Raw genomic sequence first — 144,179 nt, 5'->3', positions numbered from 1 at the left:
CCCTCGCTCCTCAGCGGCTGTCCCTAAATCTCCTATGTGCACCCTAGACTGGTGTCTCAAATGAGCCACCATTTGCACATCACAGGAAAAATGGAGAAAGATAGGAATTGCCAATAGAGGATGTTAAATGGCAGATGGCAATACTAGATAAATGTGAAAGGGTGAACAACACAAAACCAAAGTGCAATAGTGCTTATATACATATAATATCTCACTATACTGTTCCCTACTGATGCAAAATCCTGCCTAGCTGTGGGAGTTGGCACCTTACTGTTCAGCGGATATGGCGCCCCCACTCAGCGGTGGCCCGCCCTTTGAAACCCTGCAAATTGGCTAATATCATTGAAAACATGTCATATGATAAGCCCAAAAACGGTGGCCATATTACATAATAAGAGGCTTGAAACCAAATAACACACAGCACTAATTAGAGACTGGTATTACATATTATATCATAGTGATAACAGATGATGCTTTTATTGTATAAATGGGGGCCCATTTGAGACACCAGTCTAGGGTGCACCTAGGAGATTTAGGGACAGCCGCTGAGGAGCGGGGGCGCCAGTCTCATATTGTGTGTTAAGGTGCCAACCTCCACTGTCAGACAGTGCTTATCAGGCTACAGTGGTAAGCTTTAGTCACACTAAACAACTTACCAACGATCACGACCAGGGATACGACCTGGCCGTGATCGTTGGTAAGTCGTTGTGTGGTCGCTGGGGAGCTGTCACACAGACAGCTCTCTCCAGCGACCAGCGATCAGGGGAAAGATTTCGGCATCGTTGAAGCTGTCTTCAACGATGCCAAAGTCCCCGGGTAACCAGGGTAAATATCGGGTTACTAAGTGCAGGGCCGCGCTTAGTAACCCGATATTTACCCTGGTTACCATTGTAAAAGTAAAAAAAACAAACCACTACATACTCACATTCCAATGTCTGTCACGTCCCCTGCCGGCGTCCACAGGGTTAAAACTGCTTTCGGCAAGAGCGCTGCTAATGCACGTGCTGCTGCCGAGAGCTTGCCTGCACTGACAGTGTCAGCGCCGGCAGTAACAACGGTGACGTCACCGCTGTGCTCTGCTTTACGGCCGGCGGTGACACATTAGCAACGCTCCTGCCGAAAGCAGTTTTAACACTGTGGACGCCGGGGGACGTGACAGACATCAGAATGTGAGTATGTACTGTTTTTTTTAACTTTTACAATGGTAACCAGGGTAAATATCGGGTTACTAAGCGTGGCCCTGCGCTTAGTAACCCGATATTTACCCTGGTTACAAGTGAACACATAGCTGGATCGGCGTCACGCATGCCGATCCAGCGATGACAGTGGGTGATCAGCGACCAAAAAAAGGTCCTGATCAAAGTAACATAGTAACATAGTAACATAGTTAGTAAGGCCGAAAAAAGACATTTGTCCATCCAGTTCAGCCTATATTCCATCATAATAAATCCCCAGATTTACGTCCTTCTATAGAACCTAATAATTGTATGATACAATATTGTTCTGCTCCAGGAAGACATCCAGGCCTCTCTTGAACCCCTCGACTGAGTTCGCCATCACCACCTCCTCAGGCAAGCAATTCCAGATTCTCACTGCCCTAACAGTAAAGAATCCTCTTCTATGTTGGTGGAAAAACCTTCTATCCTCCAGACGCAAAGAATGCCCCCTTGTGCCCGTCATCTTCCTTGGTATAAACAGATCCTCAGCGAGATATTTGTATTGTCCCCTTATATACTTATACATGGTTATTAGATCGCCCCTCAGTTGTCTTTTTTCTAGACTAAATAATCCTAATTTCGCTAATCTATCTAGGTATTGTAGTTCTCCCATCCGCTTTATTAATTTTGTTGCCCTCCTTTGTACTCTCTCTAGTTCCATTATATCCTTCCTGAGCACCGGTGCCCAAAACTGGACACAGTACTCCATGTGCGGTCTAACTAGGGATTTGTACAGAGGCAGTATAATGCTCTCATCATGTGTATCCAGACCTCTTTTAATGCACCCCATGATCCTGTTTGCCTTGGCAGCTGCTGCCTGGCACTGGCTGCTCCAGGTAAGTTTATCATTAACTAGGATCCCCAAGTCCTTCTCCCTGTCAGATTTACCCAGTGGTTTCCCGTTCAGTGTGTAATGGTGATATTGATTCCTTCTTCCCATGTGTATAACCTTACATTTATCATTGTTAAACCTCATCTGCCACCTTTGAGCCCAAGTTTCCAACCTATTCAGATCCATCTGTAGCAGAATACTATTTTCTCTTGTATTAACTGCTTTACATAGTTTTGTATCATCTGCAAATATCGATATTTTACTGAGTAAACCTTCTACCAGATCATTAATGAATATGTCGAAGAGAACAGGTCCCAATACCGACCCCTGCGGTACCCCACTGGTCACAGCGACCCAGTTAGAGACTATACCATTTATAACCACCCTCTGCTTTCTATCACTAAGCCAGTTACTAACCAATTTACACACATTTTCCCCCAGACCAAGCATTCTCATTTTGTGTACCAACCTCTTGTGCGGCACGGTATCAAACGCTTTGGAAAAATCGAGATATACCACGTCCAATGACTCACCGTGGTCCAGCCTATAGCTTACCTCTTCATAAAAACTGATTAGATTGGTTTGACAGGAGCGATTTCTCATAAACCCATGCTGATATGGAGTTAAACAGTTATTCTCATTGAGATAATCCAGAATAACATCCCTCAGAAACCCTTCAAATATTTTACCAACAGTAGAGGTTAGACTTACTGGCCTATAATTTCCAGGTTCACTTTTAGAGCCCTTTTTGAATATTGGCACCACATTTGCTATGCGCCAGTCCTGCGGAACAGACCCCGTCGCTATAGAGTCCCTAAAAATAAGAAATAATGGTTTATCTATTACATTACTTAGTTCTCTTAGTACTCGTGGGTGTATGCCATCCGGACCCGGAGATTTATCTATTTTAATCTTATTTAGCCGGTTTCGCACCTCTTCTTGGGTTAGATTGGTGACCCTTAATATAGGGTTTTCATTGTTTCTTGGGATTTCACCTAGCATTTCATTTTCCACCGTGAATACCGTGGAGAAGAAGGTGTTTAATATGTTAGCTTTTTCCTCGTCATCTACAACCATTCTTTCCTCACTATTTTTTAAGGGGCCTACATTTTCAGTTTTTATTCTTTTACTATTGATATAGTTGAAGAACAGTTTGGGATTAGTTTTACTCTCCTTAGCAATGTGCTTCTCTGTTTCATTTTTGGCAGCTTTAATTAGTTTTTTAGATAAAGTATTTTTCTCCCTATAGTTTTTTAGCGCTTCAATGGTGCCATCCTGCTTTAGTAGTGCAAATGCTTTCTTTTTACTGTAAATTGCCTGTCTTACTTCTTTGTTTAGCCACATTGGGTTTTTCCTATTTCTAGTCCTTTTATTCCCACAAGGTATAAACCGCTTACAGTGCCTATTTAGGATGTTCTTAAACATTTTCCATTTATTATCTGTATTCTTATTTCTGAGGATATTGTCCCAGTCTTCCAGATTAAGGGCATCTCTAAGCTGGTCAAACTTTGCCTTCCTAAAGTTCAGTGTTTTTGTGACTCCCTGACAAGTCCCCCTAGTGAAAGACAGGTGAAACTGTACAATATTGTGGTCGCTATTTCCTAGATGCCCGACCACCTGCAGATTTGTTATTCTGTCAGGTCTATTAGATAGTATTAGGTCTAAAAGTGCTGCTCCTCTGGTTGGATTCTGCACCAATTGTGAAAGATAATCTTTCTTGGTTATTAGCAGAAACCTGTTGCCTTTATGGGTGTCACAGGTTTCTGTTTCCCAGTTAATATCCGGGTAGTTAAAGTCCCCCATAACCAGGACCTCATTATGGGTTGCAGCTTCATCTATCTGCTTTAGAAGTAGACTTTCCATGATTTCTGTTATATTTGGGGGTTTGTAACAGACCCCAATGAGAATTTTGTTACCATTTTTCCCTCCATGAATTTCGACCCATATGGACTCGACATCCTCATTCCCTTCGCTAATATCCTCCCTTAAAGTGGACTTTAGACAAGACTTTACATAGAGACAAACCCCTCCTCCTCTCCGATTTTTACGATCCTTTCTAAACAGACTGTAACCCTGTAAGTTAACTGCCCAGTCATAGCTTTCATCTAACCATGTCTCGGTTATTCCCACTATGTCAAAGTTACCTGTAGATATTTCTGCTTCTAGTTCTTCCATCTTGTTTGTCAGGCTTCTGGCGTTTGCGAGCATGCAGTTTAGAGGATTTTGTTTTGTTCCAATCTCCTCGCTGTGGATTGTTTTAGAAATGTTCTTACCTCCCTTCTGAGTATGTTTTCCTGGGTCTTCTTTGTTCGAGTCTAATGTTTTTCTTCCCGTCCCCTCTTCTTCTAGTTTAACGCCTTCCTGATGAGTGTAGCAAGTCTTCTGGTGAATGTGTGTTTCCCAGGTTTGTTGAGGTGTAGTCCGTCTCTGGCGAGGAGTCCATCGTACAAGTAATTCACACCGTGGTCCAGGAATCCGAATCCTTGTTGTCTGCACCATCATCTTAGCCAGTTGTTCACATCAAGGATCCTGTTCCTTCTCCTGGTGCCATGCCCGTCTACTGGAAGGATAGAAGAAAAAACTACCTGTGCATCCAGTTCCTTTACTTTCTTCCCCAACTCTTCAAAGTCCTTGCAGATTGTCGGTAGGTCCTTCCTTGCCGTGTCATTGGTGCCAACATGTATCAGAAGAAATGGGTGGACGTCCTTGGAGCTGAAGAGCTTTGGTATCCTATCGGTCACATCCTTGATCATCGCACCTGGAAGGCAGCATACTTCTCTTGCAGTTATGTCCGGTCTGCAGATGGCTGCTTCTGTGCCTCTCAGTAGTGAGTCTCCCACCACCACCACTCTTCGTTGCTTCTTGGCTGTACTTTTTGCTGTCACTTGTTGCTGTGTGCCCTTTACTTTTTTGCTTGCTGGTATTGCTTCATCCTTAGGTGTGCCATCTTCATCCTCTACAAAGATTTGATATTGGTTCTTCAGTTGTGTGGTTGGTGATTTCTCCATGGTCTTCTTGCTTCTTTTGGTCACATGCTTCCACTCATCTGCTTTTGGAGGTTCTCTGACACTTTTTTCACCTTCTGTGACCAGTAGAGATGCTTCTGTTCCGTCTAGGAAGTCTTCATTCTCTTTGATGAGTTTCAAAGTTGCTATTCTTTCTTCCAGACCCCGCACCTTTTCTTCTAAAAGGGCCACTAGTCTACACTTCTGACAGGTGAAATTGGATTCTTCTTCTGGTCGATCTGTGAACATGTAGCACATGCTGCAGCTCACCATGTTGGTTGTCACATCTGCCATGTTGCTCCTAGATCCTGCTGACTTGCTGTGTATTTTCATTCTTGTGTAATCTACTCAGCCAAGCAGGGGCCTGATCGTTGGTCGCTGTCACACATAATGAGATCGTTAGCGGGATCGTTGCTACGTCACCAAAAGAGTGACGTTGCAACGGTATCGTTAACGATATCGTTATGTGTGACTCCAGCTTTAGGGTTTATTTTGTCAGCACAGTTGTTTGTTTTGTTGATTGTGGCTGTCTCATGGTTTTAAAGTTATAAATAAAAGGATACTTTTATCTGCAATATCAATAGGATATAACGTTATTTTTGTTTTTCTTGATAATATCAAAATAATGACAGGTAATACCCAGGTGGACTTATCTAGGTTTGCACAAGATTGATCCCCATACAGGTCGTTCATACATCAAGTTGTCATAACAAAATAAAAATATATAAGTAAATATAAAAAAGCAGAGAATAACAGATAAATACATTTAATTGTGGAGTTACTTTATTACATGCTGAATATGGGAATAATATACATTTCAGATAGTTTACAAAAATATGGACACCAGAAAATGTGAATGAATTCCAATTCAAGAAAATATATTCATATTCACATCTACAATTTGGGGTAAGTATATGAAGCGTCATTTTTGCTGTCAGATATTTCATATGTAGTAACTGAAATAACCACAGGAGGGCAGTAATAATCCTTGTTTATATTGGTTTATCTAAACAGGAAGTCTTGAAGGCCTTTGTGTTCCTCGCATTTGCCGTCAGTAGTGATGGAGAGGAGCCTAACAACAAACTTCCTGCACTTGTCTTGTCCTGTCACTACTATAATGTATACATCTTTATAAATACTGTCTCTCCAACATTACTAAAACATAAGAGTTCTCCCATTTTCATAATGTTTTGTCCCATCTCCACATTAACAGGATTCTTGTTCCTTCAGGCTAGCTTATGCCTCCAGTCCTCGCTAGTTTTCACATATAATGAATATTGCTACTAAAATATTCATTGCAATATTGCTCCTTCCGTGAAGCTTTTCTATCCAATATCGGATTATATCTCTATTCTTTGTCCTTCCATCACATAAATTGCATTGTGTTCCTCTTCTGCAAGCTCTTTAATCTCTCTTTCCACCCTGCGTATTGTTGCTATCACACATTCTGCTGTTCTTCTGATCTCACTTCACAGGATTCTCATATAGTTAACATCTCTACTTTTCCTCCTTACCACAGGCTTTAAATAAAATATGAGTAGGCACCGCGAAGGCAATATATCACCATATTAATATTAAAATTAAATTTCAGAAATTGCTTTCGTGTCTTCATTGCTTTATTATGGTAATGGCAAATGCCATAATTGTAGAACGGACATAGATATTGCTGTATGATTCTTCTAAGCATCATATTAGTCCACCTGAATACACAGAAGAGACTACTTTGTACAGTCTGGTACTGTGCTCTTTCAACCTATGTGGTGTATGTGTAGTTCAGAGAGCAAGCCAACACTTCAAGTGAAAAGAAAAACCTTTATTCACCTTCGTGACGTTTCCGCTCTAACGAGCTTTTCTCAAGCATAGATGAAGCGTAATTGAGGAAAGCTCATTAGCGCTGAATCGTCATTCTGAGAATAACAGTATTTATCTTCACTGTAAGTGCTGCCTTCATCTGTGAACTTCGTGCTACAGGAACCCGCAAATTTGGTCCTTTGAGCCGCGTATCATAGTTACAGCCATCCAGTGCTTCTTTTCTAAACATATGCCGTGCATATATAAAAAGTCAGCTGTTATGAGAATTTATTGACCCATAAGTGGTCTATCTATAAGGCTCTGCCCAAGAATAGCACAAACACAAGCAACAGAACACAGAGATAACTGGAACCATTGGTGTGGCAATTGCAGTAGTCTCACAAGAGACAACAAATCTCAATGTCATGGCTGCAATGATCATAAAATGGAGAACAGTCATAGTAGTACAAATTTTATAGTTAACTCTGAGGTTGCAGTCACCAGTGGCATAACAACTACTGTAGAGTCCTATTAGCCCCAGCTCCAGCATGTTGTTCAGATCTATGGGATCCTGTAATAATGTCCTACATTCTGGCCCCTATCTTAATCTTGTAATAATGTCCTCCATCATATAATAATGCCTCCCATCCTGGCCCTTTTTTGTAATGATGTTCCCATCTTGTAACAATAGCCACCGTACTGGCCATTTTCTGTAATAATGTCCCAAACCTGTAATAATGTCCCTCATCCTGCCACCTGTCCTATAGTAATGTCCACTAGGGTTGAGCGAAATGGGTCGTTCATTTTCAAAAGTCGCCGACTTTTAGCAAAGTCGGGTTTCATGAAACCCGATCCGACCCCTGTGCGGGGTCGGCCATGCGGTACGCGACTTTCGGGCCAAAGTCGCGTTTCAATGACGCGAAAAGCGCCATTTCTCAGCCAATGAAGGTAAACGCAGAGTGTGGGCAGCGTGATGACATAGGTCCTGGTCCCCACCATCTTAGAGAAGGGCATTGCAGTGATTGGCTTGCTGTCTGCGGCGTCACAGGGGCTATAAAGGGGAGTTCCCGCCGACCGCCATGTTACTGCTGCTGATCTGAGCTTAGGGAGAGGTTGCTGCCGCTTCGTCAGAAGCAGGGATAGCGGTAGGCAGGGTCCATTAACCACCAAACCGCTTGTGCTGTAGCGATTTCCACTGCCCAACACCACCTTCGGTGTGCAGGGACAGTGGAAGCTACATTTTTTTTTTTTTTTCCCTCAGCGCTGTAGCTCATTGGGCTGCCCTAGAAGGCTCCCTGATAGCTGCATTGCTGTGTGTACGCCGCTGTGCAAACCAACTGCTTATTTCAAAGCACAAATCCTCTTGTTCCTTCCTTTCTGCACAGCTATCTTTTTTGTTTGTACACACTTTTTATTTAATTTGTGCATCAGTCCACTCCTTATTGCTGCCTGCCATACCTGGCTGAGATTACTGCAGGGAGATAGTAATTGAAGGACACTCCCTGTTTTTTTTTTTTTTTTTTGTGGGAGATTAAGATTGACATTTCTGCTAGAGTGCCATCCCTGTGTGTGCCATCTCTCACTCAGTGGGCCATAGAAAGCCTATTTATTTTTTTGCTTGATTTGGGTTATAAAATCTACCTGAAAAAATCACTACATCAATCAGTGGGAGAAAAATATTGGCCTCAGGGCTTGTGTGCCACTCTTGACTCCTGTGTGTGCCATCTCTCAGTCAGTGGGCCATAGAAAGCCTATTTATTTTTTTGCTTGATTTTGGTTCTAAAATCTACCTGAAAAAATCACTACATCAAACAGTGGGAGAAAAATATTGGCCTCAGGGCTTGTGTGCCACTCCTGACTCCTGTGTGCATCATCACTCACTCAGTGGGCCATAGAAAGCCCTTTTTTTTTTTTTTTTGCTTTATTTGGGTTCTAAATTCTACCTGAAAAAATCAATAAATCAATCAGTGGGAGATTAATATTGGCCTTTGGGCTTGTGTGCCAGTCCTAAGCGTGCCATCTCTCTCTCTCTCAGATAGTGGGCCATAGAAAGCCTATTTATTATTTTTTTTATTGGGTTTATAAATTTTCCCTGGAACCAAAAAAAAAAAAGTGGGAGATTAATATTGGCCTCTGGGCTTGTGTGCCAGTCCTGAGCGTGCCATCTCTCTCACAAATAGTGGGCCATAGAAAGCCTATTTTTTTTTTTTTTTGGGTTTTATAAATTCTCCCTTAAAAAAAAAAGGGAGATTAATATTGGCCTTTGGGCTTGTGTGCCAGTCCTAAGCGTGCCATCTCTCTCTCTCTCTCAGATAGTGGGCCATAGAAAGCCTATTTATTATTTTTTTTATTGGGTTTATAAATTTTCCCTTGAACAAAAAAAAAAAAAAGTGGGAGATAAATATTGGCCTCTGGGCTTGTGTGCCACCCCTGACTCCTGTGTGCGTCATCTCTCACTCAGTGGGCCATAGAAAGCCTTTTTTTGTTTTAATTGTTTTCTAAATTCTCCCTGAAAAAATCATTTTATTTTATTTGGTTTCTAAATTCTTCCTGAAAAAATCATTTTATTCTATTATTTTTTTTCCTAAAGTCTCCCTGAAAAAAAAACAAAAAAACAAATCAGTGGGAGATTAATATTGCCCTTTCTGCTTGTGTGCCAGTCTTGACTCCTGGGTGTACCATCTCTCTCTCTCTCTCCAATTGTGGGCCATAGAAAGCCTATTATTTTTTTAGCTTGATTTGGGTTCCAAAATCTACCTGAAAAAAATCACTACATCAATCAGTGGGAGATAAATATTGGCCTCTGGGCTTGTGTGCCACTCCTGACTCCTGTGTGCGTCATCTCTCACTCAGTGGGCCATAGAATGCCTTTTTTTGTTTTATTTGTTTTCTAAATTCTCCCTGAAAAAATCATTTTATTTTATTTGGTTTCTAAATTCTTCCTGAAAAAATCATTTTATTCTATTATTTTTTTTTCCTAAAGTCTCCCTGAAAAAAAAAAAAAAATCAAATCAGTGGGAGATTAATATTTACATTTGTGCTTCAGTGACAGTCCTGCGTGTGTGGCATCTCTCTCATTTGTTGCCACCAACAACAGAGTGTGTAACATTGTGCCTGATTTTCGTTGTGGTCTCACTCACCTGTAAAGGGGTAGCTAAATCATACTGAAGTTATAACTCACCGTGTAATTTGTGTGACAGCAACAAATACCGTTAGTTTGTTTACGTTTTTAAAACAATGAGGAAGTCTGGTGGAAGAGGTCGTGGCCGGGGGCGTTCATTGTCAGCTGGTAATGAGGGTAGTGGTAGTGGTGGAGCATCAGCTGGTCGTGGGAAAAAAAATATTGCACCTAAGTCTGGAGCTGTGGAGCCAGGTTCGTCGTCTGGCTACACAAGGCCTCGAACGCTCCCTTTTCTGGGAGTAGGAAAACCGCTTTTAAAGCCGGAGCAGCAAGAGCAAGTTTTGGCTTATCTTGCTGACTCAGCCTCTAGCTCTTTTGCCTCCTCTCGTGAAACTGGTAAATGTCAAAGCAGCGCGTCGTTAGTGGATGTTCACGGTCAGGGACAAGTCGCTTCCTTGTCCTCTTCAGCAAAAACAACAACAGAGAAGAATGCAGCAGGCGACACAACGGGTTACTCCATGGAGCTCTTTACACATACCGTCCCTGGCTTAGAAAGTGAAGCAGTTAACAGTCCATGCCCATTACAAGTTGAATCTGACATGGAGTGCACTGATGCACAGCCACAGCCAGACTACTATGCTGGTCCTTTGACTCAGACCACAACATTGCCCTCGCAGGGTAATGATCAAGAATCAGACCCTGATGAGACTATGTTGCCCCATCACGAACGCTATACCACCGACCGACACGGTGACACAGACGAAGTTGCACACGAGCTACAAGAAGAGGTAATAGATGACCCAGTTCTTGACCCCGATTGGCAGCCATTGGGGGAACAGGGTGCAGGCGGCAGCAGTTCTGAAGCGGAGGAGGAGGGGCCGCAGCAGGCATCAACATCGCAACAGGTTCCATCTGCCGGGCCCGTATCTTGCCCAAAACGCATGGCAAAGCCAAAACCTGTTGGAGGACAGCGTGGCCATCCGGTTAAAGCTCAGTCTGCAATGCCTGAAAAGGTATCCGATGCTAGAAAGAGTGCAGTCTGGCATTTTTTTAAACAACATCCAATTGATCAGCGCAAAGTCATCTGTCAAAAATGTTCAACTACCTTAAGCAGAGGACAGAATCTGAAAAGTCTCAATACAAGTTGCATGCATAGACATTTAACCACCATGCATTTGCAAGCCTGGACTAACTACCAAACGTCCCTTAAGGTTGTAGCACCCTCGGCCAATGAAGCTAGTCAGCAACGCAACATCCCTTCCGGCAGTGTAGGGCCACCATTTTCCGCACCACCTGCAGTATCTGTGCAGGTTTCTTTGCCAGGCCAAAGCAGTCAGGGTCAGGGAATCACCAGTTTCGTAGTAGGAAACACTGCATCTAGGGCACCGGCGGCAACAATACCATCTCCCACCGTCTCTCAGTCTGCCATGTCCACCTGCACCCCCGCTAGTTCCACGATCTCCAGCTCTCCAGTCCAGCTCACCCTACATGAGACTATGGTTAGAAAAAGGAAGTACTTAGCCTCGCATCCACGTACACACGGTTTGAACGCACACATAGCTAGACTAATCTCGTTAGAGATGATGCCCTACCGGTTAGTTGAAAGCGAAGCTTTCAAAGCCCTGATGGACTACGCTGTACCACGCTACGAGCTACCCAGTCGACACTTTTTTTCCAGAAAAGCCATCCCAGCCCTCCACCAGCATGTTAAAGAGCGCATCGTCCATGCACTCAGGCAATCTGTGAGCACAAAGGTGCACCTGACAACAGATGCATGGACCAGTAGGCATGGCCAGGGACGTTACGTGTCCATCACGGCACACTGGGTAAATGTGGTGGATGCAGGGTCCACAGGGGACAGCAAGTTTGGGACAGTTCTGCCTAGCCCACGGTGTAGGAAACAGTTGGCTGTAGCCGTTCGCACCCCCTCCTCCTCCTCTTCGTCCTCCTGCAGAAGCGAGAGCTCGTCCACAGACCGCAGTCGCACAACCACTCCATCCGCAGCTGCCACTGTTGCACACCAGGTCTCCCATTATGGGGCAGCTACTGGCAAACGTCAGCAGGCTGTATTGGCTATGAAGTGTTTGGGCGACAACAGACACACCGCGGAAGTTCTGTCCGAGTTCTTGCAGAAAGAAACGCAGTCGAGGCTGGGCACTGTAGATCTTGAGGCAGGCAAGGTAGTGAGTGATAACGGAAGGAATTTCATGGCTGCCATCTCCCTTTCCCAACTGAAACACATTCCTTGCCTGGCTCACACCTTAAACCTGGTGGTGCAGTGCTTCCTGAAAAGTTATCCGGGGTTATCCGACCTGCTCCTCAAAGTGCGTGGACTTTGCTCACATATCCGCCGTTCGCTCGTACACTCCAGCCGTATGCAGACCTATCAGCGTTCTTTGAACCTTCCCCAGCATCGCCTAATCATAGACGTTGCAACAAGGTGGAACTCAACACTGCACATGCTTCAGAGACTGTGCGAACAGAGGCGGGCTGTTATGTTTTTGTGGGAGGATACACATACACGGGCAGGCAGTAGGATGGCAGACATGGAGTTGTCAGGTGTGCAGTGGTCGAAGATTCAAGACATGTGTCAAGTCCTTCCGTGTTTTGAGGAATGCACACGGCTGGTTAGTGCAGACAACGCCATAATAAGCATGAGCATCCCCCTAATGCGTCTGCTGATGCAAAGTTTGACGCACATAAAGGATCAGGCGTCTGCAGCTGAGGAAGAGGAAAGCCTTGATGACAGTCAGCCATTGTCTGGCCAGGGCAGTGTACAGGACGAGTTAGCGGGCGAAGAGGAGGAGGAGGACGAGGAGGATGATGGGGATGATTATATTTTTAATGAGGAAGCTTTTCCGGGGCCACTGGAAATTGGTGGCGCGGCAAGGCCGGGTTCTGGTTTTTGGAGGGACACAAGTGACGTGGATTTGCCTGAAACTGCCCCTCAACCAAGCACAACCGCAGATTTGAGAACTGGAACTTTGGCCCACATGGCGGATTATGCCTTACGTATCCTCAAAAGGGACACACGCATAACTAAAATGATGAACGATGACGATTACTGGTTGGCCTGCCTCCTTGATCCTCGCTATAAAGGCAAATTGCAAAATATAATGCCACATGAGAACTTGGAACTAATATTAGCAACCAAACAATCAACTCTTGTTGACCGTTTGCTTCTGGCATTCCCTGCACACAGCGCCCGTGATCGTTCTCACACGAGCTGCAGGGGCCAGCAGACCAGAGGAGTTAGAGGGGCAGAAATCAGAAGTGGCGTTGGCCAGAGGGGTTTTCTGACCAGGTTGTGGAGTGATTTTGCTATGACCGCAGACAGGACAGGTACTGCAGCATCAATTCAAAGTGACAGGAGACAACATTTGTCCAGTATGGTTACAAACTATTTTTCATCCCTTATCGACGTTCTCCCTCAACCGTCATTCCCATTTGATTACTGGGCATCCAAATTAGACACCTGGCCAGAATTGGCAGAATATGCATTGCAGGAGCTTGCTTGCCCGGCAGCTAGTGTCCTATCAGAAAGAGTATTCAGTGCTGCAGGTTCAATACTAACAGAAAAAAGGACTCGTCTGGCTACCCAAAATGTAGATGATCTAACCTTCATTAAAATGAACCACAACTGGATTTCGAAATCTTTTGCCCCACCTTGCCCGGCTGACACCTAGCTTTCCTATGAAAAGGTCTTGCCTGTGGACTATTCTGAATGCCTTTTCCAATCTCGTAATTTTCTGCACCTGATTGTCCAGCATACGACATGTTTACACCTCACTAAATGGCCAAACTCCCCACACGGGGCCATGGTATCGACACTTGGCGACAGCACCCGTGAGAGTGCAGTTTGTCTGAAGAGGTGGATGAGCCCGCTTTTGGTCGACGGCACTGCCACTGGGTCCCTCCTAGTACAATAAAGTGTCTCTGGCGGTGGTGGTGCGCACTCAACGTCAGACACACCAATGTAATATGAGGGGCCCTGGGCCTGTACCGCCGGCCACAAGACAGTTTCCCCCCACCCCAGCTCAAACAGTGCTCTACCACTTGCAAAATTATCTCACAGCTCCACCAATGTTTAATCTATGCGCTGACATCCTTCAATGCCTGCCACTGACAATACCATTGTATTGACATTTTTGTTATGTTAGGCCTTCGAAGCCTGTCTGCGGTCACTCCTTCCACTAGGCCTCCACTGACCACACCACTGCTGCCCGTGTACCCCTGGAACCAATTTAAAATTGCCTACAGCCATGTGTTATTATTTTAGGCCTTCGATGCCTGTCTGCGGTCACTCCTTACAATATGCCTCCACTGACCACACCACTGCTGCCCGTGTACCCCTGGAACCAATTTAAAATTGCCTACAGCCATGTGTTATTATATTAGGCCTTCGATGCCTGTCTGCGGTCACTCCTTACAATATGCCTCCACTGACCACACCACTGCTGCCCGTGTACCCCTGGAACCAATTTAAAATTGCCTACAGCCAGCCCAATTTTTTTATTTTAGGCCTTCGATGCCTGTCTGCGGTCCGTTCTTTCTACTACTACTACACTGACCAGGCCACTGCTGCCCGTGTACCCCTGGAACCAATTTAAAATTGCCTACAGCCATGTGTTATTATTTTAGGCCTTCGATGCCTGTCTGCGGTCACCCCTTCCACTAGGCCTCCACTGACCACACCACTGCTGCCCGTGTACCCCTGGAACCAATTTAAAATTGCCTACAGCCAGCCCAATTTTTTTACTTTAGGCCTTCGATGCCTGTCTGCGGTCACTCCTTCCACTAGGCCTCCACTGACCACACCACTGCTGCCCGTGTACCCCTGGAACCAATTTAAAATTGCCTACAGCCATGTGTTATTATTTTAGGCCTTCGATGCCTGTCTGCGGTCACTCCTTACAATATGCCTCCACTGACCACGCCACTGCTGCCCGTGTACCCCTGGAACCAATTTAAAATTGCCTACAGCCAGCCCAATTTTTTTATTTTAGGCCTTCGATGCCTGTCTGCGGTCCGTTCTTTCTACTACTACTACACTGACCAGGCCACTGCTGCCCGTGTACCCCTGGAACCAATTTAAAATTGCCTACAGCCATGTGTTATTATTTTAGGCCTTCGATGCCTGTCTGTGGTCACTCCTTCCACTAGGCCTCCACTGACCACACCACTGCTGCCCGTGTACCCCTGGAACCAACATCAGAAAATATAAAAATAAGTATTTTGCTTATAAAAAAGAAAATACTGGAGAGATACCAAATGCAGACATTTTAACATTAAAAACAAACACATACAACAAAAATCTGGTACAGTACTAAAAATGGCCACCAGCTACAATAACTTTCTCCTGCAAGTAGTTAACTGAAAGTTTTTTTCAATTTAAAACACAGATATGGCATCCACCGAGTGTTGTCCTGTCGCGTCTTCTTTATATTATTGCCAAGAAGATGCAAAACAATGAAAATGATAAAATCATTATTTACCAAAAAAATAGAGTAAGTCAAAACCACATTGCAAATAAACATTCATTACAAATAAAGAAGCAGGGCGCGTCCGAGGGTGAGTATATACCTAATAAGAATATAATCACCCTCGGACGCGCCCTGCTTCTTTCCGACAGCCTTCCTTCCTAAGAATCAGCCCTTCCGTGGTGTAGAGAGAGGGTTTGTTACACTCCAAGGTGTTCCCCAGGTTGCCTTTCCTGAGCTTCGATCTTCATGCTCTCGTTTAGTAGTTGTCGGAAAGTAGGCTGCATTAGGCCTACAAATTGGGTATGGGGTGGAGAGAGATGGTGTGTTACACTCCAAGGTGTTCCCCAGGTTTCCTTGCCATTGCTTCGGTCTTCCGACTCTCGTTTAGTAGTTGTAGAAAACTACACTGCATTAGGCCTACAAATTGGGTATGGGGTGTAGAGAGATGGTGTGTTCCACTCCAAGGTGTTCCCCAGGTTGCCTTTCCTGAGCTTCGATCTTCCGGCTCTCGTTTAGTAGTTGTTGGAAACTACGCTGCATTAGGCCTACAAATTGGGTATGGGGTGTAGAGAGATGGTGTGTTCCACTCCAAAGTGTTCCCCAGGTTTCCTCGCCAATGCTTCGATCATCATGCTCTCGTTTAGTAGTTGTTGGAAACTACGCTGCATTAGGCCTACAAATTGGGTATGGGGTGTAGAGAGATGGTGTGTTCCACTCCAAGGTGTTCTCCAGGTTGCCTTTCCTGAGCTTCGATCTTCCGGCTCTCGTTTAGTAGTTGTTGGAAACTACGCTGCATTAGGCCTACAAATTGGGTATGGGGTGTAGAGAGATGGTGTGTTCCACTCCAAGGTGTTCCCCAGGTTTCCTCGCCAATGCTTCGATCATCATGCTCTCGTTTAGTAGTTGTTGGAAACTACGCTGCATTAGGCCTACAAATTGGGTATGGGGTGTAGAGAGATGGTGTGTTCCACTCCAAGGTGTTCTCCAGGTTGCCTTTCCTGAACTTCTATCTTCAGGCTCTCATTAAATTGTGGTTAAACGGAACAACTGCATTTGGCGTACTAGTTGGTTTGGGGCTTACTATCGGTGTCTGCCACTCCTTGCTGTTCTCCTGGTTTCCTGTCCTGAAATTCCGTTTTCAGGCGCTCGTTAAGTAGTTGTTAATGTTAGACTGCATTTGGCCTACTAGTTGGGTTGGGGCCTACTATCGGTGTCTGCCACTCATTGCTGTTCTCCTCCACTGAACAAAGCTGTGCCGCCTGTTTACTACGGTTGCCAATTTTGAACTGCATTTCGACTACTTACTGATTTGGGCCTACTCTCTGTGTCAGCCTCTCATTCCAGTTGTCCTCCACTGCAATGCCCCCTGGTTATTCCTGTGTTACCAATTTTGAACTGCATTTAGCCAACTTTATTCTTTGGGCCTATATCTGTGTTTCCTCCTCATCCTGCCCATTGCCCAGCCAGTGATAGATGAGTCTGCTGGTACATTGACCCATAACGCAACATTCCCCGTGCACGCTACACAACAACATTGTGACCCTGCTGAAAGTCAGGTTGCTCTTCCCGCATACCATACCACCTTACACGGGGACAAAGAGGAAGGTGCAGATGAAAGTGCAGGTTCCTTCATCAGGTGGGGGGAGGAATACTAGTTGGCGACGTCACTGGCACAGGGCCTCTCATAGTACGCAAAAGTGTTGCTGCCGGTGGGAGGTGCCCCCGCCGTGCAAACACACCGCTGTACTTTGAGGGGCCCTGTGCCAGCGCCAATGCCAACGAGTGGGCCCCCCCTGCTTGCTCAGGTTCACAGCACTTGCAAAGTTGAAATACTTACCTCTCCCTGCTCCACTGCCGTGACGTGGTCCAGATTTCCTGGGCCCACTAATTACTTGAACCAGCCCTACCCACCACAACTTTAGCCAAATGAACCCCAATTTCAAATGCCTTCCAATTATTATAAGGTAAATTACGCTTGACAAGCTTCATTAAGAAGAATGGATGGTTTTGACATTAAAATGGGCACTCTAGGTGTTTTCCTGGCCCCCACTCACTGCCGACTATGCTGCCCCATTGACTTGCATTGGGTTTCGTGTTTCGGTCGATCCCGACTTTACGTCATAATCGGCCGATTTCACTCGACCCGACTTTTGAGATAGTCGGGTTTCGCGAAACCCGGCTCGACTCTAAAAAGGTCAAGGTCGCTCAACTCTAATGTCCACCATCCTAGAATAATGTCTTCCATCCTGTAATAATAGCATTCTCTTGTAGTAATGTCCCTGTCCTGTGCCCATATTATAATAATGGCCCTGTCCCTATCCTTTAATGTCATCATACATACACTACTCTGTGTGCAGAATTATTATGCAAGTTGTATTTTAGAGGATTATTTTTATTATTGATCAACAACTATGTTCTCAATAAACCCAAAAGATCAATATAAAAGCTTAATATTTTTGGAAGTTGGAGTGTTTTTTTTTTAGAGTTGGCTATCTTACAGTAGGAGGATATCTGTTTGTGCAGGTAACTATTACTGTGCGAATTATTAGGCAACTTAATAAAAACCAAATATATTCCCATTTCACTTGTTTATTTTCACCAGGTAAAAACAAAGCTCAAAAAATTAGTGACCAATATAGCAACCTTTCTTTATGATGACACTCAGCAGCCTTCCATCCATAGATTCTGTTAGTTGCTTGATCTGTTACGATCAACATTGCGTGCAGCAGCCACCACAGCCTCCCAGACACTGTTCCGAGAGGTGGACTGTTTTCCCTCCCTGTAGATCTCACATTTTATGAGGGACCACAGGTTCTCTTTGGGGTTCAGATCAGGTGAACAAGGGGGTCATGTCATTATTTTTTCTTCTTTGAAACCTTTACTGGGCAGCCACGCTGTGGAGTAGTTGGAGGCATGTGATGGAGCATTGTCCTGCATGAAAATCATGTTTTTCTTGAACGATACTGACTTCTTCCTGTACCACTGCTTGAAGAAGTTGTCTTCCAGAAACTGGCAGTAGGTCTGGGAGTTGAGCTTCACTCCATCCTCAACCCTAAAAGGTTCCACAAGTTCATCTTTGATGATACCAGTAGGGTTGAGCGACTTTTACTTTTATAGGATCGGGTTGGGTTTCACGAAACTCGACTTTCTCAAAAGTCGGGTCGAGTGAAATCGGCCGATCCTATAGAAAAGTCGGGGTCGGCCGAAACGCGAAACCCAATGCAGTGCAATGGGATACTATGGGTCCCAGGGTCTGAAGGAGAGGAAACTCTCCTTCAGGCCCTGGGATCCATATTTAAGTGTAAAATAAAGAATTAAAATAAAAAATATTGCTATACTCACCCTCTGACGCGCCCTGGTACTAACCGGCAGCATTCCTTCCTTAGAATCAGCGCGTGAAGGACCTTAGATGACGTCGCGGCTTGTGATTGGTCGCGCGACCGCCCATGTGACCGCTCACGCGACCAATCACAAGCCGCGACGTCACCGAAGGTCTTTCAAGCGCTGATTCTTGGGAAGGAAGGCTGCCTGAAAGAAGCAGGGCGCGTCCGAGGGTGAGCATATTCCTATTAGGTATATACTCACCCTCGGACGCACCCTGCTTCTTTCCGGCAGCCTTCTTTCCTAAGAATCAGCGCTTGAACGACTTTCGGTGACGTCGTGGCTTGTGATTGGTCACGTGAGCGGTCACATGGGCGGTCGCGCGACCAATCACAAGCCGCGACGTCATCTAAGGTCCTTCACGTGCTGATTCTAAGGAAGGAAGGCTGCCGGTTAGTACCAGGGCGCGTCAGAGGGTGAGTATAGCAATATTTTTTATTTTAATTCTTTATTTTACACTTAAATATGGATTCCGATACCGATTTCCGATATTGCAAACATATCGGAACTCGGTATCGGAATTCCGATACCAGATTCAGAAGATCACCGACCTCATGGCTGACCCCATACAGGGGTCGGGTCGGGTTTCATGAAACCCGACTTTGCCAAAAGTCGGCGACTTCTGAAAATGGCCGACCCGTTTCGCTCAACCCTAGATACCAGACCATACCAGTACCTCACCTCCACCTTTCTGGCGTCTGAGTCAGAGTTGAGCTCTCTGCCCTTTACTGATCCAGCCTCTGGCCCATCCATCTGGCCAATCAAGAGTCACTCTCTTTTCATCAGTCCATAAAACATTTGAAAAGTCAGTCTTAAGATATTTCTTGGCCCAGTCTCTTGACGTTTTATCTTATGTTTCTTGTTCAAAGGTGGTCGTTTTTCAGCCTTCCTAACCTTGACCATGTCCCTGAGTATCGCACACCTTGTGCTTTTTGCTACTCCACTAACGTTGCAGCTCTGAAATATGGCAAAACTAGTGGCAAATTGCATCTTGGCAGGTTCATGCTTGATTTTCCTCAATACTTGGGCAGTTATTTTGCGCCTTTTTTTGCCCAACACGCTTCTTGTGACCCTGTTGGCTATTTGCCATGAGATGCTTGATTGTTCGGTAATCACGCTTCAAAAGTTTGGCAATTTCAAGACTGCTGCATCCCTCTGCAAGACATCTCACAATTTTGGACTTTTCAGAGCCCGTCAAATCTCTCTTCTGACCCATTTTGCCAAAGGAAAAGAAGTTGCCTAATAATTAAGCACACCTTATATAGGGTTTTGATGTCATTACACAACACCCCTCCTCATTACAGAGATGCACATCACATGATTTACTTAATTGGTAGTTGGCTCTCAAGCCTGAACAGCTTGGAGTAGGACAACATGTATAAAAAGTATCATGTGATTAGAATACAGCTTGCCTAATAATTCTGCACACATTGTATAGTTATTGCGGCCCAGGGAGCTGGTGGATCTCTGCATCAAAATACATTTCAGTCAATTAACCCCTTTCTGCCAGCTGACGGAATATTACGTCAGCTGTCAGATCCCCTGCTTTGAGGTGGGCTCCGGCGGTGAGCCCACCTCAAAGCCTCGACATGTCAGCTGTTTTGTACAGCTGACATGTGCGCGCAATGAGCGCGAGCAGAATCGCGATCCGCCTGCGCCCATTAACTAGTTAAATGCCGCTGTCAAGCGCTGACAGCGGCATTTAACTAGCGCTCCCGGCCGCGCGGCCGGTTGTACTCGCACCGCTGACCCCGTCACATGATCGGGGGTCAGCGGTGCATTGCCATAACAACCAGAGGTCTCCTTGAGACCTCTATGGTTGTTGTTGGCCGATTGCTTTGAGCGCCACCCTGTGGTCGGCGTTCAAAGCAACCCTGCATTTCTGCTGCATAGAGGTGATCTGTGCTTCACCTCTATGTAGCAGAGGTGATCGAGTTGTGCATGCTTCTAGCCTCCTATGGAGGCTATTGAAGCATGCCAAAATTAAAAAAAAAAGTGTTTAAAAATATAAAAAAATAAAAAATATTGAAAAGTTCAAATCACCCCCCTTTTGCCCCAATCAAAATAAAACAATTAAAAAAAAAATCAAACATACACATATTTGGTATCGCCGCGTTCAGAATCGCCCGATCTATCAATAAAAACAAAGGATTAACCTGACCGCTAAATGGCGTAGCGAGAAAAAAATCAAAACGCCAAAATTACGTTTTTTTGGTCGCCGCGACATTGCATTAAAATGCAATAACGGGCGATCAAAAGAACGTATCTACACCAAAATGGTATCATTAAAAAAGCCAGCTCAGCATGCAAAAAATAAAACCTCACCTGACCCCAGATCACGAAAATTGGAGACGCTACGGGTATCGGAAAAATCGCGCAATTTTTTTTTTTTTTTAGCAAAATTTGGAATTTTTTTTCACCACTTAGATATAAAATAAAATAGACATGTTAGGTGTCTATGAACTTGTAATGACCTGGAGAATCATAATGGCAGGTTAGTTTTAGCATTTGGTGAACCTAGCAAAAAAGCCAAACAAAAAACAAGTGTGAGATTGTACTTTTTTTTGCAATTTCATCACACTTGGAATTTTTTTCCCGTTTTCTGTTACATGGCATGGTAAAACCAATGGTATCGTTCAAAAGTACATCTCTTCCCACAAAAAATAAGCCCTCACATGGCCATATTGACAGAAAAATAAAAAAGTTATGGCTCTGGGAAGGAGGGGAGCGAAAAACGAAAATGAAAAAACGGAAAAAGCTCCAGGGGTGAAGGGGTTAAAGCATTCAATTAAAAATGGGACTGGCTCCCCATGTCAGTTACACCAATGATCGTGCTACACTCAGTACAGCCTTTGCAAAGATGGCAAAAACAATAATGCAGTATTTAGCCCTTTGTCTTTTTGTCTCACAGTAGGGCTTACATATAAATTTGAAGCCCCATAGTTACAACTTCAGACACACACAGTATTCTGTTGGGTCCTTAAAGTCACAGCATTGGTCACTGGAAACAATTGCCTGAGATTTGTACCTTTTTGATTTTTTCCGTTCACAATTGGTGTTTCATAACACTGTTAAATCACAAAAAGCGGACAAAAAATCCTCCAAGAATTAATACAGCACAAAGGGACTGCAGTGCTTACCTGTCCAGGTCTCTGAAGTAGTGCACTCCCAGGATGCAGCAAACCCATGTGATAAAGATGGCGGCAATACAGATGCAAAATACTGATGAGGCAACCACTCACAGCCTAACAAACTCATGGAGGGGGTGATTCCTTAGTATATGATTGCACAAAAGAGGGCTCTGGTCACACACAGGTAATGCACAGTGTTGCCATTACTGAGGTCCACAGACAAAGCCAGCAGGGCACGTGCCATACAACTGTGCTGTGCACTGGTTCTATTGTGTTCCAAGCACAAGTATAGTGTTCTAAATTTTTTTTTTTTCACTACCTAAATGTGAAACAGCCTGCTGTATCCCACCTTGTCATTTAGTGCTGTGGTGATATGAAACTGTCTGCAGACTTAACGCACATTAACCCCTTCATGACCCAGCCTATTTTGACCTTAAAGACCTTGCCGTTTTTTGCAATTCTGACCAGTGTCCCTTTATGAGGTAATAACTCAGGAACGCTTCAACGGATCCTAGCGGTTCTGAGATTGTTTTTTCATGACATATTGGGCTTCATGTTAGTGGTAAATTTAGGTCAATAAATTCTGTGTTTATTTGTGATAAAAACAGAAATTTGGCGAAAATTTCGAAAATTTCGCAATTTTCACATTTTGAATTTTTATTCTGTTAAACCAGAGTTATGTGACACAAAATAGTTAATAAATAACATTTCCCACATGTATACTTTACAACAGCACAATTTTGGAAACAAAATTTTTTTTTGCTAGGAAGTTATAAGGGTTAAAATTTGACCAGCGATTTCTCATTTTTACAACGAAATTTACAAAACCATTTTTTTTAGGGACCACCTCACATTTGAAGTCAGATTGAGGGGTCTATATGGCTGAAAATACCCAAAAGTGACACCATTCTAAAAACTGCACCCCTCAAGGTGCACAAAACCACATTCAAGAAGTTTATTAACCCTTCAGGTGCTTCACAGCAGCAGAAGCAACATGGAAGGAAAAAATGAAGATTTAACTTTTTAGTCACAAAAATGATCTTTCAGCCACAATTTTTTTATTTTCCCAATGGTAAAAGGAGAAACTGAACCACGAAAGTTGTTGTCCAATTTGTCCTGAGTACGCTGATACCTCATATGTGGGGGTAAACCACTGTTTGGGCGCACGGCAAGGCTTGGAAGGGAAGGAGCGCCATTTGACTTTTTGAATGAAAAATTGGCTCCACTCTTTAGCGGACACCATGTCACATTTGGAGAGCCCCCTGTTATGGCTGGCAATCAGGCAACACAGCATGCAGTAATCAGCGCACATACAGAGATCTGGCAATAACCAAAAACAATAGGACGAGCTCTGAGACGTGGAATCTCTGTAGACTGCAGTACCTGATCTATCCTCACACAACTATAAGCAGCAGTGGATTGCGCCTATCACTACCTATGCAACTCGACACTGCCTGAGGAGCTGACTAGCCTGAAGATAGAAATACAAGCCTGACTTACCTCAGAGAAATACCCCAAAGGAATAGGCAGCCCCCCACATATAATGACTGTTAGCAAGATGAAAAGACAAACGTAGGAATGAAATAGATTCAGCAAAGTGAGGCCCGATATTCTAGACAGAGCGAGGATAGCAAAGAGAACTATGCAGTCTACAAAAAACCCTAAAACGAAAACCACGCAAAGGGGCAAAAAGACCCACCGTGCCGAACTAACAGCACGGCGGTGCACTCCTTTGCTTCTCAGAGCTTCCAGCAAAAGTTAATAGCAAGCTGGACAGAAAAAACAGAAAACAAACTAGAAGCACTTATCTAGCAGAGCAGCAGGCCCAAGGAAAGATGCAGTAGCTCAGATCCAACACTGGAACATTGACAAGGAGCAAGGAAGACAGACTCAGGTGGAGCTAAATAGCAAGGCAGCCAACGAGCTCACCAAAACACCTGAGGGAGGAAGCCCAGAGACTGCAATACCACTTGTGACCACAGAAGTGAATTCAGCCACAGAATTCACAACAGTACCCCCCCCTTGAGGAGGGGTCACCGAACCCTCACCAGAACCCCCAGGCCGACCAGGATGAGCCACATGAAAGGCACGAACAAGATCTGGGGCATGGACATCAGAGGCAAAAACCCAGGAATTATCTTCCTGAGCATAACCCTTCCATTTGACCAGATACTGGAGTTTCCGTCTAGAGACACGAGAATCCAAAATCTTCTCCACAATATACTCCAATTCCCCCTCCACCAAAACAGGGGCAGGAGGCTCCACAGATGGAACCATAGGTGCCACGTATCTCCTCAACAACGACCTATGGAATACATTATGTATGGAAAAGGAGTCTGGGAGGATCAGACGAAAAGACACCGGATTGAGAATCTCAGAAATCCTATATGGACCAATAAAACGAGGTTTAAATTTAGGAGAGGAAACCTTCATAGGAATATGACGAGAAGATAACCAAACCAGATCCCCAACACGAAGTCGGGGTCCCACACGGCGTCTGCGATTAGCGAAAAGCTGAGCCTTCTCCTGGGACAAGGTCAAATTGTCCACTACCTGAGTCCAGATCTGCTGCAACCTGTCCACCACAGAATCCACACCAGGACAGTCCGAAGACTCAACCTGTCCTGAAGAGAAACGAGGATGGAACCCAGAATTGCAGAAAAATGGAGAGACCAAGGTAGCCGAGCTGGCCCGATTATTAAGGGCGAACTCAGCCAACGGCAAAAATGACACCCAATCATCCTGGTCAGCGGAAACAAAACATCTCAGATATGTTTCCAAGGTCTGATTGGTTCGTTCGGTCTGGCCATTAGTCTGAGGATGGAAGGCCGAGGAGAAAGATAGGTCAATGCCCATCCTACCACAAAAGGCTCGCCAGAACCTCGAGACAAACTGGGAACCTCTGTCAGAAACAATATTCTCAGGAATGCCATGTAAACGAACCACATGCTGGAAGAACAAAGGCACCAAATCAGAGGAGGAAGGCAATTTAACCAAGGGCACCAGATGGACCATTTTAGAAAAGCGATCACAGACCACCCAAATGACCGACATTTTTTGAGAAACGGGAAGGTCAGAAATGAAATCCATCGAAATATGTGTCCAAGGCCTCTTCGGGACCGGCAAGGGCAAAAGCAGCCCACTGGCACGTGAACAGCAGGGCTTAGCCCTAGCACAAATTCCACAGGACTGCACAAAAGCACGCACATCCCGCGACAGAGATGGCCACCAGAAGGATCTAGCAACCAACTCCCTGGTACCAAAGATTCCTGGATGACCGGCCAGCACCGAACAATGAAGTTCAGAGATAACTTTACTAGTCCACCTATCAGGGACGAACAGTTTCTCGGCCGGACAACGATCAGGTTTATTAGCCTGAAATTTCTGCAACACTCTCCGCAAATCAGGGGAGATGGCAGACACAATGACTCCTTCCTTGAGGATACTCGCCGGCTCAGATAACCCCGGAGAGTCGGGCACAAAACTCCTAGACAGAGCATCCGCCTTCACATTTTTAGAGCCCGGAAGGTATGAAATCACAAAATCAAAACGAGCAAAAAATAACGACCAACGGGCCTGTCTAGGATTCAAGCGCTTGGCAGACTCAAGATAAGTAAGGTTCTTATGATCAGTCAAAACCACCACGCGATGCTTAGCACCCTCAAGCCAATGACGCCACTCCTCGAATGCCCACTTCATGGCCAGCAACTCTCGGTTGCCCACATCATAATTACGCTCAGCAGCAGAAAATTTCCTGGAAAAGAAAGCACATGGTTTGAACACTGAGCAACCAGAACCTCTCTGTGACAAAACCGCCCCTGCACCAATCTCAGAAACATCAACCTCGACCTGGAACGGAAGAGAAACATCAGGTTGACACAACACAGGGGCACAGCAAAAACGACGCTTCAACTCCTGAAAAGCTTCCACGGCAGCAGAAGACCAATTAACCAAATCAGCACCCTTCTTGGTCAAATCGGTCAATGGTCTGGCAATGCTAGAAAAATTACAGATGAAGCGACGATAAAAATTAGCAAAGCCCAGGAATTTCTGCAGACTTTTTAGAGATGTCGGCTGAGTCCAATCCTGGATGGCCTGAACCTTAACCGGATCCATCTCGATAGTAGAAGGGGAAAAGATGAACCCCAAAAATGAAACTTTCTGCACACCGAAGAGACACTTTGATCCCTTCACGAACAAGGAATTAGCACGCAGTACCTGGAAAACCATTCTGACTTGCTTCACATGAGACTCCCAATCATCTGAGAAGATCAAAATGTCATCCAAGTAAACAATCAAGAATTTATCCAGATACTCACGGAAAATGTCATGCATAAAAGACTGAAAAACAGATGGAGCATTGGCAAGTCCGAACGGCATCACCAGATACTCAAAATGACCCTCGGGCGTATTAAATGCCGTTTTCCATTCATCTCCCTGCCTGATTCTCACCAGATTATACGCACCACGAAGATCAATCTTAGTAAACCAACTAGCCCCCTTAATCCGAGCAAACAAGTCAGAAATCAATGGCAAGGGATACTGAAACTTAACAGTGATCTTATTAAGAAGGCGGTAATCAATACACGGTCTTAGCGAACCATCCTTCTTGGCTACAAAAAAGAACCCTGCTCCCAATGGTGACGATGATGGGCGAATATGTCCCTTCTCCAGGGACTCCTTCACATAACTGCGCATAGCGGTGTGTTCAGGTACGGACAAATTAAATAAACGACCCTTAGGGAATTTACTACCAGGAATCAAATCGATAGCACAATCACAATTCCTATGCGGAGGTAGGGCATCAGACTTGGACTCTTCAAATACATCCTGAAAGTCCGACAAGAACTCTGGGATGTCAGAAGGAATGGATGACGAAATAGACAAAAATGGAACATCACCATGTACTCCCTGACAACCCCAGCTGGTTACCGACATAGAGTTCCAATCCAATACTGGATTATGGGTTTGTAGCCATGGCAACCCCAACACGACCACATCATGCAAATTATGCAGTACCAGAAAGCGAATAACTTCCTGATGTGCAGGAGCAATGCACATGGTCAGCTGGGCCCAGTACTGAGGCTTATTCTTGGCCAAAGGTGTAGCATCAATTCCTCTCAACGGAATAGGACACCGCAAAGGCTCCAAGAAAAATCCACAACGTTTAGCATAATCCAAATCCATCAGATTCAGGGCAGCGCCTGAATCCACAAACGCCATGACAGAATACGATAACAAAGAGCACATTAAGGTAATGGACAAAAGGAATTTGGACTGTACAGTACCAATAACGGCAGAGCTATCGAACCGCCTAGTGCGTTTAGGACAATTAGAAATAGCATGAGTAGAATCACCACAATAGAAACACAGTCTGTTCAGACGTCTGTGTTCTTGCCGTTCTACTTTAGTCATAGTCCTGTCGCACTGCATAGGCTCAGGTTTACTCTCAGACAATACCGCCAGATGGTGCACAGATTTACGCTCGCGCAAGCGACGACCGATCTGAATGGCCAAGGACATAGACTCATTCAAACCAGCAGGCATAGGAAATCCCACCATTACATCCTTAAGAGCTTCAGAGAGACCCTTTCTGAACAAAGCCGCTAGTGCAGATTCATTCCACAGAGTGAGTACTGACCACTTCCTAAATTTCTGACAATATACTTCTACATCATCCTGACCCTGGCATAAAGCCAGCAGATTTTTCTCAGCCTGATCCACTGAATTAGGCTCATCGTAAAGCAATCCCAGCGCCTGGAAAAATGCATCAACATTACTCAATGCAGAATCTCCTGGTGCAAGAGAAAACGCCCAGTCCTGTGGGTCGCCGCGCAAAAAAGAAATAATCAAAACCTGTTGAATAGGATTACCAGAAGAATGAGGTTTCAAGGCCAAAAATAGCTTACAATTATTTCTGAAGCTCAGGAACTTAGTTCTGTCACCAAAAAACAAATCAGGAATCGGAATTCTTGGTTCTAGCATCGATTTCTGATCAATAGTATCTTGAATCTTTTGTACATTTACAACGAGATTATCCATTGAGGAGCACAGAGCCTGAATATCCATGTCCACAGCTGTGTCCTGAAGCACTCTAATGTCTAGGGGAAAAAAAAGACTGAAGACAGAGCTAAGAAAAAAAAATGCTGTCAGGATTTCTTTTTTCCCTCTATTGGGAATCATTGGTGTGGCTCCTTGTACTGTTATGGCTGGCAATCAGGCAACACAGCGTGCAGTAATCAGCGCACATACAGAGATCTGGCAATAACCAAAAACAATAGGACGAGCTCTGAGACGTGGAATCTCTGTAGACTGCAGTACCTGATCTATCCTCACACAACTATAAGCAGCAGTGGATTGCGCCTATCACTACGTATGCAACTCGACACTGCCTGAGGAGCTGACTAGCCTGAAGATAGAAATACAAGCCTGACTTACCTCAGAGAAATACCCCAAAGGAATAGGCAGCCCCCCACATATAATGACTGTTAGCAAGATGAAAAGACAAACGTAGGAATGAAATAGATTCAGCAAAGTGAGGCCCGATATTCTAGACAGAGCGAGGATAGCAAAGAGAACTATGCAGTCTACAAAAAACCCTAAAACGAAAACCACGCAAAGGGGCAAAAAGACCCACCGTGCCGAACTAACAGCACGGCGGTGCACTCCTTTGCTTCTCAGAGCTTCCAGCAAAAGTTAATAGCAAGCTGGACAGAAAAAACAGAAAACAAACTAGAAGCACTTATCTAGCAGAGCAGCAGGCACAAGGAAAGATGCAGTAGCTCAGATCCAACACTGGAACATTGACAAGGAGCAAGGAAGACAGACTCAGGTGGAGCTAAATAGCAAGGCAGCCAACGAGCTCACCAAAACACCTGAGGGAGGAAGCCCAGAGACTGCAATACCACTTGTGACCACAGAAGTGAATTCAGCCACAGAATTCACAACAGCCCCCGTGTGCCTAAAAATTGGAGCTCCCCCACAAGTGACCCCATTTTGGAAACTAGACGCCCCAAGGAACTTATCTAGATGCATAGTGAGCACTTTAAACCCCCAGGTGCTTCACAAATTGATCTGTAAAAATGAAAAAGTACTTTTTTTTCACAAAATAATTTTTTAGCCTCAATTTTTTCATTTTCACATGGGCAACAGGATAAAATGGATCCTAAAATTGGTTGGGCAATTTCTCCTGAGTAAACCGATACCTCACATGTGGGGGTAAACCACTGTTTGGGCACATGGCAAAGGTTCGGAAGGGAAGGAGCGCCATTTGACTTTTTGAATGAAAAATTATCTCCATCGTTAGCGGACACCCTGTCGCGTTTGGAGAGCCCCTATGTGCCTAAACATTGGAACTCCCCCACAAGTGATGCCATTTTGGAAACTAGACCCCCCAAGGAACTTATCTAGATGCATATTGAGCACTTTAAACCCCCAGGTGCTTCACAGAAGTTTATAACGCAGAACCATGAAAATAAAAAATAATTTTTCTTTCCTCAAAAATGATATTTTAGCCTGGAATTTCCTATTTTGCCAACTGTAATAGGAGAAATTGCACCATAAATGTTGTTGTCCAGTTTGTCTTCAGTACGCAGATACCCCATATGTGGGGGTAAACCACTGTTTGGGCGCACGGCAGGGCTCGGAAAGTAAGGCACGCCATTTGGCTTTTTAAATGGAAAATTAGCTCCAATCATTAGCGGACACCATGTCGCGTTTGGAGAGCCCCTGTGTGCCTAAACATTGGAGATCCCCCACAAATGACCCCATTTTGGAAACTAGACACCCAAAGGAACTAATCTAGATGTGTGGTGAGCACTTTGAACCCTCAAGTGCTTCACAGAAGTTTATAACGCAGAGCCATGAAAATAAAATAAAAAATTTATTTTCTCAAAAATGATTTTTTAGCCCGCATTTTTTTATTTTCCCAAGGGTAACAGGAGAAATTTGACCCCAATATTTGTTGACCAGTTTCTCCTGAGTACGGTGATACCCCATATGTGGGGGTAAACTACTGTTTGGGCACCTGCCGGGGCTCGGAAATGAAGTAGTGAAGTTTTGAAATGCAGACTTTGATGGAATGCTCTACGGGCGTCACGTTGCGTTTGCAGAGCCCCTGATGTAGCTAAACAGTAGAAACCCCTCACAAGTGACCCCATTTTGGAAACTAGACCCCGAAAGGAACTTATCTAGATGTGAGGTGAGCACTTTGGACCCCCAAGTGCTTCACAGAAGTTTATAACACAGAGCAGTGAAAATAATAAATATGTTTTCTTTCCTCAAAAATAATTTTTTAGCCCAGAATTTTTTAATTTTCCCAAGGGTAACAGGAGAAATTTGACCCCAATATTTGTTGTCCAGTTTCTCCTGAGTACGGTGATACCCCATATGTGAGGGTAAACTACTGTTTGGGCAAACGTCGGGGCTCGGAAGTGAAGTAGTGAAGTTTTGAAATGCAGACTTTGATGGAATGCTCTATGGGCGTCACGTTGCGTTTGCAGAGCCCCTGATGTGGCTAAACAGTAGAAACCCCCCACAAGTGACCCCATTTTGGAAACTAGACCCCGAAAGGAACTAATCTAGATATGTGGTGAGCACTTTCAACCCCCAAGTGCTTCACAGAAGTTTATAACGCAGAGCCGTGAAAATAATAAATACGTTTTCATTCCTCAAAAATAATTTTTTAGCCCAGAATTTTTTATTTTCCCAAGGGTTACAGGAGAAATTGGTCTCCAAAAGTTGTTGTCCAGTTTCTCCTGAGTACGCTGATACCCCATGTAACATAGTAACATAGTAACATAGTTAGTAAGGCCGAAAAAAGACATTTGTCCATCCAGTTCAGCCTATATTCCATCATAATAAATACCCAGATCTACGTCCTTCTACAGAACCTAATAATTGTATGATACAATATTGTTCTGCTCCAGGAAGACATCCAGGCCTCTCTTGAACCCCTCGACTGAGTTCGCCATCACCACCTCCTCAGGCAAGCAATTCCAGATTCTCACTGCCCTAACAGTAAAGAATCCTCTTCTATGTTGGTGGAAAAACCTTCTCTCCTCCAGACGCAAAGAATGCCCCCTTGTGCCCGTCACCTTCCTTGGTATAAACAGATCCTCAGCGAGATATTTGTATTGTCCCCTTATATACTTATACATGGTTATTAGATCGCCCCTCAGTCGTCTTTTTTCTAGACTAAATAATCCTAATTTCGCTAATCTATCTGGGTATTGTAGTTCTCCCATCCCCTTTATTAATTTTGTTGCCCTCCTTTGTACTCTCTCTAGTTCCATTATATCCTTCCTGAGCACCGGTGCCCAAAACTGGACACAGTACTCCATGTGCGGTCTAACTAGGGATTTGTACAGAGGCAGTATAATGCTCTCATCATGTGTATCCAGACCTCTTTTAATGCACCCCATGATCCTGTTTGCCTTGGCAGCTGCTGCCTGGCACTGGCTGCTCCAGGTAAGTTTATCATTAACTAGGATCCCCAAGTCCTTCTCCCTGTCAGATTTACCCAGTGGTTTCCCGTTCAGTGTGTAATGGTGATATTGATTCCCTCTTCCCATGTGTATAACCTTACATTTATCATTGTTAAACCTCATCTGCCACCTTTCAGCCCAAGTTTCCAACTTATCCAGATCCATCTGTAGCAGAATACTATCTTCTCTTGTATTAACTGCTTTACATAGTTTTGTATCATCTGCAAATATCGATATTTTACTGTGTAAACCTTCTACCAGATCATTAATGAATATGTTGAAGAGAACAGGTCCCAATACTGACCCCTGCGGTACCCCACTGGTCACAGCGACCCAGTTAGAGACTATACCATTTATAACCACCCTCTGCTTTCTATCACTAAGCCAGTTACTAACCCATTTACACACATTTTCCCCCAGACCAAGCATTCTCATTTTGTGTACCAACCTCTTGTGCGGCACGGTATCAAACGCTTTGGAAAAATCGAGATATACCACGTCCAATGACTCACCGTGGTCCAGTCTATAGCTTACCTCTTCATAAAAACTGATTAGATTGGTTTGACAGGAGCGATTTCTCATAAACCCATGCTGATATGGAGTTAAACAGTTATTCTCATTGAGATAATCCAGAATAACATCCCTCAGAAACCCTTCAAATATTTTACCAACAATAGAGGTTAGACTTACTGGCCTATAATTTCCAGGTTCACTTTTAGAGCCCTTTTTGAATATTGGCACCACATTTGCTATGCGCCAGTCCTGCGGAACAGACCCTGTCGCTATAGAGTCACTAAAAATAAGAAATAATGGTTTATCTATTACATTACTTAGTTCTCTTAGTACTCGTGGGTGTATGCCATCCGGACCCGGAGATTTATCTATTTTAATCTTATTTAGCCGGTTTCGCACCTCTTCTTGGGTTAGATTGGTGACCCTTAATATAGGGTTTTCATTGTTTCTTGGGATTTCACCTAGCATTTCATTTTCCACCGTGAATACCGTGGAGAAGAAGGTGTTTAATATGTTAGCTTTTTCCTCGTCATCTACAACCATTCTTTCCTCACTATTTTTTAAGGGGCCTACATTTTCAATGTGTGGGGGTAACCCACTGTTTGGGCACACGTCGGGGCTCAGAAGGGAAGTAGTGACTTTTGAAATGCAGACTTTGATGGAATGGTCTGCGGGCATCACGTTGCGTTTGCAGAGCCCCTGGTGTGCCTAAACAGTAGAAACCCCCCACAAGTGACCCCATTTTAGAAACTAGACCCCCCAAGGAACTTATCTAGATATGTGGTGAGCACTTTGAACCCCCAAGTATTTCACAGACGTTTACAACACAGAGCCGTGAAAATAAAAAATCATTTTTCTTTCCTCAAAAATGATGTTTTAGCAAGCAATTTTTTATTTTCTCAAGGGTAACAGGAGAAATTGGACCTCAGTAATTGTTGCGCAGTTTGTCCTGACTATGCTGGTACCCCATATGTGGGGGTAAACCACTGTTTGGGTGCACATCGGGGCTCGGAAGTGAGGGAGCACCATTTGACTTTTTGAATAAAAGATTGGCTGGAATCAATGGTGGCGCCATGTTGCGTTTGGAGACCCCCTGATGTGCCTAAACAGTGGAAACCCCTCAAGTCTACCTCCAACACTAACCCCAATACACCCCTAACCCTAATCCCAACTGTAGCCGTAACCCTAACCACAACCCTAACCCCAACACACCCCTAACCCTAACCACAACCCTAATTCCAACCCTAACCCTAAGGCTATGTGCCCACATTGCGGATTCGTGTGAGATTTTTCCACACCATTTTTGAAAAATCCGCAGGTAAAAGGCACTACGTTTTACCTGCGGATTTACCGTGGATTTCTAGTGTTTTTTGTGCGGATTTCACCTGTGGATTCCTATTGAGGATCAGGTGTAAAACGATGCAGAATCCGCACAAAGAATTGACATGCTGCGGAAAATACAAAGCAGCGTTTCCGCGCGGTATTTTCCGCACCATGGGCACAGCGGATTTGGTTTTCCATATGTTTACATGGTACTGTAAACCTGATGGAACACTGCTGCGAATCCGCAGCCAAATCCGCACCGTGTGCACATAGCCTAATTCTAAAGGTATGTGCACATGCTGCGGAAAACGCTGCGGATCCGCAGCAGTTTCCCATGAGTTTACAGTTCAATGTAAACCTATGGGAAACAAAAATTGCTGTACACATGCTGCGGAAAAACTGCACGGAAACGCAGGGGTTTACATTCCGCAGCATGTCACTTCTTTCTGCGGATTCCGCAGCGGTTTTACAACTGCTCCAATAGTAAACCGCAGTTGTAAAACCGCAGTGAAATGCGCAGAAAAACCGCGGTAAATACGCGATAAATCCGCAGCGGTTTAGCACTGCGGATTTATTAAATCCGCTGCGGAAAAATCCGCAGAGGACCAGAATACGTGTGCACATACCGTACCCTAACCCTACCCCTACCCCTAACCCTACCCCTACCCCTACCCCTAACCCTACCCCTAACCCTAGTTCTAACTCCAACCTTAGTGGGAAAAAAAAAATCTTTATTTTATTATTGTCCCTACCTATGGGGGACAAGGAGGGGGGGTCATTTACTGTTTTTTTTATTTTGATCACTGTGATAGGTTTTATCACAGTGATCAAACTTCACATTGGAACGAATCTGCCGGCCGGCAGATTCGGCGGGCGCACTGCGCATGCGCCCGCCATTTTGGAACATGGCGGCGCCCAGGAAAGAAGACGGACGGACCCCGGGAGGCTAGGTAAGTATAAGGGGGGGAGATCAGGGCATGGGGGGGGGGCGTCGGAGCATGGGTGGTCGATCGGTGTGCGGGCGAGTGGATCGGTGTGCAGACGGGTGGATCGGTGTGCGGGGGGGTGGATCGGTGTGCGGGCGGGTGGATCGGTGTGCGGGGGGTGGATCGGTGTGCAGGGGGGGTGGATCGGTGTGCAGGGGGGGTGGATTGGAGCACGGGTGGTGGGATTGGAGCACGGGGGCGCGGACAGGAGGATGGGGGAGCGGAGCACAGGACGGAGGGGAGCGGACCACAGATCGGAGGGCTGGGGGGGCGATCGGTGGGGTGGGGTGGGTGCACATCAGTGCTTTCAGCCATGGCCGATGATATTGCAGCATCGGCCATGGCTGGATTGTAATATTTCACCAGTTTTTTAGGTGAAATATTACAAATCGCTCTGATTGGCAGTTTCACTTTCAACAGCCAATCAGAGCGATCGTAGCCACGGGGGGGTGAAGCCACCCCCCCTGGGCTAAACTACCACTCCCCCTGTCCCTGCAGATCGGGTGAAATGGGAGTTAACCCTTTCACCGGATCTGCAGGGATGCAATCATTCTGTGACACAGCATATGCGTCACAGGTCAGATTGGCACCGACTTTCATGACGCATACTCTGTGTCACAGGTCGGGAAGGGGTTAAAAAAATATATAATTTTTCTGGATCAAAACATGCAGCCTGCCGTATCCCACTTTGTCATTTTGTTGGGTTGAAATTTAGCTGTCTGACGATCTCACGTGTAACACCCCAGGTTCCTGGTTGTTACGGTGGCATTGCTTTCCTCATGGGGAGGGTGATGTCACACTTGGAAGTGAGGAAGTATCCCTTTGACAGGTATTCAGCACATACAACACTGTTCTGACTCCAGGCCAGAAGGGGGCACTACACCCGACTTCAGGGGTGCTGCTCTCTCTGGTCGGGAGGAGGAGTTAGTTGCTAGGCAGCTGCTAGGCAGTTGGCGATAGGGTGAGAGGAGGGTGAAGAGAGAGGCCGTGGAGATGAGTGATTCGGTGGCTCTTGGGAAGGAAAAAGAAAACAGAGCAGTCTGTAGGAGATTGAGAGGGAAAAGAAGCAAAGGAGAGTAAAAAGCAGGCGAGAGAAGCTGCGACTGGGCTTCCTGCTTGCTGAGCGCAGATATCGGTAGCCAAAAGACCGAAGTTGTGGGGGTAACTTCATGCCCCACAGCAGAAACTGGCAGACAGCTGATTAGCTTATTGATTGCAAGTTACCTGTCCACCATTAATACCCAAGGACACAGTAGCAAATAGAGCCCGGGTTGTGATAGAGATCCTGTAAAAAGGCTCGAGCTACCTGTCGTACGGGTACTGTCCTACCTAAAGGAGGACAGAGAGAAAACGTGAGGACCTTGTGTGAGACCAAAGACAGCAAGAGACTACAACACCACAGAGCTAGAAGGAAGGCTTCCAACCCCACCTGGTTAGAAGGATTCCCAATTTGCTTCCAAGCCGGCCGACCACACCAGCATATGTCATCCGGTACCCTGGACTGTGGCTGCCTTGAACCAAGTAAAGAGCTAAAGAGACTGCAACCCTGTGTCCTCCGTTTCTTACTAAACCACCTATCACCATCTTCATCTATCACACCGGGAGCCCTGGGGACCCAGCTTCACCTGTGGGAAGCCATACCATCCCTGCTGCCATAGCATCACCCCAGTGGACACCTTTAAGCAGCGTCGGTCACCCCTGGCCGAATACCACAGGTGGCGTCACAAACTTTATTATTCAACTAACCCCTTTAAAGACCATCCTTTTAACATGGGTGCCAGGGCCACGGACCAGGTCGCTGCCGCCGTGACACATCCTTATAAGCACCGGACCTGGCACTGAGTACCCCACGTCCCTGGTGGGCTTTCCACATGCACAAGCATCTAGTGTGTTAGAGACCTGATCCACAGGCCCCCCCAAAATTTGTCTGTTATTAATGTCATACGATAGGGGACATCTCACTTTCAAATTGTTGTGGCATTCATTGTGTTATAGAAGCCTGATTCGGAGGCCACCAAACAATTCTTCTGTTACTAGCGTCATATAGTAAGTGACATCTTACTTTCAAATTATTGTAGCATCCAGTGTGTTATAGAGGCCTAATCCAGAGGCCAAGAAAAAATTCTTCTGTTACTAACATCATACTGTAGGAGACATCTCACTTTCAAATTGTTTGTAGCATCTAGTGTGTTATAGAGGCCTGTTCCAGAGGCTCCAAAAAAATTCTTCTGTTACTATCATCATACAGTAGGGGACATCTGGCTTTCAAATTGTTTGTAGCATCTAGTATGTTATAAAAGCCTGTTCCAGAAGCCCAACAAAATACGTCATGCAGTACAGGACATCTCACTTTTAAATAGTTTGCAGCATCTAGTGAGTTATAGAGGCCTGAACCCGTGGTCACTGAAAACTTCTTCTGTTACTAACATCATGCAGTAGGGGACATCTCACTTTCAAATTATTTGCAGTATCTAGTGTGTAATAGAAGCCTGCTCCATAGGCCCCCCAAAATTCTTCTGTTCCTAGTGTCATACAGTAAGGGACCTGACTTTAAAATAGATTGTAGCATCTAGTGTATTATAGAGGCCTGATCCATAGGCCACAAGAAATCATTCTGTTCCTAGTGTCAAACAGTAGGGTACCTGACTTTCAAATTGTTTGCAGCATAACTTCTTTATCATACAGACCTCATTCACACTCAAGCAATTCTTTTTTCTGTGACTAACGATACAGCAAGCCACATTTCAACTTGGAATTTACTGTTGCTGAAATCCAGCTGTTTGCAGAGCTGGTGCAGAGTTTAAAATATATATTTTTGTTGCTAATACTATGTGTAACAGGGTCTACTGTGCTGTAGTACCTCTTTCAGCACCCCCCGTGTTTCAGGAGGTCCATTCTGCTTTTGCTGGATTCTGAATGAAGGATGCTGGCTAGGATTTCTTGATTACATGGGAGCATATAAAAGCTGACTGCTACTCCAGGTATTTCCAGTCTAAAAGAACACACTTTATTTACAACACACAGAATATATAACACAGATACACAGGGCAGGCCAATAGAAAAAACAGGCCAGACATACATTACAATAGCCGCAGGGGGCCGGAGCCTGCTGGTATTTACTATGGGAATTACAAAGGTGGGGGAGGACAGAAGGGAGATATCATGTCCTCTCTGCCCAGGGATGCAGCCTGTGGACTGATGCATTTCACATGGAACCTATTATACATAATATATATATAGCATAACATATTCTTGGTGCTGGGGGTTCTGTAACACGGCTCCCCTTTTCAGCGACGCGATCGGCATACACAGTCTGATCCTTAACGGATCGGTTTGGGGATGACCGAAGTTTATGGGGTTGGTACAAGTTCAGTTTGTCGACTTAGTCCATCGGCATTACCGTTTTGTTTGCCGGGTCTGTAGTGGATGGTGAAGTCCAAAGGTTGTAGGGCTAAACTCCACCGCAGTAATCTGGCATTGTCTCCGGAGACCCTATTAAGCCAGACTAGGGGATTATGGTCCATTAGGAGGGAAAACTGTCGTCCATACAAATATGGTTGTAACTTTTTGAGTGCCCATACTATTGCCAGGCACTCCTTCTCGATGGCCGCATAGCTCACTTCACGGGGCAGTAGTTTCCGACTCAGGTAAGCTACCGGGTGTTCTTGACCGTCTGGCCCGACTTGGCTTAGTACTGCCCCCAATCCAAACATAGAAGCGTCTGTGTGAACAAGGAAACGTTTAGTTGGATCGGGTGCGGCCAATACAGGGGTATTGGTGAGGGCGTCCTTTAGCTGGCGGAAGGCTTCCTCACACTCTGGGGTCCAGGTTACCTGGCGGGGTCGGTTCTTACGGGTCAGATCAGTGAGGGGCTTGGCCACGCTGCTGTAATTGGGAACGAATTTCCTGTAATACCCCGCTGTCCCTAGAAACGCCATGACCTGAGTTTTAGTGCGTGGGGTGGGCCATTTGGCTATGGCCTCAATCTTGGCTGGTTCTGGTCGCTGTTTCCCACTTCCCACCCAATGCCCTAAATACTGAACCTCTGCTTTGCCCACGTGACACTTGTTTGGGTTCAGGGTGATTCCGGCCTTGTGAATCCTGTCTAATACTGTCTCTAGGTGATTTAGGTGCTCTTCCCATGTCGCGCTGTAGATGGCGATGTCATCCAGGTAGGCACAAGCATAGTCCTGGAGACCATCCAGAAGCCGGTCAGCCAGCCTCTGGAAGGTCGCCGGGGCAGTCTTCATCCCGAATGACATAACTCGAAACTGGAATAAGCCAAACGGGGTGACAAATGCTGACTTGGGAATAGCATCAGGACTAAGGGGGATCTGCCAGTAGCCTTTGCATAGATCGATGGTGGTCAAATACTTTGCCCCTGCCAGCCGGTCTAACAAGTCATCCACACGCGGCATGGGATACGCATCCGTCACTGTTTTCTCATTGAGCTTATGATAGTCTGCACAAAACCATGTAGTCCCATCCTTCTTGGGCACTAACACTACGGGGGATGCCCAGGGACTATCTGACTCTTCAATGACCCCTAAACGCAACATCTCTTGTATCTCTTGTCGCATCCCTTCTCGTACAGACTCAGGGACGCGGAAGAGGGGTTGTCGCAGGGGGGTCTGATGCTGGGTCTCAACCTTGTGTTGTGCCAGGTGAGTGTACCCAGGTTTCCCTGAAAACATCCTCTGTCGCTGCCTCAACAACTCCTCCGCCTGCTGTCTCTCCCGGGGACCTAAGTCTTCACCCCAGTGTACCTGGTCCCATGTTTTAAACTGAGTCCTCTCCCCTAAGACATCAGGCAAGGGAAGTCTGGCTAAATCCTCTGCTTCAGGTGCACAGATGGCCACTACCTCTTCAGGGCACTCCCGATAGGGCTTCAGCATATTCACGTGGAACATGCGGATAACCCTGGGGTCGTCACAATCGGCGACATTATAGGTGGTGTCGGCTATTTTCCCCACTACCTGGTAGGGTCCCTGCCAAGCAGCTTGGAACTTGTTCTGTCTAGTGGGCTCTAACACCAGGACCTTCTGCCCTATTTCCAAGGTGCGCTCTCTGGCCCTCCGATCGTACCATACGTTCTGGCGCTGCTGGGCCACCTGCATGTTCCCACGTACAGCCTGGGTCAGCTCCTGTAGGCGGTCCCGGAATTCCAGCACATAGGGTACAATAGGAACCCCTTCTATGATGCCCTCCCCTTCCCAGTGTTCTAGCACTAAGTCTAGGGGTCCCCTTACCCATCTCCTGTATACCAGTTCGAATGGGGAGAACCCCGTGGATTCTTGGGGCACCTCTCGATAGGCAAACAGGAGGTGAGGCAAGAATTTCTCCCAGTCCCTGTAGGTCCTGGTAAAAGTCCCAATGAGTTGTTTTAACGTCTCGTTAAAGCGTTCACACAACCCATTGGTTTGCAGGTGGTACGGGACGCTTCTAATGGACTTTACGCCACACAGCTTCCACAGTTGGTTGGTCACCTCTGCTGTAAAATGGGTACCCTGGTCTGAGATAATCTCCCGGGGAAATCCAACCCGTGAGAAAACCTGGAGCAGGGCAGCCGCCACCGTCTCTGCCAGTATGTTAGGTAACGCAACCGCCTCTGGATACCGTGTGGCATAATCTACCACTGTCAATATATACCTTTTCCCTGACGGACTGGGTTCGGCTAACGGCCCTATCAGATCGACCGCTACTCGGCTAAATGGTTCCTCCACAATGGGGAGGTGGCGTAATTTGGCCTTGCATCGATCTCCCCTCTTGCCAATGCGCTGGCAACTGTCACAGGTCTGGCAGTATTGACGGACATCATAGGTTACCCCCGGCCAAAAGAACTTTTGTGTCAGACGATGCCTCGTGCGACTGATGCCGAAGTGCCCGGCCAAGGGTATGTCATGAGAGATTCGCAGTAACTCCTGCCTATACTTCTTGGGAACTACCAGCTGTCGTTTTATAGTGGAGCTCGTCCCTGTGTGGTGCTGCTCTGTGATCCGGTAGAGGAGTCCCTACTTCCATATAAACTGTTCCCCTTCCAGTACCCCTCTCCCCTCCTGTGCCTTCCCACGATATCCCTCCAATGAAGGATCCTCAAGTAACTCCCTCTTAAATTCATCTGGGGTGGCCCAAGAAATGTGTCTGGCTATGGGAATACGTGTAGGGCAGGGATGTCTTACCTGGGCCTCCTCTGAGTGTGATTCCACCTCCGCAGCTAGAGCTTGTCTCCGCCTTGTGGATGATGCCCAGAAAGAGCATGTACTCAAGTTAATGGCAAGGGTAGCGTTAAGTGGTCTCTCTTCCTCTTCCTCTTCCTCCACCTCAACATAACACCCAGTACAGTCCACAGAGGTGGCACCCAAATTCACCTTGCTTCCCTCCACATCCCAATTCTCCAACTGACTGTACGGACCACAGATGGGTGAGTCTGAAAAGCTATTCACACATTCTATGCCATGATCTTCAGAAGCGTACACAAAAGCTTCGCAGAGTCAAGAGGAGGAAATGTGCACCGAAGCCCAAAATGTAGTGTCCAAACAGCATCCTGACCCTCATCATCAGACGCTAACCCCTGAGAGTTGATCCTGATGAGACTCAGAAACCTAAGGCTCACGCGGACTGTACTATGCTGTCAGGGTAAGAAGAGGAGGAGAGTGAATCCCATGCAAGGAATGTGATAACACAAAGGATGCTGATGATTAGGTGTTCGATCCCATTTGATGTGAACATAGAGGCACAAAGCTGAGTAGAACATCTGAGGAGGAAGACGAGGAGGTTACATTGCGCCTTACGTCGCAGACATGTAGTGATGCAGCCATGACGAGCATTGCATCCTCGGCCACAACTCTGCCTGTGACCCGCAGTATCTATGAGTCTGCAGGTTGCAGGGGTGGCAAGGGTTGCCTTGACTTGGCCTTTTTTGACACTGCAAAGGATGAGCCAACACATGTAATCTACCAACTTTGCAAAAAAAAGAGGTAAAAAGTGCAATAATTTGAATGCTACATATATAAACCTTCACATGCGCAATCAACATGCTTTCCTGTGGGTATACCACTTGCCAAAAATGTGCACCAGCGGACCTCAACAGCCATCAGCCACCCCATTAATCCTCCTCTGTTAACGTGCCAGCTATTGAGACGCAGGTCTTTGACCGCAGAACCTTGGGTTGTTTACCTGCTCCAGTCATGCTGACTAAGAGCCTGCCATCATCTGTGGAAGTGGACATGCATGCTGTTTTTGACAGATCTCAGAGAATGAGCACACCACAAGTTTCTCGATCCACTGTAACATCTCCGCCTGTACCTCTCTCATGGTCCAGCAGTTTGTCCGGTTTACCATACTCTATCCTCTCTCATCACTGCAGCCAGTCCACGGTTCCACAGTTGCGGTCGTGTAAAAGATTGTTTCCTCCTATGCATGACAAAGCTAAGATGTTGAACTCCACCATCTCCAGTCTGTTGGCCATGGAAATGCTGCCTTTCCGACTGGTTGATGGCCGTCGCAGACCTCCAGTACCAATTGCCCAATTGTTATTACTTTTCTAAGAAAGCTGTGCTTACGCTACACCAGCATATCGCAGAAAACATCACCCGTTCCTTTACAAAATCTCTGTCTGCCAGGGTGCATTTCACCACAGACACTTGAATGAGTAAGCATGGCCAAGGGCGTTACATATCGCTGATTGGGCACTGGGTGACTCTGCTGGCTCTGGGGACAGGCGCTGCTCCACAAGTCTTGGAAACCCCAAGGCTTGCAGGACAAACCTTTACATTTAATACTTCCTCCACTGCTTCTGCCTCCTCTATCTCTTCTTGAGCCTCCACCTGCACCCTCAACCTCTGCCTCAACGAGTCACGCATTTCAGCAGTGCAAAGCGAATCCCTACCACCTCCATACTGTGCAGCCAGGGCTCACTGCAATAAGGCAGTATTACAAATGATATGCCTTGGAGATCGCAGTCATACAGCTGAAGAGTTGTGGACAGCTCTTCAGGCTGAGTTTGATCAATGGCTGTTTTTGCTGAACCTGCATCCAGGGAAGGCCATGTCCAATAATAGTGCGAACCTGGTGGCAGCCCTACGGCAAGGGAAGCTCACACACATGTTTTGCATGGCTCATGTCCTCAACCTGGTGGTACAATGTGTTCTCCACCACTACCCTGGCCTGGATGAGCTGCTCCAGAAAACATGTAAGCTGTGTGCTCATTTCCACCATTCGCACATCTCTGGTCATTGAGAGAGATCTTTATCCATGCCTGTTAACAGGTTGATATGCGATGTGCCGACATGATGGAATTCCACTCTGCACATGTTGCAGCGACTGTGGCAGCAGCAACAAGCCCTGATGCAGTATGCCATGTCATATAGCCTGGGCCCATGCAGTACGGACGTGGCGCATATCACATTTACAGAGTGGGAACAGATTAAGCACCCTACTGCACAGTTTTGAAATGGCTACTAAAATGGTTATCGCTGACGACCTTGTCATCACTATTCCTGTCATCTATATGCTGGAGCAGACTTTGAATAGCCTACGGAAGGAGATGGTGGTCCCAGAAGAAGAAGAGGAAGCAGAGGAGGATGAGGAAGGGATAGCAATGTCTCTAAGTTGAAGACTGTTGTCACACAGGCTGGTACCAAAGGAGTTTGGATTACTGCAATTGAGGGGGGCTGGTGATAACAGACAAACTGTTATCAAAGGTGGCTTTTTGCCAAGAAGAGTGGGCAGCTTTACCATCTGAGAAAATAATGAACCTTATCCACAACTACCACAAAACACTTCAAGTTGTCATTGCTGTTAAAGGGGACAATACACGGTATTAAGAAGTGGGGTATGTAAACTTTTTATCAGGTTCATTTGGATGTTTTGTGTTGTCATTATGATTTAAAAAGCAAAAACACAGTAATTTGACAATAAATGGCTTCGGACAACCACTAACCATGAATGAAGAAAAAGTTTTGCTGTTATCATCCATATTCTCTGAAAAAGAAAAGCCAAGAAAGCAAAAATTTTGAGCACAACTGCATACTGTGGTCAAATTGATGCCACTTTTGTCGTGTCTGCCAGTAATTTTTGGAAATGTGAACACTCCTGGTTGGGTGTCCATCTGTTGCATTGGGTGTTGTGGAAGACCTGTTGGTCCCTATTATACTATCTATACTGTGGTGAAATTGATGCCACTTTTATTGTGTCTTCCGGTAATTGTTGGAAATGTGAACACTCCTGGTTGGGTGTCCATATGTTGGATTGGATGTAGTGGAAGACCTGTCACTCCCTATTATACTATCTATACTGTGGTGAAATTGATGCCACTTTTGTGGTGTCTGCCAGTAGTCTTTGGAAATGAGAACACTCCTGATTTATCTGCTTTATTGGGTGTAGTGGAAGACCTGTCGGTCACTATTATACTATTTCTACTATGGGGATTTTGATGCCACTTCTGTGGTGTAAGGCCCTCATTTGTTTAAATATGAACACTCCTGGTTGGGTGTCCTTCTGCTATATTGGGTTTAGTAGAAGACCGATCGGTTCCCATTATATTATTTCTACTGTGGTGAAATTGATGCCACTTCTGTCTTGTAAGGCCCTCATTTGTTTAAATGTGAACAATCCTGGTTGGGTGTCCATCTGCTGGACAGGGTGTAGTGGAAGACCTATTGGTCTCTGTAGCACTATTTCTACTGTGGTGAAATTGATGCCACTTTGATGGTGTCTGCCAATAATTTTTGGAAATGTAAACACTCCTGGTTGGGTCTCCTTCATGCATGTTGCCTGCAGCAGTAGGCCTCCGAGACCATCAGGCTTCCACTTCCTTGGACTCAACTAACCTTGTTGCTATCCTTAAATTTTTCTGACATTGTTAGTCTACAAAACTGATATTTCTGCCCCCTGAGTGTGGCTCAGCATGAAAGCAGGTAGAGGTGTTGCATGTTATATCAGGGCTCCCAGCAAATAAGGCCTTCACCGATCCCTCACCCACCTCATCTTTCTGTGACATTTAAATGAAAGCTGTAAATGATATCCCAGACCACAATACCTCATGCCTGGCTTATTGCTGCAGTGCCATGCTGCAGTTTGTACTGTGGGTGAATTCAGGCCACTTTCCTGGTTTCTGTCCCTCATCTGAGGTGTTTTGGCAGTATTTGGAGCCGTTATAAGGTGTTGTGCATGCGTTTGTTTTTGCTTCCCATTTATTGCAATGGCGTTAGGTTATGCTCGGCGAAAATTCGACTAATTAATCATCGAATATTGCAAATTCGGCAATTGTAATCTGACCAAACATTTAAATATTCACTCATCTCTAGTGGACACCCCCCAAGTTGCACCTGGTGTACGTGTCCCTCCCCTGTAAAAGAGCCAGTACCTCTGCCACCAGCGTTGTCTGAGTGTAATCTTCAGTAAGTCTTCTTCTGGCATGCATGCACTGAAAATGGCACATCTGCCTCCGACATGAGAGAAAGAAATTTATCCTTGTACCGTGGGTCAAGAAAGGTGCACACCCAGTATTGCATTGTGAACAAAATGTCTTTCACGCGAGGGTCTTGGGAAAGGCATCTGGACATGAACTGTGTCATATGTGGTAGACAATAAAGAGTAAAATGTTAAATTTCTTCTATATCGCCTTTATGACACATGTTAGCAGCAGAATCAGGATAATTACAGGTAAATAGTCACGTTTGCGTATCTCAGCAGACTATGCGATGTTTTCATATCTCTGCAGGGTTTGCGCCACTCGCACAACTGCTATATAAAGATATGCTATTTATTTAACCAATAGAAAATTCAATTTTTTCTTAGATCGCCTTTAAGACTCATTCCGACAGCGAATTAAGGAAAAATATTGCCACTGGTAAGTTGTGATGTTTGTGTGTCTCTGCAGAGTTTGCGCCAGTGGCACAACTTCTAGATGAAGATACGCTATTTATTTAACCAATAGAAAATTCAAAATTTTTTTAGATCACCTTTACCATACATGTCAACAGCAGATTAAGTAAAAATTATTGCAACCGGTAAATTGTGACATTTGCATATCTCTGCAGGGTTTGCTCCAGTAGCACAACTGCTAGATAGAGATTCACTATTTATTTAATCTATATAAAATTCTAATTTTTTTATATTGCCTTTACTACACATGCTGACAGCGGATAAAGGAAAATTATTGCCACTGGTAAATTGTAAGGTTTGCATATGTCTGCAGGGTTTGTGCCAGTCACAAAATTGCTAGATAAACATATGCTATTTATTTAACCAATAGAAAACTCTAATTTTTTTAGATCATCTTTACGATACACGCCAACAGCAGATTAAGTTAAATTATCGCAACTGGTAAATTGTGACATTTGCATATCTCTGCAGGGTTTGTGCCACTCTCACAACTGCTAGATAAAAATATGCTATTTATTTAACCAATATAATTTTTTTATTTTTCCTTTTCGAGACACGCCAACAGCAGACTCAGGGAAATTACTGGTAAATAGTGACATTTGCGTATCTCAGCAGGTTCAGGTTTTGCGCCAGTCGCACAACTGCCAGATAAATATTAGCCAGGTGAGGAATATTTTTTAGCAATTAGCCTTGAAAAAAGATGTTTACTATATGCTGGCACTGACAAATATTATTTAGCTGTAATGAAAAAAAATTGTGCTGGTATGCAGGAATATTATGTAGCACCCAAAAAATTGTTTAGTATATGCTGATACCAATAATATTTTATTTGGCTCTAAAAAGAGCTGCTTTGTTTATATGAAACCCTGCCTATCTCTCCCTAATCCCACAGTCTGTTCCTAAACTTTACAGCACAATGCAAACTAGCAGAGATCTCCAGCATGTACTTGCAATGATGATAACACCCAGGTGCCTGCATATCACTCTCCCTTGAATTAAATCTCTTCCTATGCTATCTTCACCTACCAAAGAACTAATCTTCACCCTCAGAAGCTCTTAAAAGAGTTTTTGGAATCACAAACTCTCCATATATGCTACTTTCACTCCCCTACACTCACACTACGCTGTCACTATGCTGTTTCCGGTTGCAATGTGTGCAAGATGGCGCTGGCAGGGATTAAATATCACCTATGACGCAGTAAGCCCAGCCAATCACCATAATACCACACTAAAGATGGCACCAGCATTACTATGATTGGTAAGCAAGCCCAGCAAGAACATCGGCTGCAAATAAAGTGCCAAACATGCTGGGCGGGTCACTTATATATGCGAATAGCAAATTACTCGCCGAGTAATGAATAGCCCGAATAGCGTACGAATTGTGTGTGTAACGAATAGTTCTGAATGTATTCACTCATCACTATTCAGGATCTAATTTAACCCCTTAGCGACCGCCGATACGCCTTTTAACGGCGGCCGCTAAGGGTACTTAAACCACAGCGCCGTTAATTAACGGCGCTGTGGAAAAAGTCCATAGCGCCCCCCAGAGGCCGATTTTCTCCGGGGTCTCGGCTGCCGAGGGTAGCCGAGACCCCAGAGAACATGATTCAGGGGTTTTTTAACACACCCCGCATTTGCGATCTCCGGTAATTAACCGTTTACCGGCGATCGCAAAAAAAAAAAAAGCGATCTCTTTTTAATTTCTCTGTCCTCCGATGTGATCGCACATCGGAGGACAGAGAAAAGGGGTCCCAGGTGGCCCCCCAATACTCACCTAGCTCCCCCGATGCTCCTCGTGTCTCCCGGTGGGCGCCGCCATCTTCAAAATGGCGGGCGCATGCGCAGTGCGCCCGCCGGCCGGCACCGGGAGAATCTTTGGGGTCTCGGCTGCCGGGGGTAGCCGAGACCCCAAAGAGCATGATCGGGGTCGGTATTACCGACCCCTGTTTTGCGATCGCCGGTAATTAACTGTTTACCGGCGACCGCAAAAAAAAAAAAAAAAAGTAAAGTGTAATTCTCTGTCCTCTGATGTGATCGCACATCAGAGGACAGAGAAATAGGGGGATTCGGGGACCCTAGCATACTCACCTAGGTCCCTGGATCCTCTTGCTGCTCCTCCTGGCCGCCGGCAGAAGAACATGGCGGACGCATGCCCAGTGCGCCCGCCATCTGTCTCCATCTGCCGGCCGGCAGGAGAACAGCAGTTGGGGCTAAAATTAGGGTTAGGGGTAGGGTTAGGGGTAGGGTTAGGGTTAGGGTTAGGGGTAGGGGTAGGGTTAGGGGTAGGGGTAGGGGTAGGGTTTGGGGTAGGGGTAGGGTTAGGGGTAGGGGTAGGGTTAGGGGTAGGGTTAGGGGTAGGGTTAGGGGTAGGGGTAGGGTTAGGGGTAGGGGTAGGGTTAGGGGTAGGGTTAGGGGTAGGGTTAGGGGTAGGGGTAGGGTTAGGGGTAGGGGTAGGGTTAGGGGTAGGGTTAGGGGTAGGGTTAGGGGTAGGGTTAGGGGTAGGGCTAGGGTTAGGGCTAGGGTTGGGGCTAAATTTAGGGTTAGGGTTGGGGCTAAATTTAGGGTTAGGGTTGGGGCTAAACTTAGGGTTAGGCTTCTTTCACACTTACGTCGGTACGGGGCCGTCGCAATGCGTCGGCCCGACATACCGACGCACGTTGTGAAAATTGTGCACAACGTTGGCAGCAGCTGTAGTTTGTCAACGCATCCGCTGCCCAATCTATGTCCTGGGGAGGAGGGGGCGGAGTTACGGCCACGCATGCGCGGTCAGAAATGGCGGATGCGACGTACAAAAAAACGTTTCATTGAACTTTTTTTGTGCCGACGCTCCGCCAAAACACAACTGATCCAGTGCACGACGGACGCGATGTGTGGCCATCCGTCACGATCCGTCGGCAATACAAGTCTATGGGCAAAAAACGCATCCTGCGGGCACATTTGCAGGATCCGTTTCTTGTCCAAAACGACGGATTGCGACGGAATGCCAAACGACGCAAGTGTGAAAGTAGCCTTAGGGCTAGGGTTAGGGTTGGGGCTAAAGTTAGGGTTAGAGCTGGGATTAGGGTTAGGGTTTGGATTAGGGTTGGTATTAGGGTTAGGGTTGGCATTAGGGTTACGCTTGGGATTAGGGTTAGGTTTGGGATTAGGGTTAGGGTTGTGATTAGGGGTGTATTGGGATTAGGGTTAGGTTTGAGGTTAGGGTTGAGATTAGGATTAGGGGTGTGTTGGATTTAGGGTTTTGATTAGGGTTATGGTTAGGGTTGACATTAGGGTTGTTTTAGGGTAAGGGTTGTGATTATGGTTAGGGTTAGTGATTAGGATTATGGATCAGGTTGGGATTAGGGTTAGGGGTGTGTTGGGGTTAGGGTTGGAGCTAGAATTGGGGGGTTTCCACTGTTTAGGTACATCAGGGGGTCTGCAAACACGACAGCCAATTTTGCGCTCAAAAAATCAAATGGTGCTCCCTCCCTTCTGAGCTCTGCCGTGCGCCCAAACAGTGGGTTACCCCCACATATGGGGCATCAGCGTACTCGGGATAAATTGGACAACAACTTCTGGGGTCCAATTTCTCTTGTTACCCTTGTGAAAATAAAAACTTGGGGGCTACAAAATCTTTTTTGTGAAAAAAAAAATATTTTTTATTTTCACGACTCTGCATTCTAAACTTCTGTAAAGCACTTGGGCATTCAAAGTTCTCACCACACATCTAGATAAGTTCCTTGGGGGGTCTAGTTTCCAAAATGGGGTCACTTGTGGGGGGTTACTACAGTTTAGGTACATCAGGGGCTCTGCAATCGCAACATAATGCCCACAGACCATTCTATCAAAGTCTGCATTCCAAAAAGGCGCTCCTTCCCTTCCGAGCTCTGCCGTGCGCCCAAACAGTGCTTTACCCCCACATATGGCGCATCAGCGTACTCGGGATAAATTGGACAACAACTATTGCAGTCCAATTTCTCCTGTTACCCTTGTGAAAATAAAAACTTGGGGGCTACAATATCTTTTTTGTGGAAAAAAAAATATTTTTTATTTTCACGACTCTGCATTCTAAACATCTGTGAAGCACTTGGGCATTCAAAGTTCTCACCACACATCTAGATAAGTTCCATGGGGGGTCTAGTTTCCAAAATGGGGTCACTTTTGGAGGGTTTCTACTGGTTAGGCACATCAGGGGCTCTGCAAACGCAACATAATACCCGCAGACCATTCTATCAAAGTCTGCATTCCAAAACGGCGCTCCTTCCTTCCGAGCTCTGCCGTGCGCCCAAACAGTGGTTTACCCCCACATATGGGGTACCAGCATACTCAGGACAAATTGGACAACAACTTTTGGGGTCCAATTTCTCTTGTTACCCTTGTGAAAATAAAAACTTGGGGGCTAAAAAATCTTTTTTGTGGAAAGAAAAAATATTTTTTATTTTCACGGCTCTGCATTATAAACTTCTGTGAAGCACTTGGGCATTCAACGTTCTCACCACACATCTAGATAAGTTCCATGGGGGGTCTAGTTTCCAAAATGGGGTCACTTGTGGGGGGTTTCCACTGTTTAGGCACATCAGGGGCTCTCCAAACGCGACATGGCGTCCAATCTCAATTCCAGCCAATTCTACATTGAAAAAGTAAAATGGCGCTCCTTCACTTCCAAGCTCTGCGGTGCGCCCTAACAGTTGTTTACCCCCACATATTGGGTATCAGTGTACTCAGGAGAAATTGCACAACAACTTTTGTGGTCTAATTTCTCCTGTTACCCTTGTGAAAATAAAAATTTGTGGGCACAAAGATCATTTTTGTAGAAAAAATGCGATTTTTTTTTTTCACGGCTCTACGTTATAAACTTCTGTGAAGCACATGGGGGTTCAAAGTGCTCGCCACACATCTAGATAAGTTCCTTAAGGGGTCTAGTTTCCAAAATGGTGTCACTTGTGGGGGGTTTCCACTGTTTAGGCACATCAGGGGCTCTCCAAACGCGACATGGCATCCAATCTCAATTCCAGCCAATTCAACATTGAAAAAGTAAAACGGCGCTCCTTCACTTCCAAGCTCTGCGGTGCGCCCAAACAGTGGTTTACCCTCACATATGGGGTATCGACGTATTCAGGAGAAATCGCTCAACAACTTTTGTGGTCTAATTTCTCCTGTTACCCTTGTGAAAATAAGAATTTGTGGGCGAAAAGATCATTTTTGTGTAAACAAAAGTGATTTTTTATTTTCACGGCTCTACGTTATAAACTTCTGTGAAGCACTTGGGGGTTCAAAGTGCTCACCACACATCTAGATAAGTTCCTTAAGGGGTCTAGTTTCCAAAATGGTGTCACTTGTGGGGAGTTTCCACTGTTTAGGCACATCAGGGGCTCTCTAAACGTGACATGGCGTCCGATCTCAATTCCAGCCAATTCTGCATTGAAAAAGTCAAACGGCGCTCCTTCACTTCTAAGTTCTGCGGTGCGCCCTAACAGTGGTTTACCCACACATATGGGGTATTGGCGTATTCAGGAGAAATTGCACAACAAAATTTATGGTTACATTTCTGTTTTTACACTTGTGAAAATAAAAAAAATGGTTCTGAATTAAGATATTTGCAAAAAAAAGTTAAATGTTCATTTTTTCCTACCACATTGTTTCAGTTCCTGTGAAGCACGTAAAGGGTTAATAAACTTCTTGAATGTGGTTTTGAGAACCTTGAGGGGTGTAGTTTTTAGAATGGTGTCACACTTCATTATTTTCTATCATATAGACCCCTCAAAATGACTTCAAATATGATGTGGTCCCTAAAAAACAATGGTGTTGTAAAAATGAGAAATTGCTGGTCAACTTTTAACCCTTATAACTCCCTAACAAAAAAAAAATTTGTTTCCACAATTGTGCTGATGTAAAGTAGACATGTGGGAAATGTTATTTATTAACTATTTTTCGTGACATATCTCTCTGATTTAAGGGCATAAAAATACAAATTTTGAAAATTGCAAAATTTTAAAAATTTTCGCCATATTTCCGTTTTTTTCATAAATAATCGCAAGTAATATCGAAGAAATGTTACCACTAACATGAAGTACAATATGTCACGAAAAAACAGTCTCAGAATCAGCGGGATCCGTTGAAGCGTTCCAGAGTTATAACCTCATAAAGTGACAGTGGTCAGAATTGCAAAAATTGGCCTGGTCATTAAGTACCAAATTGGCTCTGTCACTAAGGGGTTAAAGTTTACAACTCATAGCTTGTAGGTCTGTAGGGCCAGTCATAGTGAACCACAGTAAATACTGGATCCTGGACAAACCAAATCATGTGCAGTAAAAGGAGATTACGACATTCCCAAACAATGTTTAATTGTCATTTCCACCTAGATCATGTGGCATAGGATACCATTGTACTACCCTTGAGTACCAATTATTGCACTAAAAGGCTAGCAATTTAGTAACTATTAACATTTCTAAGGATAGTCAATTTTAGAAAGTTCTAATAACCTTATATAGTAATCTGCAGCCTGAAAGATAGGTTTTTTTCACCTAGTGAGCCCAATATCTTGGACTCAGAGAGATAGTACTGGTTTCTCAATATACCAGATGCATTCGCATCTCACTAAGTGTCAGTAGCAAATGCTGCCCTCCTTAATCATCACCGCAATGTATTCATATTAAAGTGGAATGGGGTAATGATTTCTCCTCCCCACAAACACTGTATTTTATGAGGTCTTATCAGATAATACAGTATGTTAGGAATAATCTAACCCAGCACATTGGTGGCTGTTCCCCCTCAATGACTTCCAACGTGTTTTGTTGCTTTACTCATCAGGGGAGTAGCTATGAGAAGAGATCATGTCCAATTGGGACCAAAATCATGTTGTCATTGCTCTGTTACCTGTTGTGGTGTGTCAGATTTTATCCTGCCCGTGTTTTTGGTGTACTTAACTTTGTCAGGCACTTCCTATTTAAGTGTTTTCTTGATTGAACACAGGTGTTTCCGTAATCAGACCTGTGTATGGCTAGGCAATTTGAACTCAGCTTTCCAAAGATGTGATAAACCACAGTTAATTCATGTTTTAAGAGGGTGGAGGGCAATAACCTTTTCACACAAGGTCCTGTAAGTTTGGATTTCTTTTCCTTTAATAATAAAGACCTTCTTTTAAAAACTGCATTTTGTGTTTTCTTGTGTTACCTTTGTCTAATAGTTAAATTTGTTGGTTATCTGAAACATTTAAGTGTGACAAGCATGCAAAAAGAATAGGAACTCAGGAAGGGGGCAAACACTTTTTCACACAACTGTACCTGACTGAAATTGTATTTTTGCCTGTGCCACTATCTGTACTGGTATAGTAAACTTCTTACTGCATCAACCATTGAGGACGTTTGTGAGCATAATCAGACATATTTATTTATGTGTTGCCTAGTCAACAGATCTGGGAGAGTTTGAAGATGTCCTGCAAATGAGCTATTGGAGATGTCAAAAAAATTGTTTGTCCCATATTAGCATGATGACGTTCTGATTACTGGGAGTCAGACCAATTCCTGAGAACGCTCAGAAAGTTACCAGATTGAATCCTGTAATGGCTTATCAAAATGTGTGCTGCATCTTTTCTGTTTCTTTACTTCTGCATTGCGACCACAGAAGATTTGCACCTGCACAATTATTTGACTCTTTTTAGATGTGTTGACTAAGAAGGGATAATGACAATGGCTAACATAAAAGTATATTGTAATTCATTATTTTTATTTTTTATGCCCCAAAACATTAACCTTCCAGTTTCACAATTCTGTCTGATTTATGAAGAATTATTATTAAGTGCACATAATCTAGGCATCCAAAACATAATGGATGCCTAGATTTTGATTTAGGCTTGATAGAGCTGCCATGTGTTTAATTTTGATGTATCATTTATATTTAAAGGCTTACCCCTTCTAAAGTGTCCTTTAGGTAAATGTACAACTTACTTACTTATTGCTTATTCTAAATATATGTTTATTCTATCACCGGTATTTCATTGTTATAGATTTAGGCAATAAAATGTATACCTGTGAGATAAAAATGCTTACTATTTAAATATGTAAGATGCATCTCAGCACCTGTCAATTTGAAAATCTCTCATGTCCTTTAGAAAGATAATTAGGAGGAAATTTTTGATAGAATATTTTATAAAATACTAAACTGTATACAAGAAGGTCACCTTGGAAATTATTAGGTTGTTAAAAAAGGTTCAGCTTGATTCTCAGGGACCAAAAGAGTCTCTTCACTTCTAATACATTCTTTTTAATTCATCCTATTAAAGAACTTCATGTTCTTCTGAGAGGAAAGGTAAAAGCCTTGAGGCAGACTTTTGGTGAAAAATAATCCAACATTTTCCCACAGAAACATATTGAAACAAGTTATGGATGTCACCAGTGAGAAGAATGATGTTAGAGCTGAGCAATAACTGAATAAAAAAGAGAGAAGAAAGTTGGATAAAAGTAATAATCTGGTATAAGCAGACCACAATTATATATCAGTTTACCCTCCAAAATATGTTCGGAAATAAATAGAAAATCTGCCCAAACACGTGAAGATCTCACTTAAAATTTGTTCATAATGCATTCCCTTCTGTAGAGGTCTGAATTAAAAAGGTTTTCCAGGGTTACAAAAACATGCTTGATTTTTTTTCCAAAAAAGACTGACGCATTATGTGGGTTTAATATTGTACTTCAATCAAGTAGAGGGAACGCCATGTTTTTTCAACAGATGATGGTTGCAATATACAGCGGACACCATGCTTCAGTAGCTGTAAACAGAGATAAGGTTGACCTTTTAAACCCTTCGATTTATGATCAGTAGTGATCAGCATCTAGGATCTGAAACAAAGTCTAGGGACAAGTACTTTTATTATATTAATGCCACAGGATATGAGTGTGGTTTGCCAATAGGTAGTTAATAGCTGTTGGTGACCTACAAAGCCCCAAGGACTGCCGTAGTTATATACCAAGGACACGGACTAAAGGACTGCCTGTCAGTTTACCAGTAGTAAGTAATAATGTTTTACTATACTAAGTTTTCCTAAGCTTTATATAGTGTACGTGATGAGCAAATGTTATACAAAGTTATAAAAAAAGACATAAAAAGTGAAAAAACAAAGGTAGAATTGCTTTTTTCTACACCCCTCACTCTCATATATTAAATAATTAAATAAAATAGTTTATATGCCCACTTGCACTCAAGAGTCACATGACCACTCACATGCATCATTCTTACTTACGGTCATGTGTCGACTAGCTTCTCTTCCTGCTTTTCTCAATGATGCAGGGGCTGTAGTTTTTCACTGAACATTGAGACCGTTAGGAAGAGTAGATAGTTGGCATGTGACTGTAAGTCGGCAAATTGCATGAGTGGTCACATGAACACTACATACGCTACTTTGACTATGTATACAAGGGGGTACCAACCTAGATTTGCCCTTGACTTCACATATTCAATAATATACATGTGTTACAAATTATTTTAAAATACAGTAAACCTTATACAAACCTTTTAAAAAACTGACAGAGCAATCGTACATTGAACCAATAAATGCTTCTGGAGTATATCCTGCAGAGTGTAATGTGATTTACCGGTATTGTTCACGTTCCTAAGCCCTCTGGAAAAATTTCAATTACTTGAAGACAGCAGGGAGTATCTGATAGGAAGTTTCAAGAGAAATGTGAAAAATTGACATTTCTTGAGTCACAGAAGACAAATTTTTGAAAATACTGCAACGTTCAATTGGCATATTACACTGTATTACTGAAATTAGGATAGCAAACATTGAAAATAAATATAAAAATAAGATTCCTTAGTATTTGACACATTTTAATGACTAAGTGAAAATTTGTTGAGTTCATCAGGGATGGTTTAACTTTAACCTCAGAGGAGTCACATATGTACATTACATACACCAAAATGCATAGGAATAAGAAGGGGAATGAAGCAAAACTATTAATTTGAGCAGAGAAGTAGATGGTTGTAGCAATAAATTACTGAGATCTAATCCACGATGCCCTCACACAATATGAGGGACACATTCATTAATTGATTTAAAATTACATAAATCTATGCCACACGTTCATTCCTGTTCTGAGTATGTTGAAGATTGTCAATCATTCTTTTCTCTATAAATATGTCTGTCTTAATATGTTGTGCTATATAGAGTTGAGCGACCTTGACCTTTTTAGAGTCGAGCCGGGTTTCGCGAAACCCGACTATCTCAAAAGTCGGGTCGAGTGAAATCGGCCGATTATGATGTAAAGTCGGGATCGACCGAAACACGAAACCCAATGCAAGTCATTGGGGCATCATAGTCAGCAGTGAGTGGGGGCCAGGAAAACACCTAGAGTGCCCATTTTAATGTCAAAACCATCCATTCTTCTTAATGAAGCTTGTCAAGCGTAATTTACCTTATAATAATTGGAAGGCATTTGAAATTGGGGGTCATTTGGCTAAAGTTGTGGTGGGTAGGGCTGGTTCAAGTAATTAGTGGGCCCAGGAAATCTGGACCACGTCACGGCAGTGGAGCAGGGAGAGGTAAGTATTTCAACTTTGCAAGTGCTGTGAACCTGAGCAAGCAGGGGGGGGCCACTCGTTGGCATTGGCACTGGCACAGGGCCCCTCAAAGTACAGCGGTGTGTTTGCACGGCGGGGGCGCCTCCCACCGGCAGCAACACTTTTGCGTACCATGAGAGGCCCTGTGCCAGTGACGTCGCCAACTAGAATTCCTCCCCCCACCTGATGAAGGAACCTGCACTTTCATCTGCACCTTCCTGTTTGTCCCCGTGTAAGGTGGTATGGTATGCGGGAAGGGGGACCTGACTTTCAGCAGGGTCACAATCTTGCAGTGTAGCGTGCACGGGAAATGTTGCGTTATGGGTCAATGTACCAGCAGACTCATCTATCACTGGCTGGGCAATGGGCAGGATGAGGAGGAAACACAGATATAGGCCCAAAGAATAAAGTGGGCTAAATGCAGTTCAAAATTGGTAACACAGGACTAATCAGGGGGCATTGCAGTGGAGGACAACTGGAATGAGAGGCTGACACAGAGAGTAGGCCCAAATCAGTAAGTAGTCGAAATGCAGTTCAAAATTGGCAACAGTAGTAAACAGGCGGCACAGCTTTGTTCAGTGGAGGAGAACAGCAAGGAGTGGCAGACACCGATAGTAGGCCCCAACCCAACTAGTAGGCCAAATGCAGTCTAACATTAACAACTACTTAACGAGCGCCTGAAAACGGAATTTCAGGACAGGAAACCAGGAGAACAGCAAGGAGCGGCAGACACCGATAGTAGGCCCCAAACCAACTAGTACGCCAAATGCAGTTGTTCCGTTTAACCACAATTTAATGAGAGCCTGAAGATAGAAGTTCAGGAAAGGCAACCTGGAGAACACCTTGGAGTGGAACACACCATCTCTCTACACCCCATACCCAATTTGTAGGTCTAATGCAGCGTAGTTTCCAACAACTACTAAACGAGAGCATGATGATCGAAGCATTGGCGAGGAAACCTGGGGAACACCTTGGAGTGTAACACACCATCTCTCTACACCCCATACCCAATTTGTAGGCCTAATGCAGCGTAGTTTCCAACAACTACTAAACGAGAGCATGATGATCGAAGCATTGGCGAGGAAACCTGGGGAACACCTTGGAGTGGAACACACCATCTCTCTACAGTGGAACACACCATCTCTCTACACCCCATACCCAATTTGTAGGCCTAATGCAGCGTAGTTTCCAACAACTACTAAACGAGAGCCGGAAGATCGAAGCTCAGGAAAGGCAACCTGGGGAACACCTTGGAGTGGAACACACCATCTCTCTACACCCCATACCCAATTTGTAGGCCTAATGCAGCGTAGTTTCCAACAACTACTAAACGAGAGCCGGAAGATCGAAGCAATGGAGAGGAAACCTGGGGAACACCTTGGAGTGAAACACACCATCTCTCTACACCCCATACCCAATATGTAGGCCTAATGCAGCGTAGTTTCCAACAACTACTAAACGAGAGCCGGAAGATCGAAGCAATGGAGAGGAAACCTGGGGAACACCTTGGAGTGTAACACACCATCTCTCTACACCCCATACCCAATTTGTAGGCCTAATGCAGCGTAGTTTCCAACAACTACTAAACGAGAGCCGGAAGATCGAAGCAATGGAGAGGAAACCTGGGGAACACCTTGGAGTGTAACACACCATCTCTCTACACCCCATACCCAATTTGTAGGCCTAATGCAGCGTAGATTCCAACAACTACTAAACGAGAGCCGGAAGATCGAAGCAATGGAGAGGAAACCTGGGGAACATCTTGGAGTGTAACACACCATCTCTCTACACCCCATACCCAATTTGTAGGCCTAATGCAGCGTAGTTTCCAACAACTACTAAACGAGAGCATGAAGATCGAAGCAATGGAGAGGAAACCTGGGGAACACCTTGGAGTGGAACACACCATCTCTCTACACCCCATACCCAATTTGTAGGCCTAATGCAGCGTAGTTTCCAACAACTACTAAACGAGAGCATGATGATCGAAGCATTGGCGAGGAAACCTGGGGAACACCTTGGAGTGGAACACACCATCTCTCTACAGTGGAACACACCATCTCTCTACACCCCATACCCAATTTGTAGGCCTAATGCAGCGTAGTTTCCAACAACTACTAAACGAGAGCCGGAAGATCGAAGCTCAGGAAAGGCAACCTGGGGAACACCTTGGAGTGGAACACACCATCTCTCTACACCCCATACCCAATTTGTAGGCCCAATGCAGCGTAGTTTCCAACAACTACTAAACGAGAGCCGGAAGATCGAAGCTCAGGAAAGGCAACCTGGGGAACACCTTGGAGTGTAACAAACCCTCTCTCTACACCACGGAAGGGCTGATTCTTAGGAAGGAAGGCTGTCGGAAAGAAGCAGGGCGCGTCCGAGGGTGATTATATTCTTATTAGGTATATACTCACCCTCGGACGCGCCCTGCTTCTTTATTTGTAATGAATGTTTATTTGCAATGTGGTTTTGACTTACTCTATTTTTTTGGTAAATAATGATTTTATTATTTTCATTGTTTTGCATCTTCTTGGCAATAATATAAAGAAGACGCGACAGGACAACACTCGGTGGATGCCATATCTGTGTTTAAAATTGAAAAAACCTTTCAGTTAACTACTTGCAGGAGAAAGTTATTGTAGCTGGTGGCCATTTTTAGTACTGTACCAGATTTTTGTTGTATGTGTTTGTTTTTAATGTTAAAATGTTAGGCAATTTTAAATTGGTTACAGGGGTACACGGGCAGCAGTGGTGTGGTCAGTGGAGGCCTAGTGGAAGGAGTGACCGCAGACAGGCATCGAAGGCCTAAAATAATAACACATGGCTGTAGGCAATTTTAAATTGGTTCCAGGGGTACACGGGCAGCAGTGGTGTGGTCAGTGGAGGCCTAGTGGAAGGAGTCACCGCAGACAGGCATCGAAGGCCTAAAATAATAACACATGGCTGTAGGCAATTTTAAATTGGTTCCAGGGGTACACGGGCAGCAGTGGTGTGGTCAGTGGAGGCTTAGTGGAAGGAGTCACCGCAGACAGGCATCGAAGGCCTAAAATAATAACACATGGCTGTAGGCAATTTTAAATTGGTTCCAGGGGTACACAGGCAGCAGTGGTGTGGTCAGTGGAGGCCTAGTGGAAGGAGTGACCGCAGACAGGCATCGAAGGCCTAAAATAATAACACATGGCTGTAGGCAATTTTAAATTGGTTCCAGGGGTACACGGGCAGCAGTGGTGTGGTCAGTGGAGGCCTAGTGGAAGGAGTCACCGCAGACAGGCATCGAAGGCCTAAAATAATAACACATGGCTGTAGGCAATTTTAAATTGGTTCCAGGGGTACACGGGCAGCAGTGGTGTGGTCAGTGGAGGCCTAGTGGAAGGAGTGACCGCAGACAGGCATCGAAGGCCTAAAATAATAACACATGGCTGTAGGCAATTTTAAATTGGTTCCAGGGGTACACGGGCAGCAGTGGTGTGGTCAGTGGAGGCCTAGTGGAAGGAGTGACCGCAGACAGGCATCGAAGGCCTAAAATAATAACACATGGCTGTAGGCAATTTTAAATTGGTTCCAGGGGTACACGGGCAGCAGTGGTGTGGTCAGTGGAGGCCTAGTGGAAGGAGTCACCGCAGACAGGCATCGAAGGCCTAAAATAATAACACATGGCTGTAGGCAATTTTAAATTGGTTCCAGGGGTACACGGGCAGCAGTGGTGTGGTCAGTGGAGGCCTAGTGGAAGGAGTCACCGCAGACAGGCATCGAAGGCCTAAAATAATAACACATGGCTGTAGGCAATTTTAAATTGGTTCCAGGGGTACACGGGCAGCAGTGGTGTGGTCAGTGGAGGCCTAGTGGAAGGAGTGACCGCAGACAGGCATCGAAGGCCTAAAATAATAACACATGGCTGTAGGCAATTTTAATTTGGTTACAGGGGTACACGGGCAGCAGTGGTGTGGTCAGTGGAGGCCTAGTGGAAGGAGTCACCGCAGACAGGCATCGAAGGCCTAAAATAATAACACATGGCTGTAGGCAATTTTAAATTGGTTCCAGGGGTACACGGGCAGCAGTGGTGTGGTCAGTGGAGGCCTAGTGGAAGGAGTGACCGCAGACAGGCATCGAAGGCCTAAAATAATAACACATGGCTGTAGGCAATTTTAAATTGGTTCCAGGGGTACACGGGCAGCAGTGGTGTGGTCAGTGGAGGCCTAGTGGAAGGAGTCACCGCAGACAGGCATCGAAGGCCTAAAATAATAACACATGGCTGTAGGCAATTTTAAATTGGTTCCAGGGGTACACGGGCAGCAGTGGTGTGGTCAGTGGAGGCCTAGTGGAAGGAGTGACCGCAGACAGGCATCGAAGGCCTAAAATAATAACACATGGCTGTAGGCAATTTTAAATTGGTTCCAGGGGTACACGGGCAGCAGTGGTGTGGTCAGTGGAGGCCTAGTGGAAGGAGTGACCGCAGACAGGCATCGAAGGCCTAAAATAATAACACATGGCTGTAGGCAATTTTAAATTGGTTCCAGGGGTACACGGGCAGCAGTGGTGTGGTCAGTGGAGGCCTAGTGGAAGGAGTGACCGCAGACAGGCATCGAAGGCCTAAAATAATAACACATGGCTGTAGGCAATTTTAAATTGGTTCCAGGGGTACACGGGCAGCAGTGGTGTGGTCAGTGGAGGCCTAGTGGAAGGAGTGACCACAGACAGGCATCGAAGGCCTAACATAACAAAAATGTCAATACAATGGTATTGTCAGTGGCAGGCATTGAAGGATGTCAGCACATAGATTAAACATTGGTGGAGCTGTGAGATAATTTTGCAAGTGGTAGAGCACTGTTTGAGCTGGGGTGGGGGGAAACTGTCTTGTGGCCGGCGGTACAGGCCCAGGGCCCCTCATATTACATTGGTGTGTCTGACGTTGGGTGCGCACCACCACCGCCAGAGACACTTTATTGTACTAGGAGGGACCCAGTGGCAGTGCCGTCGACCAAAAGTGGGCTCATCCACCTCTTCAGACAAACTGCACTCTCACGGGTGCTGTCGCCAAGTGTCGATACCACGGCCCCGTGTGGGGAGTTTGGCCATTTAGTGAGGTGTAAACATGTCGTATGCTGGACAATCAGGTGCAGAAAATTACGAGATTGGAAAAGGCATTCAGAATAGTCCACAGGCAAGACCTTTTCATAGGAAAGCTAGGTGTCAGCCGGGCAAGGTGGGGCAAAAGATTTCGAAATCCAGTTGTGGTTCATTTTAATGAAGGTTAGATCATCTACATTTTGGGTAGCCAGACGAGTCCTTTTTTCTGTTAGTATTGAACCTGCAGCACTGAATACTCTTTCTGATAGGACACTAGCTGCCGGGCAAGCAAGCTCCTGCAATGCATATTCTGCCAATTCTGGCCAGGTGTCTAATTTTGATGCCCAGTAATCAAATGGGAATGACGGTTGAGGGAGAACATCGATAAGGGATGAAAAATAGTTTGTAACCATACTGGACAAATGTTGTCTCCTGTCACTTTGAATTGATGCTGCAGTACCTGTCCTGTCTGCGGTCATAGCAAAATCACTCCACAACCTGGTCAGAAAACCCCTCTGGCCAACGCCACTTCTGATTTCTGCCCCTCTAACTCCTCTGGTCTGCTGGCCCCTGCAGCTCGTGTGAGAACGATCACGGGCGCTGTGTGCAGGGAATGCCAGAAGCAAACGGTCAACAAGAGTTGATTGTTTGGTTGCTAATATTAGTTCCAAGTTCTCATGTGGCATTATATTTTGCAATTTGCCTTTATAGCGAGGATCAAGGAGGCAGGCCAACCAGTAATCGTCATCATTCATCATTTTACTTATGCGTGTGTCCCTTTTGAGGATACGTAAGGCATAATCCGCCATGTGGGCCAAAGTTCCAGTTCTCAAATCTGCGGTTGTGCTTGGTTGAGGGGCAGTTTCAGGCAAATCCACGTCACTTGTGTCCCTCAAAAAACCAGAACCCGGCCTTGCCGCGCCACCAATTTCCAGTGGCCCCGGAAAAGCTTCCTCATTAAAAATATAATCATCCCCATCATCCTCCTCGTCCTCCTCCTCCTCTTCGCCCGCTACCTCATCCTGTACACTGCCCTGGCCAGACAATGGCTGACTGTCATCAAGGCTTTCCTCTTCCTCAGCTGCAGACGCCTGATCCTTTATGTGCGTCAAACTTTGCATCAGCAGACGCATTAGGGGGATGCTCATGCTTATTATGGCATTGTCTGCACTAACCAGCCGTGTGCATTCCTCAAAACACTGAAGGACTTGACACATGTCTTGAATCTTCGACCACTGCACACCTGACAACTCCATGTCTGCCATCCTACTGCCTGCCCGTGTATGTGTATCCTCCCACAAAAACATAACAGCCCGACTCTGTTCACACAGTCTCTGAAGCATGTGCAGTGTTGAGTTCCACCTTGTTGCAACGTCTATGATTAGGCGATGCTGGGGAAGGTTCAAAGAATGCTGATAGGTCTGCATACGGCTGGAGTGTACGGGCGAACGGCGGATATGTGAGCAAAGTCCACGCACTTTGAGGAGCAGGTCGGATAACCCCGGATAACTTTTCAGGAAGCACTGCACCACCAGGTTTAAGGTGTGAGCCAGGCAAGGAATGTGTTTCAGTTGGGAAAGGGAGATGGCAGCCATGAAATTCCTTCCGTTATCACTCACTACCTTGCCTGCCTCAAGATCTACAGTGCCCAGCCACGACTGCGTTTCTTTCTGCAAGAACTTGGACAGAACTTCCGCGGTGTGTCTGTTGTCGCCCAAACACTTCATAGCCAATACAGCCTGCTGACGTTTGCCAGTAGCTGCCCCATAATTGGAGACCTGGTGTGCAACAGTGGCAGCTGCGGATGGAGTGGTTGTGCGACTGCGGTCTGTGGACGAGCTCTCGCTTCTGCAGGAGGACGAAGAGGAGGAGGAGGGGGTGCGAACGGCTACAGCCAATTGTTTCCTAGACCGTGGGCTAGGCAGAACTGTCCCAAACTTGCTGTCCCCTGTGGACCCTGCATCCACCACATTTACCCAGTGTGCCGTGATGGACACGTAACGTCCCTGGCCATGCCTACTGGTCCATGCATCTGTTGTCAGGTGCACCTTTGTGCTCACAGATTGCCTGAGTGCATGGACGATGCGCTCTTTAACATGCTGGTGGAGGGCTGGGATGGCTTTTCTGGAAAAAAAGTGTCGACTGGGTAGCTCGTAGCGTGGTACAGCGTAGTCCATCAGGGCTTTGAAAGCTTCGCTTTTAACTAACCGGTAGGGCATCATCTCTAACGAGATTAGTCTAGCTATGTGTGCGTTCAAACCCTGTGTACGCGGATGCGAGGCTAAGTACTTCCTTTTTCTAACCATAGTCTCATGTAGGGTGAGCTGGACTGGAGAGCTGGAGATCGTGGAACTAGCGGGGGTGCCGGTGGACATGGCAGACTGAGAGATGGTGGGAGATGGTATTGTTGCCACCGGTGCCCTAGATGCAGTGTTTCCTACTACGAAACTGGTGATTCCCTGACCCTGACTGCTTTGGCCTGGCAAAGAAACCTGCACAGATACTGCAGGTGGTGCGGAAAATGGTGGCCCTACACTGCCGGAAGGGATGTTGCGTTGCTGACTAGCTTCATTGGCCGAGGGTGCTACAACCTTAAGGGACGTTTGGTAGTTAGTCCAGGCTTGCAAATGCATGGTGGTTAAATGTCTATGCATGCAACTTGTATTGAGACTTTTCAGATTCTGTCCTCTGCTTAAGGTAGTTGAACATTTTTGACGGATGACTTTGCGCTGATCAATTGGATGTTGTTTAAAAAAATGCCAGACTGCACTCTTTCTAGCATCGGATACCTTTTCAGGCATTGCAGACTGAGCTTTAACCGGATGGCCACGCTGTCCTCCAACAGGTTTTGGCTTTGCCACGCGTTTTGGGAAGATACGGGCCCGGCAGATGGAACCTGTTGCGATGTTGATGCCTGCTGCGGCCCCCCCCTCCTCCGCTTCAGAACTGCTGCCGCCTGCACCCTGTTCCCCCAATGGCTGCCAATCAGGGTCAAGAACTGGGTCATCTATTACCTCTTCTTGTAGCTCGTGTGCAACTTCGTCTGTGTCACCGTGTCGGTCGGTGGTATAGCGTTCGTGATGGGGCAACATAGTCTCATCAGGGTCTGATTCTTGATCAGCACCCTGCGAGGGCAATGTTGTGGTCTGAGTCAAAGGACCAGCATAGTAGTCTGGCTGTGGCTGTGCATCAGTGCACTCCATGTCAGATTCAACTTGTAATGGGCATGGACTGTTAACTGCTTCACTTTCTAAGCCAGGGACGGTATGTGTAAAGAGCTCCATGGAGTAACCCGTTGTGTCGCCTGCTGCATTCTTCTCTGTTGTTGTTTTTGCTGAAGAGGACAAGGAAGCGACTTGTCCCTGACCGTGAACATCCACTAACGACGCGCTGCTTTGACATTTACCAGTTTCACGAGAGGAGGCAAAAGAGCTAGAGGCTGAGTCAGCAAGATAAGCCAAAACTTGCTCTTGCTGCTCCGGCTTTAAAAGCGGTTTTCCTACTCCCAGAAAAGGGAGCGTTCGAGGCCTTGTGTAGCCAGACGACGAACCTGGCTCCACAGCTCCAGACTTAGGTGCAATATTTTTTTTCCCACGACCAGCTGATGCTCCACCACTACCACTACCCTCATTACCAGCTGACAATGAACGCCCCCGGCCACGACCTCTTCCACCATACTTCCTCATTGTTTTAAAAACGTAAACAAACTAACGGTATTTGTTGCTGTCACACAAATTACATGGTGAGCTATAACTTCAGTATGATTTAGCTACCCCTTTACAGGTGAGTAAGACCACAACGAAAATCAGGCACAATGTTACACACTCTGTTGTTGGTGGCAACAAATGAGAGAGATGCCACACACGCAGGACTGTCACTGAAGCACAAATGTAAATATTAATCTCCCACTGATTTGATTTTTTTTTTTTTTCAGGGAGACTTTAGGAAAAAAAAAAATAGAATAAAATGATTTTTTCAGGAAGAATTTAGAAACCAAAGAAAATAAAATGATTTTTTCAGGGAGAATTTAGAAAACAAATAAAACAAAAAAAGGCTTTCTATGGCCCACTGAGTGAGAGATGACGCACACAGGAGTCAGGAGTGGCACACAAGCCCAGAGGCCAATATTTATCTCCCACTGATTGATGTAGTGATTTTTTCAGGTAGATTTTGGAACCCAAATCAAGCTAAAAAAAATAATAGGCTTTCTATGGCCCACAATTGGAGAGAGAGAGAGAGAGATGGCACACCCAGGAGTCAAGACTGGCACACAAGCAGAAAGGGCAATATTAATCTCCCACTGATTTGTTTTTGTTTGTTTTTTTTTCAGGGAGACTTTAGGAAAAAAAAATAGAATAAAATGATTTTTTCAAGAAGAATTTAGAAACCAAATAAAATAAAATGATTTTTTCAGGGAGAATTTAGAAAACAAATAAAACAAAAAAAGGCTTTCTATGGCCCACTGAGTGAGAGATGACGCACACAGGAGTCAGGAGTGGCACACAAGCCCAGAGGCCAATATTTATCTCTCACTGATTGATGTAGTGATTTTTTCAGGTAGATTTTGGAACCCAAATCAAGCTAAAAAAATAATAGGCTTTCTATGGCCCACAATTGGAGAGAGAGAGAGAGATGGCACACCCAGGAGTCAAGACTGGCACACAAGCAGAAAGGGCAATATTAATCTCCCACTGATTTTTTTTTTTTTTTTTTTTTCAGGGAGACTTTAGGAAAAAAAAAAATAGAATAAAATGATTTTTTCAGGAAGAATTTAGAAACCAAAGAAAATGAAATGATTTTTTCAGGGAGAATTTAGAAAACAAATAAAACAAAAAAAGGCTTTCTATGGCCCACTGAGTGAGAGATGATGCACACAGGAGTCAGGAGTGGCACACAAGCCCAGAGGCCAATATTTATCTCCCACTGATTGATGTAGTGATTTTTTCAGGTAGATTTTGGAACCCAAATCAAGCTAAAAAAAATAATAGGCTTTCTATGGCCCACAATTGGAGAGAGAGAGAGAGATGGCACACCCAGGAGTCAAGACTGGCACACAAGCAGAAAGGGCAATATTAATCTCCCACTGATTTGTTTTTTTTTTTTTTTTTTTCAGGGAGACTTTAGGAAAAAAAAAATAGAATAAAATGATTTTTTCAGGAAGAATTTAGAAACCAAATAAAATAAAATGATTATTTCAGGGAGAATTTAGAAAACAAATAAAACAAAAAAAGGCTTTCTATGGCCCACTGAGTGAGAGATGACGCACACAGGAGTCAGGAGTGGCACACAAGCCCAGAGGCCAATATTTATCTCCCACTGATTGATATAGTGATTTTTTCAGGTAGATTTTGGAACCCAAATCAAGCTAAAAAAAAATAGGCTTTCTATGGCCCACAATTGGAGAGAGAGAGAGAGATGGCACACCCAGGAGTCAAGACTGGCACACAAGCAGAAAGGGCAATATTAATCTCCCACTGATTTGTTTGTTTTTTTTTTTTTTTCAGGGAGACTTTAGGAAAAAAAAAAAAATAGAATAAAATGATTTTTTCAGGAAGAATTTAGAAACCAAAGAAAATAAAATGATTTTTTCAGGGAAAATTTAGAAAACAAATAAAACAAAAAAAGGCTTTCTATGGCCCACTGAGTGAGAGATGACGCACACAGGAGTCAGGAGTGGCACACAAGCCCAGAGGCCAATATTTATCTCCCACTTTTTTTTTTTGTTCCAGGGAAAATTTATAAACCCAATAAAAAAAATAATAAATAGGCTTTCTATGGCCCACTATCTGAGAGACAGAGAGAGATGGCACGCTTAGGACTGGCACACAAGCCCAAAGGCCAATATTAATCTCCCACTGATTGATTTATTGATTTTTTCAGGTAGAATTTAGAACCCAAATAAAGCAACAACAAAAAAAAAATAATAGGCTTTCTATGGCCCACTGAGTGAGTGATGATGCACACAGGAGTCAGGAGTGGCACACAAGCCCTGAGGCCAATATTTTTCTCCCACTGATTGATGTAGTGATTTTTTCAGGTAGATTTTAGAAACAAAATCAAGCAAAAAAATAAATAGCCTTTCTATGGCCCACTGAGTGAGAGATGACACAGACAGGGATGGCACTCTAGCAGAAATGTCAATCTTAATCTCCCACAAAAAAAAAAAAAAAACAGGGAGTGTCCTTCAATTACTATCTCCCTGCAGTAATCTCAGCCAGGTATGGCAGGCAGCAATAAGGAGTGGACTGATGCACAAATTAAATAAAAAGTGTGTACAAACCAAAAAGATAGCTGTGCAGAAAGGAAGGAACAAGAGGATTTGTGCTTTGAAAAAAGCAGTTGGTTTGCACAGCGGCGTACACACAGCAATGCAGCTATCAGGGAGCCTTCTAGGGCAGCCCAATGAGCTACAGCGCTGAGGGGGAAAAAAAAAAATGTAGCTTCCACTGTCCCTGCACACCGAAGGTGGTGTTGGGCAGTGGAAATCGCTACAGCACAAGCGGTTTTGTGGTTAATGGACCCTGCCTAACGCTATCCCTGCTTCTGACGAAGCGGCAGCAACCTCTCCCTAAGCTCAGATCAGCAGCAGTAACATGGCGGTCGGCGGGAACTCCCCTTTATAGCCCCTGTGACGCCGCAGACAGCAAGCCAATCACTGCAATGCCCTTCTCTAAGATGGTGGGGACCAGGACCTATGTCATCACGCTGCCCACACTCTGCGTTTACCTTCATTGGCTGAGAAATGGCGCTTTTCGCGTCATTGAAACGCGACTTTGGCGCGAAAGTCGCGTACCGCATGGCCGACCCCGCATAGGGGTCGGATCGGGTTTCATGAAACCCGACATTGCCAAAAGTCGGCGACTTTTGAAAATGAACGACCCGTTTCGCTCAACCCTAGTGCTATATACCATGGATAATGAAGAGGTTTTAGCTTCATAATCCTATTTGTCCTATAGTTAGTCATTAAAAAGTATAAGCTACAAAGGACTCACAAGTTTTATATGTTCTATTTATTGGCTAAAATGGGACATACATACTTTTTACTTCAACAAAATTCATAGTGATTATTGTTTGCCCTTTTTCCTTAAAGTGTAGCGTTTGTTTTTATAATATGTTCTAAATAATTAAACAATTCTGTCCTAATTACTTAGTGTATTTTATATTGTTTGTTATATGTTCCTTGGCTCTAAAATCCACTGATTTCATAGATTAGCAGCTAGAGAATCATCTAACAAAGTAAGTGGTTGAAGAGGTTTTCAATTGGACCCTCTTACTTGTTAGAAGGGTCCCTTAACAAAATAAGGTCACAAAATGTATCCCTAGGCACCAAAGTGTTTTTTATTTTAATGAACTTTGGCTCAATCTCTTTATGGATGAACGATCCGTAGAAGGATCAATCTTGTGCATACCAAGATAAGCCCACCAGAGTCTTCTATGCTGTTATCTTGATAGCATCAAGTTATCTGGTTGCTGGTCTTCCTCTTCTCCTTGTTCCTTCTGTTTTTCTTACCTTAATATCCTTCTCCAGTGATTTCTCTCTTTATATGCTGTGTCCAAAGTAAGCAAGTCGTAGCTTGGTTATCCTTGATGACCACCAGTTATCTATAGGGAAACCTGACAGTAAATTCTTATACATTGTCACTACATAGTAAGTAAAGTATTAGTTAGCTCCCATTCATAGATTGTCACAGTAACACAAGACAGGTCTTCCAGAGCGGGGAATGCTGTTATTGCTAAGGGTGTTTTTGAAATGGCATCAGTAAAATGCAAACTTTTCATTAATTTTAATAAAAGTACAGTTTTTAAATTAATAAATAGTATTCTTTTGGGACAATTACCAAAAATGCTTACTGTCAATTTTGATACAGGAAAGATACAGTATATATCTTTGTACCGTGTTAGCCAGTATATAGAAAAATATTTAGAATTGAGAGTCCTCAGTGTTAGGACTGGTGGAAAACACCAAATAATAAAATTAGAGAACATACTAATGAGAGAACACCGTACAGAGATGACACCTACAGCTGAGTAATGGTGGATGGACGCTTGTTCACACGTGGGTTAGACCTCACCCAGTGTGAATGGAAGAGAACTCTGTTGCTTCACAGAGTCACCATAAATACGCTGTGCCCTGTTAGCAGTCACAGGGTGCAGCTGAAAGACACTAGTGGGATGCCTATGAATCACCCCCACTAAACTGGTGATTGGACTCGCTCTGACCCTCGGTGGCTTTTGAGCCCATGCCTGAGGACACCCTGAGTCAGATGCTGAGTCCAAGCAGGAGTTCCCACCCTACATTGACCGGCTGTCAGGAAAGCGCACTGACTGCGCACGGTGCCATACAGGCGGGCACTGTGAATAGACGCTGAAACGTGTGCTAAGTGTGCAGGTAACACTGTCGGGTGCTAGGTAGCTTCCACCATTCATGAGCAGTCATCATCACTAGGAATGGGAATGATTAAGGAGCTTTCATCCATCGACAGACATTCATCTTGCACCCCAAGATAGAGTTCACACGTTCAACCTTTTATAGCTGTAGCTCTCAAGGACCTTCCTAATGGTCCAATAGGAGCTGCTACAGGACCTGAGCATTTGACCCCCCGACCTTCAATGGGAGGTCGTCCCTTGGGCATGCTGAGTATGGAAAAAGCAGGACTTAGTCCCTGAAATGCCTGCTCACTGCTGATCAGCACTGGCTACCATGGCAGAGCCTGGAAAGGAAGTACTAACCAAGTGCACAGTATCAGTTTGAGCCAGACGCTGGGACCGATGTCTCCACTGAGCAGGCTCCACTGCGGCTGGAGGAGAATGGGAGACCGCAGCGGACGTGGTTCGAGATTCCCTCTGTGCAGTGGCAGGAACTCGACTCCTAAGACTCAGTGGTTGATACCATTTAATGCCTAACTGAAAAGATGGTAACAAATTGCAAGCTTTCGAGACTACTCAGGTCCCTTCACCAGGCATAGACTAATACAAATTCTGAAGAATCACATATTTATGCCAATTTTGCAAGCTTTCCCACCTAGGAAAAAATGGAGAGATCCATAATTTTTAATTATAGGTACACTTCAACTGTGAGAGACAGAATTTTAAAAAAATCCATTGTATGATTTTTACATAATTAATTTGCATTTTATAGTGCGAAATAAGTATTTGACACAATAGGAAAACAGAGCTTAATATTTGGTACATAAACCTTTGTTTGCAATTACAGAGGTCAGATATTTCCTGTAGCTCTTGACCAAGTTTCTACACACTGCAACAGGGATTTTGGCCCACTCCTCCCTAGAGAATTTCCAGATCTTTCAGGTTTTGGGGCTGTCCCTGAGCAACATTGAGTTTCAGTGCTCTTACTGAGGGAATGAGGTTGTTGGCCAATATCTTGCAATACATGACTCCATCCTCCCTCAATATGGTGCAGCGGTCCTGTCCCCTTTGCAGAAAAGAAATCCCAAAGTATGTTTTCCCCCACCATCAGGGTTGGGATGGTATTCTTGAGGTTGGACTCATCCTTCTTCTTCCTCCAAACACAGCGAGTGGGGTTGATACCAAAAGGTTCTATTTTGGTCTCATCTGACCACATGACCTTTTCTCTTGCCTCCTCTGGATTATCCAGAATGTCATTGGTGAACTTTAAATGGCCCTGGACATGTTCTGGCATCAGTAGGGGGACCCTGTGTGCCCTGCAGGAATTTAATCCATGATGGCGCAGAATGTTACTAATGGTAATGTTTGAGACTGTGGTCCCTGCTATCTTCAGGTCATTGACTAGGTCCTTCTTCTGCTGACCTTTATGAGAATCATCCTTACCCACAAGGCAAGATCTTGTATTGATCCCCAGGCCAAGGAAGACTGACAGTCATCTTGTGTTTTTTCCATTTTCTAATAATTGTGCCAACAGTTGTTGCTTTCTCATCAGGGTGCTTGAATATTGTCCTGTAGCCCCAATTGGGAGAGTTACCACCTGAATGACACAAAAAGAAAACATATATAACCTTTCTCCATATATTTTGTTAACATGTCTCACAATTGGGGTATCACGATCATGTTTAATGTCTTCAATATTATCCCACATCCGTTTTCCAAGCTCTAAGTTAATTTTACCGATGTAGGCCAAACGACAGGTGCATTTAAACAGATAAACAACACTCCCCATTTACCAGATAGCAGAATGACAACCTAAAAGTATTGGTCTTTCTTAGACAACTTACATGTTCCACTTCTAAATGTCCCCATGGCTCTGTTCTCCAATCAAGTGTCTTCAACTTTCTTACTTGCATAAAGACTAGTGATGGGCGAGCACTAAAATGCTCAGGTGCTCGTTGCTTGGGTCGAGGAAATTGGAATGCTTGGGCGCTCCATCAGAGCAACGAGCCCAAAATAAGTCTATGGGAAACTCGAGCATTTTTCCAGCGGACCCCCCAGCGGTCTGCAGAGGGCCTAGAGATTGTGGAAATTGATAGGAACAGTGCTCAAATGACATGGGACAGCATGGGGAAGACCCCTGGAAGCATTTCTGACTCCCAGGTCACAGCTGTAAACAATTTTGTCTTACGCCACTTTTACAGACTCACAATAAAACATACAAAAACAAAAACAAAATGGATTTTCCTGGGAAATATGTTAAGGAACGTCCTTTCCAGGGTAATGACTTGTATATAAGGCAAAATAAATAACTAAAAACAAAAATGCTTCTCCACACCTTGGGCTATGTTCACACGTAGCGTTTTTGATGCGTTTTTAAACTTTAGCATTGCTTTCAACCAAGACAAATGCATTCACTGGGAAATGTAATTTTAACATTTTACAACCCTATCTGACCATGTGGTGTGTGACATATCATCAGATACATCCTGTTTCATTGTATGAAGCAGCGTCAAAAACGCTGTGGATCCGCGGTAAAAACCGCAACGTGTGAACATAGCCTTAGGGGGCAATCACTTTTTTCAAACAGGGTCCTGTAGGTTTGGTTTTCTTTTCCCCTTAATAATAAAAGCCTCCATTTAAAAACTGCATTTTGTGTTCACTTGTGTATTCTTTGTCTATTATTTAAATTTGTTTGGTGATCTGAAACATTTAAGTTTGACAAACTTGCAAAAGAATAGGAAATCAGGAAGGGGACAAACACTTTTTCACACAACTGTATGCCATGTCAGTGTATCCACAATCCTTTATATTCAACATTAATGGCTTTGTACCTCTGTGTTACTTATTTCCGTTGTTCTGCTCCATTACAGGAACAGAAAAATGAAAATAAGAAAGTGCTTGATCCCCTGACATGAGCCAGATAGACTTTATCAACTATAATAGGAGTCTATCAGGTTGCGACCATGGGGTCATTCATTTTACAGGTTAAGAAGACATGTGCTTACTGAATTATGTTTTACAATAACATTATGTCCTATATGAGTTTCTGTCTCTAACTATACATTAAATCACTTCTATAAATATTCTATTAATAACTAGGTTCTCAATATTTTACTCAATTAAAACTGCAATCCATGCAGATGTATAAAAAAAGAGCTAGTCAGTGAGAATGACACTTCTATTCTGCCTTACGGAAGTTAGTGGGAAATAACTAGCTGAGGCGTTACATAAAACCACTAAATGAGGTATAATCAGTGATTCTATTTTGAGGCTTATTTATACACTTGAATCTGGAAGTACACTGTGTTCAGGAAATGCTTGACATAAAGCACAAAACCAAATGAATGCACTCAATAGAACGAACAATGAAACTGTGTGACAAGCATTATGCAAGAGGGAATGTAGAACCTTGTGAAGGCATCAAAAAGATGAGAGGGAAGGGAGGGTAACACTATTCTTTTTATCATACCAATGTATGCATAACCATAAGCCGAGGTGGCAGGTCACATATGGATGCAGACACAGACATTTAGGACCACAGGTAATGAATCAGCAATGTTAACACAGGACTGGCAATTCAAAAAATGTTGAGAAGCGCCTGAAACTATGGCTGGTTTTATTCTGTACAAGGGACAGATGTTCAGATACACATTTTCTCAGTGTTCTATTAGTACAGCCCACATACTGAACTCTGCATGTTTCGCAGATTATAATAAAAACTTCATGTGTACTACTGCACTTTATAAAATCATCTATAACATATTTTCTGTTTCCTCTGGCTGAAATACATTTTTTAATATTATACGTGTAAGAACTAGAAATGAGCACACCTTCCAAGGTTCGGTTCGTCAAAAGTCCTGATGTTCCCCATACATTAAGTTCAATGGCAGGCAAAACTAAACAACGCCTTAAGGGGTGACAAAAAGCTTACCAAACAGTTAAAATTAGGGGCAGACACCATAAAAGTGGTATCAGTTGATCCACAGTAATTTGCTAATGGCACAGCAGCAGTCAGTCATGGGCCATGCATGAGGTATCAGGATCTGGGCCAGCATTTACAGCTTTGAATTGAAGTTGAATTGACCTGGTGGTTAAAGGAGCGGTGTAAGCCTTCTTTGATGGAAGCCCTGATACCTCATGCAATAACTCAATTTTTTTTCCCAGCTACACCCAAGTGGCACAAACATCAGTATCACAGAATACTACTGGTAGAAAAATGGAAGGATAGTAACACAGGTAGTTGAGTGAAAGTAAGTGCAGGCTACCGTTCTGGAAGCCCTACTGCTACAGGCAGTAGAAATAGTATAAAAGGGCACTTCCACTACAGGCAACCCACCAGATGGAGACCCAACTTGGATTCTCCACATTTCCAAAAAATATTGTTACCACTAAAGTAGCATCAATTTCTACAGTGTAGAAACAGTATAATAAGCCTCTGACACACCTTCCACTACAGGCAACCCACCAGATGGAGACCCAACTTGGAGTCTCCGCATTTCAAAAAATTGTAACATCAGCAGCAGTAGCAACAGCAGGTACAGAAGCCATAACTCTTGTAGCGTGGATCTAACATAGTGGCAACCCAGTAGTCAGTACTATTTATATCCTTAATAATATGGACATCGTGTTACAGATAATGCAACAAGATGTCGCTCATGTGTCATGCACTTCCATGAGGTTCAAGTTCATGGTGTATTGTTGGCAGAGTAACTAATAAATAATAATATGTCCCCTCCTGCCAACCATGAACAACAAAGAGGGGATCATTATCCTCTTCATCTCCTGACTGTTGCGTGTTCATCACTTCTTCCTCCTAATCATCTTCCATTTATTGTTTGGCTCCAAAACCTTTACTAACAGTTTGTCTGGTACCATGAGCCCTCCTCGATCGCTGTATTCCAACCTCCCATGGCTCCCGCCCGGGCAACCACAGTCCGGATCTTAAAGATATTGTTATCCCTTCCGCATCCTCCTTTGCTTTTACCACTTCCTCTGGGACCACCACCTTCTTCCTTTTTTTAATGTGTCTGAGCTCTGCAGACAACTTCCTTTCACCGCCACAAAATTACAACATGGAATATGGCGAGCTGTACCATGTTCAGCCACATCCACCACTAAACAACAAGCATGCTCAGGTAGTCTCCGAGTATTTGTGACTGCTCGGAGATTTAGTTTTCATCGCTGCAGCTGAATGATTTACATGTACATGAGTACATGTGGGGGTTGCCTGGTTGCTAGTGAATCCTCACATGCAATCAAGCTGGCTAGTAGCTGTAAATCATTCAGCTGCAGCGATGAAAACTAAATCACCGAACAGTCACAAATGCTTGGAGACCACTCGAGCGTGCTCGGGAAAACCAGAGCAACGAGTACACTCGCTCATCACTAGTCAGGATATGTGGATGTTTCTTGCGGCCTGATTGGCTAGTCGCAATGTGCACACATAAAGCTAGAAGAAACAAAATGTACGTTTTACAAACATGCCGCTCCTCTGAGCTTACACTCATCAAACACATGCCACACACTCATCATTCACCACCATTATTGTAGCCAAAGTGCTCAAAATACTTTAGTGGCAAAGCAAATATTTTTCCACACTATGTACCAATTGTTACTGACTTTTCCGATGTTATAAAATTTTGCTCATGTTTCTGATCACAAATTCGAATGTGCCATATTTGTGCCGATTTTATGTTTGGCGATCGTTTTTCAAACATCACTAGTCCTGATTGAAACAAATCGACAGAGCTAGCTTATGCTGCATGTCTTGGAGGTGTTTTTGGTGCTTATATGAGGAGTTTGGAAGAGTCTATCTGTGGTCTCCAAATACTTGCTTTTCAGGCATACATTCCATTTTGTTGTCTGTCTGCTACCCTTCTTCCATACAGAATTTGAGGTTAAATTTTTTTTTAAAATCCAGGCCACATATTGAAACAGTCTGTTATCTCAGCCAGATGCCCGGTCTATCTGTGGTGTCCAAATACTTGCTTTTCAGGCATACATTCCAGTTTTTTGTCTATCTGCTACCCTTGTTCTATACAGTAATTTGTGGTTTTGAAAATGTAAAAAAATCCAGGCCACATAGTGAAACAGTCTGTTATCTCAGTCAGATGCCCGGTCTTTCTGTGGTGCCCAAATACTTGCTTTTCAGGCATACATTCCAGTTTTTGTCTATCTGCTACCCTTCTTCTATACAGTAATTTGTGGTTTAAAAAATTTAAAAAAATCCAGACCATATATTGAAACAGTCTGTTATCCCAGTCAGACGCCCGGTCTATGTGTGGTCTCCAAATACTTGCTTTTCAGGCATACATTCCATTTTTTGCCTGTCTGCTATCCTTGTTCTATACAGTAATTTGTGGTTTAAAAAAATTAAAAAAAATTCCAGGCCACATATTGAAACAGTCTGTTATCTCAGTCAGATGCCCGATGTATCTGTGGTGTCCAAATACTGGCTTTTCAGGCATGCATTCCAGTTATTTGTCTGTCTGCTACCCTTGTTCTATACAGTAATTTGTGGTTGAAAAAATTGAAAAAAATTCAGGCAACATATTGAAACAGTCCGTTAACTCAGTCAGACGCTCGGTCTATCTGTGGTCTCCAAATACTTGCTTTTCAGGCATACTTTCCATTTTTGTTTGTCTGCTACCCTTGTTCTATCCAGTAATTTGTGGTTTACAAAATTTTAAAAAAATCCAGGCCACATATTGAAACAATCTGATTTCTCAGTCAGACGCCAGGTCTATCTGTGGTGTCCAAATACTTGCTTTTTAGGCATACATTCCAGTTTTTTCTCTGTCTGCTACCCTTGTTCTATACAGTAATTTGTGGTTTAAAAATTTAAAAAAAATCCAGGCCACATATTGAAACAGTCTGTTATCTCAGTCAGATGCCCGGTCTATCTGTGGTGCCCAAATACTTGCTTTTCAGGCATACATTCCATTGTTTTGCCTGTTTGCTACCCTTGTTCTATACAGTAATTTGTGGTTTAAGAAATTGAAAAAAATTCAGGCAACATATTGAAACAGTCCGTTAGCTCAGAAAGACGACCGGTCTATCTGTGGTCTCCAAATACTTGCTTTTCATGCATACATTCCATTGTTTTGCCTGTCTGTTACCCTTGTTCTATACAGTAATTTGTGTCTATTTTTTTTTCTTTTAAATCCATGCCACATATTGAAACAGTCTGTTATCTCAGTCAGATGCACGGTCTATCTGTGGTCTCCAAATACTTGCTTTCATGCATACATTCCATTGTTTTGTCTGTCTGCTACCCTTGTTCTATACAGTAATTTGTGGTTAAAAAAATAATAAAAAAATCCAGGCCACATATTGAAACAGTCTGTTATCTCAGTCAGATGCCCGGTCTATCTGTGGTGCCCAAATGCTTGTTTTTCAGGCATACATTCCATTGTTTTGCCTGTCTGCTACCCTTGTTCTATACAGTAATTTGTGGTTTAAAAAATGGAAAAAAATTGAGGCAACATATTGAAACAGTCCGTTAGCTCAGAAAGATGCCCGGTCTATCTGTGGTCTCCAAATACTTGCTTTTCATCCATACATTCCATTGTTTTGCCTGTCTGCTGCCCTTGTTCTATACAGTAATTTGTGGTTTAAAAAACTGAAAAAAATTCAGGCAACATATTGAAACAGTCCGTTAGCTCAGAAAGACGCCGGGTCTATCTGTGGTCTCCAAATACTTGCTTTTCATGCATACATTCCATTGTTTTGCCTGTCTGTTACCCTTGTTCTATACAGTAATTTGTGTTTAAATTTTTTTAAAAAAATCCATGCCACATATTGAAACAGTCTGCCATCTCAGTCAGTTGTCCCGTCTATCTGTGATCTGTAAATACTTGCTTTTCAGGCATACATTCCATTTTTTTGTCTGTCTGATACCTTTGTTCTATACAGCAATTTGTGGTTAAAAGTTTTTAAAAAAATCCAGGCCACATATTGAACATTGTGGTTTCTCTGTCAGACGCCGCCTCTATCTGTGGTTTAAAAATCGTTGCATTTGAGTGCTCCTTTGAAATGGTTTTGGTGTGTCTTATCCTATTTATTAATAAAATTTGTTAAAACCAAAATAAAAAATTACCAATATTCCATAGAAATAAAAGTGTGTTTTTTTTCGGCACACTGTTTACATAAGTTTTCTCAAAATTAATCCATATGTGTTGAAATTTTAAAATATTTCAGTAGTCCATTTAAAGTGGGCAAGGCAAGGGACAAGGGATAGGGGAAGTCGACGTGATGCTGATGGTGCATGCAGAGGACGAGGCCATGGCCAAGCTGAAAGTGGGCTACAACAAAGACCCAAATCTTCTCACTCGACCTGTCCCAGTTTCTAGGGGACCGCAGCACACCACTATTGAAGCGAGAGCAGTGTGAAACGGTTGTTGTTTGGATAGCGGATAACGCTTCCAATCACTTAGCCACCACCACCACCACGTCTTACACATGGTCAAGTCTGAGTAGCCGTGAGTCTGGACCGCATATTACTGACAGTGATCATCCTTTCTCCCACCATGCCAAGTGCCCTGAGACAACTGATCCTACACTTGGACATTCTGAAGACCTGTTCACTTTTCCCTTTAATGATTCCGGACTCTCGGCCAGTCAACTTGAAGAGGGGTAAGGCGAGATTGCATGTAGCGATGCCCAAATATTTGAGCAGCCAGGGTCATATGAAGGCTATGGTGGGAAAGTGTCAAAAGAGGTGGATGATGATGAGACACAATTGCCAGAAAGTGAGTAGGAGGAGCAGGTTGCCGATGTGGAAGACGAGGAGGTGGATGACATAGTAACTGACCCAACCTGGCAGGAGGACATACAGAGCGAAGACAACAGCACACATAGGGAAGGAGGCCTAGCACCCCAACAGGCAGGAATAAGCAGTGTGGTAGCCGCAGACAGAAGGAGTGCATCCATTCCCCGTAACACCAACATGACGGAAGTTGCCATTCCAACTGTTAGATCTTCCCGAGTCTGGTTATTTTTTAAAGACTCTGCAGATAACCTCAAACAGGTCATTTGCAGAACCTGCCATGCCCACATCAGCAGGGGTAGCAAAACTACCTGCCTGACCACCACCAGCATGGTCAGGCACATGGCAGCAAAGCACCCGACTTTGTGGGCCAAACCCCAAGCTCCAGGAACACTGTCTGCAGGTGACACCGCTGCTTCTTCTACAGTTTTGCATCCAAGCCAATCTCTTGGTCCACGGTGCATGCGAACATGCCTCGTGCCCTGCACCTGTTGTTGCCCACAGTCAACTAGCACTGTCATCAAGCCCATCCACATCCTTGCCCCAGCGCAACCTTCAGATGTCTATACCCCAGTCATGGGAATGCAAGTGTAAATATGCAGCCATCGTCCCACAGGCCACAGTGCTAAATTCCCACATTTGTTGTCTGCTTGCACTCGAAATGTTCCTTTTAGGCTCGTTGAGATGGAAGCTTTCCACAACCTGATGTCGGCGGCCACCCCAAGTGCTTTTGGGCAGGGACTAGAGTTGAGCAACCTTGACCTTTTTAGAGTCGAGCCGGGTTTCGCGAAACCCGACTATCTCAAAAGTCGAGACGAGTGGAATCGGCCGATTATCGCGAAAAGTCGGGGATCGACCGAAACACGAAACCCAATGCAAGTCAATGGGGGAGCATAGTCGGCAGTGAGTAGAGGCCAGGAAAACATGTACAGAGCCCATTGTATTGGCAAAAACATCCATTCTTGCTACTGAAGCTTGTCAATTGTAATTTAGCTTATAATAATTGTAAGGCATTTGAAATTGGGGGTCATTTGGCTAAAGTTGTGGGGGGTAGGGCTGGTTCAAGCAATTAGTGGGCCAAGGACATCTGGACCATGTCACGGCAGTGGAGCAGGGAGAGGTAAGTATTTCAACTTTGCAAGTGCTGTGATCCTAAGCAAGCAGGGGGGACCCACTCGTTGGCATTGGCACTGGCACAGGGCCCCTCAAAGTACAGCGGTGTGTTTGCATGGCGGGGGCGCCTCCCACCGGCAGCAACACTTTTGCGTACTATGAGAGGCCCTGTGCCAGTGACGTTACCAACGAGTATTCCTCCCCCCACCTGATGAAGGAACCTGCACCTTCATCTGCACCTTCCTCTTTGTCCCCGTGTAATGTGGTATGTTATGCGGGAAGGGGGACCTGACTTTCAGCAGGGTCACAATCTTGCAGTGTAGCGTGCACGGGGAATGTTGCGTTATGGGTCAATGTACCAGCAGACTCATCTATCACTGGCTGGGCAATAGGCAGGATGAGGGGGAAACAGATATGGGCCCAAAGAATAAAGTGGGCTAAATGCAGTTCAAAATTGGTAACAGGACTAACCAGGAGGCATTGCTTTGTTCAGTGGAGGACAACTGGAATGAGAGGCTGACACAGAGAGTAGGCCCAAATCAGTAAGTATTCTAAATGCAGTTCAAAATTGGCAACAGTAGTAAACCGGCGGCACAGCTTTGTTCACTGGAGGAGAACAGCAAGGAGCGGCAGACACAGATAGAAGGCCCCAACCCAACTAGTAGGCCTAATGCAGTGTTGTTTTCAACAACTACTAAACGAGAGTCGGAAGATCGAAGCAATGGAGAGGAAACCTGGGGAACACCTTGGAGTGGAACACACCGTCTCTACACCCCATACCCAATTTGTAGGCCTAATGTAGTGTAGTTTTCAAAAACTACTAAACGAGAGTCAGAAGATCGAAGCAATGGAGAGGAAACCTGGGGAACACCTTGGAGTGGAACACACCGTCTCTACACCCCATACCCAAGTGGAAATATGCAGCCATCGTCCCACAGGCCACAGTGCTAAATTCCCACATTTGTTGTCTGCTTGCACTCGAAATGTTCCTTTTAGGCTCGTTGAGATGGAAGCTTTCCACAACCTGATGTCGGCGGCCACCCCAAGTGCTTTTGGGCAGGGACTAGAGTTGAGCAACCTTGACCTTTTTAGAGTCGAGCCGGGTTTCGCGAAACCCGACTATCTCAAAAGTCGAGACGAGTGGAATCGGCCGATTATCACGAAAAGTCGGGGATCGACCGAAACACGAAACCCAATGCAAGTCAATGGGGGAGCATAGTCGGCAGTGAGTAGAGGCCAGGAAAACATGTACAGAGCCCATTGTATTGGCAAAAACATCCATTCTTGCTACTGAAGCTTGTCAATTGTAATTTAGCTTATAATAATTGTAAGGCATTTGAAATTGGGGGTCATTTGGCTAAAGTTGTGGGGGGTAGGGCTGGTTCAAGCAATTAGTGGGCCAAGGACATCTGGACCATGTCACGGCAGTGGAGCAGGGAGAGGTAAGTATTTCAACTTTGCAAGTGCTGTGATCCTAAGCAAGCAGGGGGGACCCACTCGTTGGCATTGGCACTGGCACAGGGCCCCTCAAAGTACAGCGGTGTGTTTGCATGGCGGGGGCGCCTCCCACCGGCAGCAACACTTTTGCGTACTATGAGAGGCCCTGTGCCAGTGACGTCACCAACGAGTATTCCTCTCCCCCCACCTGATGAAGGAACCTGCACCTTCATCTGCACCTTCCTCTTTGTCCCCGTGTAATGTGGTATGTTATGCGGGAAGGGGGACCTGACTTTCAGCAGGGTCACAATCTTGCAGTGTAGCGTGCACGGGGAATGTTGCGTTATGGGTCAATGTACCAGCAGACTCATCTATCACTGGCTGGGCAATGGGCAGGATGAGGGGGAAACAGATATGGGCCCAAAGAATAAAGTGGGCTAAATGCAGTTCAAAATTGGTAACAGGACTAACCAGGAGGCATTGCTTTGTTCAGTGGAGGACAACTGGAATGAGAGGCTGACACAGAGAGTAGGCCCAAATCAGTAAGTATTCTAAATGCAGTTCAAAATTGGCAACAGTAGTAAACCGGCGGCACAGCTTTGTTCACTGGAGGAGAACAGCAAGGAGCGGCAGACACAGATAGAAGGCCCCAACCCAACTAGTAGGCCTAATGCAGTGTTGTTTTCAACAACTACTAAACGAGAGTCGGAAGATCGAAGCAATGGAGAGGAAACCTGGGGAACACCTTGGAGTGGAACACACCGTCTCTACACCCCATACCCAATTTGTAGGCCTAATGTAGTGTAGTTTTCAAAAACTACTAAACGAGAGTCAGAAGATCGAAGCAATGGAGAGGAAACCTGGGGAACACCTTGGAGTGGAACACACCGTCTCTACACCCCATACCCAATTTGTAGGCCTAATGCAGTGTAGTTTTCAACAACTACTAAACGGGAGTCGGAAGATCGAAGCAATGGAGAGGAAACCTGGGGAACACCTTGGAGTGGAACACACCGTCTCTACACCCCATATCCAATTTGTAGGCCTAATGCAGTGTCGTTTTCAACAACTACTAAACGAGAGTCGGAAGATCGAAGCAATGGAGAGGAAACCTGGAGAACACCTTGGAGTTGAACACACCGTCTCTACACCCCATACCCAATTTGTAGGCCTAATGCAGTGTAGTTTTAAACAACTACTAAGCGAGAGTCGGAAGACCGAAGCAATGGAGAGGAAACCTGGGGAGCACCTTGGAGTGGAACACACCGTCTCTACACCCCATACCCAATTTGTAGGCCTAATGCAGTTTAGTTTTCAACAACTACTAAACGAGAGTCGGAAGATCGAAGCAATGTAGACGAAACCTGGGGAACACCTTGGAGTGGAACACACCGTCTCTACACCCCATACCCAATTTGTAGGCCTAATGCAGTGTAGTTTTCAACAACTACTAAACGAGAGTCGGAAGACCGAAGCAATGGAGAGGAAACCTGGGGAACACCTTGGAGTGGAACACACCCTCTCTACACCCCATACCCAATTTGTAGGCCTAATGCAGTGTAGTTTTAAACAACTACTAAGCGAGAGTCGGAAGACCGAAGCAATGGAGAGGAAACCTGGGGAGCACCTTGGAGTGGAACACACCGTCTCTACACCCCATACCCAATTTGTAGGCCTAATGCAGTTTAGTTTTCAACAACTACTAAACGAGAGTCGGAAGATCGAAGCAATGTAGACGAAACCTGGGGAACACCTTGGAGTGGAACACACCGTCTCTACACCCCATACCCAATTTGTAGGCCTAATGCAGTGTAGTTTTCAACAACTACTAAACGAGAGTCGGAAGACCGAAGCAATGGAGAGGAAACCTGGGGAACACCTTGGAGTGGAACACACCCTCTCTACACCCCATACCCAATTTGTAGGCCTAATGCAGTGTAGTTTTCAACAACTACTAAACGAGAGTCAGAAGATCGAAGCAATGGAGAGGAAACCTGGGGAACACCTTGGAGTGGAACACACCGTCTCTACACCCCATACCCAATTTGTAGGCCTAATGCAGTTTACTTTTCAACAACTACTAAACGAGAGTGGGAAAATCGAAGCAATGGAGAGGAAACCTGGGGAACACCTTGGAGTGGAACACACCGTCTCTACACCCCATACCCAATTTGTAGGCCTAATGCAGTGTCGTTTTCAACAACTACTAAACGAGAGTCGGAAGATCGAAGCAATGGAGAGGAAACCTGGGAAACACCTTGGAGTGGAACACACCGTCTCTACACCCCATACCCAATTTGTTGGCCTAATGCAGTGTAGTTTTAAACAACTACTAAACGAGAGTCGGAAGACCGAAGCAATGGAGAGGAAACCTGGGGAACACCTTGGAGTGGAACACACCGTCTCTACACCCCATACCCAATTTGTAGGCCTAATGCAGTGTAGTTTTCAACAACTACTAAACGAGAGTCGGAAGATCGAAGCAATGTAGACGAAACCTGGGGAACACCTTGGAGTGGAACACACCGTCTCTACACCCCATACCCAATTTGTAGGCCTAATGCAGTGTAGTTTTCAACAACTACTAAACGAGAGTCGGAAGACCGAAGCAATGGAGAGGAAACCTGGGGAACACCTTGGAGTGGAACACACCGTCTCTACACCCCATACCCAATTTGTAGGCCTAATGCAGTGTAGTTTTCAACAACTACTAAACGAGAGTCGGAAGACCGAAGCAATGGAGAGGAAACCTGGGGAACACCTTGGAGTGGAAGACACCGTCTCTACACCCCATACCCAATTTGTAGGCCTAATGCAGTGTAGTTTTCAACAACTACTAAACGAGAGTCGGAAGATCGAAGCAATGGAGAGGAAACCTGGGGAACACCTTGGAGTGGAACACACCGTCTCTACACCCCATACCCAATTTGTAGGCCTAATGCAGTGTAGTTTTCAACAACTACTAAACGAGAGTCGGAAGACCGAAGCAATGGAGAGGAAACCTGGGGAACACCTTGGAGTGGAACACACCGTCTCTACACCCCATACCCAATTTGTAGGCCTAATGCAGTGTAGTTTTCAACAACTACTAAACGAGAGTCGGAAGATCGAAGCAATGGAGAGGAAACCTGGGGAACACCTTGGAGTGGAACACACCGTCTCTACACCCCATACCCAATTTGTAGGCCTAATGCAGTGTAGTTTTCAACAACTACTAAACGAGAGTCGGAAGACCGAAGCAATGGAGTGGAAACCTGGGGAACACCTTGGAGTGGAACACACCGTCTCTACACCCCATACCCAATTTGTAGGCCTAATGCAGTGTCGTTTTCAACAACTACTAAACGAGAGTCAGAAGACCGAAGCAATGGAGAGGAAACCTGGGGAACACCTTGGAGTGGAACACACCGTCTCTACACCCCATACCCAATTTGTAGGCCTAATGCAGTGTAGTTTTCAACAACTACTAAACGAGAGTCGGAAGATCGAAGCAATGGAGAGGAAACCTGGGGAACACCTTGGAGTGGAACACACCGTCTCTACACCCCATACCCAATTTGTAGGCCTAATGCAGTGTCGTTTTCAACAACTACTAAACGAGAGTCATAAGACCGAAGCAATGGAGAGGAAACCTGGGGAACACCTTGGAGTGGAACACACCGTCTCTACACCCCATACCCAATTTGTAGGCCTAATGCAGTGTAGTTTTCAACAACTACTAAACGAGAGTCGGGAGACCGAAGCAATGGAGAGGAAACCTGGGGAACACCTTGGAGTGGAACACACCGTCTCTACACCCCATACCCAATTTGTAGGCCTAATGCAGTGTAGTTTTCAACAACTACTAAACGAGAGTCGGAAGACCGAAGCAACGGAGAGGAAACCTGGGGAACACCTTGGAGTGGAACACACCGTCTCTACACCCCATACCCAATTTGTAGGCCTAATGCAGTGTAGTTTTCAACAACTACTAAACGAGAGTCGGAAGACCGAAGCAATGGAGAGGAAACCTGGGGAACACCTTGGAGTGGAACACACCGTCTCTACACCCCATACCCAATTTGTAGGCCTAATGCAGTGTCGTTTTCAACAACTACTAAACGAGAGTCAGAAGACCGAAGCAATGGAGAGGAAACCTGGGGAACACCTTGGAGTGGAACACACCGTCTCTACACCCCATACCCAATTTGTAGGCCTAATGCAGTGTAGTTTTCAACAACTACTAAACGAGAGTCGGAAGACCGAAGCAATGGAGAGGAAACCTGGGGAACACCTTGGAGTGGAACACACCGTCTCTACACCCCATACCCAATTTGTAGGCCTAATGCAGTGTCGTTTTCAAGAACTACTAAACGAGAGTCAGAAGACCGAAGCAATGGAGAGGAAACCTGGGGAACACCTTGGAGTGGAACACACCGTCTCTACACCCCATACCCAATTTGTAGGCCTAATGCAGTGTAGTTTTCAACAACTACTAAACGAGAGTCGGGAGACCGAAGCAATGGAGAGGAAACCTGGGGAACACCTTGGAGTGGAACACACCGTCTCTACACCCCATACCCAATTTGTAGGCCTAATGCAGTGTAGTTTTCAACAACTACTAAACGAGAGTCGGAAGACCGAAGCAACGGAGAGGAAACCTGGGGAACACCTTGGAGTGGAACACACCGTCTCTACACCCCATACCCAATTTGTAGGCCTAATGCAGTGTAGTTTTCAACAACTACTAAACGAGAGTCGGAAGACCGAAGCAATGGAGAGGAAACCTGGGGAACACCTTGGAGTGGAACACACCGTCTCTACACCCCATACCCAATTTGTAGGCCTAATGCAGTGTCGTTTTCAACAACTACTAAACGAGTGTCAGAAGACCGAAGCAATGGAGAGGAAACCTGGGGAACACCTTGGAGTGGAACACACCGTCTCTACACCCCATACCCAATTTGTAGGCCTAATGCAGTGTAGTTTTCAACAACTACTAAACGAGAGTCGGAAGACCGAAGCAATGGAGAGGAAACCTGGGGAACACCTTGGAGTGGAACACACCGTCTCTACACCCCATACCCAATTTGTAGGCCTAATGCAGTGTCGTTTTCAACAACTACTAAACGAGAGTCAGAAGACCGAAGCAATGGAGAGGAAACCTGGGGAACACCTTGGAGTGGAACACACCGTCTCTACACCCCATACCCAATTTGTAGGCCTAATGCAGTGTAGTTTTCAACAACTACTAAACGAGAGTCGGAAGATCGAAGCAATGGAGAGGAAACCTGGGGAACACCTTGGAGTGGAACACACCGTCTCTACACCCCATACCCAATTTGTAGGCCTAATGCAGTGTCGTTTTCAACAACTACTAAACGAGAGTCAGAAGACCGAAGCAATGGAGAGGAAACCTGGGGAACACCTTGGAGTGGAACACACCGTCTCTACACCCCATACCCAATTTGTAGGCCTAATGCAGTGTAGTTTTCAACAACTACTAAACGAGAGTCGGAAGATCGAAGCAATGGAGAGGAAACCTGGGGAACACCTTGGAGTGGAACACACCATCTCTACACCCCATATCCAATTTGTAGGCCTAATGCAGTGTCGTTTTCAACAACTACTAAACGAGAGTCAGAAGATCGAAGCAATGGAGAGGAAACCTGGAGAACACCTTGGAGTTGAACACACCGTCTCTACACCCCATACCCAATTTGTAGGCCTAATGCAGTGTAGTTTTAAACAACTACTAAGCGAGAGTCGGAAGACCGAAGCAATGGAGAGGAAACCTGGGGAGCACCTTGGAGTGGAACACACCGTCTCTACACCCCATACCCAATTTGTAGGCCTAATGCAGTTTAGTTTTCAACAACTACTAAACGAGAGTCGGAAGATCGAAGCAATGTAGACGAAACCTGGGGAACACCTTGGAGTGGAACACACCGTCTCTACACCCCATACCCAATTTGTAGGCCTAATGCAGTGTAGTTTTCAACAACTACTAAACGAGAGTCGGAAGACCGAAGCAATGGAGAGGAAACCTGGGGAACACCTTGGAGTGGAACACACCGTCTCTACACCCCATACCCAATTTGTAGGCCTAATGCAGTGTAGTTTTCAACAACTACTAAACGAGAGTCAGAAGATCGAAGCAATGGAGAGGAAACCTGGGGAACACCTTGGAGTGGAACACACCGTCTCTACACCCCATACCCAATTTGTAGGCCTAATGCAGTTTACTTTTAAACAACTACTAAACGAGAGTGGGAAAATCGAAGCAATGGAGAGGAAACCTGGGAAACACCTTGGAGTGGAACACACCGTCTCTACACCCCATACCCAATTTGTAGGCCTAATGCAGTGTCGTTTTCAACAACTACTAAACGAGAGTCGGAAGATCGAAGCAATGGAGAGGAAACCTGGGAAACACCTTGGAGTGGAACACACCGTCTCTACACCCCATACCCAATTTGTTGGCCTAATGCAGTGTAGTTTTAAACAACTACTAAACGAGAGTCGGAAGACCGAAGCAATGGAGAGGAAACCTGGGGAACACCTTGGAGTGGAACACACCGTCTCTACACCCCATACCCAATTTGTAGGCCTAATGCAGTGTAGTTTTCAACAACTACTAAACGAGAGTCGGAAGATCGAAGCAATGTAGACGAAACCTGGGGAACACCTTGGAGTGGAACACACCGTCTCTACACCCCATACCCAATTTGTAGGCCTAATGCAGTGTAGTTTTCAACAACTACTAAACGAGAGTCGGAAGACCGAAGCAATGGAGAGGAAACCTGGGGAACACCTTGGAGTGGAACACACCGTCTCTACACCCCATACCCAATTTGTAGGCCTAATGCAGTGTAGTTTTCAACAACTACTAAACGAGAGTCGGAAGACCGAAGCAATGGAGAGGAAACCTGGGGAACACCTTGGAGTGGAAGACACCATCTCTACACCCCATACCCAATTTGTAGGCCTAATGCAGTGTAGTTTTCAACAACTACTAAACGAGAGTCGGAAGATCGAAGCAATGGAGAGGAAACCTGGGGAACACCTTGGAGTGGAACACACCGTCTCTACACCCCATACCCAATTTGTAGGCATAATGCAGTGTAGTTTTCAACAACTACTAAACGAGAGTCGGAAGACCGAAGCAATGGAGAGGAAACCTGGGGAACACCTTGGAGTGGAACACACCGTCTCTACACCCCATACCCAATTTGTAGGCCTAATGCAGTGTAGTTTTCAACAACTACTAAACTAGAGTCGGAAATCGAAGCAATGGAGAGGAAACCTGGGGAACACCTTGGAGTGGAACACACCGTCTCTACACCTCATACCCAATTTGTAGGCCTAATGCAGTGTAGTTTTCAACAACTACTAAACGAGAGTCGGAAGACCGAAGCAATGGAGAGGAAACCTGGGGAACACCTTGGAGTGGAACACACCGTCTCTACACCCCATACCCAATTTGTAGGCCTAATGCAGTGTCGTTTTCAACAACTACTAAACGAGAGTCAGAAGACCGAAGCAATGGAGAGGAAACCTGGGGAACACCTTGGAGTGGAACACACCGTCTCTACACCCCATACCCAATTTGTAGGCCTAATGCAGTGTAGTTTTCAACAACTACTAAACGAGAGTCGGAAGATCGAAGCAATGGAGAGGAAACCTGGGGAACACCTTGGAGTGGAACACACCGTCTCTACACCCCATACCCAATTTGTAGGCCTAATGCAGTGTAGTTTTCAACAACTACTAAACGAGAGTCGGAAGACCGAAGCAATGGAGAGGAAACCTGGGGAACACCTTGGAGTGGAACACACCGTCTCTACACCCCATACCCAATTTGTAGGCCTAATGCAGTGTAGTTTTCAACAACTACTAAACGAGAGTCGGAAGACCGAAGCAACGGAGAGGAAACCTGGGGAACACCTTGGAGTGGAACACACCGTCTCTACACCCCATACCCAATTTGTAGGCCTAATGCAGTGTAGTTTTCAACAACTACTAAACGAGAGTCGGAAGACCAAAGCAATGGAGAGGAAACCTGGGGAACACCTTGGAGTGGAACACACCGTCTCTACACCCCATACCCAATTTGTAGGCCTAATGCAGTGTCGTTTTCAACAACTACTAAACGAGTGTCAGAAGACCGAAGCAATGGAGAGGAAACCTGGGGAACACCTTGGAGTGGAACACACCGTCTCTACACCCCATACCCAATTTGTAGGCCTAATGCAGTGTAGTTTTCAACAACTACTAAATGAGAGTCGGAAGACCGAAGCAATGGAGAGGAAACCTGGGGAACACCTTGGAGTGGAACACACCGTCTCTACACCCCATACCCAATTTGTAGGCCTAATGCAGTGTCGTTTTCAACAACTACTAAACGAGAGTCGGAAGACCGAAGCAATGGAGAGGAAACCTGGGGAACACCTTGGAGTGGAACACACCGTCTCTACACCCCATACCCAATTTGTAGGCCTAATGCAGTGTAGTTTTCAACAACTACTAAACGAGAGTCGGAAGACCGAAGCAACGGAGAGGAAACCTGGGGAACACCTTGGAGTGGAACACACTGTCTCTACACCCCATACCCAATTTGTAGGCCTAATGCAGTGTAGTTTTCAACAACTACTAAACGAGAGTCGGAAGACCGAAGCAATGGAGAGGAAACCTGGGGAACACCTTGGAGTGGAACACACCGTCTCTACACCCCATACCCAATTTGTAGGCCTAATGCAGTGTCGTTTTCAACAACTACTAAACGAGAGTCAGAAGACCGAAGCAATGGAGAGGAAACCTGGGGAACACCTTGGAGTGGAACACACCGTCTCTACACCCCATACCCAATTTGTAGGCCTAATGCAGTGTAGTTTTCAACATCTACTAAACGAGAGTCGGAAGATCGAAGCAATGGAGAGGAAACCTGGGGAACACCTTGGAGTGGAACACACCGTCTCTACACCCCATACCCAATTTGTAGGCCTAATGCAGTGTAGTTTTCAACAACTACTAAACGAGAGTCGGAAGACCGAAGCAATGGAGAGGAAACCTGGGGAACACCTTGGAGTGGAACACACCGTCTCTACACCCCATACCCAATTTGTAGGCCTAATGCAGTGTAGTTTTCAACAACTACTAAACGAGAGTCGGAAGACCGAAGCAACGGAGAGGAAACCTGGGGAACACCTTGGAGTGGAACACACTGTCTCTACACCCCATACCCAATTTGTAGGCCTAATGCAGTGTAGTTTTCAACAACTACTAAACGAGAGTCAGAAGACCGAAGCAATGGAGAGGAAACCTGGGGAACACCTTGGAGTGGAACACACCGTCTCTACACCCCATACCCAATTTGTAGGCCTAATGTAGTGTAGTTTTCAACAACTACTAAACGAGAGTCGGAAGATCGAAGCAATGGAGAGGAAACCTGGGGAACACCTTGGAGTGGAACACACCGTCTCTACAACCCATACCCAATTTGTAGGCCTAATGCAGTGTAGTTTTCAACAACTACTAAACGAGAGTCGGAAGACCGAAGCAATGGAGAGGAAACCTGGGGATCACCTTGGAGTGGAACACACCGTCTCTACACCCCATACCCAATTTGTAGGCCTAATGCAGTGTAGTTTTCAACAACTACTAAACGAGAGTTGGAAGACCGAAGCAACGGAGAGGAAACCTGGGGAACACCTTGGAGTGGAACACACCGTCTCTACACCCCATACCCAATTTGTAGGCCTAATGCAGTGTAGTTTTCAACAACTACTAAACGAGAGTCAGAAGATCGAAGCAATGTAGAGGAAACCTGGGGAACACCTTGGAGTGGAACACACCGTCTCTACACCCCATACCCAATTTGTAGGCCTAATGCAGTGTAGTTTTCAACAACTACTAAACGAGAGTCGGAAGATCGAAGCAATGGAGAGGAAACCTGGGGAACACCTTGGAGTGGAACACACCGTCTCTACACCCCATACCCAATTTGTAGGCCTAATGCAGTGTAGTTTTCAACAACTACTAAACGAGAGTCGGAAGACCGAAGCAACGGAGAGGAAACCTGGGGAACACCTTGGAGTGGAACACACCGTCTCTACACCCCATACCCAATTTGTAGGCCTAATGCAGTGTAGTTTTCAACAACTACTAAACGAGAGTCGGAAGATCGAAGCAATGGAGAGGAAACCTGGGGAACACCTTGGAGTGGAACACACCGTCTCTACACCCCATACCCAATTTGTAGGCCTAATGCAGTGTAGTTTTCAACAACTACTAAACGAGAGTCGGAAGATCGAAGCAATGGAGAGGAAACCTGGGGATCACCTTGGAGTGGAACACACCGTCTCTACACCCCATACCCAATTTGTAGGCCTAATGCAGTGTAGTTTTCAACAACTACTAAACGAGAGTCGGAAGATCGAAGCAATGGAGAGGAAACCTGGGGAACACCTTGGAGTGGAACACACCGTCTCTACACCCCATACCCAATTTGTAGGCCTAATGCAGTGTAGTTTTCAACAACTACTAAACGAGAGTCGGAAGATCGAAGCAATGGAGAGGAAACCTGGGGAACACCTTGGAGCGGCAGACACCGTTAGTAGGCCCTACCGAAGTAGTAGCAGTTTTCAAATTCCTATAGGCTGAAAACAAGACTATTGACGCTCAGGTTTTTTCAAAGGAGGACAGCTGTATTGAGTGGCGCAGACAGACACAGGTAGTAGGCCTTAAACCAAAAATGTGGCTCAATGCAGTTTAAAAAAGGTTACAGGGGTACACAGGCAGCATTGGTCTGGTCAGTGGAGGACAATTTCAATTATAGACCGCAGACAGACTTTGTACGCCTACTATTAAAAAAAGGATGCTCTATGGAATTAAAAGTAGGTTCCAGGGGTCCACGGGCAGCAGTGGTGTGGTCAGTGGAGGAATATTGGAAGGAGGGACCGCAGACAGGCGTAGTAGGCCTAACATAACAAAATTAGGCTGTAGGCACTTTAAAATTGGTTCCAGGGGTACACGGGCAGCAGTGGTGTGGTCAGCGGAGGACAATTTTAATTAGGGACTGCAGACAGACTTTGTAGGCTGTCCCCTGTGGACCATGCATCCAACACATTAACCCAGTGCGCCGTAATGGACACGTAACTTTTTGTGGACATGCCTATTGGTCCATGAGTCTCTTGTCAGGTGCACCTTTATACTGTTTGATTGCCTGAGTGCTATGACAATGAAGACTTTTTCATGCCGGTGGAGGGCTGGGATGGCTTTTCTCGCAAAAGAAGTGTCGACTGAGTAGCTTGAACCGTGGTACAGCGTAGTTCATCTGGGCTTCATAAATATAAAACAAAGAAAAAAAGTAGGCTCCATGCACTTTCAGCTGGGTTCCAGGGTTACACGGCCAGCATTGGTCTGGTCAGTGGAGAACTATTGGAAGGAGGAACCGCAGACAGGCTTCGAAGGCCTAACATAATAAAATATGGCTGTAGGCACTTTAAAATTGGTTCCAGGGGTACACGGGCAGCAGTAGACATGTCACTGGAGGACTAGTGGAAGGAGAGACCGCAGACAGGCGTAGTAGGCCTAACATAATAAAATATGGCTGTAGGCACTTTAAAATTGGTTCCAGGGGTACACGGGCAGCAGTGGTCTGGTCAGTGGAGGACAAGTTGAAGGAGGGACCGCAGACAGGCGTAGTAGGCCTAACATAATAAAATATGGCTGTAGGCACTTTAAAATTGGTTCCAGGGGTACACGGGCAGCAGTGGTCTGGTCAGTGGAGGACTACTGGAAGGAGGGACCGCAGACCGGCTTCGAAGGCCTAACATAATAAAATTGGGCTGTAGGCACTTTATAATTGGTTCCAGGGGTACACGGGCAGCAGTAGACAGGTCACTGGAGGACTAGTGGAAGGAGGGACCGCAGACAGGTGTAGTAGGCCTAACATAATAAAATATGGCTGTAGACACTTGGAATTCTCTTGCAGGGGTATACAGGCAGCATTGGTGTTGTCAGCGGAGGCTGATTGTAATGAGTGTCTGCCAGTTAGTAGTCCCAAAACAATAAATACATGTTAATGTCTCGCATTACAACAAAACGAAAACACAAAAGGGTGCAATCATTAGGTACAGGGGTGGGCTCCTCCGCGTAGTTTCAGACCTAGTAATTTGGCGCAAAATATTTACTTGGGTAAATATAGGACACTGCCCCTGACTATGTTAAGTACCATCATACATGTCAACACAATGGTATTGTCAGTGGCAGGAATTTAAGGATGTCAGCGCATAGACTAAACATTGGTGGAACTGTGAGAGATAATTGTGCAAGTGGTAGAGCAATGTTTGAGTTGGGGGTGGGGGAGCTCTCTTGTGGCCGGCGGTACAGGCCCAGGGCCCCTCATGTTACAACAGTGTGTCTGACGTTGGGTGTGCACCACCACCGCCAGAGACACTTTATTGTACTATGAGGGACCCAGTGGCAGTGCCGTCGACCAAAAGCGGGCACAACCACCTCTTCAGACAAACAGCACTCTCACGGGTGCTTGCGCCAAGTGGCGATACCACGGCCCCGTGTGGGGAGTTTGGCCATTTAGGGAGGTGTAAACATGTCGTATGCTGGACAATCAGCTGCTGCAAATTACGAGATTGGTAAAGTCATTCAGAGTAGTCCACAGGCACTGATAGGACACTAGCTGCCGGGCAAGCGAGCTCCTGCAATGCATATTCTGCCAATTCTGGCCAGGTGTCTAATTTGGATGCCCAGTAATCAAATGGGAATGACGGTTGAGGTAGAACATCGATAAGGGATGAAAAATAGTTAGTAACCATACTGGACAAATGTTGTCTCCTGTCACTTTGAATTGATGCAGCAGTACCTGTCCTGTCTGCGGTCATAGCAAAATCACTCCACAACCTGGTCAGAAAACCCCTCTGTCCAAAGCCACTTCTGATTTCTGCACCTCTAACACCTCTGGTCTGCTGCCCCCTGCAGCTCACGTGAGAACGATCACGGGCGCTGTGTGCTGGGAATGCCTGAAGCAAACGGTCAACAAGAGATGATTGTTTGGATGCTAATATTAGTTCCAAGTTCTCATGTGGCAGAATATTTTGCAATTTGCCTTTATAGCGAGGATCAAGGAGGCAGGCCAACCAATAATCGTCATCGTTCATCATTTTAGTAATGCGTGTGTCCCTTTTGAGGATACGTAAGGCATAATCCGCCATGTGGGCCAAAGTTCCAGTTGTCAAATCTGCGGTTGTGCTTGGTTGAGGGGCAGTTTCAGGCAAATCTACGTCACTTGTGTCCCTCAAAAAACCAGAACCCGGCCTTGCCACGCCACCAATTTCCAGTGGCCCTGGGAAAGCTTCCTCATTACAAATATACTCATGCCCATCATCCTCCTCGTCCTCCACCTCCTCTTCGCCGGCTACCTCGTCCTGTACACTGCCCTGACCAGACAATGGCTGACTGTCATCAAGGCTTTCCTCTTCCTCTGCTGCAGACGCCTGCTCCTTTATGTGCGTCAAACTTTGCATCAGCAGACGCATTAGGGGGATGCTCATGCTTATTATGGCGTTGTCTGCACTAACCAGCCGTGTGCATTCCTCAAAACACTGAAGGACTTGACACGTCTTGTATCTTCGACCACTGCACACCTGACAACTCCATGTCTGCCATCCTACTGCCTGCCCGTGTATGTGTATCCTCCCACAAAAACATAACAGCCCGCCTCTGTTCACACAGTCTCTGAAGCATGTGCAGTGTTGAGTTCCACCTTGTTGCAACGTCTATGATTAGGCGATGCTGGGGAAGGTTCAAAGACCGCTGATAGGTCTGCATACGGCTGGAGTGTACGGGCGAACGGCTGATATGTGAGCAAAGTCCGCGCACTTTGAGGAGCAGGTCGGATAACCCCGGATAACTTTTCAGGAAGCACTGCACCACCAGGTTTAAGGTGTGAGCCAGGCAAGGAATGTGTTTCAGTTGGGAAAGGGAGATGGCAGCCATGAAATTCCTTTCGTTATCACTCACTACCTTGCCTGCCTCAAGATCTACTGTGCCCAGCCACGACTGCGTTTCTTTCTGCAAGAACTCGGACAGAACTTCCGCGGTGTGTCTGTTGTCGCCCAAACACTTCATAGCCAATACAGCCTGCTGACGCTTGCCAGTAGCTGCCCCATAATGGGACAACTGGTGTGCAACAGTGGCAGCTGTGGATGGAGTGGTTGGGTGACTGCGGTCTGTGGACGAGCTCTCGCTTCTGCAGGAGGACGATGAGGAGGAGGAGGAGGAGGGGGTGCGAACGCCTACAGCCAACTGTTTCCTAGACCGTGGGCTAGGCAGAACTGTCCCGAAATTGCTGTCCCCTGTGGACCCTGCATCCACCACATTCACCCAGTGTGCCGTGATGGACACGTAACGTCCCTGGCCATGCCTACTGGTCCATGCATCTGTTGTCAGGTGCACCTTTGTACTCACAGATTGCCTGAGTGCATGGACGATGCGCTCTTTAACATGCTGGTGGAGGGCTGGGATGGCTTTTCGCGAAAAGAAGTGTCGACTGGGTAGCTCGTAGCGTGGTTCAGCATAGTCCATCAGGGCTTTGAAAGCTTCGTTTTCAACTAACCGGTAGGGCATCATCTCTAATGAGATTAGTCTAGCTATGTGGGCGTTCAAACCCTGTGTACGCGAATGCGAGGATAAGTACTTCCTTTTTCTAACCAGAGTCTCATGTAGGGTGAGCTGGACTGGAGAGCTGGAGATCGTGGAACTAGCGGGTGTGCCGGTGGACATGGCAGACTGAGAGACGGTTGGAGACGGTATTGTTTCAGCCGGTGCCCTAGATGCAGTGTTTCCTACTATGAAACTGGTGATTCCCTTACCCTGACTGCTTTGGCCTGGCAAAGAAACCTGCACAGATACTGCAGGTGGTGCGGAAAATGGTGGCCTTACAGTGACGGAAGGGATGTAGCGTTGCTGACTAGCTTCATTGGCCGAGGGTGCTACAACCTTAAGGGACGTTTGGTAGTTAGTCCAGGCTTGCAAATGCATGGTGGTTAAATGTCTATGCATGCAACTTGATTGAGACTTTTCAGATTCTGACCTCTGCTTAAGGTAGTTGAACATTTTTGACAGATGACTTTGCGCTGATCAATTAAATGTTGTTTAAAAAAATGCCAGACTGCACTCTTTCGAGCATCGGATCCCTTTTCAGGCATTGCAGACTGAGCTTTAACCGGATGGCCACGCTGTCCTCCAACAGGTTTTGGCTTTGCCACGCGTTTTGTCCCATCTATGGGCCCGGCAGATGGAACCTGTTGCGATGTTGATGCCTGCTGCGGCCCCTCCTCCTCCGCTTCAGAACTACTGCCGCCTGCACCCTGTTCCCCCAATGGCTGCCAATCGGGGTCAACAACTGGGTCATCTATAACCTCCTCTTCTAGATCGTGTGCAACTTCGTCTGTGTCACTGTGTAAGTCGGTGGTATAGCGTTCATGACGGGGCAACATAGTCTCATCAGGGTCTGATTCTGGATCAGTACCCTGCGAGTGCAATGTTGTGGTCTGAGTCAAAGGACCAGCATAGTAGTCTGGCTGTGGCTGTGCATCAGTGCACTCCATGTCAGATTCAACTTGTAATGGGCATGGCCTGTTAACTGTTTCACTTTCTAAGCCAGGGACGGTATGTGTAAAGAGCTCCATGGAGTAACCCGTTGTGTCGCCTGCTGCATCCTTCTCTGTTGTTGTTTTTGCTGAAGAGGACAAGGAAGCGACTTGTCCCTGACCGTGAACATCCACTAACGACGCGCTGCTTTTACATTTACCAGTTTCAAAAGAGGAGGCAAAAGAGCTAGAGGCTGAGTCAGCAAGGTAAGCCAAAACTTGCTCTTGCTGCTCCGGCTTTAAAAGCGGTTTTCCTACTCCCAGAAAAGGGAGCGTTCGAGGCCTTGTGTAGCCAGACGACGAACCTGGCTCCACAGCTCCAGACTTAGGTGCTATATTTTTTTTCCCACGACCACCTGATGCTCCACTACCACTACCATCATTACCAGCTGACAATGAACGCCCACGGCCACGACCTCTTCCACCAGACTTCCTCATTGTTTTAAAAACGTAACCAAACTAACGGTATTTGTTGCTGTCAAACAAGTTACACGGTGAGCTATAACTTCAGTATGATTTAGATATCCCTTTACAGGTGGGTGAGACCGCAAGGAAAATCAGGCACAATGTTACACACTCTGTTTTCGGTGGCACCAAATGAGAGAGATGCCACACACGCAGGACTGTCACTCAAGCACAAATGTCAATATTAATCTTCCACTGTTTTTTTTTATTTTTTCAGAGAAAATATAGAAACCAAATCAAAAAAAAAAAATAGGCTTTCTATGGCCCACTATTTGAGAGAGAGAGAGATGGCACACCCAGGAGTCAGGACTGGCACACAAGCAGAAAGGCCAATATTAATCTCCCACTGTTTTTTTTATTTTTTCAGGGAGAATTTAGAAACCAAATAAACAAAATTGATTTTTTCAGGGAGAATTTAGAAACCAAATTAAAAAAAAAAAAATAGGCTTTCTATGGCCCACTATTTGAGAGAGAGAGATGGCACACCCAGGAGTCAGGACTGGAACACAAGCAGAAAGGCCAATATTAATCTCCCACTGTTTTTTTTTATTTTTTCAGGGAGAATTTAGAAACCAAATAAGAAAAAATGATTTTTTTCAGGGAGAATTTAGAAACCAAATAAAAAAAAATAGGCTTTCTATGGCCCACTATATGAGAGAGATGGCAAACCCAGGAGTCAGGACTGGCACACAAACAGAAAGGCCAATATTAATCTCCCACTGTTTTTTTTTTATTTTTTCAGGGAGAATTTAGAAACCAAAGAAACAAAATTGATTTTTTCAGGGAGAATTTAGAAACCAAAAAAAAAAAAAAAAAGCTTTCTATGTCCCACTATTTGAGAGAGAGAGATGGCACACCCAGGAGTCAGGACTGGCACACAAGCAGAAAGGCCAATATTAATCTCCCACTGTTTTTTTTATTTTTTCAGGGAGAATTTAGAAACCAAATAAACAAAATTGATTTTTTCAGGGAGAATTTAGAAACCAAATAAAAAAAAAAAAATAGGCTTTCTATGGCCCACTATTTGAGAGAGAGAGATGGCACACCCAGGAGTCAGGACTGGCACACAAGCAGATAGGCCAATATTAATCTCCCACTGTTTTTTTTTATTTTTTCAGGGAGAATTTAGAAACCAAATAAAAAAATTGATTTTTTTTCAGGGAGAATTTAGAAACCAAATAAAAAAAAATAGGCTTTCTATGGCCCACTATTTGAGAGAGAGAGATGGCACACCCAGGAGTCAGGACTGGCACACAAGCAGAAAGGCCAATATTAATCTCCCACTGTTTTTTTTATTTTTTCAGGGAGAATTTAGAAACCAAATAAAAAAAAATAGGCTTTCTATGGCCCACTATTTGAGAAAGAGAGATGGCACACCCAGGAGTCAGGACTGGCACACAAGCAGAAAGGCCAATATTAATCTCCCACTGTTTGTTTTAATTTTTTCAGGGAGAATTTAGAAACCAAATAAACCAAAATGATTTTTTCAGGGAGAATTTAGAAACCAAATAAAAAAAAAATAGGCTTTCTATGGCCCACTATTTGAGAGAGAGAGATGGCACACCCAGGAGTCAGGACTGGCACACAAGCAGAAAGGCCAATATTAATCTCCCACTGTTTGTTTTAATTTTTTCAGGGAGAATTTACAAACCAAATAAAAAAAATTGATTTTTTCAGGGAGAATTTAGAAACGAAATTAAAAAAAAAATAGGCTTTCTATGGCCCACTATTTGAGAGAGAGAGATGGCACACCCAGGAGTCAGGACTGGCACACAAGCAGAAAGGCCATTATTAATCTCCCACTGTTTTTTTTATTTTTTCAGGGAGAATTTAGAAACCAAATAAACAAAATTGATTTTTTCAGAGAGAATTTAGAAACCAAATTTTAAAAAAATAGGTTTTCTATGGCCCACTATTTGAGAGAGAGAGATGGCACACCCAGGAGTCAGGACTGGCACACAAGCAGAAAGGCCATTATTAATCTCCCACTGTTTTTTTTATTTTTTCAGGGAGAATTTAGAAACCAAATAAACCAAATTGATTTTTTCAGGGAGAATTTAGAAACCAAATTAAAAAAAAAAATAGGCTTTCTATGGCCCACTATTTGAGAGAGAGAGATGGCACACCCAGGAGTCAGGACTGGCACACAAGCAGAAAGGCCATTATTAATCTCCCACTGTTTTTTTTATTTTTTCAGGGAGAATTTAGAAACCAAATAAACAAAATTGATTTTTTCAGAGAGAATTTAGAAACCAAATTTTAAAAAAATAGGCTTTCTATGGCCCACTATTTGAGAGAGATGGCACACCCAGGAGTCAGGACTGGCACACAAGCAGAAAGGCCAATATTAATCTCCCACTGTTTGTTTTAATTTTTTCAGGGAGAATTTAGAAACCAAATAAACCAAATTGATTTTTTCAGGGAGAATTTAGAAACCAAATAAAAAAAAAAATAGGCTTTCTATGGCCCACTATTTGAGAGAGAGAGATGGCACACCCAGGAGTCAGGACTGGCACACAAGCAGAAAGGCCAATATTAATCTCCCACAGTTTTTTTTTATTTTTTCAGGGAGAATTTACAAACCAAATAAAAAAAATTGATTTTTTCAGGGAGAATTTAGAAACCAAATTAAAAAAAAAAATAGGCTTTCTATGGCCCACTATTTGAGAGAGAGAGATGGCACACCCAGGAGTCATGACTGGCACACAAGCAGAAAGGCCAATATTAATCTCCCACTGTTTTTTTTATTTTTTCAGGGAGAATTTAGAAACCAAATAAACAAAATTGATTTTTTTCAGGGAGAATTTAGAAACCAAAAAAAAAAATAGGCTTTCTATGGCCCACTATTTGAGAGAGAGATGGCACACCCAGGAGTCAGGACTGGCACACAAGCAGAAAGGCCAATATTAATCTCCCACTGTTTTTTTTTATTTTTTCAGGGAGAATTTAGAAACCAAATTTTAAAAAAATAGGCTTTCTGTGGCCCACTATTTGAGAGAGAGAGATGGCACACCCAGGAGTCAGGACTGGCACACAAGCAGAAAGGCCAATATTAATCTCCCACTGTTTTTTTTTATTTTTTCAGGGAGAATTTAGAAACCAAATAAAAAAAATTGATTTTTTCAGGGAGAATTTTGAAACAAAAAAAAAAAAAGGCTTTCTATGGCCAACTATTTGAGAGAGAGAGATGGCACACCCAGGAGTCAGGACTGGCACACAAGCAGAAAGGCTAATATTAATCTCCCACTGTTTTTTTTTATTTTTTCAGGGAGAATTTAGAAACCAAATAAAAAAAATTGATTTTTTCAGGGAGAATTTAGAAACCAAAAAAAAAAAAAGGCTTTCTATGGCCCACTATTTGAGAGAGAGAGATGGCACACCCAGGAGTCAGGACTGGCACACAAGCAGAAAGGCCAATATTAATCTCCCACTGTGTTAGGAGTCGAGTTTCCTCTGCTGCACAGGGGGAATCTCGATCCGTGTCTGCTGCGGTCTTCCATTCGGTATCGGCCGCAGTGGGCTCTGCTCAGCGGAGACGTCGCTCCCAGCGTCTCGCTGGGGCTGATTCGGTGCATAGGGTCACTACTGCCTTTTCTGGCTTTCCTATGGTACCCTGCACTGATCTGCGGCAAGCGAGCCTCTCTGGGACTAAGTCCTTGTTTACTCACACTGAGCATGCCCAGGGCAGGGTCTCCCATTGGAGGTCGAGGGCCACATGTTCGGTCACATGCTCAGGTGCTGCAGTACATTCCATGGGTCCTTCTGGAAGGTCCTGAAAGGGCAAAACATGCTCAGGTACTGCAGCACTTTCCATTGGTCCTTCTGGAAGGTCCTGAAAGGGCAAAAACTTCAGTAGCAGCTTCCTGTGCTGCAACTATATAAACTGCGCATGACCGCACGGCCATGCGCTAGTATCGTCTTTTGCTATATGCTTTGCGCCAATGTGGTCATATGTTTGTATGTGTTCAGGGACCCGGCTGAAATAAGCCCCTAGAATGCTGGCACCTCCGGCGAGGAGATTGTGTATAAGTGTGTTCAGGGACCCGGCTGAAATAAGCCCCTAGAATGCTGGCTCCTCCGGCGAGGAGATTGAGTATGCATGCATGACCACTCACTGCTCACATCTGGGTAGTTGGCCTGTGCCTCTGTGAAAGTCTAACAGGGCACAGAGCTCACCTCTCGCGGTTACTCTGTGAGGCTAACAGAGTTAGCATATACCGCCATATAGAGCCGCCATTATTTAGCAGCAGGTACTTTCCTGCACGGTGGATCCCGGGTTGCGAACGCACCAATTCCTTTTAATAAACAATATATTTGGTGCGTTCCGCCAACCCTAACAGTATACTAGCGCCAGGATCTGGCTAAGTAATGTTGGATGAACAGCGATTGCAGGGGTACATCCAGCTGCTGGAGGGCCGGTTGGCGTCTCTTGAGCGTGCAACCTCGGCGGTGGATGTTACCGCAATAGCTGTTCAGGCTGCTAGCGTGGCTGCAGCAGCTTTACCAACTGCCACCTCTGTTCCGACCCTATCTCACCTTCCTTTGCCTGAGAGATACTCTGGGGACAGTAAGTCCTGTAGGGGTTTCGTGAGCCAATGTGGTATACACCTCGAGCTTCTGGCTGCACGTTTCCCTACTGAGCGGGCAAAGGTGGGATTCATAATCTCTCTCCTGTCGGACAGAGCGTTGGAGTGGGCTACGCCGCTGTGGGAGCACAACGATCATGTGGTGCGGAGTGTTCCTAGGTTTCTGGACACTCTGAAACAGGTCTTTTTAGGACCTCAAGTCACCCATGATACAGCGCTCCAACTGCTGGCTTTGACTCAGGGTTCAACCATGGTCAGCCATTTTGCCGTTCACTTCCGGACATTAGCGTCTGAGTTGGAATGGCCAGATAAAACCCTCATTCCCGTATTTTGGAGGGGGCTGGCTGACCATGTGAAGGACGCTTTGGCCACTAGGGAGATTCCCGCCACACTGGAGGAGCTCATAGCCGTATCTACTCGTATTGACCTCCGTTTTAACGAGCGGAGGTTGGAGCGAGCCCAGTGTAGGCAGAGGTTTCGGCTGGCTCCCACCTTCGCCAAACGTTTGGAATCTCCAGTCCAGGCATCCGAGTCACATGAGGCCTTAGAGGTGACACGAGCAGGATCCAAGTCTCAGTCTGCCCGTGCACCTAAGGTCCGTCATGTTTGCCAGCAGTCAGGACATCTTGCCTCCAAGGGTCCTCAGCGGTCGGGGAAACGTCAGCGTCTAGTGGCAGTTGGAGGAGGTACACTAGACACGGCGACGTTTGCCTCAAAGTTGTCCTTCAAGGGGACAATTACCATAGGCCCATCCACTCTTATGGTCGAGCTATGCGTGGATTCTGGGGCAGAGGGTAACTTTATGTCTTCCGCTTTTGCCCAGCGTCACGCAATACCCTTGGTGATGCTCGCCATGCCGGTAACCGTTCGAGTGGTAAATGGGTCAACACTACCTTCACAGATTACCCACCAAACCATTCCTTTCACGCTATCTGTGTCTCCATCACATCAGGAGATAATCTCCCTATTAGTCATTCCTGAGGGAATTGATGAGGTCCTGTTGGGGATACCATGGCTTCGCTATCATTCTCCTCATATTGAGTGGTCCTCTGGGAGAATTTTGGGATGGAGTAAATCCTGCGAGGGTAGATGTCAGAGGGAGTGCGTTCAGGTTGCTACTACACAGGTACCCGCAGATCTTTCCTCTCTCCCCAAGCACTATTGGCCCTATGCAGACGTGTTCTCCAAAAAAGCTGCGGAGACTCTTCCGCCTCACCGCCCCTATGACTGTCCTATTGACCTCTTGCCTGGTGCTGAGCCTCCCCGGGGTCGAGTCTATCCGTTATCTCTCCCGGAGACGGAGGCAATGTCCCAGTACATCCAGGAGAATCTGGCAAGAGGATTCATTAGGAAGTCAGTGTCACCGGCAGGGGCAGGGTTCTTCTTTGTACAGAAGAAGACTGGAGACTTACGTCCATGCATAGACTACAGGGGTCTTAACGCCATCACCGTTAAGAACAAGTACCCACTACCTCTGATATCTGAGCTGTTTGATAGGCTACGGGGAGCGAGGGTATTTACAAAGTTAGATCTGCGGGGTGCTTACAACCTGATTCGCATCCGTGAGGGGGATGAATGGAAGACGGCTTTTAACACCAGGGATGGGCACTATGAATATCTGGTGATGCCCTTCGGGCTCTGTAATGCCCCAGCCGTTTTCCAAGACTTTGTGAACGACATCTTCCGGGATATGCTCACCACCTCGGTCGTAGTCTATCTGGATGATATTCTCATCTTCTCTCCAGATATTGACTCCCATCGGAGAGATGTTCGCAAAGTCTTCGACCTCTTACGGGCAAACTCCCTCTACGCCAAGTTGGAGAAGTGTGTGTTTGAGCAGGAGTCCTTGCCTTTCCTTGGTTATATCATCTCTGCCCAGGGTTTGGCTATGGATCCTGCCAAGCTACAGGCTGTAATGGACTGGCAAGAACCCCATTCTCTTAAAGCGGTGCAGCGCTTTATGGGGTTCATTAATTACTATCGCCAGTTCATTCCACACTTCTCAACTTTGGTAGCTCCCTTGGTTGCCCTCACCAAGAAGGGAGCAAATCCCAAGTTGTGGTCAGAGGAGGTCTCCAAAGCCTTTCTCTCGATCAAGTCACACTTCGCTAGTGCTCCCATCCTACATCGCCCCGATGTTGATAAGCCATTTATCTTGGAGGTGGATGCCTCATCCGTTGGTGCTGGAGCAGTCCTTTTCCAAAAGGATGCTCAAGGTCGGAAGCATCCTTGCTTCTTCTTCTCCAAGACCTTCACACCAGCGGAGAGGAATTATTCCATCGGGGACAGGGAGTTGCTGGCCATGAAGTTGGCTTTTTCGGAGTGGAGACATCTCTTGGAGGGAGCTCGCTTTCCCTTCCAAGTCTTCACTGACCACAAGAACTTGGTGTATCTTCAAACGGCCCAGCGGCTGAATTCTCGCCAGGCTAGATGGTCCCTGTTCTTCTCCCGGTTCCATTTTACTCTTCATTTCCTCTCCGGGGAGAAGAACGTTTGTGCTGACGCTCTCTCCCGCTCCGTGGTGTCATCGGAGGAGGAGGAGGAGGAGCCTCGGCTTATTGTCCCTTCTGAGAGCCTGAGAACTGTAGCTCCGGTTTCGCTAGAGTCTGTGCTCCCGGGCAAGACTTTCATACCAGCTAACTTGCGACCGGAGGTTCTCTCTTGGGCTCACTCCTCCAGAGTGGGTGGGCATTTTGGGACCAAGAGGACATCTGAGCTTCTGGCGAGAACATACTGGTGGCCGCATATGGCCCGAGATGTCAAGGACTATATTCAGGCGTGCGTTTCTTGCGCCCAGAATCGGTCTCCTCGGCAACGGCCTGCTGGGTTGCTTTACCCTCTACCGGTGGCAGACAGGCCCTGGGAGATGGTCGGGATGGACTTTGTGGTGGGTCTACCCAAGTCGCGTGGCTGCTCCATTATTTGGGTTGTCACCGACCACTTCTCCAAGATGGTGCATTTGGTGCCGCTTCCTCGGTTACCCTCAGCACGGGCCTTGGCGGTGTTGTTCATTAAACACGTTTTCCGTTTGCATGGTATGCCTGATAAGATTGTCAGTGATCGGGGTCCCCAGTTCGCATCTCGGTTTTGGAGAGAGCTCTGCCGTTTACTCAGCATAGAGTTAAATCTCTCCTCTGCATACCATCCCGAGACGAATGGGTTGGTGGAGAGAACCAACCAGACTCTGGTGACATATTTGCGACATTTCGTCTCTGCCAGGCAGGATGACTGGGCATCTTTGCTACCTTGGGCGGAATTTGCCCTGAACAACGCCGTAGCCGATTCCACTGGTCAAACTCCTTTTCTCCTTAATTACGGCCAGCATCCACGTGTCCCTGTGCCCATGCCCGTGTCATCCACCGATTCTAGTGTGGCAGACTGGGCGGTGGAAGCACATGACATCTGGGACCGCACACAGGATGCCATCCGGGCCTCCAAGGAGAGAATGAGGGTTTCGGCTGATACACACCGGCGCCCCGCTCCGGTCTTTGCTCCTGGCGACTTAGTGTGGCTCTCCGCCCGTAACATCAGACTGCGAGTTGAGTCCACTAAGTTTGCTCCTCGCTACATTGGCCCGTTTAAGGTTCTGGAACAGGTCAACCCTGTGGTCTACCGTTTGGCTATTCCTCCACGCCTTGGTATCACCGATACTTTCCACGTTTCCCTCTTAAAGCCCTTCATTTGTCCCGGTTTTCCGAGTCATCTGCAGGGACATCGGGTTCATCCATGGATGAGTTTGAGGTGAATGCTATTGTGGGGTGCAAGGTGGTACGTGGCAAGAAATTTTATCTGGTGGACTGGAAGGGTCACGGCCCAGAGGATAGAACCTGGGAGCCTGTGGAGCACATTCGGGCTCCGCTGCTTATCGCAGCTTTTGAGCGTAGTGAGGCTCAAGGAGGGGGGGCCCTAGGAGGGGGGTAATGTTAGGAGTCGAGTTTCCTCTGCTGCACAGGGGGAATCTCGATCCGTGTCTGCTGCGGTCTCCCATTCGGTATCGGCCGCAGTGGGCTCTGCTCAGCGGAGACGTCGCTCCCAGCATCTCGCTGGGGCTGATTCGGTGCATAGGGTCACTACTGCCTTTTCTGGCTTTCCTATGGTACCCTGCACTGATCTGCGGCAAGCGAGCCTCTCTGGGACTAAGTCCTTGTTTACTCACACTGAGCATGCCCAGGGCAGGGTCTCCCATTGGAGGTCAAGGGCCACATGTTCGGTCACATGCTCAGGTGCTGCAGTACATTCCATTGGTCCTTCTGGAAGGTCCTGAAAGGGCAAAACATGCTCAGGTACTGCAGCACTTTCCATTGGTCCTTCTGGAAGGTCCTGAAAGGGCAAAAACTTCAGTAGCAGCTTCCTGTGCTGCAACTATATAAATTGCGCATGATCGCACGGCCATGCGCTAGTATCGTCTTTTGCTATATGCTTTGCGCCAATGTGGTCATGTGTTTGTATGTGTTCAGGGACCCGGCTGAAATAAGCCCCTAGAATGCTGGCACCTCCGGCGAGGAGATTGTGTATAAGTGTGTTCAGGGACCCGGCTGAAATAAGCTCCTAGAATGCTGGCTCCTCCGGCGAGGAGATTGAGTATGCATGCATGACCACTCACTGCTCACATCTGGGTATTTGGCCTGTGCCTCTGTGAAAGTCTAACAGGGCACAGAGCTCACCTCTCGCGGTTACTCTGTGAGGCTAACAGAGTTAGTATATACCGCCATATAGAGCCGCCATTATATAGCAGCAGGTACTTTCCTGCACGGTGGATCCCGGGTTGCGAACGCACCAATTCCTTTTAATAAACAATATAATTGGTGCGTTCCGCCAACCCTAACACACTGTTTTTTTTTATTTTTTCAGGGAGAATTTAGAAACCAAATAAAAAAAGTTGATTTTTTCAGGGAGAATTTAGAAACCAAAAAAAAAAAAAAAGGCTTTCTATGGCCCACTATTTGAGAGAGAGAGATGGCACACCCAGGAGTCAGGACTGGCACACAAGCAGAAAGGCTAATATTAATCTCCCACTGTTTTTTTTATTTTTTCAGGGAGAATTTAGAAACCAATAAAAAAAAATAGGCTTTCTATGGCCCACTATTTGAGAGAGAGACGGCACACCCAGGAGTCAGGACTGGCACACAAGCAGAAAGGCCAATATTAATCTCCCACTGTTTTTTTAATTTTTTCAGGGAGAATTTAGAAACCAAATAAAAAAAAATAGGCTTTCTATGGCCCACTATTTGAGAGAGAGAGATGGCACACCCAGGAGTCAGGACTGGCACACAAGCAGAAAGGCCAATATTAATCTCCCACTGTTTGTTTTAATTTTTTCAGGGAGAATTTAGAAACCAAATAAAAAAAAATAGGCTTTCTATGGCCCACTATTTGAGAAAGAGAGATGGCACACCCAGGAGTCAGGACTGGCACACAAGCAGAAAGGCCAATATTAATCTCCCACTGTTTGTTTTAATTTTTTCAGGGAGAATTTAGAAACCAAATAAACCAAAATGATTTTTTCAGGGAGAATTTAGAAACCAAATAAAAAAAAAATAGGCTTTCTATGGCCCACTATTTGAGAGAGAGAGATGGCACACCCAGGAGTCAGGACTGGCACACAAGCAGAAAGGCCAATATTAATCTCCCACTGTTTGTTTTAATTTTTTCAGGGAGAATTTAGAAACCAAATAAACCAAATTGATTTTTTCAGGGAGAATTTAGAAACCAAATTAAAAAAAAATAGGCTTTCTATGGCCCACTATTTGAGAGAGAGAGATGGCACACCCAGGAGTCAGGACTGGCACACAAGCAGAAAGGCCAATATTAATCTCCCACTGTTTTTTTTATTTTTTCAGGGAGAATTTACAAACCAAATAAAAAAAATTGATTTTTTCAGGGAGAATTTAGAAACGAAATTAAAAAAAAAATAGGCTTTCTATGGCCCACTATTTGAGAGAGAGAGATGGCACACCCAGGAGTCAGGACTGGCACACAAGCAGAAAGGCCATTATTAATCTCCCACTGTTTTTTTTATTTTTTCAGGGAGAATTTAGAAACCAAATAAACAAAATTGATTTTTTCAGAGAGAATTTAGAAACCAAATTTTAAAAAAATAGGTTTTCTATGGCCCACTATTTGAGAGAGAGAGATGGCACACCCAGGAGTCAGGACTGGCACACAAGCAGAAAGGCCATTATTAATCTCCCACTGTTTTTTTTATTTTTTCAGGGAGAATTTAGAAACCAAATAAACCAAATTGATTTTTTCAGGGAGAATTTAGAAACCAAATTAAAAAAAAAAATAGGCTTTCTATGGCCCACTATTTGAGAGAGAGATGGCACACCCAGGAGTCAGGACTGGCACACAAGCAGAAAGGCCATTATTAATCTCCCACTGTTTTTTTTATTTTTTCAGGGAGAATTTAGAAACCAAATAAACAAAATTGATTTTTTCAGAGAGAATTTAGAAACCAAATTTTAAAAAAATAGGCTTTCTATGGCCCACTATTTGAGAGAGATGGCACACCCAGGAGTCAGGACTGGCACACAAGCAGAAAGGCCAATATTAATCTCCCACTGTTTGTTTTAATTTTTTCAGGGAGAATTTAGAAACCAAATAAACCAAATTGATTTTTTCAGGGAGAATTTAGAAACCAAATAAAAAAAAAAATAGGCTTTCTATGGCCCACTATTTGAGAGAGAGAGATGGCACACCCAGGAGTCAGGACTGGCACACAAGCAGAAAGGCCAATATTAATCTCCCACAGTTTTTTTTTATTTTTTCAGGGAGAATTTACAAACCAAATAAAAAAAATTGATTTTTTCAGGGAGAATTTAGAAACCAAATTAAAAAAAAAAATAGGCTTTCTATGGCCCACTATTTGAGAGAGAGAGATGGCACACCCAGGAGTCATGACTGGCACACAAGCAGAAAGGCCAATATTAATCTCCCACTGTTTTTTTTATTTTTTCAGGGAGAATTTAGAAACCAAATAAACAAAATTGATTTTTTCAGGGAGAATTTAGAAACCAAAAAAAAAAAATAGGCTTTCTATGGCCCACTATTTGAGAGAGAGATGGCACACCCAGGAGTCAGGACTGGCACACAAGCAGAAAGGCCAATATTAATCTCCCACTGTTTTTTTTTATTTTTTCAGGGAGAATTTAGAAACCAAATAAAAAAAATTGATTTTTTTCAGGGAGAATTTTGAAACAAACAAAAAAAAAGGTTTTCTATGGCCAACTATTTGAGAGAGAGAGATGGCACACCCAGGAGTCAGGACTGGCACACAAGCAGAAAGGCCAATATTAATCTCCCACTGTTTTTTTTTATTTTTTCAGGGAGAATTTAGAAACCAAATAAAAAAAATTGATTTTTTCAGGGAGAATTTTGAAACAAACAAAAAAAAAGGCTTTCTATGGCCAACTATTTGAGAGAGAGAGATGGCACACCCAGGAGTCAGGACTGGCACACAAGCAGAAAGGCTAATATTAATCTCCCACTGTTTTTTTTTATTTTTTCAGGGAGAATTTAGAAACCAAATAAAAAAAATTGATTTTTTCAGGGAGAATTTAGAAACCAAAAAAAAAAAAAGGCTTTCTATGGCCCACTATTTGAGAGAGAGAGATGGCACACCCAGGAGTCAGGACTGGCACACAAGCAGAAAGGCCAATATTAATCTCCCACTGTGTTAGGAGTCGAGTTTCCTCTGCTGCACAGGGGGAATCTCGATCCGTGTCTGCTGCGGTCTCCCATTCGGTATCGGCCGCAGTGGGCTCTGCTCAGCGGAGACGTCGCTCCCAGCGTCTCGCTGGGGCTGATTCGGTGCATAGGGTCACTACTGCCTTTTCTGGCTTTCCTATGGTACCCTGCACTGATCTGCGGCAAGCGAGCCTCTCTGGGACTAAGTCCTTGTTTACTCACACTGAGCATGCCCAGGGCAGGGTCTCCCATTGGAGGTCGAGGGCCACATGTTCGGTCACATGCTCAGGTGCTGCAGTACATTCCATGGGTCCTTCTGGAAGGTCCTGAAAGGGCAAAACATGCTCAGGTACTGCAGCACTTTCCATTGGTCCTTCTGGAAGGTCCTGAAAGGGCAAAAACTTCAGTAGCAGCTTCCTGTGCTGCAACTATATAAACTGCGCATGACCGCACGGCCATGCGCTAGTATCGTCTTTTGCTATATGCTTTGCGCCAATGTGGTCATATGTTTGTATGTGTTCAGGGACCCGGCTGAAATAAGCCCCTAGAATGCTGGCACCTCCGGCGAGGAGATTGTGTATAAGTGTGTTCAGGGACCCGGCTGAAATAAGCCCCTAGAATGCTGGCTCCTCCGGCGAGGAGATTGAGTATGCATGCATGACCACTCACTGCTCACATCTGGGTAGTTGGCCTGTGCCTCTGTGAAAGTCTAACAGGGCACAGAGCTCACCTCTCGCGGTTACTCTGTGAGGCTAACAGAGTTAGCATATACCGCCATATAGAGCCGCCATTATTTAGCAGCAGGTACTTTCCTGCACGGTGGATCCCGGGTTGCGAACGCACCAATTCCTTTTAATAAACAATATATTTGGTGCGTTCCGCCAACCCTAACAGTATACTAGCGCCAGGATCTGGCTAAGTAATGTTGGATGAACAGCGATTGCAGGGGTACATCCAGCTGCTGGAGGGCCGGTTGGCGTCTCTTGAGCGTGCAACCTCGGCGGTGGATGTTACCGCAATAGCTGTTCAGGCTGCTAGCGTGGCTGCAGCAGCTTTACCAACTGCCACCTCTGTTCCGACCCTATCTCACCTTCCTTTGCCTGAGAGATACTCTGGGGACAGTAAGTCCTGTAGGGGTTTCGTGAGCCAATGTGGTATACACCTCGAGCTTCTGGCTGCACGTTTCCCTACTGAGCGGGCAAAGGTGGGATTCATAATCTCTCTCCTGTCGGACAGAGCGTTGGAGTGGGCTACGCCGCTGTGGGAGCACAACGATCATGTGGTGCGGAGTGTTCCTAGGTTTCTGGACACTCTGAAACAGGTCTTTTTAGGACCTCAAGTCACCCATGATACAGCGCTCCAACTGCTGGCTTTGACTCAGGGTTCAACCATGGTCAGCCATTTTGCCGTTCACTTCCGGACATTAGCGTCTGAGTTGGAATGGCCAGATAAAACCCTCATTCCCGTATTTTGGAGGGGGCTGGCTGACCATGTGAAGGACGCTTTGGCCACTAGGGAGATTCCCGCCACACTGGAGGAGCTCATAGCCGTATCTACTCGTATTGACCTCCGTTTTAACGAGCGGAGGTTGGAGCGAGCCCAGTGTAGGCAGAGGTTTCGGCTGGCTCCCACCTTCGCCAAACGTTTGGAATCTCCAGTCCAGGCATCCGAGTCACATGAGGCCTTAGAGGTGACACGAGCAGGATCCAAGTCTCAGTCTGCCCGTGCACCTAAGGTCCGTCATGTTTGCCAGCAGTCAGGACATCTTGCCTCCAAGGGTCCTCAGCGGTCGGGGAAACGTCAGCGTCTAGTGGCAGTTGGAGGAGGTACACTAGACACGGCGACGTTTGCCTCAAAGTTGTCCTTCAAGGGGACAATTACCATAGGCCCATCCACTCTTATGGTCGAGCTATGCGTGGATTCTGGGGCAGAGGGTAACTTTATGTCTTCCGCTTTTGCCCAGCGTCACGCAATACCCTTGGTGATGCTCGCCATGCCGGTAACCGTTCGAGTGGTAAATGGGTCAACACTACCTTCACAGATTACCCACCAAACCATTCCTTTCACGCTATCTGTGTCTCCATCACATCAGGAGATAATCTCCCTATTAGTCATTCCTGAGGGAATTGATGAGGTCCTGTTGGGGATACCATGGCTTCGCTATCATTCTCCTCATATTGAGTGGTCCTCTGGGAGAATTTTGGGATGGAGTAAATCCTGCGAGGGTAGATGTCAGAGGGAGTGCGTTCAGGTTGCTACTACACAGGTACCCGCAGATCTTTCCTCTCTCCCCAAGCACTATTGGCCCTATGCAGACGTGTTCTCCAAAAAAGCTGCGGAGACTCTTCCGCCTCACCGCCCCTATGACTGTCCTATTGACCTCTTGCCTGGTGCTGAGCCTCCCCGGGGTCGAGTCTATCCGTTATCTCTCCCGGAGACGGAGGCAATGTCCCAGTACATCCAGGAGAATCTGGCAAGAGGATTCATTAGGAAGTCAGTGTCACCGGCAGGGGCAGGGTTCTTCTTTGTACAGAAGAAGACTGGAGACTTACGTCCATGCATAGACTACAGGGGTCTTAACGCCATCACCGTTAAGAACAAGTACCCACTACCTCTGATATCTGAGCTGTTTGATAGGCTACGGGGAGCGAGGGTATTTACAAAGTTAGATCTGCGGGGTGCTTACAACCTGATTCGCATCCGTGAGGGGGATGAATGGAAGACGGCTTTTAACACCAGGGATGGGCACTATGAATATCTGGTGATGCCCTTCGGGCTCTGTAATGCCCCAGCCGTTTTCCAAGACTTTGTGAACGACATCTTCCGGGATATGCTCACCACCTCGGTCGTAGTCTATCTGGATGATATTCTCATCTTCTCTCCAGATATTGACTCCCATCGGAGAGATGTTCGCAAAGTCTTCGACCTCTTACGGGCAAACTCCCTCTACGCCAAGTTGGAGAAGTGTGTGTTTGAGCAGGAGTCCTTGCCTTTCCTTGGTTATATCATCTCTGCCCAGGGTTTGGCTATGGATCCTGCCAAGCTACAGGCTGTAATGGACTGGCAAGAACCCCATTCTCTTAAAGCGGTGCAGCGCTTTATGGGGTTCATTAATTACTATCGCCAGTTCATTCCACACTTCTCAACTTTGGTAGCTCCCTTGGTTGCCCTCACCAAGAAGGGAGCAAATCCCAAGTTGTGGTCAGAGGAGGTCTCCAAAGCCTTTCTCTCGATCAAGTCACACTTCGCTAGTGCTCCCATCCTACATCGCCCCGATGTTGATAAGCCATTTATCTTGGAGGTGGATGCCTCATCCGTTGGTGCTGGAGCAGTCCTTTTCCAAAAGGATGCTCAAGGTCGGAAGCATCCTTGCTTCTTCTTCTCCAAGACCTTCACACCAGCGGAGAGGAATTATTCCATCGGGGACAGGGAGTTGCTGGCCATGAAGTTGGCTTTTTCGGAGTGGAGACATCTCTTGGAGGGAGCTCGCTTTCCCTTCCAAGTCTTCACTGACCACAAGAACTTGGTGTATCTTCAAACGGCCCAGCGGCTGAATTCTCGCCAGGCTAGATGGTCCCTGTTCTTCTCCCGGTTCCATTTTACTCTTCATTTCCTCTCCGGGGAGAAGAACGTTTGTGCTGACGCTCTCTCCCGCTCCGTGGTGTCATCGGGGGAGGAGGAGGAGGAGCCTCGGCTTATTGTCCCTTCTGAGAGCCTGAGAACTGTAGCTCCGGTTTCGCTAGAGTCTGTGCTCCCGGGCAAGACTTTCATACCAGCTAACTTGCGACCGGAGGTTCTCTCTTGGGCTCACTCCTCCAGAGTGGGTGGGCATTTTGGGACCAAGAGGACATCTGAGCTTCTGGCGAGAACATACTGGTGGCCGCATATGGCCCGAGATGTCAAGGACTATATTCAGGCGTGCGTTTCTTGCGCCCAGAATCGGTCTCCTCGGCAACGGCCTGCTGGGTTGCTTTACCCTCTACCGGTGGCAGACAGGCCCTGGGAGATGGTCGGGATGGACTTTGTGGTGGGTCTACCCAAGTCGCGTGGCTGCTCCATTATTTGGGTTGTCACCGACCACTTCTCCAAGATGGTGCATTTGGTGCCGCTTCCTCGGTTACCCTCAGCACGGGCCTTGGCGGTGTTGTTCATTAAACACGTTTTCCGTTTGCATGGTATGCCTGATAAGATTGTCAGTGATCGGGGTCCCCAGTTCGCATCTCGGTTTTGGAGAGAGCTCTGCCGTTTACTCAGCATAGAGTTAAATCTCTCCTCTGCATACCATCCCGAGACGAATGGGTTGGTGGAGAGAACCAACCAGACTCTGGTGACATATTTGCGACATTTCGTCTCTGCCAGGCAGGATGACTGGGCATCTTTGCTACCTTGGGCGGAATTTGCCCTGAACAACGCCGTAGCCGATTCCACTGGTCAAACTCCTTTTCTCCTTAATTACGGCCAGCATCCACGTGTCCCTGTGCCCATGCCCGTGTCATCCACCGATTCTAGTGTGGCAGACTGGGCGGTGGAAGCACGTGACATCTGGGACCGCACACAGGATGCCATCTGGGCCTCCAAGGAGAGAATGAGGGTTTCGGCTGATACACACCGGCGCCCCGCTCCGGTCTTTGCTCCTGGCGACTTAGTGTGGCTCTCCGCCCGTAACATCAGACTGCGAGTTGAGTCCACTAAGTTTGCTCCTCGCTACATTGGCCCGTTTAAGGTTCTGGAACAGGTCAACCCTGTGGTCTACCGTTTGGCTATTCCTCCACGCCTTGGTATCACCGATACTTTCCACGTTTCCCTCTTAAAGCCCTTCATTTGTCCCGGTTTTCCGAGTCATCTGCAGGGACATCGGGTTCATCCACGGATGAGTTTGAGGTGAATGCTATTGTGGGGTGCAAGGTGGTACGTGGCAAGAAATTTTATCTGGTGGACTGGAAGGGTCACGGCCCAGAGGATAGAACCTGGGAGCCTGTGGAGCACATTCGGGCTCCGCTGCTTATCGCAGCTTTTGAGCGTAGTGAGGCTCAAGGAGGGGGGGCCCTAGGAGGGGGGTAATGTTAGGAGTCGAGTTTCCTCTGCTGCACAGGGGGAATCTCGATCCGTGTCTGCTGCGGTCTCCCATTCGGTATCGGCCGCAGTGGGCTCTGCTCAGCGGAGACGTCGCTCCCAGCATCTCGCTGGGGCTGATTCGGTGCATAGGGTCACTACTGCCTTTTCTGGCTTTCCTATGGTACCCTGCACTGATCTGCGGCAAGCGAGCCTCTCTGGGACTAAGTCCTTGTTTACTCACACTGAGCATGCCCAGGGCAGGGTCTCCCATTGGAGGTCAAGGGCCACATGTTCGGTCACATGCTCAGGTGCTGCAGTACATTCCATTGGTCCTTCTGGAAGGTCCTGAAAGGGCAAAACATGCTCAGGTACTGCAGCACTTTCCATTGGTCCTTCTGAAAGGTCCTGAAAGGGCAAAAACTTCAGTAGCAGCTTCCTGTGCTGCAACTATATAAATTGCGCATGATCGCACGGCCATGCGCTAGTATCGTCTTTTGCTATATGCTTTGCGCCAATGTGGTCATGTGTTTGTATGTGTTCAGGGACCCGGCTGAAATAAGCCCCTAGAATGCTGGCACCTCCGGCGAGGAGATTGTGTATAAGTGTGTTCAGGGACCCGGCTGAAATAAGCTCCTAGAATGCTGGCTCCTCCGGCGAGGAGATTGAGTATGCATGCATGACCACTCACTGCTCACATCTGGGTATTTGGCCTGTGCCTCTGTGAAAGTCTAACAGGGCACAGAGCTCACCTCTCGCGGTTACTCTGTGAGGCTAACAGAGTTAGTATATACCGCCATATAGAGCCGCCATTATATAGCAGCAGGTACTTTCCTGCACGGTGGATCCCGGGTTGCGAACGCACCAATTCCTTTTAATAAACAATATAATTGGTGCGTTCCGCCAACCCTAACACACTGTTTTTTTTTATTTTTTCAGGGAGAATTTAGAAACCAAATAAAAAAAGTTGATTTTTTCAGGGAGAATTTAGAAACCAAAAAAAAAAAAAAAGGCTTTCTATGGCCCACTATTTGAGAGAGAGAGATGGCACACCCAGGAGTCAGGACTGGCACACAAGCAGAAAGGCTAATATTAATCTCCCACTGTTTTTTTTATTTTTTCAGGGAGAATTTAGAAACCAATAAAAAAAAATAGGCTTTCTATGGCCCACTATTTGAGAGAGAGACGGCACACCCAGGAGTCAGGACTGGCACACAAGCAGAAAGGCCAATATTAATCTCCCACTGTTTTTTTAATTTTTTCAGGGAGAATTTAGAAACCAAATAAAAAAAAATAGGCTTTCTATGGCCCACTATTTGAGAGAGAGAGATGGCACACCCAGGAGTCAGGACTGGCACACAAGCAGAAAGGCCAATATTAATCTCCCACTTTTTTTATTTTTTCTGGGAGAATTTAGAAACCAAAAAAAAAATAGGCTTTCTATGGCCCACTATTTGAGAGAGAGAGATGGCACACCCAGGAGTCAGGACTGGCACACAAGCAGAAAGGCCAATATTAATCTCCCACTGTTTTTTTTTATTTTTTCAGGGAGAATTTAGAAACCAAATTAAAAAAAATAGGCTTTCTATGGCCCACTATTTGAGAGAGAGAGATGGCACACCCAGGAGTCAGGACTGGCACACAAGCAGAAAGGCCAATATTAATCTCCCACTGTTTTTTTTTATTTTTTCAGGGAGAATTTAGAAACCAAATAAAAAAAAATAGGCTTTCTATGGCCCACTATTTGAGAGAGAGAGATGGCACACCCAGGAGTCAGGACTGGCACACAAGCAGAAAGGCCAATATTAATCTCCCACTGTTTTTTTTTTTTCAGGGAGAATATAGAAACCAAATAAAAAAAATTGATTCTTTGAGGGAGAATTTAGAAACCAAAAAAAAAAGGCTTTCTATGGCCCACTATTTGAGAGAGAGAGATGGCACACCCAGGAGTCAGGACTGGCACACAAGCAGAAAGGCCAATATTAATCTCCCACTGTTTTTTTTAATTTTTTCTGGGAGAATTTAGAAACCAAATAAAAAAAAAATAGGCTTTCTATGGCCCACTATTTGAGAGAGAGAGATGGCACGCCCAGGAGTCAGGACTGGCACACAAGCAGAAAGGCCAATATTAATCTCCCACTGTTTATTTTTTATTTTTTCAGGGAGAATTTAGAAACCAAATAATAAAAAATAGACTTTCTATGGCCCACTATTTGAGAGAGAGAGAGGTGGCACACCCAGGAGACAGGACTGGCACACAAGCAGAAAGGCCAATATTAATCTCCCACTGTTTTTTTTTATTTTTCAGGGAGAATTTAGAAACCAAATAAAAATAAATAGGCTTTCTATGGCCCACTATTTGAGAGAGAGAGATGGCACACCCAGGAGTCAGGACTGGCACACAAGCAGAAAGGCCAATATTAATCTCCCACTGTTTTTTTTATTTTTTCAGGGAGAATTTAGAAACCAAATAAAAAAAAATAGGCTTTCTATGGCCCACTATTTGAGAGAGAGAGATGGCACACCCAGGAGTCAGGACTGGCACGCAAGCAGAAAGGCCAATATTAATCTCCCACTGGTTTTTTTTTTTCAGGGAGAATTTAGAAACCAAATAAAAAAAAATAGGCTTTCTATGGCCCACTATTTGAGAGAGAGAGATGGCACACCCAGGAGTCAGGACTGGCACACAAGCAGAAAGGCCAATATTAATCTCCCACTGTTTTTTTTTTTTCAGGGAGAATTTAGAAACCAAATAAAAAAATTGATTCTTTGAGGGAGAATTTAGAAACCAAAAAAACAAAAAAAAAAGGCTTTCTATGGCCCACTATTTGAGAGAGAGAGATGGCACACCCAGGAGTCAGGACTGGCACACAAGCAGAAAGGCCAATATTAATCTCCCACTGTTTTATTTTTATTTTTTCAGGGAGAATTTAGAAACCAAATAAAAAAAAATAGGCTTTCTATGGCCCACTATTTGAGAGAGAGAGATGGCACACCCAGGAGTCAGGACTGGCACACAAGCAGAAAGGCCAATATTAATCTCCCACTTTTTTTATTTTTTCTGGGAGAATTTAGAAACCAAAAAAAATAGGCTTTCTATGGCCCACTATTTGAGAGAGAGAGATGGCACACCCAGGAGTCAGGACTGGCACACAAGCAGAAAGGCCAATATTAATCTCGCAGTGTTTTTTTTTATTTTTTCAGGGAGAAATTAGAAACCAAATAAAAAAAAATAGGCTTTCTATGGCCCACTATTTGAGAGAGAGAAATGGCACGCCCAAGAGTCAGGACTGGCACACAAGCAGAAAGGCCAATATTAATCTCCCACTGTTTTTTTATTTTTTTCTGGGAGAATTTAGAAACCAAAAAAAAAAAAATAGGCTTTCTATGGCTCACGATTTGAGAGAGAGAGATGGCACACCCAGGAGTCAGGACTGGCACACAAGCAGAAAGGCCAATATTAATCTCCCACTGTTTTTTTTTATTTTTCAGGGAGAATTTAGAAACCAAATAAAAAAAAATAGGCTTTCTATGGCCCACTATTTGAGAGAGAGAGAGAGAGATGGCACACCCAGGAGACAGGACTGGCACACAAGCAGAAAGGCCAATATTAATCTTCCACTGTTTTTTTTTATTTTTCAGGGAGAATTTAGAAACCAAATAAAAGAAAATAGGCTTTCTATGGCCCACTATTTGAGAGAGAGAGATGGCACACCCAGGAGTCAGGACTGGCACACAAGCAGAAAGGCCAATATTAATCTTCTACTGTTTGTTTTTATTTTTTCAGGGAGAATTTAGAAACCAAATAAAAAAAAAATAGGCTTTCTTTGGCCCACTATTTGAGAGAGAGATGGCACACCCAGGAGTCAGGACTGGCACACAAGCAGAAAGGCCAATATTAATCTCCCACTGTTTTTTTTTATTTTTTCATGGAGAATTTAAAAAACAAATATAAAAAAATAGGCTTTCTATGGCCCACTATATGAGAGAGAGAGATGGAACACCCAGGAGCCAGGACTGGCACACAAGCAGAAAGGCCAACATTAATCACCCACTGTTTTTTTATTTTTTCAGGGTGAATTTAGAAACGAAATTAAAAAAAAAAAAAGGCTTTCTATGGCCCACTATTTGAGAGAGAGAGACGGCACACCCAGGAGTCAGGACTGGCACACAAGCAGAAAGGCCAATATTAATCTCCTACTGTTTGTTTTTATTTTTTCAGGGAGAATTTAGAAACCAAATTAAAAAAAAAAATAAATAGGCTTTCTATGGCCCACTATTTGAGAGAGAGATGGCACACTCAGGACTGGCACACAAGCCCAAAGGCTAATATTAATCTCCCACTGTTTTTTTTTTTCAGGGAGAATTTATAAACCCCCCCCCAAAAAAAAACAGAAAAATAAAAAGGCTTTCTATGGCCCACTATGTGAGAGAGATGGCACACACAGGGATGGCACTCTAGCAGAAATGCCAATTTTAATCTCCCACAACTTATTTTTTTTAGGGAGAATTAAAAAAAAAAAAAACCGGGACTGTCCTACAATTACTATCTCCCTGCAGTAATCTCAGCCAGGTTTGGCAGGCAGCAATAAGGAGTGGACTGATGCACAAATTAAATAAAAAGTGTGGACAAACAAACAAGATAGCTGTGCAGAAAAGAAGGAACAACAGGATTTGTGCTTTGAAAAAAGCAGTTGGGTTACACAGCGGCGTACACACAGCAATGCAGCTATCAGGGAGCCTTCTAGGGCAGCCCAATGAGCTACAGCGCTGAGGAAAAAAAAAAGTAGCTTCCACTGTCCCTGCAAACAAAAGGTGGTGTTGGACAGTGGAAATCGCTACAGCACAAGCGGTTTGGTGGTTAATGGACCCTGCCTAACGCTATCCCTGCTTCTGACGAAGCGGCAGCAACCTCTTCCTAGGCTCAGATCAGCAGCAGTAAGATGGCGGTCGGCGGGAACGCCTCTTTATAGCCCCTGTGACGCCGCAGACAGCAAGCCAATCACTGCAATTCCCTTCTCTAAGATGGTGGGGACCAGGACCTATGTCATCACGCTGCCCACACTCTGCGTCCACCTTCATTGGCTGAGAAATGGTGCTTTTCGCGTCATTGAAACGCGACTTTGGCGCGAAAGTCGCGTACCGCATGGCCGACCACACACAGGGGTCGGGTCGGGTTTCATGAAACCCGACTTTGCCAAAAGTCGGCGACTTTTGAAAATGAACGATCCGTTTCGCTCAACCCTAGCAGGGACTGTACATCTCACTGGGTTAACATAGTGGAAGCCAGTAACCAGTCGGACCTTGGGATGGAACACATCCTCCCGACGCCGAGGATTGTCAGCCCTACATCAATGAAGGTTGCCCCCACAGTCTACAGCTCCTGCACCTCTTCCTCCTCCTCCTCTTCAGCCCCATCTCTGAAATGAGCACATCAGTCAGAAGCTGGAAGCACTGCAGCACTGACTCAGCCAAGCGGCAACAGGCTGTGCTGAAGCTAATTTGCTTAGGTGACACACCGTACAATGCTGAAGAGTTCTGGACAGCGCTGAAAGAGCAGTCAGATTTTTGTCTGACACCGCTGAACGTACAGCCAGTCATGGTTGTGTGTGACAATGGCCAGAACCTGGGGGCGGCTCTGAGGCAAGGTGAGCTCACACACGTACCTTGCCTGGCCCATATGCGTAACCTCGTTGTTCAACATTTTCTCAAAAGCTACCCGGAGCTGCCGGATCTGCTAGTATAACTACGTCGCCTGTATGCCCATTTTAGAAAGTCAGCTACAGCTTTAGCCGCCCGTATCGTGCTTCAGCAGCATTTGCAGCTTCCAGCTCATCGATGGGTGTGTAATGTCCTCATGCATTGGAACTCTACACTGCATATGTTGGAAAGGATTTGTGAGAAGATGAGGGCAGTTGTTGACTACCAGCATCAACAAGGCCATCGTTATTCAGTTCAAACTCCACACATAAGACCTCAGAAGTGGACATGGATGTCAGACACATGTACCAGCGTCCAAAACTTTGAGGACTGCACCAAGATGGTGACCGGCGATAATGCCATAATTAGCATCACCATCCCACTTCTATGCATTCTGAAAACCTCTCTGCCCACAATTAAAGAGCATGTATTGCAGGCGGAGCACAAGGACATGGAGCAAGGAACCATACAGTGTGATTACACACAGCCCAGCCTCACGTCATGCCAATGTGGATTGGTAGACAATGAGGAAGAGGAGGAGGAAGAAGAACAGGAGCTACTTTCATGTGCTATTGACGGTACTACAAGCACAGCTGTCATTCAGCATGGATCTGAGGACAGGGAGGAGGAGAAGGAGGATGAGGAGGAGGACAGCATGTTAAGTCATCCTCTTGTTGAGGACACGGAAGTCTTGTCTGTTAGCAGTCTGGCATGCAAGGCTGACTTTATGTTGCGCTGCGTTTCCCATGACCCTCGGATTATTAAAATTTTCAGTGAATCTTATTACTGGTTTTGACATGTCTAGACCCACGCTACAACGATATGTTTCAATATCTTCTTCCATAGGCAGACAGGTGTCCTAAAAAGTGCAGTACCAAAGGTCCCTTGTAGCGGAAATAATAAACAAATTCCCATCTGAAAATGCTGGCAGCAGACATCAGAGTTTGTTGTCAACAAAGGAGTACAGGCGAGAGAGACAGAAGTACAATCCAGCACAGGCAGGGGAACAATGGCAAAGTTCTGGGATACTCTTCTCAGACCCTCCCATCGTGCCAGCACAGATGCAAGGGGTGCTTCGACAAGAAGTGCAATGTTTGGGAAGATGCTGAGGGAGTAACTTACTGATACAAATGTCCTACATGATTCCTCTGTGCCTTTTAATTATTTGGTATCCAAACTGGACACGTGGCATGAACTGACTCTCTACGCCTTGCAGGTCCTGGACTGCCCTGCTGCTAGCATTCTGTCAGAGCGGGGTTTTAGTGTAGCTGGCGGAAATATAACTGATAAGCGCATCCGCCCATCAAATGAAAATGCTGACAGGCTGACTCTTATAAAAATGAACAAGGGCTGGATTGGGCAAGACTTCAATACATTTTTTAAAAATGTACCCCCCATGGGGAAATGTTTGTCAGCCAATACACTTAGTGTATGGGCATTACGATTCTCCTTTGTAATGGGACAACTTTTTTATGAGGCCCTCCTCCATGTTTCTTCCAAGGGGGGATTCGGGTGCTTGCAAAATTGGGTCAAGGTGGCCCTTGCATTCAATGCATAAGGAAACAGTATGGCAGGACCAACTGAAGAATGTGAAGTGGGTTTTACTGTGGCCATCCAGTACCCTGGTTCAAATTCTTATGGGGGTGCATATGATTTGGCAGCAGGGCAGGCCTTGCAGTCAATACATAAGAAAACAGTATGGGAGTACAAAATGAATAACGTAAGTGGGTTTTCCTGTGGCCATCCAGTACCTGGGTTCAAAGGCTTATTGGGGTGCATATGACTTAGTAACAGGGCAGGCCTTGCAGTCAATACATAAGAAAATAGTATGGGATAACAAAATTAATAATGTGAAGTGGATTTTCCTGTGGCCATCAAGTACCAGGGTTCAAAGGATTCTTGGGGTGCATATGACTTGATAGCAGGGCAGTAGTGAAGTATATTGTGGCATGTTATGGTCTGGGGATTAAGGAGCGACATGTGACTAGCTCTGAGCAGGTGGGAACTATACTGACCGCAGTCCCTAAGCTCAACACAACACTAGAAGTAGCCGTGGGATGCTCCTAACTCTGCCTAGGCATCTCGTCACAGCCTAAGAGCTAACTACCCCTAAAGATAGAAGCAGGAAAACTATCTTGCCTCAGAGAAAATCCCCAAAGGATAGATAGCCCACCACATGTAATGACTGTGAGAGGAGAAGGAAATGACATACGTAGTATGAAACAAGATTTAGCACAGGAGGCCACTTCTAGCTAGATAGGAATAGTACAGGAAAGAGTACTGTGCGGTCAGTAATAAAACCTAGAAAAAGTCCACCGCAGAGAAATGCAAAAACTCCACACCTAACTAAAGGTGTGGAGGGCAAACTCTGCTGCCCAGAGATTCCAGCTTAGCTAAATAGATCCATACTGATAAACTGGACAAATGAGCAAAAACAAAGACAGTACTGAACAACAAAGTCCACAATAAGTGAACTGCAAAGGACAAGCAAGGACTTAGCTTTGCAGAACTGGTCAGAGTGTCAGGAAAATCCAAAGAGCAATGACTCCAGGCTGCAACAATTGACAACTGGCATTGAATGAGGGCTAAGGCCAGACTAATGTAGCCGAGCCCATAAGACGATCAGTAAAAACAGCTGCAGAAGCTAAATCCAAGAAGCAGCCATACCACTCAAAACCACAGGAGGGAGCCCAAGAGCAGAACTCACAAAAATACTACTTACAGCCACCGGAGGGAGCCCAAGAGCGGAATTCACAACAGTGGCACAGCTGCGTTGGTGCACAAGATAGGTTCCCCATACCAGTGAGTATATAATAAATAATTGGGCACTCAACTTGTAGGTGGTAGTAACTTGAAGAAGTATATTTATTGCAGTCCAAAATATAAACGTTTCGGTCCAAAAAAAGGACCTTCTTCAGTAAACAGACTGCTCTTGTGGTATAAAAAGTAGGCAACAATATAGGTCCATGTATATGGAGGCTAAATCAGAGATGATATCTATGGAGAGTGATCTACCAGGTGTACCAAAATGTATTATGGGTAAACAAAATTTAGAGATCCACCTAATGCCAGAAGCTTGGTCAAATCAGAGCCAAGAAGTAAAGGGGACCAGACCCTGTTGGTAGAGTTTACTTGTGATAGATATTATTCGTGAGGAAATGGCGTTCCAATATATATGGTAGACCAATAGTAACCTGTGTTGTCACGCTAAAATGTGGTGTCCACCGCTGAGTTCAATCAGGCAATCATATGGCCATTGTGGGGGAAGACTCTCCGCCTCCCTCTTGCAAAAGACATCCATGAAGGACCAATAAGTGACTGGTAGGGTTGAGCGAAACGGGTCGAACATTTTCAAAAGTCGCCGACTTTTGGAGAAGTCGAGTTTCATGAAACCCGATCCGACCCCTGTGCGTGGTCGGCCATGCGGTACGCGACTTTCGCGCCAAAGTCGCGTTTCAATGACGCGAAAAGCACCATTTCTCAGCCAATGAAGGTAAACGCAGAGTGTGGGCAGCGTGATGACATAGGTCCTGGTCCCCACCATCTTAGAGAAGGGCATTGCAGTGATTGGCTTGCTGTCTGCGGCGTCACAGGGGCTATAAAGGGGAGTTCCCGCCGACCGCCATGTTACTGCTGCTGATCTGAGCTTAGGGAGAGGTTGCTGCCGCTTCGTCAGAAGCAGGGATAGCGTTAGGCAGGGTCCATTAACCACAAAACCGCTTGTGCTGTAGCGATTTCCACTGCCCAACACCACCTTCGGTGTGCAGGGACAGTGGAAGCTCCTTTTTTTTTTTTTTTTTTCCTCAGCGCTGTAGCTCATTGGGCTGCCCTAGAAGGCTCCCTGATAGCTGCATTGCTGTGTGTACGCCGCTGTGCAAAGCAACTGCTTTTTTCAAAGCACAAATCCTCTTGTTCCTTCCTTTCTGCACAGCTATCTTGTTTGTTTGTCCACACTTTTTATTTAATTTGTGCATCAGTCCACTCCTTATTGCTGCCTGCCATACCTGGCTGAGATTACTGCAGGGAGATAGTAATTGAAGGACAGTTCCTTTTTTTTTTTTTTTTTTGTGGGAGATTAAGATTGACATTTCTGCTAGAGTGCCATCTCTGTCTGTGTCATCTCTCACTCAGTGGGCCATAGAAAGCCTATTTATTTTTTTGCTTGATTTGGGTTCCAAAATCTACCAGAAAAAATCACAACATCAATCAGTGGGAAAAAAATATTGGCCTCAGGGCTTGTGTGCCACTCCTTACTCCTGTGTGTGCCATCTCTCACTCAGTGGGCCATAGAAAGCCTATTAATTTTTTTGCTTGATTTGGGTTCTAAATTCTACCTGAAAAAATCAATAAATCAATCAGTGGGAGATTAATATTGGCCTTTGGGCTTGTGTGCCAGTCCTAAGCGTGCCATCTCTCTCTCTCTCAGATAGTGGGCCATAGAAAGCCTATTTTTTTATTATTTTATTGGGTTTATAAATTTTCCCTGGAAAAAAAAAAAAAGTGGGAGATTAATATTGGCCTCTGGGCTTGTGTGCCAGTCCTGAGCGTGCCATCTCTCTCACAAATAGTGGGCCATAGAAAGCCTATTTATTTTTTTGGTTGATTTGGGTTCATAATTCTACCTGAAAAAATCAATCAATCAATCAGTGGGAGATTAATATTGGCCTTTGGGCTTGTGTGCCAGTCCTAAGCGTGCCATCTCTATCTCTCAGATAGTGGGCCATAGAAAGCCTATTTATTATTATTTTTTTTATTGGGTTTATAAATTTTCCCTGGAAAAAAAAAAAAAGTGGGAGATTAATATTGGCCTCTGGGCTTGTGTGCCAGTCCTGAGCGTGCCATCTCTCTCACAAATAGTGGGCCATAGAAAGCCTATTTATTTTTTGGGTTGATTTGGGTTCCTAATTCTACCTGAAAAAATCAATCAATCAATCAGTGGGAGAAAAATATTGGCCTCAGGGCTTGTGTGCCACTCCTTACTCCTGTGTGTGCCATCTCTCACTCAGTGGGCCATAGAAAGCCTATTAATTTTTTTGCTTGATTTGGGTTCCAAAATCTACCTAAAAAAAAATCACTAAATCAATCAGTGGGAGATTAATATTGGCCTCTGGGCTTGTGTGCCACTCCTGACTCCTGTGTGCGTCATCTGTCACTCAGTGGGCCCTAGAAAGCCTATTTTTTGTTTTATTTGTTTTCTAAATTCTCCCTGAAACAATCATTTTATTTTCTTTGGTTTCTAAATTATTCCTGAAAAAAATCATTTTTTTGGTATTTTTTTTTCTCTCAAGTCTCCCTGAAAAAAAAAAAAAAAATCTGTGGGAGATTCATATTGCCCCTTCTGCTTGTGTGCCAGTCTTGACTCCTGGGTGTGCCATCTCTCTCTCTCTCCCCAATTGTGGGCCATAGAAAGCCTATTAATTTTTTTGCTTGATTTGGGGTCCAAAATCTACCTGAAAAAAATCACTAAATCAATCAGTGGGAGATTAATATTGGCCTCTGGGCTTGTGTGCCACTCCTGACTCCTGTGTGCGTCATCTGTCACTCAGTGGGCCCTAGAAAGCCTATTTTTTGTTTTATTTGTTTTCTAAATTCTCCCTGAAACAATCATTTTATTTTCTTTGGTTTCTAAATTATTCCTGAAAAAAATCATTTTTTTGGTATTTTTTTTTCTCTCAAGTCTCCCTGAAAAAAAAAAAAAAAAAAAAAAAAAATCTGTGGGAGATTCATATTGCCCCTTCTGCTTGTGTGCCAGTCTTGACTCCTGGGTGTGCCATCTCTCTCTCTCTCCCCAATTGTGGGCCATAGAAAGCCTATTAATTTTTTTGCTTGATTTGGGTTCCAAAATCTACCAAAAAAATAACTAAATCAATCGGTGGGAGATTAATATTGGCCTCTGGGCTTGTGTGCCACTCCTGACACCTGTGTGCGTCCTCTCTCACTCAGTGGGCCCTACAAAACCTTTTTTTTTTTTTTTTTCTTCCTAAATTCTCCCTGAAACAATCATTTCATTTTATTTGTTTTATAAATTCTTCTGTAAAAAATAATTTTTTTTTAAATTTTTTTTTTTCTGAAGTCTCCCTTTTAAAAAAAACAAACACAAATCAGTGGGAGATAAATATTTACATTTGCGCTTCAGTGACAGTCCTGCGTGTGTGCCATCTCATTTGTTGCCAACAACAACAGAGTGTGTAACATTGTGGCTGATTTTCGTTGTGGTCTCACCCACCTGTAAAGGGGTAGCTAAATCATACTGAAGTTATAGCTCACCGTGTAAGTTGTGTGACAGCAACAAATACTGTTCGTTTGTTAACGTTTTTAAAACAATGAGGAAGTCTGGTGGAAGAGGTCGTGGCCGGGGGCGTTCATTGTCAGCTGGTAATGAGGGTAGTGGTAGTGGTGGAGCATCAGCTGGTCGTGGGAAAAAAAATATTGCACCTAAGTCTGGAGCTGTGGAGCCAGGTTCGTCGTCTGGCTACACAAGGCCTCGAACGCTCCCTTTTCTGGGAGTAGGAAAACCGCTTTTAAAGCCGGAGCAGCAAGAGCAAGTTTTGGCTTATCTTGCTGACTCAGCCTCTAGCTCTTTTGCCTCCTCTCGTGAAACTGGTAAATGTCAAAGCAGCGCGTCGTTAGTGGATGTTCACGGTCAGGGACAAGTCGCTTCCTTGTCCTCTTCAGCAAAAACAACAACAGAGAAGAATGCAGCAGGCGACACAACGGGTTACTCCATGGAGCTCTTTACACATACCGTCCCTGGCTTAGAAAGTGAAGCAGTTAACAGTCCATGCCCATTACAAGTTGAATCTGACATGGAGTGCACTGATGCACAGCCACAGCCAGACTACTATCCTGGTCCTTTGACTCAGACCACAACATTGCCATCGCAGGGTGCTGATCAAGAATCAGACCCTGATGAGACTATGTAGCCCCATCACGAACGCTATACCACCGACCGCCACGGTGACACAGACGAAGTTGCACACGAGCTACAAGAAGAGGTAATAGATGACCCAGTTCTTGACCCCGATTGGCAGCCATTGGGGGAACAGGGTGCAGGCGGCAGCAGTTCTGAAGCGGAGGAGGAGGGGCCGCAGCAGGCATCAACATCGCAACAGGTTCCATCTGCCGGGCCCGTATCTTGTCCAAAACGCGTGGCAAAGCTAAAACCTGTTGGAGGACAGCGTGGCCATCCGGTTAAAGCTCAGTCTGCAATGCCTGAAAAGGTATCCAATGCTAGAAAGAGTGCAGTCTGGCATTTTTTTAAACAACATCCAATTGATCAGCGCAAAGTCATCTGTCAAAAATGTTCAACTACCTTAAGCAGAGGACAGAATCTGAAAAGTCTCAATACAAGTTGCATGCATAGACATTTAACCACCATGCATTTGCAAGCCTGGACTAACTACCAAACGTCCCTTAAGGTTGTAGCACCCTCGGCCAATGAAGCTAGTCAGCAACGCAACATCCCTTCCGGCAGTGTAGGGCCACCATTTTCCGCACCACCTGCAGTATCTGTGCAGGTTTCTTTGCCAGGCCAAAGCCGTCAGGGTCAGGGAATCACCAGTTTCGTAGTAGGAAACACTGCATCTAGGGCACCGGTGGCAACAATACCATCTCCCACCGTCTCTCAGTCTGCCATGTCCACCGGCACCCCCGCTAGTTCCACGATCTCCAGCTCTCCAGTCCAGCTCACCCTACATGAGACTATGGTTAGAAAAAGGAAGTACTTAGCCTCGCATCCACGTACACAGGGTTTGAACGCACACATAGCTAGACTAATCTCGTTAGAGATGATGCCCTACCGGTTAGTTGAAAGCAAAGCTTTCAAAGCCCTGATGGACTACGCTGTACCACGCTACGAGCTACCCAGTCGACACTTTTTTTCCAGAAAAGCCATCCCAGCCCTCCACCAGCATGTTAAAGAGCGCATCGTCCATGCACTCAGGCAATCTGTGAGCACAAAGGTGCACCTGACAACAGATGCATGGACCAGTAGGCATGGCCAGGGACGTTACGTGTCCATCACGGCACACTGGTTAAATGTGGTGGATGCAGGGTCCACAGGGGACAACAAGTTTGGGACAGTTCTGCCTAGCCCACGGTCTAGGAAACAATTGGCTGTAGCCGTTCGCACCCCCTCCTCCTCCTCTTCGTCCTCCTGCAGAAGCGAGAGCTCGTCCACAGACCGCAGTCGCACAACCACTCCATCCGCAGCTGCCACTGTTGCACACCAGGTCTCCCATTATGGGGCAGCTACTGGCAAACGTCAGCAGGCTGTAATGGCTATGAAGTGTTTGGGCGACAACAGACACACCGCGGAAGTTCTGTCCGAGTTCTTGCAGAAAGAAACGCAGTCGTGGCTGGGCACTGTAGATCTTGAGGCAGGCAAGGTAGTGAGTGATAACGGAAGGAATTTCATGGCTGCCATCTCCCTTTCCCAACTGAAACACATTCCTTGCCTGGCTCACACCTTAAACCTGGTGGTGCAGTGCTTCCTGAAAAGTTATCCGGGGTTATCCGACCTGCTCCTCAAAGTGCGTGGACTTTGCTCACATATCCGCCGTTCGCCCGTACACTCCAGCCGTATGCAGACCTATCGGCGTTCTTTGAACCTTCCCAAGCATCGCCTAATCATAGACGTTGCAACAAGGTGGAACTCAACACTGCTCATGCTTCAGAGACTGTGTGAACAGAGGCGGGCTGTTATGTTTTTGTGGGAGGATACACATACACGGGCAGGCAGTAGGATGGCAGACATGGAGTTGTCAGGTGTGCAGTGGTCGAAGATTCAAGACATGTGTCAAGTCCTTCAGTGTTTTGAGGAATGCACACGGCTGGTTAGTGCAGACAACGCCATAATAAGCATGAGCATCCACCTAATGCGTCTGCTGATGCAAAGTTTGACGCACATAAAGGATCAGGCGTCTGCAGCTGAGGAAGAGGAAAGCCTTGATGACAGTCAGCCATTGTCTGGCCAGGGCAGTGTACAGGACGAGGTAGCGGGCGAAGAGGAGGAGGAGGACGAGGAGGATGATGGGGATGATTATATTTTTAATGAGGAAGCTTTTCCGGGGCCACTGGAAATTGGTGGCGCGGCAAGGCCGGGTTCTGGTTTTTTGAGGGACACAAGTGACGTGGATTTGCCTGAAACTGCCCCTCAACCAAGCACAACCGCAGATTTGAGAACTGGAACTTTGGCCCACATGGCGGATTATGCCTTACGTATCCTCAAAAGGGACACACGCATAACTAAAATGATGAATGATGACGATTACTGGTTGGCCTGCCTCCTTGATCCTCGCTATAAAGGCAAATTGCAAAATATAATGCCACGTGAGAACTTGGAACTAATATTAGCAACCAAACAATCAACTCTTGTTGACCGTTTGCTTCTGGCATTCCCTGCACACAGCGCCCGTGATCGTTCTCACACGAGCTGCAGGGGCCAGCAGACCAGAGGAGTTAGAGGGGCAGAAATCAGAAGTGGCGTTGGCCAGAGGGGTTTTCTGACCAGGTTGTGGAGTGATTTTGCTATGACCGCAGACAGGACAGGTACTGCAGCATCAATTCAAAGTGACAGGAGACAACATTTGTCCAGTATGGTTACAAACTATTTTTCATCCCTTATCGATGTTCTCCCTCAACTGTCATTCCCATTTGATTACTGGGCATCAAAATTAGACACCTGGCCAGAATTGGCAGAATATGCATTGCAGGAGCTTGCTTGCCCGGCAGCTAGTGTCCTATCAGAAAGAGTATTCAGTGCTGCAGGTTCAATACTAACAGAAAAAAGGACTCGTCTGGCTACCCAAAATGTAGATGATCTAACCTTCATTAAAATGAACCACAACTGGATTTCGAAATCTTTTGCCCCACCTTGCCCGGCTGACACCTAGCTTTCCTATGAAAAGGTCTTGCCTGTGGACTATTTTGAATGCCTTTTCCAATCTCGTAATTTTCTGCACCTGATTGTCCAGCATACGACATGTTTACACCTCACTAAATGGCCAAACTCCCCACACGGGGCCGTGGTATCAACACTTGGCGACAGCACCCGTGAGAGTGCAGTTTGTCTGAAGAGGTGGGTGAGCCCGCTTTTGGTCGATGGCACTGCCACTGGGTCCCTCCTAGTACAATAAAGTGTCTCTGGCGGTGGTGGTGCGCACCCAACGTCAGACACACCGTTGTAATATGAGGGGCCCTGGGCCTGTACCGCCGGCCACAAGACAGTTTCCCCCCACCCCAGCTCAAACAGTGCTCTACCACTTGCAAAATTATCTCACAGCTCCACCAATGTTTAGTCTATGCGCTGACATCCTTCAATGCCTGCCACTGACAATACCATTGTATTGACATTTTTGTTATGTTAGGCCTTCGATGCCTGTCTGTTGTCACTCCTTCCACTAGGCCTCCACTGACCACACCACTGCTGCCCGTGTACCCCTGTAACCAATTTAAAATTGCCTACAGCCATGTGTTATTATTTTAGGCCTTCGATGCCTGTCTGCGGTGACTCCTTCCACTAGGCCTCCACTGACCACACCACTGCTGTCCGTGTACCCCTGGAACCAATTTAAAATTGCCTACAGCCATGTGTTATTATTTTAGGCCTTCGATGCCTGTCTGCGGTCACTCCTTCCACTAGGCCTCCACTGACCACACCACTGCTGTCCGTGTACCCCTGGAACCAATTTAAAATTGCCTACAGCCATGTGTTATTATTTTAGGCCTTCGATGCCTGTCTGCGGTGACTCCTTCCACTAGGCCTCCACTGACCACACCACTGCTGTCCGTGTACCCCTGGAACCAATTTAAAAATGCCTACAGCCATGTGTTATTATTTTAGGCCTTCGATGCCTGTCTGCGGTCACTCCTTCCACTAGGCCTCCACTGACCACACCACTGCTGCCCGTGTACCCCTGGAACCAATTTAAAATTGCCTACAGCCATGTGTTATTATTTTAGGCCTTTGATGCCTGTCTGCGGTCACTCCTTCCACTAGGCCTCCACTGACCACACCACTGCTGCCCGTGTACCCCTGGAACCAATTTAAAATTGCCTACAGCCAGCCCAATTTTTTTATTTTAGGCCTTCGATGCCTGTCTGCGGTCCATTCTTTCAACTACTACTACACTGACCAGGTCACTGCTGCCCGTGTACCCCTGGAACCAATTTAAAATTGCCTACAGCCATGTGTTATTATTTTAGGCCTTCGATGCCTGTCTGCGGTCACTCCTTCCACTAGGCCTCCACTGACCACACCACTGCTGCCCGTGTACTCCTGGAACCAATTTAAAATTGCCTACAGCCAGCCCAATTTTTTTATTTTAGGCCTTCGATGCCTGTCTGCGGTCCATTCTTTCAACTACTACTACACTGACCAGGGCACTGCTGCCCGTGTACCCCTGGAACCAACATCAGAAAATATAAAAATAAGTATTTTGCTTACAAAAAAGAAAATACTGGAGAGATATCAAATGCAGACATTTTAACATTAAAAACAAACACACAACTAAAATCTGGTACAGTACTAAAAATGGCCACCAGCTACAATTACTTTCTCCTGCAAGTAGTTAACTGAAAGGTTTTTTCAATTGAAAACACACATATGGCATCCACCGAGTGTTGTCCTGTCGCGTCTTCTTTATATTATTGCCGAGAAGATGCAAAACAATGAAAATAATAAAATCATTAATTACCAAAATAATAGAGAAAGTCAACACCACATTGCAAATAAACATTCATTCCAAATAAAGAAGCAGGGCGCGTCCGAGGGTGAGTATATACCTAATAAGAATATAATCACCCTCGGACGCGCAATGCTTATTTCCAACAGCCTTCCTTCCTAAGAATCAGCCCTTCCGTGGTGTAGAGAGACGTTGTGTTACACTCCAAGGTGTTCCCCAGGTTGCCTTTCCTGAGCTTCGATCTTCCGGCTCTCGTTTAGTAGTTGTTGGAAACTACGCTGCATTAGGCCTTCAAATTGGGTATGGGGTGTAGAGAGAGGGTGTGTTCCACTCCAAGGTGTTCCCCAGGTTGCCTTTCCTGAGCTTCGATCTTCCGGCTCTCGTTTAGTAGTTCTTGGAAACTACACTGCATTAGGCCTTCAAATTGGGTATGGGGTGTAGAGAGAGGTTGTGTTACACTCCAAGGTGTTCCCCAGGTTGCCTTTCCTGAGCTTCGATCTTCATGCTCTCGTTTAGTAGTTGTCGGAAACTACGCTGCATTAGGCCTACAAATTGGGTATGGGGTGTAGAGAGAGGGTTTGTTACACTCCAAGGTGTTCCCCAGGTTGCCTTTCCTGAGCTTCGATCTTCCGGCTCTCGTTTAGTAGTTCTTGGAAACTACACTGCATTAGGCCTTCAAATTGGGTATGGGGTGTAGAGAGAGGGTGTGTTACACTCCAAGGTGTTCCCCAGGTTGCCTTTCCTGAGCTTCGATATTCCGGCTCTCGTTTAGTAGTTGTTGGAAACTACACTGCATTAGGCCTACAAATTTGGTATGGGGGAAACATTGGCGCATCTGCGGTCCCTCCTTCCTCTAGCCCTCCACTGACCTGTCTACTGCTGCCCGTGTTCCCCTGGAACCAATTTAAAATTGCCTACAGGCAGCCCAATTTATTATGTTAGGGCTTCGAAGCCTGTCTGCGGTCCCTCCTTCCACTAGGCCTCCACTGACCTGTCTACTGCTGCCCGTGTACCCCTTGAACCAACATCATAAAATAAAAAAAAAAGTATTTTGCTTATAAAAAAGAAAATACTGACGAGATATCAAATGCAGACATTTTAACATTAAAAACAAACACAGAACTAAAATCTGGTACAGTACTAAAAATGGCCACCAGCTACAATTACTTTCTCCTGCAAGTAGTTAACTGAAAGGTTTTTTCAATTGAAAACACACATATGGCATCCACCGAGTGTTGTCCTGTCGCGTCTTCTTTATATTATTGCCGAGAAGATGCAAAACAATGAAAATAATAAAATCATTAATTACCAAAATAATAGAGAAAGTCAACACCACATTGCAAATAAACATTCATTCCAAATAAAGAAGCAGGGCGCGTCCGAGGGTGAGTATATACCTAATAAGAATATAATCACCCTCGGACGCGCAATGCTTATTTCCAACAGCCTTCCTTCCTAAGAATCAGCCCTTCCGTGGTGTAGAGAGACGTTGTGTTACACTCCAAGGTGTTCCCCAGGTTGCCTTTCCTGAGCTTCGATCTTCCGGCTCTCGTTTAGTAGTTCTTGGAAACTACACTGCATTAGGCCTTCAAATTGGGTATGGGGTGTAGAGAGAGGGTGTGTTACACTCCAAGGTGTTCCCCAGGTTGCCTTTCCTGAGCTTCGATCTTCCGGCTCTCGTTTAGTAGTTCTTGGAAACTACACTGCATTAGGCCTACAAATTGGGTATGGGGTGGAGAGAGATGGTGTGTTACACTCCAAGGTGTTCCCCAGGTTTCCTTGCCATTGCTTCGGTCTTCCGACTCTCGTTTAGTAGTTGTAGAAAAGTACACTGCATTAGGCCTACAAAATGGGTATGGGGTGGAGAGAGAGGGTGTGTTACACTCCAAGGTGTTCCCCAGGTTGCCTTTCCTGAGCTTCTATCTTCAGGCTCTCATTAAATTGTGGTTAAATGGAACAACTGCATTTGGCGTACTAGTTGGTTTGGGGCCTACTCTCGGTGTCTGCCACTCCTTGCTGTTCTCCTGGTTTCCTGTCCTGAAATTCCATTTTCAGGCTCTCGTTAAGTAGTTGTTAATGTTAGTCTGCATTTGGCCTACTAGTTGGGTTGGGGCCTACTATCGGTGTCTGCCACTCCTTGCTCTTCTCCTCCACTGAACAAAGCTGTGCCGCCTGTTTACTACGGTTGCCAATTTTGAACTGCATTTCGACTACTTACTGATTTGGGCCTACTCTCTGTGTCAGCCTCTCATTCCAGTTGTCCTCCACTGCAATGCCCCCTGGTTATTCCTGTGTTACCAATTTTGAACTGCATTTAGCCCACTTTATTCTTTGGGCCTATATCTGTGTTTCCACTTCATCGTGCCCATTGCCCAGCCAGTGATAGATGAGTCTGCTGGTACATTGACCCATAACGCAACATTCCCCGTGCATGCTACACAACAACATTGTGACCCTGCTGAAAGTCAGGTTGCTCTTCCCGCATACCATACCACCTTACACGGGGACAAAGAGGAAGGTGCAGATGAAAGTGCAGGTTCCTTCATCAGGTGGGGGGAGGAATACTAGTTGGCGACGTCACTGGCCCAGGGCCTCTCATAGTACGCAAAAGTGTTGCTGCCGGTGGGAGGCGCCCCCGCCGTGCAAACACACCGCTGTACTTTGAGGGGCCCTGTGCCAGTGCCAATGCCAACAAGTGGGCCCCCCCTGCTTGCTCAGGATCACAGCACTTGCAAAGTTGAAATACTTACCTCTCCCTGCTCCACTGCCGTGACGTGGTCCAGATTTCCTGGGCCCACTAATTACTTGAACCAGCCCTACCCCACACAACTTTAGCCAAATGACCCCCAATTTCAAATGCCTTCCAATTATTATAAGGTAAATTACGCTTGAAAAGCTTCATTAAGAAGAATGGATGGTTTTGACATTAAAATGGGCACTCTAGGTGTTTTCCTGGCCCCCACTCACTGCCGACTATGCTGCCCCATTGACTTGCATTGGGTTTCGTGTTTCGGTCGATCCCGACTTTACGTCATAATCGGCCGATTTCACTCGACCCGACTTTTGAGATAGTCGGGTTTCGCGAAACCCGGCTCGACTCTAAAAAGGTCAAGGTCGCTCAACTCTAATGACTGGTAATCCAGCCGGAGCGAAGATGGGACTACAAATTTTGGCAGGGAGAACTGATAACAGGCATTGATCATGGCAGTGCTGACCCCAATAAAGAGCGTTCCCCGAGCACCAGTCCAGGATAGGTTCATGTGCCCTCAGCTAAGGCATCCTGAGAAGAATTGCATGGGATAAATTGAGCAAGACGTAGAATGTGATTCTCTCACGATGCAGAGCCCCCACCTGCAACTCCACCTCTTCCGTATCCTTCGTGACAGTCTCTTGTAAAGGCCTTCCATCCACAGAAGAAATCAGATGCGACTCCTTTAGGATCCTGACCAGAATCTAGTGCATCTTGACCTCCTTCAGACTAATGAAGTTGCCTGCCACACCCAAATACATTATGCCAATACAGAGTAGCACCCATTCACAGAAGTTATCTGGACAGACATAGTTAAAGCTAGAGAGGAGTCACACACACCCAGGGAGGCCTCTCCTACCTGACCTAGGTGGAGGAGTTTCCCTGCCGACCGGGGCAGGAATGGAGTAAGTGCGAAGCACTACCAAAATAAAAACAAAGCCCTTGTGCAACCCTCTCTTTCTGAAGCTGATCCGCCATCTTGACCTGATCCACCTGTATAGGTTCAGGCATGGGAACGGAAGAGGACGCTACAGATCGTGGGCCTAGAGATCTATTATTGGAGGAAACCGGATGATGGTATCTCCTCTCCCGAATGGAGTGCTCCTGGAAGTGTAGATTAATACGTGTGGCCAGAGAGATCAAATCCTCTAGAGAGGTGTCATGATTCCAATGGCAGGGAATCACAAAAGGACAAGCACCAACAAGCTCTAGGGTGATGGAACCTGAGCTGACCGCGACCCTAAACCTGAACACACAAATAACAATAGCCGGGGAACGTGCCTACGTTGATCCTAGACGTCTCGCACCAGCCGAAGATCTAACTTCCCCTATTAGAAGAAACACAGACCTCTCTTGCCTCCAGAGAAATACCCCACAGAAATAGCAGCCCCCCACATATAATGACGGTGAAATGAGAGGAAGGCACATACACAGTATGAAATCAGATTCAGCAAAATGAGGCCCGCTAAAACTAGATAGCAGAGGATACAAAAGTAAACTGCGCGGTCAGCAAAAAACCCTTCAAAAAACCATCCTGTAATTACTTGAACTCATGTTCCAACTCATGGAACATGAGGAGCAATTACAGCCCGCTAGAGCAACCAGCAGCAAAGAAACAATTATATGCAAGCTGGACAAGACAAAAATAAATCAAAACGTGGAACAAGAAAATCAAAAACTTAGCTTGTCCTGAAGATTACTGAAGCCAGAAGCTGAGGTAACAAAACACTCTGATAACCTTGATAGCCGGCGGGGAAATGACAAGAAAGCCCGGTTAAATAGGAAACTCCCAAATCCTAATAGAACAGGTGGACACCAGAGACAGCAGAACACAAATCACCCAGTACCATCAGTAACCACCAGAGGGAGCCCAAAAACAGAACTCACAACAGTACCCCCCCTTGAGGAGGGGTCACCGAACCCTCACGAGAACCACCAGGGCGACCAGGATGAGCCCTATGAAAAGCGCGGACCAAATCATCAGCATGAACATCAGAGGCAACCACCCAAGAATTATCCTCCTGACCATAACCCTTCCACTTGACCAAATATTGGAGTTTCCGTCTGGAAACACGAGAATCCAAGATCTTCTCCACAACATACTCCAATTTTCCCTCCACCAGCACCGGAGCAGGAGGCTCAGGCGAAGGAACAACAGGTACCTCATACCTCCGCAACAACAACCGATGGAACACATTATGAATAGCAAACGATGCCGGGAGATCCAAACGAAACGACACAGGGTTAAGAATTTTCAAGATCCTATAAGGACCGATGAACCGAGGCTTGAACTTAGGAGAAGAGACATTCATAGGAACAAAACGAGAAGACAACCACACCAAGTCCCCAACACGAAGTCGAGGACCCACGCGGCGACGGCGATTAGCAAACTGCTGAGCCTTCTCCTGGGACAACTTCAAATTGTCCACCACATGACTCCAAATCTGATGCAACCTATCCACCACCATGTCCACTCCAGGACAATCAGAAGGCTCCACCTGACCAGAGGAAAAACGAGGATGAAACCCCGAATTACAAAAGAAAGGAGAAACCAAGGTAGCAGAACTAGCCCGATTATTAAGGGCAAACTCGGCCAGCGGCAAAAAGGTAACCCAGTCATCCTGATCAGCAGAAACAAAACACCTCAAATAAGTTTCCAAGGTCTGATTAGTTCGCTCCGTCTGGCCATTCGTCTGAGGGTGGAATGCAGACGAAAAGGACAAATCAATGCCCATCTTAGCACAGAACGTCCGCCAAAATCTACACACAAACTGGGATCCCCTGTCAGAAACGATGTTCTCCGGAATCCCATGCAAACGAACCACGTTCTGGAAAAACAGAGGGACCAACTCAGAGGAGGAAGGCAACTTAGGCAAGGGTACAAGATGAACCATTTTAGAAAAGCGGTCACACACAACCCAGATGACGGACATTTTTTGAGAGACAGGGAGATCCGAAATAAAGTCCATGGAAATGTGCGTCCAAGGCCTCTTCGGGATAGGCAAAGGTGACAACAATCCACTGGCTCGAGAACAGCAAGGCTTAGCCCGAGCACAAACCTCACAAGACTGCACAAAAGAACGCACATCCCTAGACAAGGAAGGCCACCAAAAAGACCTGGCCACCAAGTCTCTAGTACCAAATATTCCAGGATGACCTGCCAACGCAGAAGAATGGACCTCAGAGATGACTCTACTGGTCTAGCTATCCGGAACAAACAGTCTCTCAGGCGGACAACGATCAGGTTTACCCGCCTGAAACTCCTGCAAAGCACGTCGCAAGTCTGGGAAGACGGCCGACAAAATCACCCCATCCCTAAGGATACCAGTGGGCTCAGAATTTCCAGGGGAGTCAGGCACAAAACTCCTAGAAAGAGCATCCGCCTTCACATTCTTAGAACCTGGCAGGTATGAAACCACAAAATTGAAACGAGAGAAAAACAGTGACCAACGAGCCTGTCTAGGATTCAGACGCCTGGCAGACTCAAGGTAAATCAGATTTTTGTGATCAGTCAAGACCACCACACGATGTCTAGCACCCTCCAGCCAATGACGCCACTCCTCAAATGCCCACTTCATGGCCAAAAGTTCCCGATTACCCACATCATAATTCCGCTCAGCGGGCAAAAATTTTCTAGAAAAGAACGCACATGGCTTCATCACCGAGCAATCAGAGCTTCTCTGTGACAAAACCGCCCCCGCTCCAATCTCGGAAGCATCAACCTCAACTTGGAAAGGAAGCGAAACATCAGGCTCACGCAACACAGGAGCAGAAGAAAACCGGCGTTTAAGTTCCTGAAAGGCCTCCACAGCCGCAGGAGACCAATCAGCAACATCAGCACCCTTCTTAGTCAAATCCGTCAAAGGCTTAACAACACTAGAAAAATTAGTTATAAAACGACGATAGAAATTAGCAAAGCCCAAGAACTTCTGCAAACTCTTAAGAGATGCAGGCTGCGTCCAGTCACAAATAGCCCGAACCTTGACGGGATCCATCTCAATAGTAGAAGGGGAAAAAATATACCCCAAGAAAGAAATGTTCTGGACTCCAAAGAGACACTTTGAGCCCTTTACAAACAAGGAATTAGCCCGCAGGACCTGAAACACCTTCCTGACCTGCTGAACATGAGACTCCCAGTCATCAGAAAAAACCAAAATATCATCCAAATACACAATCATAAATTTATCCAGATATTCACGGAAAATATCGTGCATAAAGGACTGGAAGACTGAAGGAGCATTAGAAAGTCCGAAAGGCATTACCAAATACTCAAAATGGCCCTCAGGCGTATTAAATGCGGTTGTCCACTCATCACCTTGCTTTATTCGTATAAGATTATACGCACCCCGGAGATCAATCTTAGTGAACCATTTAGTCCCCTTAATGCGAGTAAACAAATCAGTCAACAAAGGCAAAGGATACTGATATTTTACGGTAATCTTATTCAAAAGACGATAATCTATACAAGGTCTCAAGGACCCATCTTTCTTGGCCACGAAAAAAAAACCTGCTCCCAAAGGGGACGAAGATGGACGGATATGTCCCTTTTCCAAGGACTCCTTAACATAATCCCGCATAGCAGTATGCTCTGGCACTGACAGATTGAACAAACGACCTTTAGGAAATTTACTACCAGGAATTAAATCTATAGCACAATCGCAATCCCTGTGAGGAGGAAGCGAACTGAGCTTAGGCTCCTCAAAAACATCCCGATAATCCAACAAAAATACAGGAACCTCAGAAGGAGTAGATGAAGCGATAGAAATCGGAGGTGCATCATCATGAACCCCCTGACATCCCCAGCTTAACACAGACATTGTTTTCCAGTCAAGGACTGGATTATGAGTTTGTAACCATGGCAGACCAAGTACTAGAACATCATGTAAATTATACAACACCAGGAAGCGAATCACCTCCTGATGAACGGGAGTCATACGCATGGTCACTTGTGTCCAGTACTGAGGTTTATTCATAGCTAAAGGTGTAGAGCCAATTCCCTTCAAAGGAATAGGGACTTCCAGAGGCTCAAGACTAAACCCACATCGCTTGGCAAATGACCAATCCATAAGACTCAGGGCAGCGCCTGAATCTACATAGGCATCGACGGAAATGGATGATAATGAGCAAATCAGAGTCACAGACAGAATTAACTTAGACTGTAACGTACTAATGGCAACAGACTTATCAACCTTTTTTGTGCGTTTAGAGCATGCTGATATAACATGAGCTGAATCACCACAATAAAAGCACAACCCATTTTTCCGCCTATAGTTTTGCCGTTCACTTCTAGACTGAACTCTATCACATTGCATTGTCTCAAGTGCCTGTTCAGAAGACACCGCCAAATGGTGCACAGGTTTGCGCTCCCGTAAACGCCGATCAATCTGAATAGCCATAGTCATAGACTCATTCAGACCCGTAGGCGCAGGGAACCCCACCATAACATCTTTAATGGCCTCAAAAAGGCCATCTCTGAACTTTGCAGCCAGGGCGCACTCATTCCACTGAGTAAGCACTGACCATTTCCGAAATTTTTGACAATATATTTCTGCTTCATCTTGCCCCTGAGAGAGAGCTAATAAAGCTTTTTCAGCCTGAATCTCTAGGTTAGGTTCCTCATAGAGCAAACCCAATGCCAGAAAAAACGCATCCACATTAAGCAACGCAGGATCCCCTGGTGCCAATGCAAATGCCCAATTTTGAGGGTCACCCCGCAGGAAAGATATAATAATCTTAACCTGCTGAGCAGGGTCTCCAGAAGAGCGAGATTTCAAAGAAAGGAACAGCTTGCAATTGTTCCTAAAATACAGAAAACTAGATCTATCTCCAGCAAAGAACTCTGGAATAGGAATTCTAGGTTCAGACATAGGAGCATGTACAACAAAATCTTGTATATTTTGAACCTTAGCAGCAAGATTATTCAAGCTGGAAGCTAAACTCTGGACGTCCATGATAAACAGCTAAGGTCAAAGCCATTCAAGGATTAAGAGGAGGAAAAAAAATAAATAAATAAAATCAGCCAGGCTGCAATTAGGGCTAGGCAGCAACCTCAGAGGAGAAAAAAAAAAAAAAAAAAACTTCCTCAGACTACTTTTCCTCCTACTTCAGCCCAAACATTTTGGGCCGGCTATACTGTCATGATTCCAATGGCAGGGAATCACAAAAGGACAAGCACCAACAAGCTCTAGGGTGATGGAACCTGAGCTGACCGCGACCCTAAACCTGAACACACAAATAACAATAGCCGGGGAACGTGCCTACGTTGATCCTAGACGTCTCGCACCAGCCGAAGATCTAACTTCCCCTATTAGAAGAAACACAGACCTCTCTTGCCTCCAGAGAAATACCCCACAGAAATAGCAGCCCCCCACATATAATGACGGTGAAATGAGAGGAAGGCACATACACAGTATGAAATCAGATTCAGCAAAATGAGGCCCGCTAAAACTAGATAGCAGAGGATACAAAAGTAAACTGCGCGGTCAGCAAAAAACCCTTCAAAAAACCATCCTGTAATTACTTGAACTCATGTTCCAACTCATGGAACATGAGGAGCAATTACAGCCCGCTAGAGCAACCAGCAGCAAAGAAACAATTATATGCAAGCTGGACAAGACAAAAATAAATCAAAACGTGGAACAAGAAAATCAAAAACTTAGCTTGTCCTGAAGATTACTGAAGCCAGAAGCTGAGGTAACAAAACACTCTGATAACCTTGATAGCCGGCGGGGAAATGACAAGAAAGCCCGGTTAAATAGGAAACTCCCAAATCCTAATAGAACAGGTGGACACCAGAGACAGCAGAACACAAATCACCCAGTACCATCAGTAACCACCAGAGGGAGCCCAAAAACAGAACTCACAACAGAGAGGTTGGAGTATCCCGACCCGCCAATTCATCCTTAATTCGACCCGACAACCCACGCCAGAATGGTCTGACCAGTGCCTCGTTATTCCACCCCAACTCTGATGACAGAGTATGAAATCGAATAGCATATTGCCCAACCGTAAGGGAGTCTTGGTGAAGATTAAAGAGAGCCTCAGTGGCCGAGGCTACACTACAAAGGCTCGTTTAACACTTTGAGAAAGGTCTCTAAAAAGGTAGACAATTGAGAGGTTATGGGATCATCACATTCCCACAAAGGATTTACCGAGGCCAGAACCTCGCCCTCCTAATGGGAAACCATAAACGCCACTTTTGCCCGATCGCTGGGGTATGGGTGCGGTAATAATTCAAAATGTAGGCGGCATTGATTCAAGAAAACCCGACACAGCTTGGGGTCACCATTAAACCGGGGTGGTTTACCAAGATGGGGTGGAGGGTGTGAAAAGGGATAAGGGTTACGAGACTGAGCTTGGAGAGAGGCTGCGGCGGCAGACTGAAGGGAGAGCAGATGGTCATCCACTGAAGCCATATAGCTTAACATGTGAGTCTGGTTGTCACGCTGCTGAACTAGCTCCTGTTGGAGTCTGAAGAGCTAGGAGGCATTCCAGGGTCAGATGCCTGTAAAGCGGTCAACCAAGATTCCATTGACTTCATGAATTACATTATACGCATCTGATTCTCCCGCAAGTACACCAACTTCTTCTGAGCGGCAGCTGAGGCACCAGCGGGGTCCATTGCCTAATTATTCTGTTATGATTCCTAGAGTGGACCCACTGGATCTGCAGTGATGACCGTTCCCAGGCAAGCTGACCAGGTTGAACTGACCCCTATACAGGGACCATTAGGGGCAAGCCTAGGTGGGAGATTCACCGCGATAGCTTATGACAGAGGGGTGGCTCGAGGAGAATCAGGGTACTCACCAAGGACCAGACGGGTGGAGCAGCCACAGAGAAGACTCAGGACTTAGGACACGGCATACTTCCCACAGAGGGTACCAGATACTGCATGGAGCAGAGCATGCACTGGAAGCGTACAGGGACTGAGCAGAGCATGCACACACTCGAAGTGTACAGAGATTGAGGAGAGCACACACTGGAAGTATACAGGGACTGAGCAGAGCATGCAAGCAGGCACTGGAAGTGTACAGGGACTGAGCAGAGCACACATGCACTTGAAGTGTACAGGGACAGGGCAGAGCATGCACAAACTGGAAGCGTACAGGGACTGAGCAGAGCACACATGCACTGGAAGCATACAGGGACTGAGCAGAGCAAGAACGCACTGGAACTGTACAGGTACTGAGCAGAACACGCACTGGAAGCATACAGGGACCTAACGTACTGAAACCTAAGTGGACCTGGTGGAAGCACGGAAGGGCACAATAATAATCAGGTGCTTCCTCTAGCAGAAAGCGACCTGATATACCCGGAGGACACTGCCGAGGCAGGACAGTGCTTCCGAGTAATTAAAACCCGGCATCATAAAGAAGCCGGGAGTGAGTGCGACCGTGACCTAAACAGCCTAGCACGCATGCACAGGGAACGGGATCCCCGGCACGGCCGAGGACCCGGGAGAGGAGGAGGAGGAACACGGCCAGGGACCCGGGAAGCTAGGTGAGTGTCACAGTGCACCGTAATAGCCTCTACTGATGGAAAAATTAAGGTTTATACTGATGTGTAAATGGAGGTCTGTACTGATGTAAAATGGAGGTCTCTAGTGATCTAAAAATACTAGAGAGTACTAGAGAGTACTCCTATACATAAAACAACTCGGCACAGACGGCAACAACCGTGGCACACGCTGCAAACACGTTTCCTGCAGCGGTGCTCCAGGTGCGCAGAACGTCTGTGGAGAAAATCTAATCTACCCGAAGATTTCATCCATTATAAGTTCATGCTAAAGACATACAATTCTGCCCTTCACCTCTCCAAACAAACCTACTTCAACACCCTCATCACCTCCCTGTCCAATAACCCTAAACGTCTCTTTGACACGTTCCAGTCCCTACTCAACCCAAGAGCGCAGGCCCCAACCACGGATCTCCGTGCTGACAATCTGGCCAATTACTTCAAAGAAAAAATTGACCATATTCGACAGGAAATCATCTCCCAATCTCTTCATACCATGCACTGTCCTCCCTCCCCCACTGCATCTAGTTCACTCTCTGACTTTGAACCAGTTACAGAAGAAGAAGTAAGCAGGCTCCTTGCATCTTCTCGCCCGACCACTTGCACCAGTGACCCCATTCCGTCACATTTCCTCCAGTCCCTTTCCCCGGCTGTCACCTCTCACCTAACAAAAATATTCAACCTTTCCCTCACTTCCGGTATTTTTCCCTCCTCATTTAAGCATGCCATCATACATCCATTACTTAAAAAACCATCCCTCGACCAAAACTGTGCCGCTAATTATAGACCTGTCTCTAATCTTCCCTTCATCTCTAAACTCCTCGAACGCCTGGTCCACTCCCGTCTTACCCGCTATCTCTCAGATAACTCTCTTCTCGACCCTCTTCAATCTGGTTTCCGCTCTTTACACTCTACTGAAACTGCCCTCACTAAAGTCTCTAATGACCTACTAACAGCTAAATCTAATGGTCACTACTCCATGCTAATTCTCTTGGATCTCTCTGCAGCATTTGATACTGTGGATCATCAGCTCCTCCTCACTATGCTCCGCTCCATCGGCCTCAAGGACACCGTTCTCTCCTGGTTCTCCTCCTATCTCTCTGACCGATCCTTCACTGTATGTTTCGCTGGTTCCTCCTCCTCTCACCTTCCCCTTACTGTTGGGGTTCCTCAAGGATCAGTCCTAGGCCCCCTCCTCTTCTCTTTGTATACTGCCCCTATTGGACAAACAATCAGTAGATTTGGCTTCCAGTACCATCTCTATGCTGACGACACCCAACTATACACTTCTTCTCCTGATCTCACGCCTGCCTTATTAGAAAACACCAGTGATTGTCTTACCGCTGTCTCTAGCATCATGTCCTCCCTCTATCTGAAACTAAACCTGTCAAAAACTGAACTCCTCGTGTTTTCTCCCTCTACTAACCTACCTTTGCCTGACATTGCGATCTCCGTTTGCGGTTCCACCATTACTCCAAAGCAACATGCCCGCTGCCTTGGGGTCATCCTTGATTCTGACCTTTCATTCACCCCCCACATCCGATCACTGGCTCGCTCTTCTTACCTGCATCTCAAAAACATTTCTAGAATTCGCCCTTTTCTTACTTTCGACTCTGCAAAAACTCTTACTGTTTCACTTATTCATTCT

The sequence above is a fragment of the Ranitomeya imitator genome, chromosome 1 (assembly GCF_032444005.1).
Source record: "Ranitomeya imitator isolate aRanImi1 chromosome 1, aRanImi1.pri, whole genome shotgun sequence".
NCBI lineage: Eukaryota > Metazoa > Chordata > Amphibia > Anura > Dendrobatidae > Ranitomeya > Ranitomeya imitator.
This window is presented reverse-complemented; position numbering follows the sequence as displayed.